Genomic DNA, 113,667 nt, shown 5'->3' on the forward strand with positions numbered 1-113,667 from the left:
TCACTTCTCCGGCCTACGCATCGACAGCCCCGCTTCATCGCCTTCAGCTTCTTCTGCTTTGGCTTCCGCCGTAGCCGATGTTAACGCTCCCAAACAACCCTTTGTTATTGGTAACTCACTCGTTCTATAATTACATTTGAAAACATTTCGAAGTGATTTTGTTTTTGTTTTTTTTTTTTTAACCCTGTTTTTGCTTTCGGCAGTAACATTCAATTTATTAATTAACTGAAGCAAAAGCTCAGCTTCTTGTTTTCGTTTTCGTTTTCCGTTTCTACTTTGAGAATGCTTTAACTGCTGTTGTTTATGAAAGCGAATTTCACATTTGGTTTATAAATGATAATAAGTGTCTTGTGTGTTGTGAAATCCTTTGTTCGTTAATAGTAATACTCGGATTAAATTGGATAATCTTTGACTTGTTTAACTCTAGTGACGTTATTGTTTGTGCTTTACAATTTCATTTTCATCTTTGTTTTGTTCCCTTCGTTTAAATATCTTTTTTATACCTATTTTCGGTATGAATTTGGTTATTGATTGTTTGGGATTATCTACATAATTGTTTAGGAGTCTCCGGTGGTACAGCTTCGGGTAAGACCACTGTTTGTGATATGATCATCCAACAACTTCATGATCATCGTGTTGTGCTTGTCAATCAGGTCTGTTGCATTTGCTTCTTTTGCTATTTTGCTTGGAGTTTCCAGTTTTTTATTTATTTGATATGCATATTATGCAGGATTCCTTTTATCGTGGTTTGACAGCTGAAGAATCAAAACGTGTACATGAGTATAATTTCGATCATCCTGGTATTTATTAATTATGATTGGAATCTTATTTCTGTTTTTTCTTGTCATTTATTAATTTTCCTAGTTCATGTTGGTATTGGGAGAAAACTGAGGTGGGAGGACGTATCATGCCATCTGTATGTACATATGATGATATAATGTCATATATACATTTGTTATGAAATCAGCCGGTCATGGTTATGATTGGTGTGATGAAAGACAAAATAAATGATATTTGGCATGATATTATTGGATGGACACATAGAGGAAGTGGTGCACCCTTCCTATACCTAAGACTTTCTCTCGTAATTTTTGACAACAGTTTCTACTACTTGTTTGTAATTATATGTTACTCTCTTTGTAGATGCTTTTGACACTGAGCAGCTTCTAGATTGCATTAAAACGCTCAAATCCGGGCTGCCCTACCAAGTTCCGATATATGATTTTAAGAATCACCGTCGCTGTTCTGATAGTTTTCGGCAGGTATTTACTTAACAACATACTGACTCAGTATCGTATTTTCATCAAATCAGAAGAATACTATTTTACACTCTTAAATTCTTCGTCAGGTGAATGCTTCTGATGTTATTATCCTGGAGGGTATTCTGGTTTTCCATGATCAACGTGTCCGCAACCTGATGAACATGAAGATTTTTGTTGACACAGGTTTGATCTCTTTAATCAGTTTTGGATCTTAGGCATCATTATTATCAAATTTTTCTTATCCTCCTAGTTTCATTTGTGTATTTATGATGGTTGATTTCAATGTTATGGTTTTACTATATAGAAATATGTTCCATACTTACTTGTTTAGTTGTTCCAAATTTGTGTTACATTGTTCTTGAAGGGATGTTTTGCTCCTAATTACTTTAAAGTTTTATTTGCAGAAAATATTAAAAGCTAAGAAGTAAAGGAAACAAAATCAATCTTTTCAAGAATATCCAGAGGATTTATGTTTTGTAGAATATGGGTCCGGCTGATTGCAAGATTTATAAATGGCTTATAGACTTGTCAAATTGTTTCAACTGTGTGTATTCAGCAGATGATCCTGAATACTCATTTTTTCGGACATTAATTTCTCTGCCTTTTACAAATTTGATATCCTGATAGGATCTTCTCTATAATGTACACTTAAATTGAATATAAAAGGAAAGACTAAAGTTTGCACGTTTCTCAAATATAGGCTTTCACGATTTCATAGATCCTGTTGATAGGTTGTAGAGATATGCTTCATAGGTGTGCCCAGTTTGCGGGTTAATTGGACCTATGTTGCTGACAATTGTCAATGCTAAGCAAGCATTGCTTTATGTATATGTGCACAAGCACATGCATGTCTGGTGGAGACCTGTGTGGAGGGTTTGGGGGTGGAAGGGCTGTAGGAGGGGTTTTATTGATTCTCTAGAGCGTTACCTTTGACAGTCCAATGGGAAAGCAGTTGTCAATTTTTTTTTTTTTTTTGGTTGCATCTCTCTTCCTCTACCTGCTCGTTTGCTTGCTCTGTTGTTCTGTTTATAATAATTGACTTTTATTGATTGTAGATGCTGATGTGAGGCTTGCTCGTAGAATTAGACGTGACACAGTTGAGAGGGGTAGGGATGTAAACTCTGTACTCGAACAGGCAAGGCTTTTATGATATCTTTAATTTATATACAACATGATTCAGTTAACTTTAATTAGGAACCTATTAGGAGTTCATTTGGATGAAAGCTTAGACCTTCTGTTCATGCTTCTATTCATCTGTGCTACTTGACCTTATGGTTATATATTTTTACACAAGAGTATTCTGTGTTTATGTGAAAGCCACTACTCTGGGAGTTAGCCAGAAGTATAGAAACTCCTAATCTGCCACTTGGAGAACTGACCCTGTGGCACATGGGCTACTGCATGAAAATAGAAAAAAAAAAATCTGTCTTTAATCTCATGTATGGTTTTAATTTCCGCAGAAACTTTAATCTTTGCCATTGTTGGAAGTTATCTGCATGCCTCTTTAGTTTTAAAAGTTTAGACTTCTTATGGCATTCCAAATCATAATTACATTGCAAGCATTTTGTTAATTTGCAGTATGCCAAGTTTGTGAAACCTGCCTTTGACGATTTTGTTCATCCATCAAAGAAGTATGCGGATGTAATCATTCCCCGGGGAGGTGATAATCATGTTGCCATTGATCTGATTGTACAACATATCCACACAAAGCTTGGTCAGCATGATCTCTGTAAAATATATCCCAATGTCTATGTGATTCAATCAACATTCCAGGTATCTCTTTTTGGTCTGTAATGTGTTGCTTTTATTTTTCCTTTTATGTATGAGGTTTACTTCTGTAAAGAAACAGAAATATGGCTTCATATGCCTCCATTTGTTAATACTAGAACAGCTTTTTACTGTGTGTTCTGAGCCAGTGCCCATCGCTTTCACTGGACATAGACATAAGTTTTACTGATCAACAGTTCCTGGATTACAGTAACTTAATATATGCCTGATGTGATTGGAAAACATAAAAACACATGGATTGTGGCGATTTGGTTTCTACCAAGTACTATAAATATAAGGCTTTTGCACCATGGCATTATGATGATAATTCTTTCCTTAAAGTTCCCTTTCAACTTTGCAATCTAATGTGGTGTTCTTTTATTGTTTACATGTTTTGGCTTAGTACTTCTTTAGTTATTTTCTTATGAGAGACCCATGTTTCAGATTAGAGGTATGCATACACTGATACGAGACAAGGAGATATCAAAGCATGATTTCGTGTTTTACTCAGATCGACTTATCCGTTTGGTAATTTTGTTTCATAGCTTTGCTGATACTGTAGCTTAACTGAGCTGTTTCTTTTTTAAGCCTTGAAATCTTAGTTGGTTCTTATGGTAAAAAATATGATTGCTTGTGTTGATTTTGACTTCCAGGTTGTTGAGCATGGCCTTGGCCATCTGCCATTCACTGAAAAGCAAATAGTTACTCCAACAGGTGTGTTAGAATAACATATAGCGGGATTGAACTCATTTTTTCTGTATTCATATCGTTTACCCCCATCCTCGAAATATGCATCAACTTTATGAATTTGCGTGTCTCTAATATTTGCTTTGACAGTGTGTTTGCTCAATTGCTCTTAAGCCATTGGATCTCAAGTTCTCTCTTTACTTTTGCCTCCGTCCCCGTACTGGCCCCTCTTTTTCCATTCCCACATTCTATAAATATGCATAAACTTTGTGAATTTACTTATGCCTCTGCCATTGGCTTGATATGTTTGAGCTGATTCTCTCTTCCCGCATGTATTTGTTTTTATGTTTGTGCATACCATAACTTGGAAATTTTTTTTTGTTATTCCTTTTTCAGCGTCACTGTATACGGGGGTTGATTTTTGCAAGAAGTTGTGTGGGGTTTCCATTGTTCGAAGGTGAACACTTAGTGAGGTTTTCATTTTGTTAGTTCTAGTTTTATGGCATTGTACTTGTATCATGAGTTATGATGTCAATTTCCATCTTATGCCATATGATAATGATTAATTTGGTTTCTGATCTTCAGCATGTCCCTGTGGAAGCTGGACATGAGCCTTGATATGGGAATTTCCTGCTGCGTTGAATTTTAGTGACTTCATTTATCTTGATTCATGCTAATACATTCCCCTCGTGATGTTACAGTGGTGAGAGCATGGAAAATGCATTGCGTGCATGCTGCAAAGGAATTAAAATTGGAAAAATTCTGATTCACCGTGACGGAGATAATGGTAAACAGGTAAAGAAGATATATATTTCTTTTATAAGAAAAGATTACCGGAGCTAGAGTGTTGCATCCTGTGGTACTAAAGGTTATCTGAAATTAATTTTAGTCTTCAACTTTGTCCCCAATATGATCAGCTAATATATGAGAAGCTTCCCAAGGATATTTCAGAACGGCATGTCCTGCTTCTTGACCCTGTACTTGCCACAGGTAACTTTTTCTTTATTTCCTTGGAAGTTTCATTGTCATTTCCCTTCTTTTTGTTAACAAGAAGCCTTTTTGTGGTCCTCATAACTTGTTCTATTTTTTCTTTTTTATCCTTATCCTCTTCTGCTAAAGGGCTTATCTCTTATAACAGAAGGTGGAAAATTGAGAGTGAAAAAAATTTCAGTTCTTTTTTTCTTTTTTTTCACACAAAATTTTTGAGAATGACTGCTTGAGTGACTGAACTTATTCTTTTTCAATTCAAACTACCAGAAAGTAGCTGTCATTTTTAGGTTTATCAGCGGTAACATATTTGTATTACCATTTTAAGGTGTGCTCCCTGGAATTACGGTCTTGAAATGATGTCTTGGTTAAGATGTAATGGAAAACAACACAGAAGATGATTAGGGACTAGGTACACGCTATTGATTTGCTGATGATTGCAAGCCAATCTTTCCGGATTTGAAATAAGAGTGCAAAAATGATGCATTGCTTGCATATCCCAGCTTGTGGTAAAACCATGTGCCTACTGATTTTGGCAAGTGGGCACTCTGCTAACCAAGCTGTTGAACTATTATCAGTGGACACTATTATAATATTGACAATATTCCTGTATGATGATTGAAAACTAATCTTGATGGTTGTTCCTTGTAGGGAACTCTGCAAACCAAGCTATCGAACTACTCATTCAGAAAGGAGTACCAGAATCCCACATTATATTCCTCAACCTCATCTCTGTGAGTAATTCTTGTTACTCGTGATACCTCCTGTGTACTTTATTTTTTATATACTGATCTTATGATTTAACTTCAGGCTCCAGAGGGAATCCATTGTGTTTCTAAAAGGTTTCCATCATTGAAAATTGTCACTTCCGAAATTGATGTTTCTTTAAATGAAGAATTCCGTGTCATCCCTGGTTTGGGGGAGTTTGGTGATCGTTACTTTGGCACTGATGATTGATCATGATGGTTGAAATGTAGAGGAGATTTTTACCCACTTTCAAATGGGGCGGTTTTTACAGAAAAATTATAATCAATATTTTGAAATATGAAGGGAATTTCAACGTTTGCATAATATACAACTGTTACTGGTTAAGCTCCAATATTTCTCATCATTAGTTTGTGTTTATATTACTGCAAGAATCTTCAGTTATTAATGAGATGGCTTCCTGTGCTGTCAATGTAGCTTCATGTTTCATGGTTGTTTTACCATGTTTTTTTAATTTTATGCAAACTTCATGTTTCATGCATTGTTTTACCTGTGGAGTTAGCAACAGTCCTCAATGCATGCTACCATATCTCATTATTTTCAGTTATAACTGTTCTGAGTATTTATTAACTGCACGAAACTAATTCATTAAGTGATATTCATAAGCCTAAAATTCAATAATTTCTATCTAATGTGGGAGTATAAAATACTCTTCATCTTATCACGAAGGTAGTACATTAGTATCCTGCTGGTCTCTGGAGACATGCTGATTTTGATTGGGTTATCTTTCATGTCATCCAGCAATTTGAAATGGGAAAGCCTCCAAGATTTCTTCATTTTCAAACAAATGATAAATCCCAGTACTATGGTGCTATAAAACAACAGCCTCTCAAGTTTATCTTTGTCTTCAACATCTTTCCTTCTCCACTGGGAAAGTGAGATGTTTCTTCGTCTTCGTTGCTCTTGTTGGGTAGTGCAGACCCACAAAGTGCAGTGCGACCCTTGTAAATTGATGGATCATTGAAGGTTGTAATTGGTTCGTTAATGGGATTTCTCCAGATAGATTATTGTTTGACAGGCTCAACCGCTCAAATGAGCCAAAAAAGTAGAAGCTGCCAAGCTAGTAGAAATGGGGCAAGGAATCCGGGATTTATCCTGTTAAACGGTTAAAAGAGAGATTTATATATGTTAACATGGGCATTCGTTCACCGAAGTTCTCAGGAATGGGTCCAGAAAAAAAGTTATGGTCCAAATATAAATAAGTCACATTTGATGAAAATACTGGCAAGGGGCCAGCAAGGATATTATAGTTCAAGATCACCATAGCATCTGGACCGAACTTCATTGTGTTTGAAACTGCACCGCTCAACTGAAGTCCAATATGTTCAGAAACAAATCTAACTCCAAAAACCAACTTGGTATCTGTCTGAAATATTAGTGTGCCAAACACCCACATAATTGAGTTCGTTTTGATTTCTTAGCGCATGGAAAAGTTGGAAAGAGTAAAGGACTTTTTCCCACCCAAGGTTTGCCTTAACAACCCTTTTCACCCAAAAGGTTTCAAAATACCACTTTTTCATTCAAATTTATATTCTGTTAATACCTAAAATATACTTCACTTTCTTAATCGGCGTTCAACGAGTTACCAGGAGCCAAGGTAAGAGGGGTTTTGTTGAGTAGAGGCCGGTGGATTGAATGGTGGTGAACGATTGAATCAGTTTGAAACTTTTTGGGGTAGAAAAGTTCAATAAGGTAAGCCTTGGGTGGGAAAAAGTCAGTTTACTCATTTTGAAATAAAAATTTATGAACACTGTATAATGCCCGGAGAGTCTGGTGTCTTTTTCATAATAATCCATATTAAAAGTAGTTTTTGAATTTTAAAAGATAAAAAAACCTATTTTTTACATTTTATTTTTAAATAGATATTTCGTAATTAATCACAAATATTAGCGTACCAAAGTAACCTAACAGCCACAAAATTGAGTTGCTTTTGGTTCTTAGCCACATAGGAAATTTGAAAGGGGGAATCCACTCAGAACTCACATTAAAAACCAAGGTGATGTTTTGATATGTATGGACAATTGACAACTCTTTTAAGCTTGTGAGATTTGAAAAATGAGCTTATGTTATGACTCCCTCCCACTGATTATTTTTTTATATCTAACACAACTAAGTTGTCCTAGCCTACCAGGAAGTGTTCCTTTCATGCCATTTTCAGAAAGATAGAATTCTTCTAAGGATGACAAATTTCCAATGGAGTCTGCGATCGAACCCAAAAAATGGTTTTTATGGAGTAAAAGATGTTTCAAGTTCCGTAAGTGTCCTAAGGAATCAGGAAGAAATCCTCCTAGTTCATTGTACCCAAAACGTAAAAACTCTAATATGTAGTTGATGCAAATGCAATTAGACAAGTCATCAGTGAATTATGTTAACACACCACTAATGTTGTTGAAGGATAGTAAAGCACACGCAAATTGTAGAGCTTGCCCAACTTTATAGGTAACTTGCCATTAATAAATGACTTCTCAGACAAATCAATATGTTAAATAGAATGCAACTCTGCAAATTCACCAGAAACTCCACCCCGAAATTGGACTTAGAGCTGAGATCAACATATACAAGACTACTTAAGTTGAAAAGTAAGGTATTGAGGAGTTGAAGCCATTATGGGAGAGATCAAGTATCGAAAGAGATATAAGATTAATGAATGAAATAGATAGAGGAAGAGTGGAAAGTCCACAAGCTGATAGGTGCAATTCTGAAAGTGAGGGAAGCATGTTCACAGCTAGAAGCCAATTAGTTTTAGCCTCACTAAGATCTGTTAACGTGAATGATATCTTTCTGGAAACATGTGGCAAGCGACATAATAGGCTTGCGACCTGAAGCTAGCAACCAGATGAACTACATGAGTAAAGCTGTGATGTGAAGCAAATGTTTTCTAAGCGTGTGTCATAATAAACATGCAATTTGGATGAAGCGACCAAAAGGTAATGTGATCTGGAAGCAATATAGGAAAGTGTTCAAGCGACCTAACGAGCTTACGATAGAAGCATGTCAGAAGGAAGGTTAGAGCCATCATTGTTGAATGTCAGAGGACAATCAATTTCCCTGTAGGGTTTAGCTGTTATTATGGATAAGACTGCCAGATGTCAAACTAGTTAGGAATGTTTGGCTCAATATCTTGACAACATGTAAATGTGGCTTAGCGTGTCAACTATGTCTGCAACCTAGAGATAGCATTTAATGCTCTACAGATAGGCATGTTAAAAGGCACAATCAATGATGTGTGTGTCTAGGTTGTATATAATCAATGTTGAATTAATGAAAAACGAGAACTTTTTTCGTGCATTCTTTCTTGTATTCTCCAGCTTGTAAAGCAATAATTGGTATCAGAGCCCTAATTCTCTTCACCGAGATTAATCTATCCTTAAATAGTTCATCTTCTTCCCTCAAAATTACCTTCAACTTTAAAATAAAAAACCAGTCTTCATGGCGTTAAGCACAACTTCTCTCTTACCTCTAGTCTTCAATGGAGAATAGTACCACATACAATTTGTTAGAATGAAGACATATTTAAAGGGACAAGGTCTTTGGCAATATGTGACAAAAGAGAGGCAGCCAACTCAACTAGGACCAGATCCCATGTTGAACCAAATCCGACTGCATGAAGAAGGAGCCACGAAATTAAGCTCCTAGAGCTTTGTCTCATATACACTCAGCCGTAACAGAGCTAGTCTTCACAAGAACAATGGCTTGTGAGACACCGAAAGAAGCTTGGGATAAGCTTAAGGAGGAGTACGGTGGAAGTAATAAAACCATAAACATGCATTTTCTGAATCTACAAAGGGAGTTTGAAGTGTTGAAAATGCAAGAGTGTGAAATTGTGAAAGAATATGTTGATCAATTGATGAATATGCTCAACAAAATTAGACTTCTTGGTGAGGAATTGACGGGCGAAAGAATTATGCAAAAAGTTCTCGTGAGTCTGCCAGAGAGGTTTGAGGCCAAAATCTCATCCCTAGAAGACTAGAAAGATCTCTCTCAGATGACTCTTGCTGAGCTTGTCCATTCCTACAAGCTCAAGAATAAAGAAGACTATTGAGACAAGAAGACAGCAGTGAGGGAGCCATGACAACGTCCTATAAAAGGAAATCAGTGCAGGGAGGATACAAAAAGCTTGCTGGGGCTAGAAAGGGGAAAAAAAAAAAGGCTAACAATCATTGGGGTAAAAATGGTGGTTCAGACCTAACATTCAGTGTAGGTCATGCAAACAGTTTGACCGTATTGAGAAGTTTTGCAAAAATAATGCCAACTAACCACAACCCCAACGAGCTCAAGTGGTTGAGAATCAATAGCAAAATCAAGAGAACTTATTTAAGAACTCTTGTCATACAACTCACTTCGATAAAGAAATAGTTAATAGACAATGGTTGTATTAACCACATGACACCTAACCTCACCAACTTTGTGGAACTAGATCTTTCTTTCCAGTCTAAGGTAAAGGTAAAAAATGGAGAGTTCGTGGAAGTTAAAGGAAGGGGTGGAGTTTCTGTACAGACTCCTTGGGCATAAAACACATCACAAATGTGTTGTGCCAGAAATCAATCAGAGTCTTCTAAGTGTGGGACAGATGTTAGAGAAAAATTATTCTCTACACTTTGAGAACAAGTCATGAACAATAGTGGACAACAGCGGAAGTGAGTTAATGAAGGTCAAGATGATGGGAAAAAGCTTTCCTATAAAATGGAGAAAACCTAAAGTTCAAGCTCAATCTGCCAGAATAGATGAGTCAGAACTTTGGCATAAGAGACTTGGCCATTTTCACTACAATGGGCTGAAAGAAATGAAGCACAAGAATTTGGTGTTGAACTTACCAAAAATTGAAGAATGGAGGAGTCTATGTGAAGTCTGTCAGCTTGGAAAGTCGAGTAGAAATGCAACTTGGAGAGCTACTGAGAAACTCCAGTTGATACACACTAATGTGTGTGGTCCTATGCAAACTCCCTTCTTAAGTGGAAGTAAGTATTTTGTGTTGCTCATTGATGACTACTATAGAATGACATGGGTTTATTTTCTAAGATAGAAAAGTGAAGTGGCTAAAGTATTCAAGAAATTTAAGCTCCTGATAAAAAACCAAACTGGTTTGACCATCAAAATTATTCACAGTGACAATGGAATAGAATACACTTCAAATAAATTCAAAGAGATATGCAAAGAAATTGGAATCAAGTGCTAGTTCAACAGTCCTTACACTCCACAACATAATGGAGTGAGTGAAAGAAAAAACATAACAGTCATGGAGATGGCTAGATGCATGATTGTTGAAAAGAAGCTACCCAAGATATTTTGGGCTGAGGCAGTTAATACTGGAGTCTATTTGTTGAATAGGCTGCCAACAAAGACCCTAAATGATCAGACTCCAATAAAAGCTTGGTATGGAATTAAACCAAGGGTGGAAGACCTCAAAGTCTTTGAAGCATCTGCTATGCACATATTCCAGCGAGATAAGAAGCAACCTTGATGAAAAAACCGAAGTTAGAATTTTCATTAGCTATAGCAGCCAATCAAAAGCTTACAAAATTCTCAATCCAATTACCAACAAAATTCTAATAACAAGAGATGTTAGAGTTGATGAGACATTGATTTGGAATTAGGAAGAAAAAAGAATTGAAGAAGAAATACCTTAGTAGAAAGAGGTTGCCAACGACCAGAATGAAGCTGAGGAAGAATTAGATGCTAAAGTAGAATCGTTTGTTAGAGAGATCAGGCCTCTAGCAGAAGTGTATAAATGATGCAACTTGGCAGTACTTGAGCTTGTGAATTATGTAGAAGCTACTAAGTCGAAAGAATGGAGAGATGCAATAAAGAAGGAGCTGAGTATGATAGAGAAGAATGAAACCTAAAAGTTGGTTGAGCGACCATTAGGTCGCAAAGTCATCCAAGTCAAATGGATCTACAAGACAAAATTGAATCTTGATGGCTCAATTAACAAATATAAGGCAAGACTTGTAGCTAAGGGCTACGCTCAACAATATGGGGTAGATTTCTCCGATACATTTTTTACTCTAGTTGTGAGACATGATACGATTAGACTTCTCATCACTCTTGCAGCTCAGTTTGAATGGAAGATATATCAGCTGAATGTCAAGTCAGTCTTTCTAAATGGCTACTTGGATGAAGAAATATATGCGCAGCTACCAGAGGGCTTTACAACTAAAGCCAGCGAAGACAAAGTCTACTTGTTGAAAAAGACTTTGCATGGATTAAAGTAGGCACCTCAATCCTGGTATAGCCGAATCAATGAGTACTTGAGCAAGCACAGTTATATAAGAAGTCCTAATGAACACACTCTCTGTGTGAATGAATTAGATAGTGATCTCATAGTTGTCTCTTTATATGTCGATGACTTACTAATAATTGAAAATAATCCTGATTATTTGGACCAGTTCAAAAGAGCAATGCACAAAGAGTTTGAAATGATAGATTTAGGAGAAATGACTTTCTTCCTTAGAATGGAGATATGCCAATCTTTGAATGACCTATTTGTCTATCAAAGAAAATATGCAAATGAGATCTCAAAGAAGTTTAGTATGGAGAACTGCAATCCAGTGAGTACTCCCCTAGTTCAAAACCAAAAGATGAGCAGACATGGCAGAGGTCGCAAAATTGATGAGCAAATACAGGAGCATGATTGGATGTCTCTTGTATGTAACCGCGACCAGACCTAATCTCATGTATGCTTTCAACCTCTTGTCAAGGTTTATGAACAAGCCTATCGAAGTCCATTTACAAGCAGCCAAAAGGGTGCTACGATATGTTAAAAGGAGTGCAAACCTTGGGATATGGTATAAAAGGTCTTAAGAGTTCAACCTGAATGGATTTATTGTCAGTGATTGGGCAGGATCAATAGATGATATGAAGAGCACATCGGGGTATGTTTTCTTCTTAAATTCAGGTGCAATCAACTGGTTATCCAAGAAACAAGAAACGATGGCTCAATCAATTGCAGAAGCAAAATACATCTCTCTACTATTGTAGTAGTAAATCAAACGATTTGGCTTAGGAAAATCTTGACTGACATGAAACTAGATCAATTAAAGCCCACAACAATCTTCTATGACAATCAATCTACTATTGTCATGACCAAGAATTTGTGTTTCATGGCCGATCCAAGCATATAAAAATCAAGTATCATGCTATTCGTGAAGTCGAATAGAACAAAGAATTAATGATTGTTCATTACCGATTTGAAGAACAAGCAACATATATTCTAACAAAATGTCTATGTAAATCCAAGTTTAAAAAACTAAGGTTCAGACTTGGTGTTTCCCGAAAAGATATCAAGGAGGAGTGTTAATGTGAATAATATCTTTCTAGAAACATGTGGCAAGCAACCTGATAGGCTTGTGACCTGAATCTAGCGACCAGATGAGCTAGATGAGTAAAGTTGCAATGTGAAGCAAATGTTCTCTAAGCGTGTGTCATAATGAACATGCAATTTGGATGAAGCGACCAGAAGGTAATGTGATCTAGAAGCAATATAGGAAACTGTCCAAGCGACCTAACGAGCTTGCGATCAAAAGCATACAGTGACCTGTCAAAAGGAAGGTCAAAGCCATCATTGTTGAATGTCAGAGGATGGTCAATTTCCCTATAGGGTTTAGCTGTTATTATGGATAAGACTGTCAGATGTCAAACTAGTAGGAATGATTGGCTCAATATCCTGACAACATATAAATATGGCTTAGCGTGTTAAATATGTCTGCAGCCTAGGGATAGCATTTAATGCTCTATAGAATAGGTGTGTTAAAAGCCACAATCAATGATGTGTCTAGGTTGTATATAATCAATGTTTGAATTAATGAAAAACAAGAACTTTTTTCGTGCATTCTTTCTTTGTACTCTCTAGCTTGTAAACCAATAAGATCAATACTTCCCAAATTTAGGTGTTTCAAAGAAGAAAGACTTGACAACCACTTCAAGTCATTGTCACTTGACTTAACTATACGACAGTTAAGATAAAGCAAAGAAGGAATGATCTCACTTGAAGATTTCACGGAATTGAAGAAGAAGAAGCTAATGAACAGTAGAGAGAACAACTCAGACAGAAATGCAAAAATTTAGGAATTTTTTCATTAACTGAAGTTTGTTACAAACCAGTTACTATTTGTAACTGAAATCTCTTAATACAAAACGCACTGTATTGTAAAAATCTACTTAATACAAAAAATATATCGTATTACAATTTATAAACTAGACTACAAAAGACTTTCTATCATTACATAATAACCCATAACACTTCTCAAACATTACATTCTCACATCTCCTTTGCATAACATTTCCCCTTAAACTGAACCAGTTCTATTTACTGCTTCTACAACCTTCCTTTGCTTAACATTCTCTTGTAAATTGAATAACATTCTCCTCTAAACTAAACCACTCCTAATGACTACTTAACTTCTAAATCAACCTTTCTGAACTCAATCATTGGAACTACAGAATGACATATTAACAGTATATTAAACCTCATTACCTACATTGTAAACTTCAACCTTTCACACTTTACCACACAATCACTAACCTCAGTCTTCTGGATTGTCAATCTAACTACATTTCTTCATTGTAACTCAAACTGACATACTTCAGTATCTCATCAAGCTACATTATAACCTCACTTATCAATCTGCATGATAGTCTCACTCATTAATCTGCATGATAGCCTCACTCATCAATTTGCATTATAATCTCACTCTGTCCTACTCAGCACATAATCTAGTCACTGGTACCTAGAAAACCAGAAAGTATAGTTGGAAAAATTAAGTGCAGCTGGAACATTTAGGAAGTTTAGATGATACACACAATTTGTCTCGTAATAAAGCAAATCTAGCACGAGAAAGAGCCTTAGTTAAAATATCGGCTATTTGGTATTCAGTAGCCATGTATTAAACATTTAAAACTTTATTTGCAATAAGCTCTCTAACATAATGGACATCAATCTCAATGTGCTTTGTCCTAGCATGAAAAACAGGATTTGAGGACAAAGCATTTGCACTCATGTTATCACACCAGTTAACAGAGTTATTTTTTATATGAATGTCAAGTCCTTTGAACAAATTCTGAGCCCAAACAACCTTAGTTGCTGCTTAACAAAGAAACCTATACTCAGCCTTTGTGGAAGATAAGGAAACAACCTTCTACTTCCTTAAAAACCACTGAATCAGATTTTCCCCAAGGAAAACATTATATCCACTAGTAGACCTTCTATCAATAGTCCCCTGCCTAGTCAACATCAGCAAATGCTTCAAGAGTAAATGGTTTTTGCTTTGTAAAGACAATACCTTAATGGAGAGTACCTTTAACATACCTTAATACTCTCTTGCATGCTGTCTAATGAGTTATTGTAGGGTTTTGAAGAAATTGACTCAATTTATTAACTGAGAAAGCCAAGTCAAGCCTTGACAAGGTCACATATTGTAACCCACCAAGAATACTTTTATAAAGTGTAGGCTAGTTGAACAATTCCCAATATTATGTTCCAAATTTAACCCTAGTAGCCATAGGAGTAGAGCAAGGCTTAGATTCTTCCATATCAGCTTTACATAGTAACTCCTATGCATACTTAGTTTGTGTGAGCAACAAACCAACAGAGTTCCTTTTGACTTCAAAACCAAGGAAGTACTAAACTTCTCCCAAGGTCTTTAGAGAAAATTTGAAATTAAGATCAACTACAACTTGTGAAATGAGCTGAACATTATTGCATGTTACCAATATGTCATCAACAAACACTAAAAGGTACATCACTATAGATTTTTTCTTGTAGAAAAACAAGCTAATATCTGAAGTAGAATTAACAAACCCCCATTCCAGTAGTGCATATTTCAATTTATTAAACCAAGTTCTTGGAGCTTGCTTAAGACTATAAGGGGCTTTAACCGACACACCAGCCTAGTTTTAGAAAAAGAAGCAGGAGTAAAACCTTCAAGAGTAACATAAAAACCTGCTCTGATAATTCCTCATTTAAAAAGACATTATTTATATCAAGTTGTTGAATTTTCCAACTTTGATGTACTACCAAGGATAGCTCAATGCGAATGGTAGTAGCCTTCACAACTGGAGAAAAAGTGTCAAAATAGTCCAATCCTGGTGTTTGTTGAAAGCCTTTGGCTACTAGCCTGGTTTTATACTTTTGTAAAGTACCATAAAAGTTTAGTTTGGTCTTAAAGACCCACTTACTTCTAACCATAGGCATCCCTTCTTCATAGGGTACTAATTCCTAAGTTTGATGTTTCAAAAGGGCTTGATACTCATTTTACATAGCCTGTTTCCTAGTAATCATTGGATGCATATTGGTAGGCTGAGTAGAAAAGTAAAAGGGTGCTGCTTTCAAATGATCATCTGTACTAAACATAGTTTCATATGATAGACAGTCAAACATTAATGAACCAAGTGAATCAGTACTAGGTGAGATTACATGAGAAGCTACAAGAGTTTCATGTGGTTGATTAGTGCCCATAGTTTGACCAAGAGGACTAGGAACAAACCTATCTGGACTTAAAAAAGTAGTATGTGGACTTAAAAAACCAGTCTTTATTGCTATACTAGTCGGAGAAGGAACTTGAGTTGCTATAGCTGATAAAGAACCAGCAGTGGAGCTTGGTAAAAGAAAGAAACCATTAGGCTGAGAAGCCTCAGCAAGTGAACTAATATTATGTTGTACTACAACTAGTGCCAAGTCAGAAGCACTATCAGGAGCAGAATCTGGTGAGAAATGTAAATGAGTAGTTGAGAAATCTTCATGGATTGAACTGGAATTTTGAGATACAACAACTGGTGATAAGCCAGGAGAATCTCTTAAGGTAACCTTAGAGAATTGTGTATCGGACACTTCTTTGGAAAATGACATAGGTTTGGGAATACACCAAAACTCAATAAACTTCTGAACTGAATCAGTAGCAGGAGGTATATAATTGCTAGAATTCTAAAACTAGGGATCAGTCTTAAATGGAAAATCAACTTCACTAAACTTCACTTGTTGAGCAATATATAGTCAACCAGAAGATGTTAGACACAAGTATCCTTTATGAGAGAGACTATACCCCAGAAAAATACATTTTTCTGTATGATAAGAAATTTATGTTTCTGATATGATCTAAGATATGGATAGCAACTACAGCCAAACACTCTGAAATCAGTATACATAGGCTCCTAGTGAAATAAAACAAAATAAGGGGAGACAAAATTAAGAGGTGCAATAGGTAATCTATTGAGGAGAAACGTTGTTGTGTTAAAGGCTGGCCACTAAAAATTCAGAGGCATACCAGCATGTGCCAAGAGGGACAACCCATATTTTGTGATTGACCTATGCCTCATTTCCACTCTTCCATCCTGTTGATGTAGGTAGGGACAAGGGTGTCTAAACTAGATGTCATTCTCTTGAAGGTATCCAGAAAAAGGATCTAAATTCCCCTCCCCAATTGGTTTGTAAACACTTTAATCTTGTATCTAATTGCTTTTCTACAAACTTATGAAATTGCACAAACATAGAATAGGCCTCAAATTTAAGCTTAAGGGGGTAGATCCATGTGTACCTACAAAAATCATCCACAAAAACTATATAATATCGATATCCTTCTCTAGACATAATAGGAGCTGGCTCCCATAAGTCAAAATACACAAGCTCTAAGGGAAAATTTACTCTTGAGAATGAGATGGAAAAACTACATTGTGTTAATTTCCCAAACTGATAGACTTCACAAAATGGACTTTCATAACAATGAACAAAATGTTTTACATTCAACTTATTCAACACATGTTGAAGAGTTTTGACATTCGAATGTCCTAGCCTAGCATGCCATAACAAGAATGATTTTGAGAGTACACTGTCAGATTTACAATCAGAATTTTTATAAAAAACATTAGTAGAAGAATCTGCAGCAAAATCTGAAGTAGACACATTTGCTTCATGAACCACTCTGTCTTTTATAAGATGTGAACCTGAATAAGACAAACGAGGAAGAAGAAGAACCATTGCTTGATAACTCCAGTTGGTAAAGACCTCCTTTCACTACTCCTTGCAACAAGACAACTTTGCTGTTCTTATCCTTTATCAAGCAACGGTCAGAATATAATTCAACTATGACATTATTATCCTTTATAATTTGAGAAATACGTAGCAAATTTTTAGCAATTTTGGGAACACATAAAATATTTCTAAGTTGGATAACTCTATGAGAGTCAAAAAAAGGAACAAGTAACATACCAACATGAGTGATAGGAATAGTGTCACACCCCCTCCTGGGTAATCCCTATCTCATCGGATCCAGGTGCTCCGAGAACCTGAGAGGAAGGTGAATAAAACATAAAGTCATTCATAAAATCTATTTTTATTCACAAAATCTATTTATTATAACATAAGTTAAGTGAAACAGTTATCCATGCATGTACAAATAGTCTCTGGAAACATAAATACAGAAAGTCAGTTACAAAACGTAGTGTCAGAGTACACTAAATGAACACACATCATAAGGAAGAACATGCATCTATAAGCCAACCTAGAGCGTACAAGTAGCTCCACACAAACCGTGTAGTAAACCTTTAAGAGGGGGGGGGGGGGTTACGGGGGGGATGGGGGGGGGGACGACGACATAAAATAGTTAGCTGGGAAGCCTAGTGAGTAGATAATACATTTATAAAGAAAATACTTGTAGGGGAAAATGTATTTCATGTACAAGCTTGATGAATTTCACACAACCACCTATCCATAGATGTACTCATACTCACCACCACCATACTCGTACCCAGGGGACTTGGATCACAACTCTAAAGTATAGGTCTCTAATATAGACAATCCACTAGGCCACCCACAGTCTATCCTCGGGGTGGCACCATCAACGGTCTATTGTAAGGATGATCGAAATCATCCTAAGACAGCCATACTTAACCCACAGTCTATCCTCAAGTGTCATGATATGGCATCCCATCATAAAATCATGCCCATGGTCTATCATCGGGGCGTCAATATCAAAATCCCACCCACGGTCTATCCTCGGGGTGTCAAACTACTTGGAGCTCGTCAGGCGTCCGTCCTGTTTGGTAGGATGGTATAAGCTCATTATCGTTGGGTAGTACGGGCCATCTCTATGCACATAAGGTCAGATAATATCGCTAGCCAAAGTCTGGAGGGGATAGATATTGATGCAAGTGGTCTCCAATCCAATTCTTTGAACACAACCATATATATATATAACAATGTAATGTATAAGAGTAATGCTACATGTACAAAGAAATCTTACAGAGATTTATGTACAAAGTGATGTGACAAGAAATGAATGGAAGAGTTACTTCGTACATCTAGCATTATTGAATATATAATTAAAATTCATGTGTGAAAGCAAATGCGGTTTCGTGATGTTGAAAAATAAGCATCAAGTAAAATATCCATTTACTCCCCATATGTATTAGTTATCACCTTCAGTCCTCTAACTTTTAAATCTTTGCAATTTACCGTCTGTCCATATGACAGGTTTCAAAAGTTGCAAATTACCCCCTAAATTCTTCACAGCGGCTAAGTTCTCCTGAAAGTTCCCAGAACATTCCAAGAGCTACCTCGTCACGGTGAGAATTCTCTTTTGCCACAGTGAGAACCATATTTTTCACAAATCTGGGTTTCTTCTCCATCCAGCCGCATTTTCTCTCCACCTTTTCTCTTCTTTTCAATTTTTCCACACCTTAATTACACTTCAACACACCCATATGCATGCAATGAATCATCCTAAGCATACAATACACACAAAATACCCAATTTCAGGATCTCCATGATCCCATAAATCTAACTCTCTCTACAACTCTCAACTCCTCCACAACCCATACAAATAAACCAACCCTTCCAAAAATGGTTAGATTTTCCATTCAACGACACCAATCTCACACATATAATGCATCAATGATTAACACACAAAAATAATTTTTCTAAAGTATGATTTTAATGCAATATTTATAATATTCCACTCACCAGTTCTTCCTCCTTAGCTTAGGTACTCGGATCCTTGCTCCTCTTCACCTATTGTCCCCAAATCAACCCACATTAGTTACTCCTTAATATTAAAGATAGAAAAATAGAAAATGTTAAAGTTTAATATGAAATGCATGCATGAACTACACTTACCTTGAACAATTTTTGTTTTTTTGTTTTTCCTATTTTCTTTCCTTTCTCTTCCTCTTCTGCCGATTTACCCAAAATGAGAGAACCCTAGCTCTCTTATACTAATTAAAAATTTTCAATTTAGTCCTCCATCTTTTCAGTTGTGACACCTTCCTCCTTCAAAGTTTCAATTCCATACACTTTGCCCCCTAAATTACAAAGAATTTTTTTTTAATGAAATTAACAAAAATTATGGGCTATCACAAATAGCATCTCCATTGCCAACTTGAACCTCAGAATTCCCTTAGTAGCTAGACTTATGCATCAGATTGGAGGCATCTACTGTCATATGGTTAGATGCACCAGAATCCATGTATCAGGCCTAATCTTGCACTGTTTATGGACTAGCTACAATTTGATAAGAAGTATTCAAAGGCAATAGTGTCCCAGTTTCAATCTTAGCAAGATTGGGCACAAGCAAACTTCCATTGGTTGCTTGAGACTGAAAATTCAAACATTGTCTATTATCATTAGATGGTAGACTAGAAGTAGAGTATTTAGGCACTTGAGATCCTGGTTTAACTGAATAGTCATGAAAACCAATAACTGAATTCAACAAACCAATGTTGGGTACAAACTGACCAGTAACCAAAGCTTGAACAGGTCATTAGAAATTCCAGCAAAATTTGATTGAGAGGAGACTAAAGGATTATAAGTAGAGACCTATGTTGGTTGATTGTAAGATGTAGGATTAAAACCTTGGAAATCCTGATCAAACCTGTGGTAGCACTGTTGAGCAGAATGACCTACTTTACCACATACTTGGTAGACCAACTTTGGCTTGAAATAGCGTCAGCCTCTTCCTCTTCCTCTCATCAAGCTATTATTAAACTGATTAAAGCCATTGGACACAAACTGAGGACCATTAAGACCAATAGGCACAAACTGAGAACCAAGTGATGATATACTTTTTAGACCACCTCCCTAATATCCAATATTTCCAAACTCAAAATTCCCTATTGTAGTATGTGAAGGCACACTTGCCAAGACATTTTGACCTTGTTGATGTTGAAAATTCATCTCAGAAGATGGAGTGCTTAACACTCCTAGTTTTAACATATGTGAGAAATTCTGAAAACCAACTCTTGAGTTCTATGGAGACACAAAATCAACGGCCCCTTGCTTAGAAGCCATTAAGGCAGAGCTTAAATGTTCATGAAAACTCAGTAAAGCACTGTTTTGTCTTTCTAATCTCATTTCATGTTTATGCAACACAAACTAAGCTTTTTGAAGAGTTGCACTACTACTATTAAAGTCAAATTTGCAACCACTGTATCATATTCAAGACCTAAAACCACCCAGAATATATAACAACAATTCTTCATCTCCAATTTTAACTCCACTTCTAGTTAGCTCATCTCCCAATTCTTTTATTTTCAATATATATTCATTAATGCTCAAGGACTCCTTTGTAGTAGTAAGTAATAAATTTCTAAAGTGCAATGTTCTTGCCTTTGAAATGCATTGAAAATGAAGCTCTAGTGTATTCCAAATTTCATAGGAACTAGAACACTTTGCTACATGTCTAAACATAGACTCTGATATAGTTGAGAACAACCAGCTTACTAGGAACTAGTATGATTTCTTCCAAATGAAATACCTAGGATTTGGTTTCTTGACCAATTCTTTCGATTCTTCTGACTTATCAAAAAGAAACATTGGAGGACATGGATTCTCACCAGTAACACGGCCATCAAGATCGTGAGATGTCAATGCTGGAAAAATTTAAGATCGCCAATAACCATAGTTCTTCTCCATGAGTTTTACTGAGATCGTTGGAAGTGTTGAATGAAACATTGAATTTGATATATAGACACTTCGATATTGTGTAGACTTTGTTTTTGAAGCTGAAATTGAAAACTCAGGACCTAGATTAGCCATGGACACTTGTCTATATCTCTGACACCATGAAGATTTCAAGGGATTGAAGAAGAAGAAGCTAACGAACAGTAGAGAGAACAGCTCAAACAGAAATGCAGAAATTTGGGGATTTTTTTCATTAACTGAAGTTTGTTACAAACCAGTTACTATTTGTAACTGAAATCTCTTAATACAAAACGCACTATATTGTAAAAATCTACTTACTACAAAAAACTCACTGTTTTACAATTTACAAACCAGACTACAAAAGACTTTCTATCATTACACAATAACCCATAACAATTCTTAAACATTACATTCTCACACCTCATTTGTTTAACATCACCAGCTAACATTTATGAAATTCCATCACCATCAAGGCTCGACTGGTCGTTGCGAAGATTGAGCATAATGACATGTCCAGTTTTGTTGTTGCATTTTACACCAGCCCATCCACAATAGTCTCTGCCAACCGAGGAAGATAGACGAACTGAAGGATCCTTGAGACCTTATTTAAAGTTGAGAAGAGCTTATCTCAATTTCCAAGCAACTAGCATTGTGACTGCCAGTATAGGAAACAGGTCTAACAATTTCATCAGAGAAGAATTTAGAGGACAGTACTACAAGGAGAGGGAGTTGGATGGAGCTTTTGATACTACTTACCATGGATATTGATACTGAAACTCAAATGAAATGCCAAGGAGAAGTCACATTACTAATAGATTAATGATAGAGAAATGCTAGATGTACAAAGACTCTTACAAAGAGTCTTTCTACAAAATGATGTGGCAATTGCCACATCAGCTGCCTCATCACCCGTCCTCTCTCTTTTGTCTTTTCTCTTTATTTTCCTTCTCTTTTTCCTCTCCCTCAATCTTCTCTCCATTTTGCAGATCTTTTTTTTTTCTTTTTTTAAAAACACCTAATTTTTTTTTCTTTTTCCTGTATCATTGATTTTTAAATTTTTTTCTACCATTCTTATCTCCTCTATCTTCTTTCTCTCCCGTCTCTTCTTCCTCTTCTTCTATTTCTTTTTGCTTTTTTTTTTTTTCCTTATATTTTCTCATGGAAAATTCTCTCTATAATTTTTTCTTATATTATGCTTCACATTTTCTTGGAAAATTCCATCTCTAAACAAACAATATAATGCTAGTAAACAAGTTTGTTCATAACCAAATTCAAGCTCTTTAATCTTGGAAATTAGGGCTGTGCAAAAAAAACCAGTAACCGAACCAAACTGAACCCAAATTTTCGGGTACCTAAAAATTCGGGTTGGTCTCAGGTAATTTTTATAAGATACCCAAATTTTTGGTTTGGGTATCAGTTATTTAATTTTAGAAAATCGGGTACCTGATACCCGGTTTTATTTTTTTTTAAAAAAAAAAAGCAAAACGCTGACTTTCAATTTTCAAAGGCAAAACCGCAAAAGCCCCAAATCTGAAACAAATCTGAAATCCCTTATGCCTTAAAACTAAAACCCATCACTGCGTCAAGTACTCAAGTCCTGCAAGACTTGCACACAGCCGCACTCAAACTCATCTCTCTCACTCTCAAATTCTCCAGTCTCAGTCTGCATCTGCACCGCACAGCCGCACTCATCTTTTTCACTCTCAAATTCTCCAGTCTGCATCTGCAGTCTCCACTCTCCACTAAAGTCTAAAAATTCTCCACTAATCCACATAAATTTTCTTCTTGAGACTGCAAATTATTGGGCTTCACTTTGCTCCAACTCCATCACCTTTCTGCACTATTATCGCTGGCGCCGTTGGCTTGATTTTTAGTCTCCATCTCTGAGGTAAATATTTGCCGGATTTGTGGTAGAGTTAGAAGAATATTTTTTGGTACTTGAAGCTTAGGAAACTTTGATAATCACCAGGACTGGAAAGACCAATTCCATCCTATAGGAAAGAATTTGGTGTTAAGGTTTAGAATGATTCAACCTCTAGGCATTAATGGTAGAATTCCAATTGGGTGCACTCTTAGATGAAATGAGAACAACTAAGTAATACTGCAATGTTTTTATCTTTAGCAGTTAGAAGAATTAAAAGGAAGAGGGAGCAGAATTTTCGTAAAATTAAATGAGTGAGAGTTTTAGGCAGTGTTTTTTCTGTATAATTGTATTTCTCATCAAAAGAATCACTGCTGCACTTATAGCTATAGGCATAAGAAAACCGCACCCAAAAAGAAGCAGTCAATAACATTCAAAATTTCAATAGTGTTAATTAAATAAATGTTATCTCAACATTTTGATAACGTGTTCGATTTATTCAACCCAATTGATGAATCAACATGTTAATATGCAAGGACTGCATGCTTCACTAACACAACCTTTCTATTTATAGTTAAGCCCATGTGAATTATACTGTATTTAAATAATATAATGTTCCTTTTCTTAGCTTAGATGCTTGATCTAGATTCTAGTCTTCCATGTGCCAACTTTAATCAAAATTTGGGTTTTGATTCTATCTATTATTTCATTCTCTTTATATATTTATCATTGAATTAGAGTTTACTAATAGTAATTTTGACACCTTTGTATGTATTGCAGATGTCCTCCACTAGTGAAAATACTAGTACTACTTGTGGGGTTGGGCTGATAAGCAGCGACACCAATATGTCGATCCCGATGATAGAAGGCTAGAGTCTTAATCCTTCTCATATGACTTCTATGCCTCCACGACCAACTACAGCTCCCAAACGGGTGAGTTCTACTATTAGGAAAAATGCTTTAGAAATGTGGGACCATTTTACTAAAAAACTTTGTGAGGATAAGGATAATCAGACAGCTACATGTAATTATTGTGGGTCTACTCTTGCTTGTCCAACCAAAAGTGGTACTACTTCTCTACGTAACCACTTAAGTAGATGTAAAAAATACCCTTTCAATGTAGTGGACAAGAAACAAAGAACCTTAGTCTTTCAATAGCACTTGATTGAGCCCTCAAGTGGTGTTGCAGCTACTGTTGCCTCCACTTCACTGTCGACTTAGAAATTTGATCAAGATTTGATTAGGGATGCTGTAGCTAAAATGATAATTACTGATGAGTTGCCTTTTAGGATAGTGGAGTATGAAGGGTTTCGTCGATTGATGAGAGTTGCATAACCTAGGTTTCAAATACCTAGTCGTACTACTGTAACTAGGGATTGTTTGAAAATTTATTATGATGAGAAACAAAAGTTGAAGAATTATTTTAGTAAGTATTCTCATAGTGTTTGTCTCACCACTGACATGTGGAATTCTTGCCAAAACCTCAATTACATGTGTCTCACTGCTTACCTTATTGATGATGATTGGAAACTGAACAAAAGGATTTTAAACTTTTGTCCAATTACTAGTCATAAAGGTTTAACTATTGGCAAGTCAATGGAGAAATGTTTGATTGAATGGGGTATCTCAAAGGTGTTCACTGTGACTGTTGACAATGCAAGTTCTAACGATGTAGGAATAACTTATCTTAAGCATCGGTTAGAACATTGGAATGGAAGTGTCTTGAAGGGTAAGTTTCTTCATATGAGATGTTCTGCGCATTTATTGAGTCTGACTGTTAAAGAGGGGTTAAAAGAGTTGGATGACTCAATATTTAGGATTCATTCTACAGTGAGGTATGTGAGATCTTCTCCAGCAAGATTACAAAGGTTTAAGGAGTGTATGGAGCAAGAAAAATTGGAAACTAAAAGTCTTCTAGTTCTTGATGTAGAAACAAGATGGAACTCCACTTATTTGATGTTGGAAGTGGCTTTAAAATTTCAGAGAGCATTTGAGTTATTGGAAATCCAAGACCCTAAGTTTAAAGATGAGATTACTGTTGGGGAAAGGTCAAAGGGTTTGCCTACAATTACTGATTGGGATTATGCTTGATAGTTGTTGCCTTTTCTGAAGGTTTTTTATGATACTACTCTACAAGTGTCTGGCTCTCTTTATGTTACCTCTAATGGATACATGGAAGTGATATATAGCATTGCATTGAAGATTAATACATGGTGTAACAGTAGTGATCCTGGCTTACGTTTAATGATAGCTAAGATGAAAGCAAAACATGATAAATATTGGGCAAATCTTGATAATATCAACTTAATGATATTCATTACAGTGGTATTGGATCCTAGGCACAAGTTAGAATACGCATATTGGGCTATTGATAGTGCGTATGATGATGTTGATGCTGAGAAGTTGAAAAAAAAAGTGACTGACACTTTGTTCTCTTTATTTGAGGAATACAGTTTGCGTAAGGCTTGTCCTAGTGCGCCGTCAAGTGAGCAATCTCAAGTTGCAACAGGGATTGATGTAACTGATGCAAATGTTGATCCAAAAGTCTTTATGAAGGTTATGTTTAATCAACAAAGGGCTGGACGACGTGCTTTGGAGCCGAAATCTGAGTTGGATAAATATTTACGGGAAAGCCTTGAAGATGAGAATGACAACTTTGATATCTTGAGTTGGTGGAAGATAAACTCAGCAAGATATCAAATTCTCTCTTTGATGGCACGCGATGTTTTGGCTATGCCTATTTCCACTATTGCATCTGAGTCATCTTTTAGTACAGGGGGTCGTGTCTTAGATCCATTTCGTAGCTCTCTTACTCCTAAGACAATGGAGGCTCTTATTTGTGCGTAGGATTGGATTCGGGCTACGCGTGTACCATTTCTTATTCAGGAGAGCTTGGAGGAATTATTGGAAATTGAGTTAGGTAAAACTTTTGTTTTAGTTTCATATATTTAATATTTAATTATAACTTATATCTTACTTATTGACTCCATTTTGTACCGTTACTTATATAATGTTATTTCCAATCTTTATGTAGAATTTTCGTGTACGGCATTGGAGAGTATTCGTAGTCATGGTCATCTACATGATTGATGATTCAGACTACCTCTATGAATTTTGTATTGGTGCAGCCCCTAAAAGGTAGAATATGCAAATCCTTTTTCAAATTATTGATTAATCCTTTACTTTAATTGAATTGCCTATATTGATGAGTAAAGTTTGTTGGGTTGTGCTTATAATGATGAGTAAACTTTGAATTACAGTGTTAATTTTGATCGTCATGATGCTAGTTTATGGTTGGTGGTGAGGCTGGCTGAAGTTTGTAAGTCATTTCTTTCTTTTCATCTATGAAAATTGGCATAAAATCAGTTAAGATTGCTCTTGAACCATAAGTCCTATAGTGGATGATACTCATATATGAAAGCTGCTAGGGAAAGAATATAGCAAAGGTGATTCAAGATATGCGGCAAGAGATGCAGGAGTTGTTGCTGTTGAAGGACTAACTGTAGTGCAGTTCTGGAGGGCCCTGCTAGTCTTCTAGCAGTGTAAGACTTCACTTCACTTCACAAAATGATAATTTCATATTCTATTTCGCTAGTCTAAAATCAGATTTTATTTCTTGAAACTCCACACGAATGATGGTCCTAATGGTAACTAATTTCTGCAGGATTGCTGTAGCCAAAGGAAAGTCATACAGCTACATACTTCAACTTGCAATTTCTCTTGGCCAGCTCTACGGTACTGCTGTATAAGTTTGCTATGTACTGGTGTAATTCTGGGGCATTTTGCCATTTTTTACAAGTGTTTGTTGCTGCAGTATTATGTTTGGTGGATTAAATGTAAAAGACATTTTTCATTTCTTAAGTATGTTTGCTGTAGTATTACATTTGATGTTTGGTGTATACTAAATTTTGCACCATGCATTACGATTCTGACTTGAATTAAGAAGAAGAAATATAAAAATAGTAGCAAGTAAAAAACTGAAAACACTTTTTAAAAAATGTTTTCATGTGTTATAGGGTTTTGGGTCATCAACTCTATTATTATCTCTCTTCCATTATGTGTGTTGTTTGAAATTGAAATAGAAATAGGGTTGGTTAATGTGACCCATGCAATATGTCAGGTGATTTCACATTCTCCATTGCAGAGAGAAGCACACGCAAGTCATGTGAAAGTGCTTTTGGAGAAGGTGATAGTGGAGGTTTCCCATGCTTTTTCTTTAAATTTTTCTACCAACTGCTGCTTTTCTTTTCTATTCAAATGCCTTCAATCAATTCATTCAATAAAAGCGAAAGCATGAAAGAAAGAAAAAATCAAGTTCTTGAATGAATGAATAGTATGAGTAAACAAAACTGCTTTTTTTCACTGCTTCTTTTATTTCTTTTCTTTTAGCTTCTGCTTCTTCCCGTGCAACTTTGACTACAAAATTTCTGGACCATGAATTACAAAGCTGGTGCAGTCTGCTGTGTAATTTTAAATTTTTAATCAAATTCGGGTCACAAACACAAATCGGATACCAGATTTGTGACCCGAATTTTCGAGTACCCGCAAAACCGGGTATTCTAAAACTGGTTTAGTTAGCGGGTACGTTTTTAGGGGTACCCGAATATTCGGGTATCCGGTTTTGCACAGCCCTACAGTGGAAATACATCCCCCAGGAATAGTACCTGAAATATTAGCAAAGTTTGCTAAAAACTTCTGCAAAGCCATTGCATTTGTTAAACCCACATGAATCTCTCAAGACTCAAAGGAATTATAATCAAGGCTTACACTTTGCAAAGAAGTTGACCCAAAAAAGAAATCCAAGGGAAATATGAAAAATTGTTATTATTAAAAAGCACTTCTTAAAGAGAAATCAACCCAACAAGAGTCGGGATAGGCCCACTCTGTTCGTTCTTCATCACCTCAAGTATAGTCAGTGAAGTTAAGTTTGTAAGGTGCGGTGGGTGAGTTCCTTTCAGGCACAATGAACCGATTTAAATCTTGGTGATCCGATTCTCTCTTACATCTTTACACTCTGCTTTTCTACATTGTTTGTTTAGAGATGGAATTTTATGAGAAAATGTGAACCAGAATGTAGAAAAAATTTATCGAGGGAATCCATGAGAAAATATAAGGGAAAAAGGAAAAAGAAATAGAAGATGAGGAAGAAGAGATGAGGGAAAAAGAAGATAGAGGAGAGAAAATTTTTTAGAAAATCAATGATAAAGGAAAAAGAAAAATAATATGTTTTTATTTTCTTATATCTACAAAACGGAGAGAAGATTGAGGAAGAAGAAGAAGAGAATGAAAAGAAAGAGAAAAAACTAAAGAAAGAGGGTAGGTGTCACACCACTTTGTACAAAGACTCTTTATAAGATTTTTTGTACGTCAAGCATTTCTCTTAATAATATTGGGTGAGTCAATTTCTCCTCTATAATTTAACGTGTCTTCATAGAAATTTAGACCCCTAAAACCTGCACTAGAAATTCGTACGATTGTTCCTTCCATTAGTATAGACTAGATACCATTTTCCGGGTAATTTTCTGCACTAAGAGACTAGCGTTCCCAGCCAAAAATTATTAAAGAAGTTTGCATCAGTCACTGTATACTACGCAAATGATTCATTTATAAATGTAATACAGACTATCCACAAACTCGTTCAGACCACTGAACCAAGTTATGGAAGAACGTTATGAAGATTTGGTGATTTCTAAGCATAGGAAATTTGCAGAGTTCACTCAAGCTCTCTAAAGGGCGGTGGCTGGAATGGTCAAACATAGCATTAGTCAATTTTAAAGTGAATGGTGAGAGTCCAATAAGGTTAGCTGATTTGGTGGTGCCAATAGTACACGGACAAAGTGGACCACGAGTGATTAGTGAATGACTTTTGACCAGTCTTAATCCATCACCTCATAATACCATGAACTGATGGACTAGTGAAGTTTACTAGTTTAGTCATCTTCACACTTGCAGTTCCCATCTTTATTCTTACCAGCTTCTTTATTAAAAAAATATTTTACATCAATTAATATGAAAACTAATTATCAAAGTTACGTTGTGTTGAATAATGCAATAATTAACCTAACTGTACTCACTCGACGCAGAACATATGCCTCCTTGCCTCCTCTCCTTCCGTCGTCCCTGTCCTTTCATCTCCTGCCGCAAGCAGTGCGCATCCCTCCATCTCTCTCTCTAAACCCTCCCGCAACCGCCCTCCGCTCTCTAACGTGCACCCTTCATGCCTCTACTTCCAATCGGATGCACCCTCCCTTAATTTTTATGTTTTACAATTCAACTGTTTGAAATTTTTCAGAAAGGAACTAGTGATACAGAAAGGTGTTCCAGAATCCCACGTTATATTCCTCAACCTCATCTCTGCGAGTAATTCTTGTTACTCGTGTAATGACTCCTTAAGTGTGCACTATTTTTCATATGCAAGTACCCCGAGGCCTGACTGTTGCATGACAAGAACCCCACCAAGCTCCTTTCTGTGGATTTATACTATGGTTAAATAAATTGATGGTATTGTAACATCAAATATTAGTACTAGATGGTGATACTAGTTTTTATAGGCATTCTTGTGTTATTGTCTTACGGCTGTCTGTGTTTAACAAAACTTATATCTGTATTATCCTCTGTTAGATCATGTTCCGTTAAATGGTAAAGATTTGCATTCCAACAGAACTTATAATACCTTTTTATTGCATTAATCGCTATGTATTCTTAAGTTATTCGAACTTTGTTCTACAAAACTGAACACAGAGATTGACAAATTTAGGAAAGACAACGCATTAATGTTCAGACATGCGAATATATCCTGTCATTAAACTTAGTTCCATTCTTCTGCCGATCTCTGGAGACGTGCCCATGTTAATGAGACAGCCAAGATGAGTTTATCTTTCATGTCATCCACCAATTTGAAAAAGGCAAGCCTCCAAGAATTCTTTATTATCAATGAACCACAAACTCCCCAAAATCCAATGAGAAATCCCAGTACTATGGTGCTGTAAAACAATAGATTTTCAAGTTTATCCTTGTCTTCATCATCTGTTTCTTCTCCATTGGGAAAGTGAGATGCTTTTTCGTCTTCGTTGCACTTTTTGGGTAGTGGAGACCCACAAAGTGCTGTGTTACCCTCGTAAATTGATGGATCATTGAAGGTTTGGAATTGGTTGGCTGATGGGATTTGTCCAGACAGATTATTGTGTGAGACGTTCAAATGAGAAAGAAAAGTAGAAGCGGCCAAACTGGTTGGTATGGGACCAAAAAATTGATTTATGGAGAGGTCAAGAGTTTCCAACTGTTTTAAGCTTCCAATGCTCTCAGGTATTTTCCCAGTCAAATGATTCATAGATAAGTTTAAGATCCCCAGCCTTGAAAGATTTGTAAGATCAGGCAACTCTCCGCGCAGGCTGTTGCTAGAAAGGTCAATGCTATTCACAAGATAGAGATTCCCCGTATCATACAGGTATTCTCTTCCCTTTGTTGCCACCAACAACTGCCCTTCATATCTCACATTTTCAGCATCAAAAGAAATACCACTCAAATTCCCTAGACATGGGGGAATTGATCCTGAAAGATTATTATGAGCAAGGTCCAATATATGAAGAGAGGAGAGATTGCATAATTGTGAGGGAATGCTTCCATGGAACAAGTTTGACCTTAGACGTAAAATCAGCAGAGATGGGAACCTTTCTCCTATCCAAGTCGGAATACTACCCGAAAGTTTATTATCTCCAAGATCAAGAGTTGTAATTTCTGTGCAGTTCTTCAAGGCTGAAGGAATTTCCCCTGATAGCTGGTTGTTGCTCAGCGTCAGGAATAAAGGTGAAACAGAACCTAAATTACCCAACGAATTTGGTATCTCACCAGTTAAGTTGTTGTTTGCCACGTTTATGACATAGACTTCTGTTAAACTAGACCAGAAATCTGGGATTTTTCCTGTCAACTGGTTATTGGCGAGAACAAGAGTGAGCAAATTACTTAAATTCCCAATTGACAAGGGAATGGAACCAGCTAGGGAGTTAAAAGAGATGTCAACATCTGACAACATGGGCATTCGTTCACCGAAGTCTTCAGGAATGGGTCCAGAAAAAAAGTTATTATCCAAATGGAAAGAAGTGACATTTGATGAAAATACTGGCAAAGGGCCAGTAAAGCGGTTGTAGTTCAAGAACACTATAGCATTAGGACCGAACTTGATTGTGTTCGGTATTGTACCGTTCAACTGATTATAACTGAAGTCCAAAACATCCAGAAACAAATCTAACTTCCAAAACCAATCTGGTATGGTGTCTGAAATATTAGCATGCCAAATAGCCACATAGTTTAGTTCGTTTTGATTGCTTAGCCACATAGGAAATTTTGGACCCACTAGACAGGATTTGAGGTTGAGGTACTTAAGTTTGAAAGTAGGAATCCACTCAGAACTCACATTAAAAACCAAGGTGATGTTAGAATAACTCTGGACAATCGATAACTCTTTTAAGCTTGTGAGATTAGAAAAATGAGCTTCTGTTATGACACCCTCCCACTGATTATATTTTATATCTAACACAACTAAGGATGAGAGTTGTCCTAGACTAGCTGGAATTGTTCCTTTCATTCCATTTTCAGAAAGGTAGAATCCTTCTAAGGATGACAAATTTCCAATGGAGTCAGGGATGGAACCTGAGAAAGGGTTTTTATGGAGTAGAAGATTTTTCAAATTCCTCAAGTGTCCTAAGGAATTAGGAATATTCCCACCCAGTATATTGTACCCCAAATGTAAGTACTCTAACCTGCAGTTGGTGCAATTAGACAAGCCATCAGTGAATTCTGTCATCTCACCGCTGATCTTGTTGAAGGATAGATCAAGCACACGCAAATGGCAGAGCTTGCCTAGATTTCTAGGTAACTTGCCGTTGATAAATGAATTCTCTGACAGATCAATGTGTTGAATAAGATGCAAGCCTGCAAATTCACCAGGAACTCCACCCCGGAGCTGATTAGAGCTGAGATCAACATAAACAAGACTGCTTAAGTTGAAAAGCCAGGAAGGTATTGAGGAGTTGAAGCCATTATTGGAGAGATCAAGCACTGAAAGAGATGTAAGATTAACTAGTGGAAGAGACTGAGGAAGAATAGAAAGTCCACAAGCTGGTAGATGCAATTCTGAAAGTGATGGAACCATGTTCACAGCGTGAAGCCAGTTAGTTTTGGCCTCACTTAGATCAATACTTCCCAAATTTAGATGTTTCAAAGAAGAAAGACCTAACAACCAGTTTAGGCCAATCTTATTCGATTCAACTATATTACTTTCTAGATCTAGATATAGCAAGCTTGAAAGATTTCCCAGACTTGAAGGAATAGTCCCACCAAAGGATGCACCAGAGAGATTGAGATATCTCAATGTCTTAAGTGATCCAATAAATTTTGGGATTGGAATCCCTTCAAAATTGTTCATGCTTAAGTCTAAGGATGTCAAATGTTTCAATTCAAGCAAAGAAGAATTGATCTCACCAGCCAACGCATATGAAGTTCCATCACCATCAGGGCTCGAATAGTTGTATGAAGTTTCATCACCATCAGCAGCCGAATACTCGTTGTGCAGATCGAGCATAACGACATGTCCAGTCTTGTTGTTGCAAGTCACACCAGCCCAATTACAGCAGTCTCTGCCAACCCAGGAAGACAGCCTATGTGAAGGATCCACGAGACCTTGTTTGAAGTTGAGAAGAGCTTTTCTCTCAATTTCCAAGCAACTAGCATTGTGACTGCTAGCACATGAAACAAGTATTACAGTTTCAAGACTGAGGAACCTAGAGGACAGTATTAGAAGTAGAAGAAGTTGGACGGAGGTTTTGGCACTAGTTGCCATGAATATTGCAGAGGAAACTCAATGAAAATGCCTTGAAGAAGTCGCGTTACTTATAGATTAATTATAGTAGGTGAGTCAGTTTCTGGTCTCCTTCCATTACTAGTTACCAGGCAATTTCTACAATTGTCTGTACAAGTGCTCTATGAAAAAAAACAGCCTCAGTCACGGAATTCTGCGAAATGATTTATTCTTCAATGTTAAACTATTAAAAAATTAGGCACTTCGCTTAAAGTCGTTGAAATCTTGAAACCACTAAGCCAAACTGGGGGTGGAAAATGGGGGAACCTGTAATGGCAGCCGCGAGCCTCAGTTGTCTCACTTTCCCACTTGATTAGCCGCCATTAAAATTCTACAAGAGTGCTGTGCCCGTAGACATCTTAAAGATATATCTCTAATAAGTAATATATATTTTATATATGCTACTTATATAATGATGTAATATTATTCATTTGATAAAGAATATGCAATTTCCAGGCAATGCACAAAGTTCACGGTAGCTCTGTAATGTTAGCGGATTGGAATGGATTGACATTAATCATTATTGAAGTGACTGGACATAGATTAAGTTGACTGAAGTGCATGACTTTTGATATTAATCCATCACCTTTTTATAAAGGAAAATAATACAGTTAGAGAAAGAAAAAGACTGGATGCATCGAATAATACGATATAGTCCTAATTATTGGTTAATTATGAATTAATATTAATGAACAATTAAAATTACGTCACACGTTTGATGCGTTCCTTTAATAATTGTAATATTACTTTTTATACATTGACCACGGGTCAACTATTTTATGTAATAATATTGTAATATTAGATATTTTTTATGAGACTACTTTATCCATTCCCGCCAGGGAGCAACAGTTGAGCTTCACTCTACTCACCAGCTTGCTGCTTCACAAATGCCTCCCTGCCTCCTCTCCGCCCGTCCTCCCTTTCCATTCATCTCCTGCCGCGTGTCCACTGAAGCAGTGCGCACACCTTCACCTCCTTCTCTCCCTCTAAACCCTCCTACAACCGCCCTCCCCTCTCTAACGTGCGCCCTTCAGTGCCCTCACTTCCAATCGTACGCACCCTCTCTTCACTCTTGTAGGTTTCGAAAACATTTATGTTGTGTAATTCATCTAGTTGAAAATTTTCAGGTGCTCCGGTTGCACGCACGAGTTCAATCTCCACCGTCGGCCCATCGTCGACGAGGCTACTGATTTCTTCAAGAGTCTCGGTGTCTCAGATTTCACTTTCGATAGCTGTAGACTGGTAATTAAGTTAAATTTTCATTTCTCAGTTAATTTCTTGTTTCGCTCTTTTAATTTAAAATTAGGGTTTTTTTTTTTTAAATGTTAATTGTTGTTAACAGTACGGATGGAGGTGTCGAGCCAAACTGGCGGTTCGTGGGTCGTCGATGAGCCCTCTGATTGGGCTTTATCAGGAGGGTACTCATAATGTAGTGGATATTCCCGACTGTAAAGGTTTGAATTATCATTTATTTATTGTGATTATATATAATCTAATTTTTGTTGATGTTTATGTATCTTCAATGTGTTAATTGAGTAATTGGATTGATTGTGGGTGTTAATTTTGCAGCTCATCATCCTCGTATTAATGCTGCTGTTGAGCTACTGAGACAAGGTCTTTTTCTTGCTCTTGAGTATCAGCTGAGACCTTTTTTTTTTAAAAAAAAATTATATGATTACCTTATTTAAGAATTCTTTTAGAGTGATTTTTCTACTTTTTTTTTTTTTTGGGAAGAAAAAGTATGTTTAACTGTTTCTTCTTTAATATTAGTAAAGATCGACATCCGTAAAAGTAAATTTGTTTGATTGTTTATGCTGCTCTATGGATATTTGTAGGAATTAAACAATTGAATGTTGAGCCATACGATGAGGACCAGGGGACAGGTGATTTGAGATATGTGCAGGTGGCTAATGTTGTTAATATTAACTGTATACCTAGTTAAGATGAATGATCAATTGTTAAAATTTTTGTTATCTGTGACAGTTCAAATTTGATTAAATGACCTGTTTTTGTGCAGATGGCTGTGACAACACACAACACATCCATTCCTGCCTCAGAAAGATACAGAAATGGTCACTAAGCACTTTGCCTTTTTGGACTGTTGAATTTGAACTGTTTAAACTTTGATTGACTTTTTTATGATTTAAGTTACTTGGTTTTTATTGTGCTTACAGGCAAAGTACAAATTACTTTAGTTTGGAATTCGAGAAATGAGAAATCTCCTAATTCAGACAAATTAGATGCCTTGGCCTATGTGAGTGTGCCACCTTATTTATTTTTTATTCTGTTCTGAATCTTTCTTTCCCTTTTTTATTGTCTTCACTTTATTGCATTTTGCAGTTCTTGTGGAGGAATGGTGGGTCAAGGAGCAATGACCATTATATTCACTCTGTATGGGCCAACTTTCAGACATCAACTAATAATGTGAGTTCAAAGGTTTTTTTCTTTAAAAAAAGGGGGATTGATGAAGTAATGATGAAACTTTTGCATCTGATTGTTGATTCGTATTGTTTGTGCTTTTATAGATTGTAAAAGACCAATTATGATGGTGACGAGTCAAAGATGGTAATAATGTGAATCGACTTAGTAATTGATGAAAAATGCCTTTTTTTTTTTTTTTTCAGTTGTCTAAATGGGAAACATTTTAACTATTGACGGATGATGTCTTATTAATTTTAGAAAATTCTCTAGATGACTTGGTGAGAGGCAAAAGCTGTTTTGAAGTTTGGAATCGTTTGAACTATGTTTTCTTTTGCTTGAAGTAACTCTTAATGTAACAAGCTTTCTTATATAATGAAATGGTGAAGAGTATCAAACAATGAAAATAATTTTTGGCCAAATCTTGAGCAATTGAATATAAATATTTTCCACCACAGCTATTGTTTGCAAAAACTTACATCTAAGTTGAAGTGGCTGTGTTTTGATAACTTGGATGAATTGGTACCTGCTGCGGCATGTGTGACATTGTTTCCATGGCTATGGATTGCTGCCTGTTTCAAATGATTTGAATCTTTGGTACTTATCTAAGCTCTGCTGATAATACAGGTCATATTTGGGAACAGATGGAGACATCTTTTAGGAGAGAATGACTTTTGGGAACATGTTGGAGGAATTGATATATCCTTGGCACCATCTAGTTTTGGTCAAGCAAACACAAGGGTAAGCTAAGATCACAGTCAAGTAATTTTTAGAAAAGAAAGGAAATGCTTGGGACTTAAACTCGTATTGAAAAGCAATGATGGAGATAGGGCCCAACGTCGTCAAAACATTTATAAAAACTGGCCTTCCCTAATACAATTATCAGTAAGTGTATAATGTCAGGACTAAACATGCCATGATCTGAAAGAAGTAAAATGGCTTTCAGTGTTTTATTTTTGCAATTGGACGCTTAAAATTTTTGGCCCCCTTTTGTGTCATTGCAACTCCTGGAGCTAGCTATAGATCACTATTTTATGATATCTGGACTTGATAATTGGCAAGACATACCTAACCTTATTTTCTTGAGCTTCAAAAATCCATATTTGATATTACTCAGTGATATGCACCTTTTCAGGCTTTTGATATCTTGCTACGGAAATTACAAAAGTATGTCCCTTATGGAGCATCTGTCACTGATTTGTATGCAGGAGCTGGTGTGATTGGAATTTCATTAGCTGCCTCTAGAAAATGCAGGTAAGAACCGAATAATTTAAATGCTCTGGAGTTTAAAGTCCCATTCTTATTTCCAAAATCTAAATTGAAGGCTTATTAACTCCAATCTATGAATTTATGGTTTTCCAGGTCTGTAAGATGCATTGAGATTAACAAAGAGTCAAAGCTATCTTTTGAGAAGACAGTTAGCCGCTTACCCAAATCAGTGGATAGCAGCATCAGCTGGCACAATGCAGACACTTCAATTGTTGGTGTTTAACTCTACAAATTAAATTTATGATCCTATGCATCTTAGAACTGCCCTTAGAATTTCATATTTGAAATATTCACAGATTTATTTTACAAGTTGGTTATATGGTTATGGCTGTAATTTTAATTTTTCTGTTTTAGATTTATATATGCAAATTCTTCAAACTCTAAATGAAATAGAGACTGCTTGCAACTTTTTAGTTTCTCAGTCGGCTTATACATGGTTGTGAAGTGTCCAAAATAAATTTAATGATTCATCAACATATTGTGCAGGAACCTCTTTCCTGGCTTGTTGGATCAGAAGTGCTAATTGTTGATCCTCCTAGAAAGGGACTGGACGCATCTCTTCTTGATGCATTACAAACTATCTCATCAGTGGAGAAAAAAGCTAAATCATCATCAGAAAGGTAGGACCATTTTCTGGACCCTAACAATTCTTTTCAGTTTCCCTTCGAGATTTGCTGTAATCAATGCTTTGCAAGTTGTTAATCTATTTTGTGTCAACTTTCAGTGTATCCCTAAAAGAAAAAGAGGAAAAGAGACCATGGATTTTACGTGCGAGGGAGGCTGCAAGTGAGTCTTCTGTTCAAGTTGGAAACAAAATAAATTCGGAGGACAGTCAATCACTTCCTCAAACCCTCATTTATATAAGCTGTGGATGGCAAAGCTTTAAAGAGGTAGCTATACAATTAAAGCAGCCACTATTGTAGTGCCATATAATTAGGTCATATGTTTGCAGGTCATTCTTAAATTTTACTTTGGATTATTTTCTTAAGCTAATTGTGCCAAATCATCTAACAGGACTGCAAGTCATTGTTGTCTAGCAAGAAATGGCATTTGGAGAAAGTCCACGGTTATAATTTCTTCCCTGGCACCCAGAGGTACTCCAATTTCATTGAAATTGCCTTTCTGATTACCACTAGAAACAAGTGAACATCCTATACTTGTGCTTATTAATCCTATGTTGTATACGTTCTTCCTCCCTTTTTCTTCTTTGCTTTAAAATCACATTGATAAGTATTTTGCGATGATTGCAGCATTGAAGTTTTGGCTGTCTTCAAGAGGGGTCAAGGCCAAGGCCTCAAGAAAAAGAAATCTGGAAAGAAGAAGAAGAAGAAAAGCATGTGATTAATATTTTTGCCTGGGTTTTGCTGCAAGTTTTGACATGTCCAGTTGTTCTAGAGTAACTGGAGAGAAAGAATAGAAAGAAGTTTCTATGCGGGAAGGTAAATCAAGAAGATGAACTTGTGACAAAAGTTCATAATAGGGAAAAAGAAAGTGTATACTGTCAAGCCCTTCTTTTTGTTCTTTTCATGTAAAATAAGAATGTTTCATTTGATTCAAATATGTATGGAAAGAATAGGTGCAATCGAATGAAGTTTTACATCTCTGTTGTATGCTTACCCATATTTTGTGAAAGAATGCAAAACTGAGGTAAAAAATTTAAGAAGAACAAAACACGAGTAATTTTCCTCCAAAAAGCTGCTATTGCCATGATATTTAGAGATGTTCTTACTTCTTCAGTGCTTTTCTGCGCCTTTAGATTTTGCCAGATGTGGAAAGGCTGTCAAAATGTTGTAAGCCCTTAAATCTTGCCTGGTCAAGATCCCCACCACTGGAGACGCCTGCAAATTCAGCTCATAAAATGTTATTGTAATCAATCAGTATCATCAAACAAGCCAGTGGAAGCAACAATTAAACCCAATTAACTTTTGAGTTCTGGAAAGTTAAGTAGCTATGTGATGATATAAATCTGAAAAGTAAACATCCTTTATGTTAGCATAGAGAGAAGATAGATGAACTCACCCCTGCTGCTTCATACTTGGGGACAATGAGCATATGGCGGAGCCCTACTTGCCGGAAAAGCACTAGAGCTTTCGCCACTGACATGCTCTCCATCACTGTGTAAGGAGTTGTATTGGTAAGAGGATGCAAATCAATGTACATTTCCATTTCATCACTTGCCACGGCCACTCCCTCTATCTTCCCCCCTCTCTCAGCGAGCTCTACCCATGTAAATTTCTCCCTCACTTCCCACTCCTCTGTCCTCCTTTTCTCCTGAAGGAACCACTTCTTCTTCAGAGCTTGAACAAGATGAGCTCTCAGGATCAATCCATGCAGTTCTGTGGCTCCAATGGCTAGTCCTGTTGGTGGTACCACTCCATCGACTATTACAGGAAAGGCATTATGTGTAGTATTTTTCAGTACTTCAACAACGCGGGACACCTTCTCTATTCCATACAGGGTAATCACTGGTGGCTTGGCATCAGCAAGCTCTCCAACTGTGAGATTTCTCATCCATGGCTCTGGATTTGCATCCAAGAAAGGTAGGCCTTTTAGTTCCAGTATGATTTCGTATATGCTTGGATTGAAGCTATCTCCAACTGTTTTAGCTATTAGAAGAACAATCATTGTCATAGGAAGTAACAGAAGATTGTTGGTTAGTTCAAGAAATATTACGCAAAGTGAAACAGTCATCCTCATTGAGCCAGCCATGAGAGAGGCCGCGCCAAGAACAGCATAGAGCCCCTGGTCAATTTTGGTATAGGATCCCATGGCAATGCCAAGAAGACGGCCATAGGCTGAGCCCATCAGGATGATTGGGAGGAAAAGTCCAGAAGGCACAGCAATGCCAAAAGTAAAGAGTCCTAAAATGCAATACAGTGCAAAGAAAATTAGGAGGGAAGTGATGTGAAATTCAGTGGCAGTATTGGAGGAGAAGATGTTTCGAACAGCATCATCGTTGGTAGTAAGGAGAAGAGTAGCGAGGTCATTGTAGTAGCCATCTGGGCAGTTGAATTGCTTGAAGTTTCCTGATCGTCCATTGGTGGGGCAAGTTTCAGTAAAGGAAGGATCACAAGCTTTGCATTTGGCAAAGAAAGGGAGACAATATAGGCACACGGAAGTGAAGAGTGAGACAGAGAGACTAAGCAGTAGCTTATGTATTTTTCCTTTCCTGCAATAAAACAAAGAGCAATCACTTGAGCATTTGAACTTACAAATCAATTCAGGTTCAGTTTCAACATTCTCAGCAGTGAATCTATTCTTGAAGAGAGAAAAAATAATTGAATAAGAAAGTTCGATTCAGTTGCTTACTGATTAATGAGATTGTAGAGTCGGAGGATTTTGTGCAAAAGATGGTTGTAGAGGCTTCCCAGAACTCCACCAATAATGCCAATGATGGTTACAGGGATGACATCTATTACATGATATCTAACTATTACATTGCTCACATCAAACATGATAAGTCCCCCAGTACCAAAGAGCCCACATTTTCCAGAATTGCATATTTCAATGAAAGCCCTGAGCACCACCACCACAACTGCTGTGCTAAAGAAAGTTCTCCAAAGAAGGGCACTTCTCCACCAAGTTGCTACCTCTTCAAGAGAAAACAAGACACCACCCACCGGTGCTCTGAAAGCGGCACATACCCCTGAGGATGCACCACATGTGATGAGATCACGCCGGTCTCTGTCATTATTGAAGTAGCGAATCCATCCCCATTTTATACGGTAGTTATCAGGCCCCCCTTGACCTAGTAATGAAGCAATGCAACTTCCAATATGCACCAGAGGCCCTTCTTTTCCCAAATCTAGTCCTGCAGAGACTGCTCCAATGCTTCCAATGATCTGCATTCATCACACATTAAATTATCAGCTCATTTCACTAATAAACAAAAATGAAGCAAGAATTTTAACAAGTATCAGGCCACTTAACTCATAAACATAAACGAAATACAAACTGTCACGTAATTACGTAATTTTTGTATCAACTGAATCTATTCAAGAGATAGCTTCTTTCCATATTACTGTTCTGTGAATATAAAGTAATAAGCTGAAGAAAATATCAAAAAGTAATTTTGATTTGTAAGTTTTACAGGACTTGATGTAAAAAATATGGATAAACCTCTGATGTGAAGTAAACCATGGACCATTTCCAAATCTGCAGTAGCTCGCAATAAATATCTACTTGAAATCTAAGACAGAGGAGCAGGTTTATGTTCGAAGTTCGTTTTCAGATTAAAAATCAAACCACTTTGGGAAATCTAACTCTAACTCAATCTAATCCACTGAAAAAAGCTGTAACCGCAAGAAGATTCTTCTCTAAACCAAGCCACAAAAATTAAACAGTTGAAACTTGTACAAAGCGATTTAAGAAGGAAATCTATACAAAGGTTGATAGAGAACTAACCTTGACAATCAATGTTCTAGCACCAAACATGTTTGGAGTGTCAACTCCATTCAGATAAGCTTTAATTTCAGGTATTCCAGGACCAGCTGCAGTAGGTGCAAAACATACACAGAGAACAGAAGCACTCAAGGTTAGAAGAAAATTGATCCCGGTGAAATAGAAGAACCCTGCTATGTACCTGTCATCATCAGAAGAAAAAGAAAAATTCAGAGCTCATATTAAAGCTAGTTAATAAGTTTTTGTAACATAAACATAACTTTGAATTAATACCTATCCTTCTCTATTAAGTTTACAACAGCAAGAAGTTTGTATCCAGCAATGTTCTCAATTGCAAGATTGATAAGGGTGGCAATTAAGCCTGTTAACAGTCCAACAATGCAGGCCAGTGTCCATTTCAAGAATATATACTGCAACAACTGTACTTTTGATCTGCGTCTCCAGTCATGCTTAAAGAGATCATTTTCATTGATCCTACCAAAGAAAAGCCACTACAATTCTTACAAAATGTTATTCAGATGAGACTAAAATCAGGAAAAGAGAAGGAGAAAGAATAGAAGATTCAATTATAAATTATTACTCATAGTCCAAGCTCTCTATATGGGAAACTTTTGCTCCAACCAGGGCAAGTGGATTAGAAGACAACGTTCTGTTTCTTTTCAGGAGTGGTTGATGTAATGAGTTGCTCTCCGGGTCTCTTTCTTCTTCGTGAGCTTCAGCTTCCGTGTGGGTTGATGTTGCTTTTGCCATTTGACTTGAATCTTCCTCCATTGAAGCACTCAAAAAGCTTCAGTTGAGGCTCTGATCTTGTTGGCTCTAGATTGGAAGAGAGTGAACCAACTTTTTGTGTTCCCGGAATTTATTATTTGCAGTGTCTATTATATACCACTCACACTCTTCAATTTGTCTTTACTAAAATAAACAAACAAATGTAGTTTTGTTTTCTTATGTTTTTGATAACGCTGTTTTAGCCAAGCTGTCAAATAAAAGGCTATAAATTTGATTGCAATTCAATTATTTTGGTGAGTGAACTCATGAGAATTGGCAAAAGGCAAACGTTTTCCGCCCTTCTGGGTGGTCCAGTCATTCAAGGCAATTATTAAGCTTGGACTATTCTCAATAAATGATTCCCTCACCTAGAATTACAAGAACCAAATTTCTTGGCATGGTTGATTTTGATTATAATGTTTTACCTTCAAAGCAATTACCAAAACATTTAGGTAATTGATTTTTGATCATGGTATGCATATAATAGCCTCTGCATTAAGAGTAATGGCTTCGTACTATTAAAAGAAATCATAACCCAACAAAATAACAACCAAGATCTAATCTATAATTACATTGTTACGAGTTTTTGATGACAGTAGGCTATACAAATGAATCCCTTTACTAAAATCATATCCCCAGTTGAATCCACTTCTTCAATTCTGCATAAAATTTTCATACTCAACAACATGCAGCTCCAGCTAATACATTGTATTTCTCCATTGGATCTTTGTTGCTTGTGGGCAACAATAATAATGAAAATGCATTTCTTTATTATCAGAAAATTCTCTTCATGATTTGGCTCCACGTGTGTATATGGCAGATAAGCTCTACCCTCTTGGCCACTTGTCCCCAGTGAGACACTTGCACAGATCTGAGCGGATGATCTTGCAAAGATCAACGGTGCACAAAAAACCGGCTCTTCGGATTACTGAAGAGCCTCCTTATCCATTTATATTATATGCACATGATTAATGCGATTGATTGATCTCTGGTAATATACGAATTTAATGGACATATCAACATGGGTTTCGGCCCCACTTGAAAGTTGAATTTCCTTTGTATATAATCAAAACTGGGTCAGTGAGACTGACATGTGATGGTGTTACAGGTCGACGTGGCAAAAATCAGTGTACCTGATCCACAGACCAACCCCCTATCTCGGGTCTCTGCAGGACCAGCAGCTTGAAGTTTATTGATAGAAACATCCTCATTGATTTGTTACGCCAAACCCATCTTATTCAGCTTTTGGGTCTTTTTATTTAATGGGAACCTTTTCCTTAACAATAACATCATTAAGAGATGATAAGCATTGTGAATTTGTGATTGAATTGAGATAGAGTTATCCTGACCGTTTAGTGCTTGAAAAGTTTGGCGTACAGCAAAAGCATGGACCTCTGCTACCTGTTTCCGTCACTTTATGTAAAGCAATTTTTGTGATAAATATTCGTCATGAAATTCACATGCAATAAACACATTTTCGACTTTCGAGACGTCACCTGCTACCACCATAAACACGAACCAACTTATAAATAAACAATATAATTTATTAATAATGTAATGCATTGCAAAAATTATATATCATCGCTTTGGCTGTTTGTTACTTTATTTTTGTTTATCTCTTCTTTTCGTGACTTGTTGGCGCAGATTTAGGTTCCTAGATTCTTTTTTTTTTTTTTTTTCAAAGACAGATATGTCTTAGTTAATATATGCATACTTCAACTAATCTTTGGAGTTTATTAAACACTTTATAAGTTTAATATTTTCAGATAAACCACAAATATGATAAATAGTCATAAAATGGTTCGAATTTAAGAAATTAATGAAGAAAGCAAACTTTATTGACTAGGAAACCAATCTCTTAGGGTTATATAATCTGATTTTTATTTTGGTTGATTTTTCACAGTCTTATTATAAATATGATCTATAATTTTCATGTAAGAAGTGTAACATTTTCAATAACAAAATGAAATCCCCATTATCATTGGTTCATTTGATTTATGGTTAACGGTGATGGACATAAGAATTCAGATTAAATTACTTTGATTAGGAGAGAAGTGTTGTTCATAGATATAAGAATGGTAATGATGGAGGTTGAAGAATTGAAAATTGTTCCCAAGAGACATGGAATTTTTAAGATCTCTCAATTCAAATATTTTATTTTATATGCAAGTTTCTGTACGAGACCATCTTGGTCATCTTGATTCTTGACAACAATTCCATATAAATACATGGGAAGCAAGATTTACCATTAAAGGAAATTGTCTACCTTTTATCTAACAAATTTGTTGAATGTTCAATGTAATAATACTGAGAAACCATTTTTTATTCATGGTGAAGCATCGAATTATTGATTTTATATCATTAATTAATAAAGATGTCTAACAAATACCTTTAATAAAGAAGATATTAGTTAATGATCTTATAAACTTAGGATTTGATCAAATATATGAATAGTGGTTGTTAGTTAAAAAGCAGTGGAGTTTTGTTTGAAGGCAATAAATGGAGTGAGATTTTGTAGAATTAGAATGGATTTGAAGGATCTTTTGAGATTAATGCTTAGTTTCTTTGTAAATGCATTTCCCATATTTAGAGTTATAATGAGATTGTGGGTCATAAAAACTCATTATGCACCCAAGTCGACATTGTTTGCAGAGAAAAATGGTGTTTAGAACAATAAGGTCTCCATATTGTCTTCTTTTTGCGCTGATCATGCTCATTAGTATACTTCTCCTTTCACACAACTTTTCCAAGCCTGCGGCAAGAGAGATTGTCAAAACAAAGCACTTCAAAATTCAACCTGTAAGATTTCTTTTAATCATTTATAAATACGGTAAATATTTCACATGTCTGTTTGACCCCACCACAGGAAAAACAAAATGATCGTTAACTAGGCCACCATGGATTTAATTACTACATTTTCTCTCTTTAGGGTACATGTTAATATGTTATGGGTTTCCAATTGGCTATCATAAAAAATTGAAAGCCGTTTGTATTTTGTTATTTGTTATAGCAGGAGTCAAGAACTGCTTAGTTGAAGCAAGTATTAAGAAGAGCATCAATGCCAGATAGATCGGTCATTCTGACCATTGTTGATCAAAAACATGGGCAAGTCCTGGCTCTATCCTTGACCTCCTGGAAAGCTTTCGTATTGGCCATGGAACTAAACACTTTCTGAATCACTTGGTGATAGTTGCTCTGGATAACAAGGCTTTTCATTATTGCAACTCCATTCATCCCCACTGCTTCTTCCTCGCCAACACCACTACGCCATTGCTTATGCCTTCCCTCAAGTTCAAGTTACTTGAACAAGTTATTGAACTGGGTTAAAATTTGTTTTTCACAGTAAGTTCAGTTTTGATAAATATGCAAATGACATGATATCTTAATTCATTTTGATTTTGGATGCATGTCAAATTTGCCATTTCAGGATGCAGACGTGATGTGGTTTAGAAATCCGGCTACATATATCGTTGATATGAAGGAACTGGAAATTGTGTGTAATTTCTACTCAGTTGATCCACCAAGCATTGCCAGCGAGGTAGATGGAGGATTCTTTTACCTGAAATCAAATGAAATATCACTGGACTACTTCAAGAACTGGGAGTTGAAAAGGGTTTTGTATCCAAATTCTCAAAACCAATCTCTCTGTGAGGCTACTGTAACCGATCCTTTCTTTGAAATGATTGGTTTTCGGGTTAAATATCTGGAGGAGTCTCATTTCAATGGATTCTGTCAGCAAAGGAGGAACATGAGTGAAATAGTTACCGTGCATGCAAACTGCTGTGACAGCATTCAAAGTAAGGTGCATGACCTGAAGCTGCTGCATGAAGATTGGAGACACTTCACAGCACTCTCTTCGGGAAAAACTAGTTTGAGAGGATCATCAGTTACATGGAGAGTTCCAAGCAAATGCAAGTCATGAAGAGAATTCGCTATTATGTCAACCAACATAAGTTTTTTCCTTCAACCGAATTGGCTATTTTAAAGATAGATGAGGCAGCATTAAAAAGAAATACAGATCACACAAAACAAAAAAAATTGTATCAGTTCTTTGATATGAGAAACAAAATCATCTTCCTCATAAGATTCTATTCGATCCAGTAATTTTTCCAGATAAATTCTACTTAAAAGACTCGAGCTGCCAGGCATGTATTGTTCACTAGAAAATTTTTGAAGTTTTTGGAAGGTTGACAAAACTATTTCATTGTCCTTCCATACCCGTTTGTGCAACAGCTTCAGTATTTCCCCCCTCAGATATGCCTATACACCTGCAGTCTTAGGATCATCATCATGAATAAATTGCATTATGCTGTTCAGTGTTTTGTTTTTATCTCTGGCCTTTGTGATGCCAATCTGCTAAAGGCCTAGGCCACCAAGATGCTAATCATAATTTTTTTTTTTTTTTTTTTTTTTTTTTTTAATAAATGAGGTATCAAGGGCACAATTATCAGCTAAGCCAAGCCTGCCTAATTCTCAGGGTCACAAAACACTCTACGAGCCCGAACCCAATGGACCAAGGTAATTGTACAAATGTGATAAGTGTTTCTCTCGCGACTTGAACACAAAACCCTTGGGTATAACTAACCTCAGTAACTAAAGGACTTACCATCTGACCACAAAGGGAGAGGTTCATAAATTCTTTTTTGTCCGAGAAACTTCTAACAATACTCCTATATGATACTCACCATCATAATTCAGATTGCAGGATCTCATACCTCCGATATCATCGCAACCATACTGAGCTCACATATATGGGCAAGAACTTAAACTGCACAAGTTAATTCCAGAACGTGGGTAAAGTTCCAGATAAAATTGAAGAAAAATCAAGTACAGGTATTTCTCACTAGCAGCTTTCCAAGAACATTTCGGCCAAGAACCAAACCAGTATATCAACTGAACTTCCATAAGTTTAAGGCAAAATGATTTTTACGTAAAAGAAATCATTACTTTGCATTAAAAAAAAAAAAAAAATTACAAGGCTCTGAGTCAATCAAGCAACAGAATTAACCTAATGCAACTTACAAGAACCAAAAGCCTCTCAAAATCAAGTTCACAGCGGATGGTCCTACAGATACAATACATGGTCCAATGTAGTCAATAAGGAATGTCTCCTTCAGGCAGCTCCCAGTTATCTTCTTCTTCTACTTCTTTCTTCTTGTTTGCTGACGGTTCTTGCCTGTTCTGAAAAGAAAATCTTCCTCCTGTGCGCCTGCTCATGTGGTGCGAAAAATGAGTAGTAAATAATCCCTTTGAAAGCAATTTAACAGATAAACAGGCAAAAGGAATCCCTCATGAGCATCCCCTATAAACCCACCTATAACCACAAGAATTCCATAATATCACCTTATTATGATAAGTAAAATCTATCTAATATAAATATGGTGTAAACTTTATGAGTGGCATCTCAAGACACTAATAATATCACAAATATTTAAGTACACTTAAAATTTTCGCAAATCAAATAGTATTTAATACAGATACCAGCACCTTGAAATTTAAAGAACCATAGCAGCTATATAGTAAATTAACACACAAGAATACAGGCATAACGACAGCAAAGAGGAAACACAAAAACCAGCATTTTCAACAATGTAGCTCAGACATAACAATGAAAAGATACATACTATAAGTTTTTGCTTTGCACCGAAACAGAAATATGGGAAATTGATCACTTAACTGAGCCACATTCAGACGTCTATGGCTTCCTTCTTATAAAGTTATCTACTTTATCACGATAAATTGGACAATTTAAAAACTTATCTCATTTCAAACAAATTTAAGAAAACATAAATTAAAATACAAATCTTTCTCTTCTGTTTATCTCATTCTTTCATATCAAACAAAGAAAAAGAAAATAGAATAAAAAAACAAACCTTCTCCGATTACGCTTAGCAGCCTCACGCGTCTTCCGCTTCTTCTCATCTTGCTTATTCTCATAAAACCTCCTTCTTTTACACTCTTGAATGACACCAGCTTTCATCACCTCTCTTCTAAACCTATTCAACAGCCTTTCTTCAGGTTCATTCTCATCGACAATCACCTGAACATTGTACGCAGATTTAAAGAAGAGGGTATTCGCATACACAAGAGAAGGACATATAACGGAGGCCAATTCAGTTGATAAGTGTGAAGAAGACGAGTTATGACTCTCTTGAGCCACCTTTGAAATCAAAGCGTTTCTGGGTTTTTGTGGGTTGGGAACAATATTAGAAGAGAGAGAGAGGTGGGAGGGTGGTGGTGGAGGAGGAGCCTTGAGGGGTGGGTTTGAGGGCAAGATGAAGGAGAAGATGTTGGAGAGTGAGGTCGCCATTGATGATTACTGGTTATGCTTTGTGTTGTGGATTTGTGGATTTTGTTGGCCTTTACTTGGTCCTATCTTGTTCGTTTTCGGTCATGGGTTAACCCGGTATTGGCAATCCTGTTTTGATTGTAATTTGGGCTTTGAAATTGGACCCAGTTGGAGCAAACTAGATTTGGGCTAATCAAATAAAGTGAGGCCCAAATAAGAAAAACTAAGTCCAAAATAATGTTTCTGTGTTATTTTAAGTCATTCTCACCACAAAGTATCATTATCTACTCGTGCTGTGATACATTATTTAATCAAATCATCAAACAGTGAGTCAAGTCATTTCTACATCATTTATCCATTTGTTCTTTTCTTATCTTCACCGTTGACAGTTGAAGTGGAAATTTTGAGTCATGGATCGATGTGGACATTACGCCACTACAAAATCAATGTGTTTGTGCTCTACTGCTGCATGCACCGCCACTGCTTTTTCATTGCCTTCCCCATTTCTTCACTATCTTTGGTATTGTATTGTATCGTACCATTCTTTAAAAAAAAAAAAAAAAAAATTGAATAGTTTTCCATCTAAAAAAACCGTACCGAACTGTTCGGTTTTCACAGTTATTTTGTGCGCCCCTACCAGGAAACATAAAAGGAGGAAATTTAGTGGGATTTTAAATAAGCACATTATGTTTGATTGTATGTTGAGAGGCCATTGGGTGCATTTGATGTGAAAGATTTGTGGCTTAAGATGATCAAAATTGTCGCATCAGAAGGGACAATGTAACTATGCCTGAGGATGAGGCCCATTTTCATATATATATATATTGGGAAAAATCAGTGTTGATTTAAAAGCTTGGAAAAGCATGGAATTTGTCTTTGTTATTGGCAGCTCCCCCCATGACCATGAGTTGTGAGCATGGCGAAAAGTGGCTAGTTTAGGTAAGAAACCCATTTTAAGGTTTGTTTTAGGAAACCCTTAATCTCCATAACCATAAACATGTATTAGTGGTAATGGAGAAGAGTTAGTTGGGTTTTCATCATCTGTGGGCTGAAAAGTAAAGCTGATTATGCTTTGTCCTTTTACTCCAGAGTTAAGACCCTTAAATCAAGACACCCGTCTTATACAAAATGCTAAATTAAACCTACACAATTATGACAGTGGGACCTTGATTTAGAATATTTTAAACCAAGATTAAAGAAAGCAAATCCACTACACTAATCAGTGGAGAGCCAACACAAACTTTGTATTAATTTATTTAATTCATTAAGGCTTATCCAATGGGCTTCCACTTTCTAGGGTAAGGATGTGGCATCTTTCTCAGCCATTGGCTTCTGATTAAACTAATTAATCTGCCCTTAATCTAAGTGTATAAATAATATTATTTAATTCGTACAATCTCAAAATGGAACAGATGTATTGGCCTGATAAATTAATACTTAATCAAATTCCATTTAACTGCCCACTTGTTTTGCACTCTTTCTTCACGAGCTACACATTTTAATATAATATAAATTATAAACTATAGTTTGATCCTGGACAGCACATCACATAATTTACTTCTTCTTCAAAGCCCTATCCTACATAGCTTCTTCTAGATATATTATGGAAAATCCTTATATTATGTTTATGATATGATTGGATTAATTTTTGACAACAAGAGAACTTTTTGGATCAGACCAATACATTTTGTAATTCCATATTCTAATGCTTTCAAAATGTTGTTGATTAATTATGTGGTCGTAAAACGTCACAGTATTTGGTATCCCTTAAAGTTAAAAATGAAATTAATTAATTAATTAATGGATTTACACATCCCACGAAGGTCGGTTTCTGAAATGCTTACTGGTGTCCATTACTTTTTTTAAGAATGAACTAAAACCAAAAGGACAACACACTGGGCTTGCCCATTATCCATATACACCTTTTATTTATTCAATTACATCTTTAAGTGTTTGAAATCACTCTCATTACTATTGGCTAATTCAAATAAGAAATCTTTTAGCTCTCAGTCCCAGTCTCAGTCTTATATTATTTTTATACCCCACTGTTAAAATATTCATTTATTTCTGTTTTTTCAGAAAACTGAAATCTCCTTTAATACTAATAATATAAATATTAACCATCACTAAATGGTATAAATTGTGTAATGGTAAAATAACAAAAGAAAATTCTATGAGTTGTTGAGTTTGAATCATTTCAAACATTAATAAGAGCAATTATTGAGATTTTTAGGCACTAATAGGAGTGGTCATAGGACTTTTATCTGGCCGATAATTCCATGATTTAGAAAGAATAGTTAAGTGTTGACAGTTCTAAGATCTCGAAGATTAGTTGAGTTGTGCGTAAACTGATATAAAGACTCTCAATGATAGAATATATATATATAATGTTATAAGACATTTTGAAAAGTTGGGTTGTTTAGACTTTTAATATAGAGATAAAAATGTAGTAAGTTAGTTTATAAATGTGATTTGTGGGAACAACATTTAATAAAGTCATGCATACAAATTAAATAGTATTTCATTGTATTTATTCACTGAATCTGCAAGGTTTAATGTTTACTTGCTATAAACATTTTATTAACCTAATTAGTTGCTATTTGGTTTATTCCTACCAAAATTTTGGTGTAATTTATGTCCCGTGAGCTGGATCCCCTCATTCCTTAATCCCAAAAATGAATAAAAACAAAAACGTTTTAAAGTGATTTATTTAATTATTTATTTCCACCGAGTGTCTGCACGCTCTCAATCAGAGCGTCAACATATAATAAATCCTCATAAAAAATGAAAAACAAAAAATCAACCAACCATGACTTTGGCTCTGCAAAAAAAAAAAAAAAAGAATTGTTTATGGCTTCCACAGGAAGAAAGTAAAGTAAGAAACAACTCAAAACTAGAGAAACAGAAAGACAAAGACTTTCATCTCATACAACGCAACACTGAACACACTGTATAATAAAGTAAGTGCTTTTTTCATTTCAAAAACCATTTGTGGGTTTTGGTGATGATAACAGTGAGAATAATACATAAGTAAATTATTAATAAATTCCCCCACAATATAGTAAATTAAGCTTAAATTTCCAGCAAATGGGGTGTCTTCATATCATTCAACTCTCTCTCAAATGGCCTCTCTCTCTCACTTTCACTCTCTGCTTTTTTATTTTAACTACTACTCTATGCTTTTTGTTTTTTCTTCTTCTCTTTCTTCCATAATCAATCCGACTACTACTTCAAACTCTTAAACCTTCATTCTCTCTCTCTCTCTCTCTCTCACTGTTTGTTTATGTATGAACAACTCAAGACTATAACCGTCCCTTCTTTTACTTCTCCCTTTGTCTTGACTTCAAACTTCCCTTACCTGGTATGGCTTCTCTTTCATCTCATTTATTTGTCTTTATTTTATTTATGCTCGGTTTCTTCATTTCATTTTGTGGTACACTCTTTGCCTGCAGTCCTTTTGCTGTGTTTTTTCTGTGCATGTGTTTATGTATGTATCTATTTTCACTTTTCAATCAACTCACGCTATAAATGATTTTTCTTTTCTATTTTTTCTTCTGTTATGGGTTGTTGTTGTTGTTCTTTTTTAGAAAGCATGTGGGTGTAGTTTTCATTTGAATGTGTTCAACTCATGTATGAAAATGATAGTTGATCATTTTTTTCTTCAGTTATTTTCTGAATTTATTTTATGATGAAGATTTATCTCCCTTTTAAAGAGGAATTTGATAAACTCATAGCAAGAAAATGACTTTATGGATCTAAAGTGTCTGTTTGGTTGATGATAAAGTTTCTAAAGTTTTATATCAGCACGCACTCATCTCTTAAAAATTTATCAATACATGAAAAAGAAATAATCAGATGGTCACAATTTTCCATCTTGCCTGTGGGAATTTTATTAACTTTTGTATTATAGTCTGTAATGCGAAAATTGTTTAGAGAACTGTTTTGTCATCAATAGATCTGCATCGATGTGTCTATATTCATCCCTCTCTTTAATTTTGATCATCTACGTTTATTTTCTAGTTTTGCAAGGCTGCTTTTGCCCTCAGTTTTTCATCTGGTTTATATATGTTTCTTTCAGGCATATACTTACCACTGTTATAATTTTTATCAATCCGTGATAATCTGCTTTAGGCTATAGTTTCTCTGTTTTTCTTTTTTGTGGTTTTTATTTTCAAAGGATGTTTACCTAATATTAATTCATGGGTTGAGCTTACATCACTTGATGGTTTAGTGTTCCCTTTTTTAAGGTTTGAATTTTTCATCTTATTCGTTACAAGGATAAGTTGTGAGAACAAGTTATTTAATTGGTTATGACTGATTGGATCGAGTTTTTCCCTTGCCAATTTTACAGAATTTTGAGGTCTATAGCGCTTCTGATCAATGTCAAGGGACAAAGAAACTGAGGGTGAAGAAGGTAGAGAGGACTCGGGCATAAATGATCAAGACATCTTGGAAGAATGGATGCTTGTTGGGAATAGTAGTGATGATGATCTGGTTACTTCACCGAAAAAGATGAAGCTTTGTGGTGAAAGACCTCAGGATGCAGATTATTCTTTTGTTCCCTCCCTCAATGATGACTTGGAGAATCTAATTGTGGCCCGGGTTCCGAGAGAAGAATACTGGAAGTTTTATTCAGTGAACAAGCGATTTTTCAATCTTTTGAAGAGTGGTGAACTCCTCAAGATTAGAAAGACATATGGGTTTGAAGAAACAACTGTGTTTATGTTTGCAAGTGGCCATAGCAGTTGGTGGGCATTTGATAGACAGTTTAGGTCTGGTCGAATGCTTCCAGAGTTACCATCAGAACTGTGTTTTCAATTGGGAGATAAGGAGTCACTTTGTGCTGGAACTCACCTCATTGTTTCAGGTAGGGAGGTAGATGGTGGTGTCGTCTGGAGGTATGAATTAGAAACAAACAAATGGTTGAAGGGTCCTTCCATGATAAGGCCCCGGTGTTTATTTGCGTCTGCTACCTGTGGCACCTTTGCATATGTAGCTGGTGGGCTCGGGTTGGAAGCTGGTTCTGGAGTCTTAAATACTGCAGAGAGGTACAATCCGCAGACTAAATCATGGGACCAACTTCCAGACATGAATAAACAGCGAAAGCTTTGCTCAGGCTGTTACATGGATGATAAGTTTTATGTAATTGGTGGGCGAAATCAAGACAATCAGCCTCTTTATTGTGGAGAGGCCTATGATGAATGTACAAAAGAATGGAAACTGATTCCAGGGATGTTGAGAGACTTTCCAGCAGAGACTTTTCAGTCACCGCCCCTTATTGCTGTAGTAAACAATGAGCTCTATTCGCTTGAGACTTCTTCAAATGAATTAAGGGTGTATCTGAAAAAGAGCAACTCATGGAAGAACTTAGAATCGGTTCCAGTTAGAGCTGATGTTAATAGAGGATGGGGTGTAGCATTCAAATCACTGGGCAACGAGCTGCTTGTAATTGGTGCATCGGCAGCTTCTAATGACAGTATGAGCATATACACATGCTGTCCCAAATCTGATTCCAAGAAATTGCAATGGAGACTTCTCGAGTGTGGCCAGAACCCACTTAGTCATTTTATTCTCAACTGTTCTGTTATGATAGCATGAATCTTATTATCATAGAGTTTCTAAATAAACACTGGGTTTCGATGATAGGGAGTTGTGAGACATTTCTATTATCTTGTTATGTATTGCATGAGGTGTCCCTTCAAACTTCCATATGACATTTGGATTTGGGTAATCTAAGGAACCTTGCTCATCTTCTCCTTCTACGCCACTCAGTTTTCTAATCATTGACGTATGACCAGCCAATTTTAGTAGCTTCTGTACACTAGATTGCGCTGATATGGTGATATTATTCGTCTTTTCAACTGCCAGAATCTCATAGTATTCGAAGTTCTAAATGTATTTGAAACTAATCACATTAAATTCAAGAGCACATCACTTTTCCAATAGTTTGGGAACTTTGACAGAAGAATAAGAAGATTATGTCAGATGATTCAGCTAAATGATTAAGCCAAATTAGTGCAGCTACTTTCAACATTAATAGACATAAGAAAATCATGGCAGGATAGGATTTGGCACCAAAGCTATATGATTTTCCTTTATAGTTTATGATTGTGCAGAGTGTTTTAATTAATTTGCAACCTGAAAAGTTTCTTACCAAGGCAGATCTGTTCAATACAGAACATTCATCATCAAAGAAAAAAACATAGAAACTTGAAAAACATTCAAGGATTCCAGTTTCAGCTTCAGCATACAAATATGCATAGTTAGTGAGATGGGCTGCTAGAGTGAGAGCAGCCGTTACAAGTAGTGTGGGGCCTTTGGGCCGCGTGACTGGACGGCCCAAGTTCGTTTGTTATAGTTATTTATTTCATTAATAATAAAAATAACTAAAATTATAAAATAAAAAAAATATTATATCTTATCTACTTGATAAATGTGACAGATTATAACAATATCAAATAATATAACACTATACAAATAAGTACAGATAACAAAAATGTTTATGAAAAAGATTTCACTTGAATGAGCAATCGCTAATAATTTTCATTAAATTAAAAATTATTAGCCACTAAAAATTATATTATGTTTCAAAACTTTATTATTTAAAAAGTTGTTAACTATCTTTATTAAAAAAGTGAACTTTAAATTATATTTCATCATTTTTAATATTTGAAACGAGTTTGAAATTATTTTTAAAATATATTTTCATTACTGTTGTGCCAAAAATATATACTAATATCAACACTACCAATTAGAGCTTAACAAATATTTAAAGATAAAATAGTATTAGTTATTAAATGTATAAATGAATACATCTCTTCATGAAAGAGGGGACTAAGCATATGAGAGTTGGACACAAACGAGAGTTTCAATCATTATTTTTTTTCTATAAATAAAATATTTCTCTATTTTTGTACGCCTTATAGACAATATCAGAAAAATAATAAGAGAATAATAAAATAACAGTGGATATAAAATTTGTTTTAAACGTCCGAATGAACCACTATAAAAATCTCTATTATCAATTTAGTATTCATATTTTTACAAACATATATAATTTTTACACCATAATCAACTCTTATAATTATTCACGTGCCAATTTATGAGTTGTTGATTTAAAAATCAGGCATCAACCATTGTTAAAATTGCATGGGAGATTAATTCGTATACTTTATTTAATAAAAAAAAACTAAAGAATTATAATTTATTTTCACTTAAATAACCCGACCCATTTAAACATGGGCAGTTGTATTCGATTCAAGTGTGTAAGTGCGCATTGCTGAGAAGGAAACAAAGGGAGAAGCAAAGCAAGAAGACAAAACCAAACCGAAAAAGGAAAAAAAGAAATATTCTGAAGTCCCTCTATCCATCGCCGGTCCTAAGTCTTAACTCAGTCGGACGCCGAGCGAAGGACCGAACTTGGATTGCTGTCACTTCTGTAAGAATTGTCTTCTTTGTATTAGCATTTCAACTTCATTTGAAAAAATTGACAAATCACTTACTATTGTTAGTTTTACTGACTGGGCATCTTATTGTTAATTTTACTGACTGAGCATCTTAAACCCACGATACTCCCTTTTTCTTGCGCAATTATTGCTCTCTGTTTGTTACACTACTTGGATTTAGGTGTTTTTACTGGAATTTAGTTTCTAAAGGTTCAATTTTTAAGGGTTTTGATTTTCTAGTGTTGTGGGTATTAGGGTTTTGCTGGAAATCCAACTTGGGTCTGTGTATCTTTTGTGGGTTTTAGATTTGATAACTGATTTTAGCTGCTTTGCTTATACGAAGTCTAGATTTTGTTGGTGATCAGATTTTTTTTTTTTTCCTCTTCTGGTGGGTGTGATAATTTGTTAGATAGTTATGTCTGTGAACAATAATAATAACCCACAAAAGAGCCATGGGGCATCTTCTTCGCCCTTTGGTAATGCTGGAATGGGTAGTCTATCTATGTCCACAAACCCTAGTTTTACACAGTCACAAGCTCAAGCACAAATGGTTGCTGGGTTCCCGAACCAGTTTCAGTTGCAAGCCCAGGCTTTAGCTGCCTCAAAAATTCATGCTCACACGCAAGCGCAAGTGCAAGCAGCTCAGGCCCAATTCCAAGCTCACTTACAAGCCCAAGGCATTTCCATTAACCAACTCCAGAATTCTGGTATTGGAAATTTAGGTTCATCTTCACCTTCCAATCTAACTCCTGGCAGTGCAAGTCTGAAAAGGATGCCTCAAAAGCCACCAGTGCGTCCACCTGGGGTTCCTATGGCGAACATGAGTTTCCCTTTGAAAACTATGGATCTTACACCTGCTGCAAGAAGGAAGAAGCAGAAGCTTCCAGAGAAACAGTTACAAGATAGAGTGGCAGCGATTCTGCCCGAATCTGCCTTGTATACTCAGCTCCTTGAGTTTGAGGCTCGTGTTGATTCTGCTTTGGCTAGAAAGAAGGTTGACATTCAGGAGGCACTTAAGAACCCTCCTTGTGTGCAGAAAACTCTGAGGATTTATATCTTCAATACTTTTGCTAATCAGATTAAAACAATTCCAAAGAAGCCAAATGCTGAGCCGCCTACCTGGATGCTGAAGATAATTGGGAGGATCTTGGAAGATGGGGTTGATCCAGACCAGCCTGGAATTGTTCAGAAATCTAATCCCTTGTACCCGAAGTTCTCTTCCTTCTTCAAGAGAGTAACTATCTCCTTGGACCAGAGACTATATCCTGATAACCATATCATTATTTGGGAGAATGCTCGATCACCTGCACCTCATGAGGGTTTTGAGGTAAAGAGAAAAGGGGATAAAGAGTTCTCGGTAAACATTCGGCTGGAAATGAATTATGTGCCTGAGAAATATAAGCTTTCTCCAGCATTAACAGAGGTTCTTGGTATTGAGGTTGATACACGCCCAAGAATTATAGCTGCAATTTGGCATTATGTAAAGGCTAGAAAACTACAGAACCCAAATGATCCATCATTCTTCAACTGTGATGCACCTCTACAGAAAGTATTTGGGGAAGAAAAGATGAAATTCACCATGGTTTCACAAAAGATATCACATCATTTATCTCCTCCACAACCTATACTTTTGGAGCACAAGATTAAGCTTTCTGGAAACAGTCCTGTTGGCACTGCATGTTATGATGTACTGGTTGATGTGCCTTTTCCAATACAGAGGGAATTGTCTGCTCTATTGGCCAACACTGAGAAGAACAAAGAAATTGATCAGTGTGATGAAGCAATATGTGGTGCTATCAGGAAAATCCATGAGCACAGAAGGAGAAGGGCATTTTTCCTTGGGTTCAGTCAATCTCCTGTCGAATTTATCAATGCATTGATTGAATCTCAGAGCAAAGATTTGAAGCTTTTGTCTGGAGAAGCTGGTCGAAGTGCTGAGAAAGAGCGCCGAGCAGATTTCTTCAACCAACCATGGTAAGTCATTTACTATCTTGACTTGTTGAATATTCACTTGCGCTTTTTAAGGCTTTACCCTACCATTTTAGGCACAGTCAATTATACAATAATAACTTCCAAATGTGATTGGCTTGATGGCAACTAATTCTAGGATTCACCGTTTAATTTTAGCAGTAGGTTGTGCCTAATTCAATACATAGCCATTCTTGTCTGATGGCTCGTGAATGGCTACATATGGAATTACTTATGGCTGATTTATGCTCCTTTGCAGCCTCACTTGATATCCAGTGTTCTAATATGCATGATCACTAGCCCATCAAATAATCAATCCATATACCCTCTTTCGGTTGATAAAATACTCAGAGAGATTTTTTGTTTACTTCAACTGATCACTCTTAAGATATGCCAACAGCTGTTTTTGGTATCTGAGACAAGTGTTTAAATCCTTTTTGTGCATGTTGTGCCAAGGAAATAAATTAAAATGAGAAAGGAAGAAGGAAAAATAGTTTATGGTGTGACCTGCAATATTTAATTTTATTTGGCGGTTCTAACAGGGTTGAAGATGCTGTTATTCGTTACTTGAACCGGAAACCAGCTGCCGGAAGTGATGCTCCTGGAAGCACTTAAGTCGGGGATTCTGGAGCTGTTGATTGGCCGCTGTTTCATTAATTCTACTCACTTAGTGTCAATAGAACATCTTACCTTTGTCATATGGAAGTAGCACAATTACTATTGAAGATGGCCATGGGGAGAATGGGTCTGTGTTTGTAGAACCAGAAAAAATCTGCTCTGTAGCTTGTTTAGGCGTAACTATCATTGTTTTACTCATCAGGTTCAATGAAAAAGTTTGTGACAATGGATATCTTTACTTTAGTTCATAATTTACGAAAGAGGGTGGTTGCGTTCTTCAATACTCGGGACTTTTTGGGCTTATTATCAACATCAATGTGATGCGATATAAATACCGTGTTAATTGCTTGAAGGGCATTATTCATGTGTAAATGTGTTTAATTCTCTTCAAATAAAGTGTTTTATAATGAAAAAGTTAAACTAAGCTAAGAAGGAAGAATATAATAAGCTGCAGTATCATTTTTCAGGCTCAAAAAGTTATTGAAGTTATGCAATCGAGAAAATAAAATGCTTTCTTAATTTGTATACATGTTCAAAATCTTTTCATTTGACCACATTTCTGTTAATATCAGTTTGATATGATAAAATAAAAATGCATCACTTAATTTATATATATCCATTAAATGTATATGAATATGGTAATTTAAATGTCGTGTCTATTAGTGTCATCAGTTTGTGACACATAAAGATGTACAATGGCCGTCTCGTAATTTCACGAAACAAGAGGGTTATTTCCCCTCGGGCACATTGCTGTCAAAGAATATCATTATCAACACCGAATCAAAAAGCCCTCTAAACCAAAATCCATAACAAAGAAAGATGGCGGGAAAAGAAATTAAAAAACAAGCATTCTCTTCCCCATTACTCAAATCACGAGAAATGGAACAAGATAACTCTAGAGACGCTCCACAAGCGACGCCGTGTTGGAGGAAGCAAGTAGACGATAACCTCAAGCGCCTCCATTCTCTTTGTTTCGGCGCCGATCACTTCCTCCAGAAGCGCGACTACTCTTCGGCTCGCCTCCTCAGCCTCCAGCTCCTTGGATTTCTCGAATCACAATCTCTCTCCGAAGACGATGAGGTCCTCACTCGTCCCATCCACCGTGATGCTGTTGCCAAACTCGACGTGGCTCGGCACGCCCTCGTTCCAGACTCCGATCGGTAAGTGTATTTATTTGCTTATTACAGAGTATAAATTCAGCTTATTAAATTTGAATTTTGTTTACCATCTTTGTGATTAGAGCTTGAGCGTTGAATCTAATTAGGGAGAGTCAGAACCCTTGAATCTGTCCTTATATTAAATTTTGTATTTGTAATTAGGATATTTAGGTTTTTGTTGAAGATCGTCTAAAATGGAGTTAAATTGATCGTTGAAGCTATTAATTGAAGTATCGTTTATTAGGTTTCTTGTCTCCGATGATGCCGATTAATGATTTGAAATGCAATTGCAGCTTAACTTGGGGATACCTTTTTATTTCCTTGGGATTTTAAATCTGAATTTTGTTTATTGTTTCAACTATTGTTAATTGTGATTCCTGTTGGATATTTTTGTTATTGGGAATTGACTAATGTTGAAGATAATTAAAGAGTGTTAGTAGCACTTTTCTTTGTACTTATCTGTTTGTTTGCCTNTATAAATTCAGCTTATTAAATTTGAATTTTGTTTACCATCTTTGTGATTAGAGCTTGAGCGTTGAATCTAATTAGGGAGAGTCAGAACCCTTGAATCTGTCCTTATATTAAATTTTGTATTTGTAATTAGGATATTTAGGTTTTTGTTGAAGATAGTCTAAAATGGAGTTAAATTGATCGTTGAAGCTATTAATTGAAGTATCGTTTATTAGGTTTCTTGTCTCCGATGATGCCGATTAATGATTTGAAATGCAATTGCAGCTTAACTTGGAGATACCTTTTTATTTCCTTGGGATTTTAAATCTGAATTTTGTTTATTGTTTCAACTATTGTTAATTGTGATTCCTGTTGGATATTTTTGTTATTGGGAATTGACTAATGTTGAAGATAATTAAAGAGTGTTAGTAGCACTTTTCTTTGTACTTATCTGTTTGTTTGCCTATTATTAATTGAATATGTTGTAGATATCGAGTTTACTTGATGTTAATTATATTATGAAGTTCGAATAGTGGAGCTTCACTAATATTATGATTTCAATTCAGTGATTGGATTTGGGCTTAAGTGATGTGAATTAAATGCTATTCCAGTTGTAGATTCATTATGGGGCTTAACTTGTATATCCTTCCTTTTCTTTTTTCTAAATAAAGAATTTCTTCTTCTGGATTTTTGAAATTGTTATGACTGGACACTAATCTAAAAGACTTTGGGAATTCACATGCCATCATTTTTTTTTATGTTTCTTTTTTCGGTGGAAAAACAGAGTAAATAGCTGATGTTAGATTGAATTTGTGGATTTGATAATCTTATGTATGAAGTACTTTTTTAAATCTAGATAATTTGAAATTTCATGGTGCTAGTAAAAGATGGTATCAAATAAGGATTCTGGTTTAGATACTGTAGAATTGTCTTTTGCTCTGAAAAATACTAACATTCTTGCAATTATTTGAGCTTTGATTTGGGTGTATTGATAAGGACTGCACATCTATGTTGAATGCTTCTTTTCACTACATTATATGTACATGTCAACTTTTTATGCTGATGATGTGTCTCCAATGTACTCTCAGCCGAGCTTTTGAACAGGCAGGCAGAGTGCCTGGTCATGCTTTTAGCTTGAAAGGAGATATAGACGTTGAGAAGATTAAGCAGTCAAAATATTTTCGAGTCAATGTACAACGATACAATGAAAGGGCTACTAGTGAATTGGTAGGAAACACAAAAACTTTTTCTCTTTCGTTAATTTGATCTTCTAAGCAGTGAACAGGCAATCCTAATCTGATTTTTATTTTTTATTTTTTTTATTATGATGCTCCTGAAATTAAATTTGTCATGAAGTATTTGTATGCCCTTTTTTTGATTTGGGTCTTATATATTTTGCTTTCACATCCACCAGAAAATTATGTGTTAACCAAATGATAAGGTGAATTAATTGCAATCTTTAATTGTCTCAGGGAGGACAATCAGACAGACAGGAAAAATTGATTGGCAAGGAATCAAAAGTTATGACACAAGCAAAGCTGACCTCTTTATATGGAAACATCACAAAGGCAAATAATGGCTCATATAAGAGTGGGCTTGGCTCCAGAAGTAAAAGCTCTGAAGACTGCATGATTGTAGAAAAGGCTTGTCAATTCCAATCTTTCTAGGGTCATGGTCTCTCCAAATTTGTTAATCTTGAAGAGGAAGAAAGAGGTCATAGAATACCTAGGGATGAAACGAGCACATGTTGAAATTAGTAGCCCCAGAATGATAGTGTAAAGTACCATCAAGCGCTGAAATAGTAACAATGATGCTTCTTCCAATGGATTTGTGACTGCAAGAACAAAATTGGTATTTATTTGTCTTTGAGCTTTTTCTCTCTGTTGCTTGTTGTGACAATACTGGGCTGTAAATTTTTTTTTTTTTTTAATTATATGGCTAAAATAAGACCGTCCACATGTAGAGTTTATACCTTTCTTGTGCATAGGATGGGGACGAGGTTAAGTTTTCATTCATACCAGATGAAGGAGAACCATATCATATAATCATGGGCATTCCGTACGCATAGGCCTTTAGAGACTGAGGATAGAAAAGAGAATGAATATGATCTCCATTGGAATGACCTCCTATCAATTTTTTTTTTTTTTTTTTTTTTGGGAGTTTTAGCAGTTTTTGTTAGCTTATGTTTCATCCAGGAGTAGCAAACACTCAATGTTGACTCGTCTGTCGTAGGAAATGGATGTAAGGCAAAGGCGAGGGCAGGTGGGATCATCAAGTGCTTCAGAATCCCCTCAAAATGAGAGCAGTCCCTCAATTAGGGGTTATGGTGTGAAATCATATGGAGTTTCACGCCGTGGAGTTCGTGGTAATTTTGTTCCCCCAATCAGATCGAATGGGAGCAATGTTGGAAACATGACTTCAAGGGCTGCAGGAAAGAATGATGATGCATTAGATGACTCAACAAAGGCATGGTAAATATATATTCGTCATTGTTATAGGGAGTGTATCTTAAATAATATCCTTATTCACATTTGATAGCATTTAGTTTTCTCTGTTTTTATTTATTTTATAACTGACATCAGGGAAAGAGTTTCAATTATGAGTATTTCATAATTTATGGTATATTGGAGGTGCTTTTCTAAGAAGGATTCTCTTGTAAAAAAATTCTGTAAAAGCACTAATAAGTGCTTATGAAATAGTATCTATCAAGTACTTGAAGTCTTTTCCTTATACAAAAAAGAGTTTTGAAGAGCACCTATCATATGCTTCTTGGAAACATATTTCAAATTCTTTTATTTTGAAAAATGCTTTTGTCAATTTCAATTAAACATTCACTTTGTGACTTTTTGACTGTTTAAAAGAGTCTTTTACCATGTCAGACTGTGTCTTACACATTCTGATAACTTCTGGTAAATTAGAGGATTTGTCCTTCCGTGAAATTTTCACTGCGAATCGGTCTGTTCATTCTGCAATCAAGTTGCAGCTCTCCCGTTTGACTAATCAAACAACAATGTGTTTCGATTAGAATTGTAAACTTATATGTATACATTACCTAAACTGTAACGGAAAAAACTTGACCCAATAATGAAAGAGGGCATGCCGGTTTTATACTTTTTGATCTTGTAACCTTGGAAGAACTTTTTTACCCTGTTTTAACAACCCTTCACACACACACACACACACACACACAGACTCTACTGCACACAGATATGAATTATCAACCATGTGAGGTAAACATGCATGTCCTAATGTTCTTCTCCTGTTTTGATTCTAGTTTGGAAATGCTATGTGGTCCAGATGGTGAGCTTCCTGAAAAATTAAGGAATTTGGAACCCCGTCTAATTGAGCATGTTAGTAACGAGATTATGGATCAGGATCCCAATGTTCGGTGGGATGATATTGGTACAATGAAAGACACCAAATTTCCTTCTATTTCCTGTTTTGTGGTATCTGTGAAATTCTTTGTAATTTCAAATCATTGCTTGCCAATGTTGTAGCTGGTTTGGAGCATGCTAAAAAATGTGTGATGGAAATGGTCATATGGCCTTTACTGCGTCCTGACATATTTAAAGGTTGTCGTTCCCCAGGAAAAGGTCTTCTTCTCTTTGGTCCCCCAGTAAGTGTTGAATTCTCTTGTGTTAAGAGATTTAAACATCAGCAGATTGTAATTTATCTCTTAACTATTTTATTGCAGGGAACAGGAAAAACAATGATTGGGAAAGCTATAGCTGGAGAAGCAAAAGCAACTTTTTTTTATATATCTTCGAGTTCATTGACAAGCAAGTGGGCAAGTGTTATTTCTTTGGCTTTAGTTTGTGATTACTCATTGACACGATTCTCTGATGTAATATATGATTGATTGGATTGTAACTTGAGATACATAGACTCACACTACAAATAAGTTAAATTATAATCTATTTTCTGAATTTTGTCTCCATCATTTAGGAAATAATTGCCGATTTTTTTCAACTGTTAACTTCTAATATTTTCCTGATCCAAATTTTAAGTATAAGTGAATACATTGTAAATATGCAAAATTTTGATTGGTCGCTGCAGATTGGTGAGGGTGAAAAGCTAGTGAGGGCCCTTTTTGGAGTTGCCAGTTGCCGTCAGCCAGCTGTAATTTTTGTTGATGAAATAGATTCACTTCTTTCTCAGGTAACTTTTTTCCAGCCTTTGAAGGTATACATGAAATGGTTGTATGGATTGCCCTTGAATGCTGTATCTGTTTCCTAGCTGAGATCTACTGAGACCTCAAAAAATCTGTGACGCAGCCTAGTGATAGATTGGTTTCTTTTGCTGTGATTTTGTTTGATCCTTGGTGAATTGCTTCTCTTCTCGGGTGCATCTTCTCCAATGCACGTTACGCCAGTAGATATTAGGGACATGAACAGTGTACTAATGGTGTGCTAGATAGCTGTTTACACATTTGTTTAATCATCTTAATGGCTAGTTTGCTGGTGTATAATAGAGTCGCTTAGAAAGTTCTTATGTGGTTGCAGCGCAAGTCAGAAGGTGAACATGAGTCAAGTAGACGACTGAAAACACAGTTCCTAATTGAAATGGAAGGTTTTGACAGTGGCAGTGAGCAAATTTTACTTATAGGTAACTTTGGAATCCCTAAATACAATTATTTAGTTTTTGAAAGCTGTTTTACTGTTTGGATGAAAGATTTTGACTGTTGGTAGTTTACTACTGAGAAGCAAGCATATCTTGTGAGTTTGGCTACAATTTATGGCTTCTGTCATGCATTTTTCCTCTTTGCAATGGCTACTAAAAACTGTATGTTGAGAAAAGAAGTCTGAGTACACAGAATAATGTGTAATTAGTATTTTTTCTTTTGAAGCCATTATACATGAAGCCCGTCATCATAACAGAATTTTTTATGCAAGTGGACCTGTACTTTTCTTCTTCTTTATTTATTTTTGTATCTCTTTAACTATGACTTTACTCTTTATATTCTATGCAAGTAACATAATTTACATAGCAATTGCATTATCATCTGAACATTTTGCAGGAGCCACAAACAGACCCCAAGAACTAGATGAAGCAGCAAGGAGACGACTTACCAAAAGACTGTATATCCCGCTTCCTTCATCAGGTGCAAATTATATACCTCATTTATTTCCTCAACAATTTTTGTTAAAATAAATGTGTCGCTAACATGCTGGTATTGGAAATAAAGAATCAAGAGCCTGGATTATACGTAATCTTTTGGAAAAGGATGGACTATTCAAGCTTTCAGAAGAAGATATTAATACCATATGCAAATTAACTGAAGGTTGTTTATTACTTTTATCCTGAAGAGCTAAATTTAAATGTGACTCTTTTTATTAATTTTATGTAATTTTATTTTGAATTTTTGTTTGAAACCTCTTACTTGGTAATTTTCTTTTCCAGGTTATTCTGGATCTGACATGAAAAACTTAGTGAAGGATGCATCTATGGGTCCACTCAGAGAGGCTCTGAGACAGGGCATAGAAATAACCAAACTGCAAAAAGAGGACTTGCGACCAGTAACTCTTCCGGTAACGATATACATACATTTATTAATCAAAAATTAAAAATATGTGACTAGGAAGTTGAATAATTGAATCAGTTTGATTGGTTCCGGTCATTACTATGTTGTTTTTAAAATTTTTCATATAGGACTTTGAGCATGCATTGCAAGAGGTGCGGCCCTCTGTTTCTTTGAACGAACTTGGCACGTACGAGGAATGGAATAAACAATTTGGAAGCTTATCCCTGTAGAGATTGCTTTGAATAGAAAGAAATTCATGACCAAGAAAATACAGTCTGTAAGTTTCACTTTGTTATATCAATAAACATACGTTGACTTCTATTATCCCTAAAGATGTTTCACTAATCCCCAATGCAGTAAAAGTTTCCCACGCATGCAATGACTATAAATAATCTAAGCGGATTACTTTTTTTTTTTTTTCATTTATTTACAAATAATTTGGCCAAGTTATGAAGAATAAAACAAAGAGGGTCATATAAACTACCTTTTTCTTATTTTATTTTATAGTACACATTTGACATAGTAGATGAAAGAAAAAAAAAATAGGCCATGGGGAAATGGTATACGATGACTAGGAAGATTCATTATTATAAAGAGCGCCCGACTTTTTGTTCTTTAAATAAAAACCTTACATGTGAAATAATCATTCCAAGCACGCATGTGCCTGCTTTCTGACCTGATTTAAATATTAACCCATCTCACATATTGACAAATGATAATCACATATATGTTTATCATTAAATGATACATGATTCTAGACCTTGTTTAAAATATTCATTATTGACGAATCTAATCAGTATGATTAGCGAAGCTGATAAAAATAATGTATAAAGTTTTTAATATATGATTGTTATACATAATATTTATTTTCCTCCTAGCTATGTTACATGGGAGGCAATGTGCCATGGCTTTGGCAATTGGCATGTTCCATTGCCTATCCAATTTAAATTAATATCATTGACTCTTGACTAAACCAATTGGAAGTCTATTTTAATTGCTGATCTCTCCGGCGAACCAAAACTTTTAATCCGCCGGCCATGTGAGCCGTCAGGAGTGGCACGAAGACTGGTTGATCGGACCTGACTGGTATGATTTCAAACTGCTCCAATATTGAAGCTACTACATACTTCATTTGAATGAAAGCCATCTCCTTTCCGAGACAAACCCTTGGACCAGCTTGAAAAACAGGAAATTTATATGGACATACCCTTTTTGGTTTTCCCTTTCTGTAGAACCACCGCTCTGGTTTGAACTCGAACCAATCTTTACCCCATAATGCTTCCATTCTTCCCATTCCGTAAGGAAAATATGTCACTCTATCTCCTGCCTGGACTGGTGTCCCATCTGGCAACAAATCGTTAACAACAGCATGTTTTGAGTCCCAGGCCACTGGTGGGTACAGTCTCATGGACTCACAAAGGCTAGCCTTCAACAATTTTAATTCTTTCAGTGATTCGTAATCGAATGTTTTTCCCTTAGTGAATTTTATCTCTTTAACAAGCTCTTGCTCTATTTCAGGATTGCAGGAAATCAACCAGAATAGCCATGTCATTGCTGCTGAAGTTGTATCTCGACCTGCCATAATCAGGCTTATCATCAAATCTCTTATCACCTCTTCATCTTCCCCACCCAATATCAATCGAGATAAGAAATCCTGATGACAATCTTTTCCTTTACCATGAATTGTCATCTTCTTACTTTGAATAATTTCTTCCACATATTCTTGAACTACTTCAATGGCATCTCTAAGTCTTCTCTCGGATCCAATTCCAAACCATTTCTTAATCTTCCAAACCAAAAACAAAGGTTCAGTTGCACGCCTGGCGGATATCTCTGATGCCATGTCAAAAGCTTTTGCCAGCGACAGAGCAGGCGAAGAAGGATCTAAGCAACATCGATCCACCCCGAACGAAACTTTACAAATCATATTGAAAGCAAGTCTCCTGAGCAACTGCTGCAAGTCTACCACTTGAGATGTCTCCGCTACGCCCTCCAGCACCGGCAACAGCCGGTTTTCAACTTCATCCTTGAGTTTATTCATCAAAAATTCTTTCAACGAGTTGGCGCTAAACTCATGGCTAGCTAACTTGCGTTGGGTTCTCCAGAGCTCCCCATCCACATTAAATATGCCATAGCCGAGAAAGTCCCCAAGAATCTCAGTGAAAGGCTTGCCTTTGGGGAAGTTGTTAAAGTTCGTTTTGAGCATGTACTCAACGTTTTCCGGGTTTGCAGTCACAATGGTTCTTCGTGCACCAAACCGGCTGACAACAATCGTCTTGGTAGCTGATTTTGCCAGGAGTTCAGTGTACCAATCCAACAACCGGTGCTGATTCTTGTAAAAGGCTACCAAACATCCGATTACAGGGAACGTTGGGGGACCGGAACACTTGGAAACTCGTTGGAAATAACAAAAAATTACGTGAAACATGTAGAGAAACATTGATAGGAAAACAAAGAACCAGGGCTGCAGTGAAAGGAGAGACATGAAAATGTTCATCTTGGCATGCAGTAGACAACTGAAATGAATGGGGTTGAAGATGACTGACTATATGGCTTCATCAATGAAGCAAACAGAAGACTATTCAGCAGTTAATGCTGTATGTATATAAATATAAATATTATAAAGTTTAAAAGTTTTTTTGTAGGGCGTGACAAATTAGCTATATATATAAGTTTTAATCAAAAGTCATAATATATAAGACTATTCTCTCTCTAATTTTTCCAAAGCGTGCTTTTTGTGTTATTACAGTTATGCACCTCAATAATGAAATTGGTACAGTTGAATGATGGAGAAACATGGTTTGCCACTCTCTCTTGCTTGTTTTTATATGGTTGGTAATGCTTGATTTTTGGTTGAACATGCCTATGCCTTAAGTTAGAACTACAAATATATATTTTCTTGTTGTGGGGTATTCTTTTTTATGTGAAAACATTATTATTATTATAGGATTGATTTTAAGGTAGGGGTTGACTTGCAAGTCTTACATACATGCGGCTAAAATTAGAAGTCTTTTTTAATAATTATAAGGACATTAACAAAGAAAAGAGTTTTTCTATATATCCAAGTCAAGCTTCTTATATTAATGTGTCCCCTAGAAATGAAAATGGCAACACACATGAGACTGTTCAGAATTGTCTTTTCTTTATGATATTAAATTCGTATGGCATCTAAAAATGCCATGTGACTGAAATGGTTTTCCATTTCCATTAAATCTGAGTGACCACAGATTGATTAATAAATGAAGACAATCTGACCCATAATGGGTGAACCACCAATCTAAGGGCTGGGGTTGCAGACAACTTTATACGGCTACAATTAAACCCTTCAACTAACTTGAAGACAATAAGTAGTGGAAGGTTGTAGATAAGAATAAAATTTGAGGGGTCCTTTTGAATTGAAATAAATACAATAAAAAATCTCTACTCAGGACACGTCTTCATAACAATGATTTCTTTTGCAAATTTATACATACCATTTACATAAACTCTACAGTCTACAGAGTAGAGTAGAGCGGCTAGTTTTGTCTCTTGGCTTTCTTTCAATTAATTATTTGAATAGAGTCTTCCTTGTAGTTTCTGTAGCCGACATCAGATGGCACCTCATCTTTGCAAACGTGACTAAATTCACTTGGCCTCCATAATTTCTGATATATAATATTAAAATAATAGTAAGATTTTGTTGTCTTCCTGTGAAATAAATAATTGAAATACGGTGGGTATAGATATTTATAGGTTGGAAGGTATTATTACTCTCTTCTTTTATCTTATTTTTCAAACTCAAAAACTTTTTTCCACCCAAATAATGGTTTAATGACACTTTTCATTTACAGATTTCTAAAATATAATTTTATTATCTAAATTTATATTCCGTTTTCGATTCTCGAATTATTGCAACTTTATATCACCACCATTCTCTTTCCCTATCATTACTCACCAAAATTCCTTAAACTCTAATCCCGTTGACCCGACAATCATACGAATAAAGTTTGCACAGCCGCCGCTTTAATGTCAAATTTCGATCAATCTCAATCTTCAAAATCCAACCTTTCACCACTAAAAGATTCATCAGTCTTCTCTCTTCAAAATCCCTAATCCCTAACAGCTTGGACCAAATTTGCTCTTTGTTTATTGTCAAAATATAAATTTGGGTGATAAAGTGATATTTTAAAAGTTTATGGGTGAAAAAGTGTCATTAAACTATTATTTGGGTGGGAAAAAGTTGTTAACTCTATTTTTTATCAATCTTTAAATCATTCATAATTTAAATGAAGGTAATACCATAGATATCCTATCCAATAGTTGTTATAAGTCAACGTAAGTTATCACATTCATATAATTTTTCTTTTTTTTTAAATCTACCAATCTATCTACTATAATAAATAAAAAAAAAGAATTACATCAAAGAAGAAGAAATAACCAATGGTACTAAGCAAAAGAAACCTAAACAAAGGGGGATTTGTATAAGTACTTATCCCTTTTACTTTTAGTTGAAAAGGGTAAGAAGAAGAAAGACTCTTGCTATTTGTCCATGAATAATCCTAGGCCAACACCCCCCTCTCACAATGCCGACGTGGCACCTGACCTGGCATTATCACTGCAGCTCCACCACACCCAAGATGGAAAATGATTTTGACTAGACTAAAGAAACGACTATTCTTTTCATAGGAAACGGTAGTTTCTTATAAAGGTATGTCCGTTAGAAACGGAAGGAATGACCGTTTCTCAAGAGGAGGAGAAGAAGAAGAAGAAGAGAAGAAGAAGAGGAAGAAGAAAAGAGAAGGAAACGGTTGTTCCTTGAAGGAACGATCGTTCCTTCTCCAAGAACGATCGTTTGTTTCCTGTAATGCTTGTATGCCTTAAGTGTGGTAAGAGTTGACGTGAAAGTGCTAATATGTTGACACGTTAGGATTGTAAGAGAGGTTTGTAGGAATAAGTTGTTGGTGTAGCATTAGTCTTTGTCCATTCTCTCTTTAGTGGGAATCATATTGTGTTGTTAATTGTTATTTTGTATTGTATTGTGTCCTTTCATATAGAGTAAATTATGTAAAGGTAGTTGGCAGATTCCAACAAACACAGTCAGATTCAGAAGGTGACAAAGATTTGTTTCATGTTTACTAGTGGTGGTGGAAATTCACATGAGAAAAAAGGGTCATTAGAGAATTATTTAATTATGAGGGTGAGTTTCATAATCTGTTCTGTTCACACCAGTTCACACACTAAACTAAAGATCCTTAAAATTAATAAGTTTGTTTAGGTGGAAAGCAGTTTGTTATTTTGTTGCCACTACTACCGATCCAGTTTTTGTTTTTCTCTGCACATTGTAAGCAGAAACAACCAATTCCCCATGGAGCCTTTTAATTTTTATTTTATAAAAAGCAAAACAAAAGGACCAATTGGGAAAATTTTAATTGAGTAAACTTATTTTTAGATTCCGTTCAAGTACTTTGTGTGTTACATAACTTAACTTTAATGTTTTTAAAAGTACTAGCTAGATGTCCATGTGAACAAATATCTCTTTGTCCACTTGCGTCTGTAAGCTCATAATTTCCCAATCTATACGTATTATTTTAAATGAGTATATGAATTTTTCCCACCCAAATAATAGTAAATGACAATTTTTCATTTATGAACCTTTAAAATATCATTTTGCTATCATTCTGAAAAAGAGTAAGATATCAAAAGTTCATTATAGGTAAATGTAGGATGGTTAATTAAAAAATGACACCTGATTCTGGCGGTATCGTTGACAGAGTAAAATTGGTTTTCCACCGACTATAGGAAAAACGACCAGAAATTATTCAATCAACGCAAAACAAAACTTTGATTTGCATGGTGGTTAGTTGAATGGTGGTGATGAAGTCGATTTCCAGTGCCAAAATCGACATGAACTTGGGCTACGAAACTCCGATTTATAGTGACCAAAGATTGAGAGTTTACTTTTGATGAGGGTATTTTTGTCTTTATAATTCGTTTGGGTAATTTGAATAACAAAATAATATTTTAAAAGTTTTGTGGATAAAAATTTATCAATGTGCCATTTGTTAGTTGGGAACATGTCGTTAACTCTATTTTAAATAGGACATTAAATCAATGGAGATTATATTACCATATCGATATCTACGTCATAATAACAAAGTACAAACCATAATAAACTTAAATCTGCAAGACATAAATAATACAGAACTATGACAAATAAAGCAAAAATTAATTTAGAAAGGTTCTATTTATACCAACTAAAGGTTCCATTTATACCAACTTTATATACTCAAAATTGTGGTCAAACAATGAATTAGGAAACTAAGGGGATTTATTACTTTCTATATAATATAGACTGAACTGAAGTCACTGAAACCAAGACCAGAAATTTTTATTATTATTCAGAGCCAAAAATGCACTTACCACTTGGAGTTTGAGGCAAATCTCTTGTACTCTCAACAATGAGAGACTCCTTTAACATGTGCTTCAAGTCTTATTTTACCAACAAAACAGGAATGCATCAACTCCAACACAATAATATAGCACACTGATGAATGTTGGAGATCTTATATCGACTAGCTACGCTCAAGTCAATGAGTTTATAAGAGTGGATAATCCTCCCACTCAATAAGTCATTTTGGGTGAGGAGTTAGACCCAACTCAAATTCTAACATGGTATCAGAGCCAGCCCCATTTGAGTTGAGTGATTGGCCAGTGGTCGGCTGCCAAACTACCTCCATTCATAGGTAAGTGGACTATATGGGCTTGACCGTGAGGGAGAGTGTTGGAGATCTCATATCGACTAGGCACGCTCAAGCCAACGAGTTTATAGGAGTGGACAATCCTCCCACTCAATAAGACTTTTTGAGTGAGAAGTTAGACCCAACTCAAATTCTAATTGAAAATGCAAAAGATAGCACACTTTAATAAAATTAAAAATGATAAATTAGCAATCACCATATATCATATTGTTATGCTTAAAAGGTTAGGATTGATGTGAAACCTCGTCAGCAAGAGCCAATCAGGATTCATGAAGGTTTTGTATCATCCAGACGTTGCCACGTCGCGCAGTAACGGAAGAGGTACAGTTCTTGTCAGTGCAATAGGTGAACGTCAGACTTGCGAGTGGTCAGGGATCATCCACCTGCCTAAACCCTATGCAATTTGAGGATATTTCTCGTGCAGATAATCAATGAGATGCAAGGAAGGATTTGCACGACACCTACCCACTTGCAGACTTGTAATCATTATCTTGAATCCTTCCACTATAAATAGAGGACTCCCTTCTCATTTACGGGATTGACTTATCTTAGTCTAAAAATAGCATACTCTCTCTCTCTCTCTCTCTCTCTCTCTCTCTATTTTCCTACTAGATTGTAACTCAATTCGTCACACGCGACCTGATTGTACCCATCTATTAATACAATAATAGTAGACGTAAGATTTGCTTTTGAGCATCTGAACCACTTTAAAAATCGCTTCTCATTTATTCTCTCATCTCGTGTTTTCATATCACATATAATTTTTAAGTTTACTTAGCACTTTGTAAGCGTGAGTTAGTGTCAAAATCAAACATTAACACCGATGAACAATAAAAGCAACAGAAAGAATCTGCTTAGCTATTATTTGGTCATCTTTACTGCTCCCTACATCCTGGTTTAAACAGTGAAATATTAATTCCAATTAAGTAAAGCCTATCAGTTCTCACCAAAAGTAGACCCACGAGTAGCATCTCAACTTTAAGTATGCAATGACATGATTGACGCCATTCCTCCACCACATAACAGAATGATCGTGCAACTACTACACAACTTTGCACCCAGCTTTCCTGCTTGATTCAATAATAAAGTTCCATGATTTAGCCATTAAACAGTTCTGAAAGGAAACCATTTAGCATGTGTCCAAAACAAATGTCACTCAATTGTTTTCCTTTATCAGCACCACTATTGGCCAAGAAATCACATCCTGCAATAATACGTACTATGGGTCCACTTACTGTAACTGTCATGTCCAACGCTGGAAAAAAAATTATCAACCGTGCAACAATGGGAGATTGATTAATGCAATAGAGGGGCCACAACGAAAAGGATTCAAACAACACATTAAATATCATCATCAACCTGAAACACATCACATTTGTACATAGCACATCAAAACAGTTTGGCCACTTATTACCAGAATTCAACGAAACCATTCAATTACTTGTTCGACAATGTCAGATTTACATATTTGAATGTCCAACTCGAACATGTACCCGATGCCATGAAGTATTCAGCACGCCCCTCAAGTTCCAGATGGTTTCAACATTTTCAGGTTGGACGTTCGCCGCTGAATCCACCTGGCCATTGGTGAAAAGAAGTAATACTGTTAAAATACAATTATTGAACCAGGAAATGCAATTTAGTTACACAGCCCTTCCGCCAATTTGCCGAGAGCAGTAAAATCCATCCACCGACTGGCACCAGCAGTTCTCAAAATTTAATCAAATAGACTTTTCTGTCAATTTTAATTTCTGGAGTTTGTTTACTACTTTCATTTTGCTAATCCACCAGAAAATGAAAAACGTTTCTATTAGAAGGTGCAGATCTAAGGACTGTACGGGACATGTAACCAATAACTAAGGGTGTGTTTGTTTTAGTATTTTGAGTAGTATTTTTGAAATATTATTGGTAGGTAGAGTTGAAAGATTATTATAAGGTAGAATTTAAAAATTAACAAAAAAAACCTCTTAGGTTTACAAATTTAACTAAACATCCAAATATATAAAATTTTTATAAAATAACAAAAACACCCCCACTCACCCATAGTTGCTAGATTCCAACCACACCGCCAGAATCTAACGTTACGGCACACAACCTGCCGGATCTGGCCGTCGATGGTGGTTGCCAGAATCTAACAACTATGGTTGGATAGGAGTGTTTTTGTCAATTTATAAATTTTTTTATCGGGGGTGTTTTTGTCAATTAACAAACCTTGGGAGTTTAAAATAATATTTTAATTTAGGATATGATTTTAAAAATAGGTAAAGAGATGTGTATTTGTATTTGGAATAAGGACAAGATAGTGGTGAAATAATGAAACAAACGCAACCTAAGATCTTAATTTTATTCATTTTCTCAGTCTGATTAAACTAGCATCTCATAAAACCATGATAAATGCAAAGGAGTTAGAAAACTAAAATATAGTATGATACAAGCATTTCTGAGTCTTGGTTCCTCCACTTTCTTTATTCAGCTCAAATAGGAAGTGTTATCAATTAAATTCTGTTTGCAATTTGCTAGTACAAATTGCTTCCATCTATATTGTTTTGAGAATCACAGATTCATCACATTTAGCAGTACAACTTCCATCTTCTTAAAAGTTGCTTTGTATTGGCTATTGTAGAGTGGTCCACTGTTAGAATTCTTTTTCATCATTAATGCGTCTCCTACTGTTTTCTATCAAAACAAATCTAGTTTGAAGATGATAACATTTTAATTCAATTTTTTTTTTTCTATAAGAATCATGAAACTGAGTTTTATATGTTGAGCTTCCTTATATATTAACACTATAATGGTGTGTAATTTTGCTGTGAACAGAAAGAAGACATACCGCTTTAGCAACAATTTGAGTGTTCAGTAGCACATCAACTATGACTTCAAAAAGCACCCATGCCCACTTGTCACTGTTCATGCCATCTGCAATGTATTGCATACCAGTTTGTTGATATTTGGAGGCTTCGAGCCAATTTTTGCCTCCATCAACAGATACATCTACTCTCTCAATTCCACGCCCACCTCCTGATACTGCATATCCACTAATTTTAACCTGCAAGTTGTAAAATAGCACAAGATTTGCCAATTAATGATACACTCTGTAGAGAATCTCAGTCCAACTTTTCGTTCAAATAGAAAGCATACTTGTTCTCTTGCTAAGAAATTGAATTGGAGTTTGATACAATATTAAAAAAAATAAAAAAAAAAAAACTATGTATAGAATACATATTATATGCTTTAAGAGTTTTTTTTTTTTTATTTATTTTTTTTAAGGCATTATCAAAAGATATTGCTTAAATTTCAGAATATCAAACTCAGTTATGAATATCTAAAATGTATTTGCCAAACAACTGATACCTTATACTATCGCAAGAAAATTATGGGCAAAATTTTAAATTATGCATGGCACGTCAAAAGTGAATTCAGAAGGCAGATACCCCATTATCAAACAAAATTCAGGTGCATGTCACACTGGATGGTTGATGGGTGCAAAGTATATACATCTATAAGCTAAAAGGAACTAAAATTAGTCTCCAAAGTAAAAAAGAACTAACCTTTCCAGGCTTTATCATATCCACATCCTCCAGAGAACAAATTGCACACTGTCAACCAATAAATTGCCTGTATTTGTCAGGTAATACTAGCACAGTATTTATATTGATGTTTCTCATTAAAAAAAATACCTAATGCACAAACTAGTCAACCAACCATTCTTTCCATTCTTTTCGGCAATAAGTTGTATATCATAGTAAATTGAAATACAAACTTGATTCATAATCTAACTTGATGATTCAAGGATGAATTTTCTCTTTGGCATTAGCTTTAGTAGATATAAGATGGAATAGATCTGGGTTAGAACATGACAAATTCTTGTCAAAGAAAAATAGCAAAAGGCTGTTACAGCTATAGATAAATGTCACACATATATAAGAGCAACGAATACTAGTTCAAAGTTCAAACAGAGCAAGTGAATACCTGACCTTGGCATTAACTTTAGTAGATATAAGATGGAATAGGTCTGGGATAGAACATGACAAATTCTTATTGAAGAAAAATAGCAAAAGGCTGTTACAGCTATAGATAAATGTCACACATATATAAGAGCAACAAATACTAGTTCAAACAGAGCAAGTGATACCTGAACAGGGAAATCCATTAGTGGCCTCCTGCTATCCCAATTGATGTTGTCCCAATTCACAGATGGAGGAAACATTTTGTAGTCCTTTTGCATGAAGAAGCCCTGTAAAATAGCGATGTAAACTCATAATTTAATAAGGTGAACACAGATGCATATATTTGATGCACAGTCAGACAATACCAACCTGGCACTCTTCTGCAATGATGTTAATGGCATCCAACCATTTGACAGAACGAGCACCTATAACACCTGGCACAACTACTCTCAGAGGATAACCATGATCCCTATTAAGAGGCTTTGTCATAATAACAAGATGGTTAACTTGATATTAGTACCATATTAGAGATATTATACTCCCAAAGTTGATCTACCATTAAAAAGAATTAAAAAAAAAAAAAAAAGTTAAAAGAGGAATGATAATATGACAAAAAATGCAGATACAGTAACAAAAAATTGATCTGAGCTAACTGTGTCAGATAGCACAACATTCACATGCAACACAGCTTTTAAGAGCCTCCTTTTTAATCAATTTGGCAATGCCAAGTCATTAAGCACAAAGCCACAGAATGGCATTATAATTGTTAGGGAAAGCATTGGCTTCATTATTCTGTAAGCATGCGTTAGGATCCCACATTGTAAAGGAAAAGGGTGGGCATGTGGGTTATAAAGGGCTTGGGCACCCTCCCTTGGCAAGCTGGTTTTCCAAGAAGAGTTCTACCCAAGCCCATGAAAGACCCATAACCCAGCCAAATTGTTTGAGTTGTTGGAGTGGGTTCGTATCAATTGGTATCAAAGCATGATCCTACACCCACGTGGACGTCGCCTATGTGGCAGGCTGACCCGTGGGGCAGGCTAACCTTGGGCCCAAGCTACTACCGCAAGAAAGGGAAGGGAGGCCTAAGGGAAAAGGGATCCTGGTAGTCAACCAAGGGGTAAAGAGGCCGACATGGACGTTGGTTGCGGAAGCATGGTGGTGTGATAGGATCCCACATTGTAAAGGAAAAGGGTGGGCATGTGGGTTATAAAGGGCTTGGGCACCCGCCCTTGGCAAGCCGGTTTTCCAAGGAGAATTCTACCCAAGCCCATGAAAAATCCATGACCTAGCCCAATTGTTTGTGTTGTTGGGATGGGTTCATATCAGCATGCAACAATAAAAATCCACAAACAGGTTTTATCTCTAGAGATTCCACGAAGCAGTGTTTCGAAAAGACAAGGAAACAGCAATAAATTGGGTGCGTGCAAGGCCCTGATAGCAAAATAACTTGATTTTCCCCAAAATAAGAAAATGAGGAAGCCTAACTCAATAAATGTCTTCTTCTAATGTTTACCTAAACAAGCACAAAATTTAGAAAAAGGCAAGTTTACTCACCTCTCCATTCATCTCATATGCAAGCAAAACATCAGCGTCAGGATTTGTGGCTTGGCTAAGTGGAATTGATGCCTTATATGGGCCTCCCTTCTCCTCCTACAAGTTGTAAACCTTACCAAGTAAATTTCCTTTGCTACCAAATGACAAATTTTCATTGTAATCTTCAAAGGTCAAGGGTGTACCTTACACTTGTCAATGCTTACAAATTCAACATGTTTTCCACCTGACTTGGTGACACTAGTATACTTTGGTATCCCAACCAGTTCAAGAACATCAGCTAATTTGACTCCACCCCAGATGGCTGAAAGGAACTCAGAAAAAAGAGGAATTGGTTTTGCAGAGGAGAGCTAGTACACATGTAGATATTTATATAATTTCAGGATTATTCAAGTACAACAAGACATGCAAATTTTTTTTTTTTATAATTAATTCTAACAGAACTAAAGTTCCAACTTTCCAAAATGTAACTGCCTTTCTATTTCTTTTATTATTTATTGCTCAAAAGCACTAATTTAGGCAGAGCATATATGTCAGGAATAGATATTGTGTCCCCTCCTGTCAAGAAAATGTCAAACCTCGTCAGCCTTTGAACTAGTTATGCGAGAACAGAAGATCCTAGATACGGATATATCAAGGTTATTTTCTCATAAATCTTTTTCCCCAATAGTAGTTACTCCCTTATTTCATTTGATCTATCTTTGATGATTTGGAAGCCCAAATTACCTTATACGGTCATGTGTTTAGCTTGGATGGTCCCTCAACATAATCAACACTAATAAAGCACTTGTTATCTTTTTATTCATTGCTTTTTATTTGTGAAAAGAGAATATAAGTTAAGTGTGACGCACGATATAAGGAACAAACCATTTCCTAAGGCAGAGATATCCCAGCCTACTCCCCTCACTGTTCTGCTTTTGCTCATTGCTGTCCTTCTGTTGCCAGCACACTGTATATGTAAACCCACACAAGCCAAAAAAACAACAATTAAATTCAACATTTTTACACGAGTTATGCATAACCCTCTCTGTAACACATAAATCCATACAATAAACCACACCTGCAAAGTGGCAGTGACATTGTATTTCGGAAGCATCCTGTTATTTAACAACAATGTCAAATTCCTCTAATAGAAACAACTTCATAAAAATTTCCAATTTTTCACTTACTACCAAAAGAAGATGAAACCAATAACAATTCCAATACAAACAGCTTTTAACTCACCTAACATCTTTCATAAACAGGTCTTTAGGATTTTCAATCAAACCACGTATTGAAACATAATATCTACAACACAAAACCGATAACAGAATCAGCATTAAAAAAAAAAAAGAAGCAGCCAAGCATTTCAATACCTGTCGATGTCATCAACCAATGGAATAGGACCGTGATTTCTCTTATAAAAGAAATCAACAGGCGTCACATAAGATGAGATCAAGGCCGACCGCGGCGGCTCAGCATTGAACGGTTCCTGCGCCACCAAAACCAACCGAATCATTAACGAGCATCGATAAAATCAATAAAGAAAAACAGATTATAACGAACGTAAAAACAATCGAGAAAAAAAAAAAAAAAAAAAGAAAAGCTTTGCCTTAGAATTAATTATAAGACTAGGATGGCGAGGCGGCTCTCGAGAGTAATCGGAAGGAGCTGTGAGTCCTGGCATTCTCGAACCTTCTTTCTTCCCTAGCAATCGAGTGAAAGAGATTTTGTGTTCAGTGCGAGTGACCGATTATTGTATTAAAGAGACGAGAGAGTAAAGACAACAAAGTGGTGATGATGACAAGGAGGATATTTACCTCCCCACCCTCCGAAGTTTGCACTTAAAAAAATGACTTTCAAAATATTTTTCAATATTTTTTAATTTAGAAAAACTCACGTGACATACTTAGGATTTATTAAACATATAAAACAGGTTAAAGTGAAACAATTTAAACATATATAAATAATATTATAATTAATAGAAGTTTGTTTAAATTTTAAAAATAAAAAACGACCCCCACCTTTCAAAATCGCTTAATCGAGCCAAATACCCAAAAAATAACCGACGAACATCTTTGATTTTTCTGCCATTTCTGGTGACGAAAGTGCCCTATTCCGGCAAATATTCGATTCTAAAGCTTTCTTACATAAAATCATGACTGATATTCAGAAAGAGGAGGAAAATTCAACCTCACTTCAAATCCTAGACTCTGGTGGCGACGGCAGTTCAAAGGATGTTGAAGAAGATGCTCCGGTGGATCATCCGATGAGTGAAGGTGGTCCAGAGGTAGAGGAGACAACAGTAACACAAGAACAAGAGAAGAATCAGAAAACGGTTCTGAAGAGAAAGACGCCAGCGAGAATTTAGGCGAGGAGGAGGACGTCGATGAAGAAAATGTATGTTTTTTACTTTTTTTTTTTTTTTTTTAATTGGATAAGAAATTTGATTGATTTTTGCGAATTTGGGGGAGATGTAGTTGGTTTTATTGTTATGGTGGTTGTGGCGTTTTGTCGAGCAGTTGGCGGGCATTGGGGGAGTGGCTTTGTTTGGGTTCCAGAGGATGGGGGAAGGCAAGGGAGGCTATAGGGAGGTTGTTTGTGAGAGGTTGGTGGGCTGGGGATGGCAGGAGGTGGTGGAATAGGGGGGCTGGAGGACTACCCTACAGCTGTGCGTGGCCAGCCCTACAATATGCAGGGCAGTCCTCCAGCCCCCCTATTCCACCACATCCTACCATCCTCAACTCTCTAACCTCATTGAACCTACCACAACAGCCTCTGTAGGGCTTGCATTTGCTTCCCCAGTCCTCTCGAGGCCAAAAACACCCACTCCCCGATGCCCTCAAAGCCCATATCCCCCAAATTGGTAGCCTATTGGTTGTTTTGGTTTCTTTTTTATTGCTAATATTTAGTTTATATCGATTGTGTAGATTTTCTGAAGCGTAAATTATAAAGACTATGGGTTGGAGGTTGTAAGCGATAAGATACCGTACTTCCCGGTAAGGATGACAGTTAGGTCGAGTTAGCAAGTTTTTACAAGAATAATGGAGATTTTATGGGAACAGGAGAAAGGTATAGACCGATTCAAAGAGAGTTGTTTCCGTTATTTTGTGAACATCGGAGAAAATTAGAAAAAGGTGTTCTTGGGGCAGGGAGTGCATTATATGTTGTTGCACTTAGCTAAACGCCAAAAAAAAAAAAAAATGTGGTTCATAGTGGATGGAAAGCCACTACGTTTTGGGATGATGGAATATGCCCTGATGACGAGCTTTAGATGTGGGGTATTTCCAGATGCGACAGAGCAAGAGAGAATAAAGAAGAGTAGGGCAGCTGATAACTTGGCTAAAAAAGTTTTGGGGGGGAAGGCGTCTATTATAGGACGCGATTTAGAGGAGAGGTTAGATGAAGGTGGGTATACCTCTTCAGAGAGGTTCAAGATGTGCCTTGGTACGGTTCATGCATTCGATCCTAATGGCTTTTGACTCAACAAAAGTCGTTAATATGGATTAGGTGAAGTTTGCAAGCAACATAGACTTCTTTAATGCTTATCGTGGGGAGGGGTATCATTTTAGCTAACCGTGGACTCCCTGCAAGGAAAAGATATGGCGTTAAAGTAGCACCAATCTGTCAAGAAGAATAGACCGAGCACGTACAATTTATTTGGCTTCCCATGGGCAATGCAAGTAAATATTAATAGCTTTTTGTTATATTTTTTGTATTATATTTGTTTTAATTATGATATAGACTGTTTTTTTTACAATGTATGCTTAGATGTATGAGGTCGTCCCTGTCCTAGCTAAGGCAAGGGCGGGGGGGGGGGGGGGGGGGAAGGATGAAGACTTCGGATTACCGACCGCAATTTTCTAAGATGTTGCGGTGGCACATCGAGAAGTGTATCCATTGGGATTACGACAAAATAGAAATCGAAATTCAAGCGACTCGGGTAAGATTAAAGTATTAATCTTTTGAATATGCATTTGCTTTTAAATGTGGCTTAAATTTGATTGATTTTTTTTCTTATTGTAGGGAGTCGTCTGTCCCTTCCTCATTGCTACTAGGGGTGAAGCGGGAGAGAAGTATGTTACATCGTTCAAAGCATTGGATGATGAAGCAGATGAAGAGATATACCACCTAATGTGAGACCTAGAAGGGGTCACGTATGTGAGTGCAATTGCAGGGCCACTGATTGAGAATGTTGTTGACACCGAGGATGATGAAGCTCCAATCGGTGGGAGGGAGGAGGAGGAGGATGAAGAGGTTCATACGCCTCCACCCAATTGGCAAACCGGTACAACAAGTACCGCTTTGCCGAGGTATTGGGGTCGAGAGAATGAGGTGGTTGACGTCATAAACTGTCTATTGTAGAGTCTTATAACAACCGTTTATGAGAGGTTTGAGAACATGGAAGAGCGGATGAAAAGGGTGAAGGAGAAAGTTGATAGGGTGGAGGAGAAAGTTGGTGGGGTATTGAAAGTGGTTGAAGTGCAACCTGAGTATAAAAGAGAGAGCCGAAAGAGTAAGCATGTAATTTCTCCTTACATGACAGTAACGTATGGAAAGAATAGGAAAACGAAGAAAAAAAATGAGGAAATCCATGAAAGTGGAGAAGCAAAAATGGAGAAGGAGGGTAAGGAGGAAGTGGGGAAGTGAAAATGGAGGAGGGTGAGGCGGGACGCGAAGGAAATAGGGAAGTGAAAATGGAGGGGGAAGGCGGAGGAAGTGGGCAAGTGAAAATGGAGGAGGAAGGTTTAGGAAATGGGCAAGTGAAACCGGATGAGTTAAAGGTCGATTTGTATAGGCCAATAAACGAGAAAGTGATGGGCAGGTTAAGTGCAAGACCGGGGATTATCCCCGGGAGTGGTTTGAAAAGATGTTGACAATGGGCAAGTGGCTCGACGACTCGGTGAGTTATTTTTCCTTATTTTTGCTTATGTTTTCCATGAGGTATTATATACTTATCATGTAGTTTTTATTTGATGCAGCACATCGATGAGGTATTGGCACTTATGAGGTTACGACAGAGCAGTAATTGTGATATTTTGTATCCGCACTATACCATCACCGATGTGGCCTTTGGCAAAACGCTAGTTACTACATATGACAGTTTAATAAAAAAGGCCATTGGTAGAGGTACAATAAGGGGAGGCAAGCAGAAAAAAATTGCCACAGATGACTTCGATGGTGTCGCTAATGATTTTTAGTTTGATGACAGGATGATGCAGTATGTACGGGGGGAAATGCCCAAACATGACAATAGTTGGGCAAACATTAAAAGAGTATACTGCATGATGAACATCAAGGATATGCATTGGATAACCGTCGTCGCGCTACTAGAGGAGGGCTTGCTGTAGATCCTTGATTGCAACCCCAGTATTTGTCTAGAGAAGTAGTTGGAGATGGAGTTGTAGCCACTATGTGTATTGTTCCTACGGTTGTTACGTGACAGCGAGATGTTTTAGCACTTGGGTGATGAACTACTAACTGGAAAGTGGCCGCTCAAGCGCCTTCCCGTCCCGACAAATGACTCAAGGTAAATTTTGTATAAAACTTACATAATGCAACTGTTCTATAAGTTGATTCTAATGCTAATGTCTTCCTCCTATTGTAGTGTTGATTGCGGGGCATATGCACTAAAATTTATTGAGTTCGACATGACCAACACCCTGATGGGCGGCTTGAATGACGAAACAATGAGCAACTGTCGGGAGCGCTAAGCTATTGAGTGCTTCCATGGGCATATAGATCCCTTTTGACTGACCAAAACTCAATCCAAGTCATTATTGATGCTGTAATCAAAAGGTATGGAAGTTGGACTTAGAATTTTTTTATGTGATGCTGTCTTATTAGGTTGTCTTGATTTGGATCAGCTGGTGTTGTTAGGCGTCAGACTGTTGATACTTGGGTTGTGGTGCTACCGCTAATGCTGAAGGTGTGCTGGATAATTTTGGAGGATGGGGAAGTGGCTAAAAAGAATGATGAAGAGGGGGGATGGAGGCTGCCGACCCTGCTTTTGTTTTAGATGTATATAGGAGATTTATTTGTTTTATATAATGTTGTAATTTAATGTAATTGACACATTTCAGATTAATACAAAAACAATTCAATATTTCTCTCCCTCTTTTGAGTTTCAATTTATTTAGTATTCTTGTTACGTGGCATTGATGTGTTGATGTAATTAGGTTGTCAAATTCAGGAGAAAATATGGAATTAATATGTATTGGTGATTTTAGTTTATCAAAATTTAGGATAAAAGCTGGAAAAAATATGTATTGCCCATGATTGCTTAAGCGATATATAAGTGACTACATATATTGCTTAAGCGATAAAGGGTTTTTTTATAAAGGATCGCTTCAGCAAGACAATAACTCATTGAAGCGATCGTGTATCTAGGCAGATGTTTATACTGTCATGGACTTGATGAATCGCTTAAGCGACCAAGGGTAAAAGCAAAGAATTGTTTAAGCGAGACCATAAATTGCTTAAGTGATCGTGCAGCTAGGCAAATCTTGATTCTGCCTCGGACTTGATCGCTTAAGTAATACCAAATTGCTTAAGCGATATCAAATTGCTTAAGCGACCAAGGGTAAAAACGAAGAATCACTTAAGCGAGACCATAAATCGCTTAAGCGATCGTGCATCTGGGCAGATATTGATTCTGCCTCGGACTTGATCGCTTAAGCGATACCAAATTGCTTAAGCAACCACGGGTAAAAGCGAAGAATCGCTTAAGCGAGACCATAAATTGCTTAAGCGATCGTGCATCTGGGCAGATATTGATTCTGCCTCAGACTTAATCGCCTAAGCGATTTGGTATCGCTTAAGCGACCAAGAGTAAAAGTAAAAAATCGCTTAAGCGAGACCATATATCGCTTAAGCGATCGTGCATCTAGGCAGATCTTGATTTTGCCTCGGACTTGATCGTTTAAGTGATACCAAATCGCTTAAGCGACCAAACGTAAAAGTGAAGAATTGCTTAAGTGAGACTGTAAATCGCTTAAGCGATCGTGCATCTGGGCAGATCTTGATTCTGCCTTGAACTTGATTGCTTAAGCGATACTAAATTGCTTAATCGACCAAGGGTAAAAGCGAAGAATCGCTTAAGCAAGACCATAAATCGCTTAAGCGATCGTGCATCTAGGCAGATCTTGATTTTGCCTCAGACTTGATCGCTTAAGCGACCAAGGGTAAAAGTGAACAATTGCTTAAACGAGAGAGTAAATCGCTTAAGTGATCGTGCATCTGGGCAGATATTGATTCTGCCTTGTACATGATCAATTAAGTGATCTTGATTCTTGCTTGTACGTGATCGCTTAAGCGACGGTACCATATTGCTTAAGCGACTAGGGCTAAATACACTGGATCGCTTAAGCGAGAAATGAAATCTCTTAAGCGATCCAGTGTAGTCGGATTATGTTTATTGCCTTTCATAAGATCGCTTAAGCGATTAATACTATTGCTTAAGCGATGAAAGCTTATCAACACTGGATCGCTTAAGTGATGACAAGATCGCTTAAGCAATTCCCTTTATTTTTTTTGGAATAGGTTGTCCCATATTAAGTGACGTTAATGTGAACTTCGGACGTTCATAACATCACATGATTATTAACGTTAATGTTAAGCGACATTGGTTAGTAACACTTATTAAGGCCAATTAAGAAGGATTATTTGCAACCTAATTCCATCAATACATATTAAGGTTATAACCGTATGATAGATGGATGAATGTCATAGCGCACTAGCATGACATGTTAGTAGAAACGTACCTAATTTCATAAATATGGATGATGTATTTGAGAATGATTAGATTGAAATAAACTTTAATTTTGACTGTACGATTAGTTCAATGGACCATGATCTGTCTTGTGTCAATTGATTTGATTATTTATATCACTTAATTGATTTTTTTAAATTATATTTTAATTAAATTAGTTCTTTTACGTCTATACTTAAACATGGAAAAAAATATTAAAGTATAGAATGTTTTTAAAATGCCAAAGTAAATTACCCTTAATCGCTTAAGCAATATATGGTGTCGCTTAAGCGATCTCATCTATTTAGCCTTGGTCGCTTAAGCGATATATGGTTTCACTTAAGAGATCATGTCTATTTAGCCTTAGTCGCTTAAGAGATAATCGCTTACGCGATCTTGTCAAAGGTAGAATAAAGGTCATCCGACTACAATGGATCGCTTAAGTGATCCTAGGTCTCTCTTAAGCGATCCAGTATGTTCAGACTTAGTCGCTTAAACGATCACGTCCAGTCGCTTAAGCGATCACGTACAAGCGAGGATCAGGATCACTTAAGCGATACTTCACTTTTACCATTGGTCGCTTAAGCGATCATGTACAAGGCAGAATCAATACATGCCCAGATGCACGATCGCTTAAGCGATTTACTTTCTCGCTTAAGTGATTGTTCGCTTTTACCTTGGTCGCTTAAGCGATTTGGGATTGCTTAAGCCATCAAGTCCAAGGTAGAATCAAGATCTGCCAAGATGCATGATCGCTTAAGCGATGTATGGTCTCGCTTAAGCGATTCTTCGCTTTTACCCTTGGTCGCTTAAGCGATTTGGGATTGTTTAAGCAATCAAGTTCGGGGTAGAGTCAAGATCTGCCTAGATGCACGATGGCTTAAGCAATTTAAGGTCTCGCTTTTGCGATTCTTCGTTTTTACCCTTGGTCGTTAAACGATTCTTCACTTTTGGCCTTGGTTCTTGATCGCTTAAGCGACCAAGGCCATTTTTCTTCTTATCTCACCGATCTTATGATATTGTGCACGTTTGAGTGAGAAATTATATTCCGTATTGTGGCTGAGCTTTATATTCAATCATAACCATCCATATTTGTGAAATGAGGTACGTTTCTACTAACATGCCACACTCGTGACTAATTCAGTAAATTGATTGATTGATTGATTGTCTTGATACGACAGTGATGTTGATAATATTTATTTTGCTTGTCTTACTTCTTTGGGCAGCTATCAGTGCTGTTCAAAGGTAATATGCAAAATTTTACTAACTTAAACCCTTTTTAAAATTGATGAAAATGAAAAATAATTAATTTGATTTAATACGTTATAAATGATGATTTATTCAAGGTAACAATAAAATTTAAAACATAAAAAATTGAAAACAACAACTCTTCAATGGTTAGCCTTGGCAACTCTCTTGATTTCATCATTCTTCTTGATGACATAACTAGAATTATAGGGACATAAAATCAGTTTAATGCACCACAAAAGAGAAACATAATAACTTCATCAGATCGCTTAAGCGATCTTCTGTCGCTGAAGCGACCTTACGTCGCTGAAGCGATCTGGTAGCCACCAGATCTGATCTGAGCAGAGTAGTAGATCGCTTAAACAATCTGCTGTTCAGATCTGCAGATAGCAATCTTATGTCGCTTAAGCGATCCGATCTTATTTGCAGATTGTTTGCTTTCTTGTTGTTGATCAATTCGAACCTAATTTTCTAGATCTAAATGTGATCAATTCTAGCAACTGCTTCTCTTGTGGCCAACTTGCTTGCAAATTGAGCACTTATTCATCCTCTAGGGAACCTCAAAGGCTGATGGAATATGCTTAACTTTTTTCTCCCCTTTTCTGTCTTCTTAAATAGCAGATGGATGATAATGTGAACTAACTTTGACGGCAGCACCCACTGCTTTTCTGGAGGAATTGGATATATCGTTTCCGAATAAGTCAGCATGTAGTGATTTGCAATATAGAGAGGGGGGCAAAGTTCCATGTAAATTCTTGAACGAAAATTCGGCTTCCGTTGGTGTTACAGTGTTGCTAGTGCATGAGGACAAGGCAAACGTTGAATGTCAAGCACTTTACAGCTGCAAGTTTTACTAAGAAGGTTAATTAGGGCATTCGGACCATAGCTGCACACGGTGAACTCTTGAGCATTAAGAGGATAGGCAAATAGTGCATTTGACAGTTCCATACGTTCTCGCAATAATATTTTAGTTGATGGAACAAGGGTTGTGGTAAAATTATCTAACTCCGTACTATGCTCATGGAACCACCGTGATAATGTCCTCTGGATTGCATCAAAAAGGGCAACTATTGGAAACTCTTTTTCTATTAACAACTTCGAATTATGGACTCGGCTATGATCGTGGTCATGACATCAAACCTTCTTCCAGGATAGTAAGCTCTACTCCATCGCTCGAAACCAACATCATACTCAAGATACTTAACAAATTTATCATCCTTGATTCGGATTTGCCGGAAGTGCTCCTCGAACTCATAAACTTGATAAGCTTTTGCTGTCATGTAGTATGTCTAAAGGAGGCTAGCACACTTAAACTTTTGTTTTATGTTTTCACCAAGGTGCCTCATACAAAATCTGTGATGTGCTTGAGGGTAAATAGTGGCAATCACAATCTTGATAAAGTTTTGCCTATCAGATATTATGCAAAACTCGTCATTGTCAAGCACTATCGTACGTAATTGCTGAAAAAATTAAGTCCATAACTTGTCGTTCTCAGAGTCAACCACACAACATGCAACGGGATATGTGTGATTCTCGCTGTCCTGTGTAGTGGTCACCAACAATGTACCTCCATACTTTCCCGTCAAAAAACAACCATCAACAGCCAACACCTTTCTCATGTTTACAAAACCCCTTATAGCAGAACTGTAAGCAACAAAAAAATATTTAAACCTCATATTCTTGTCCCACTCCAAGCCGTCTTGCTACCTTGGTTTGTGAACTCAAGCATATAACGGTACGTTTCTAATAATGCGTGTCCGTGCTCCGGTGTGTCCCTCACAAAATCTTGTGCATGTTGTCTCCGTTTCCAACATTTCCAGTAACTAACAGCACGTCTGAACTCTATGCGCATAAGTCTCTAAATGTCTTTAGGAGATGGACATTTCCCTTCAACGAAGTGACTTTTGACAAATTGTCCAATAATATCAGCAGAGACTTGTCGATGCTCACCTAAAATATGTCCCAAACCACATGTGTACTTACGGGTATATGTGCTAACAATAAATTTTTTGGACTCCGCCAACCTTCTACAATAAACCCGCCACTTTCACTTTCGGTCACGACATGCAACCGTCACAACCGATGAATTAGACTTTTTGGTGATGAACTCAAAATTACCTCTCACGGCAACAAGTTTTAGCTTCCTCACCACTTCCTCTTTGTTGTCAAATAAATACCTTATGCGTAACTCTGATCCATCCGTAAAAACATGAGCTGATTCACTACTACCTGCAATTGCCCCCTCTGAACCTGCATAAAGGACCATAGTGTTCTCTTCCTCACAAACTACACCTTCTGCATGATCCGTATTTAAAGGAATCTCTACATTTGCGGGAACATGTACATGGTACTCTTCCTCAACATTTTCATTCTGCTGCACATGACCAACCTCTTCTACAGTGTCCTCCTCACCACCCAAATCACCGCCTACTCTTGATTTTTCAACTAAGAAATCAATGCCCTCGTAGTTCAAATTAAAAGCAGCATTCTCTCTGCCAACTTCCTTGTTATCCCCTTCTTTTGAACCAACTTCCAACGGTTTATCTATAAAAGGAACCCTTAAAATCGGCCTCGAACCATTATCGCCCACATCAATCTTATATAACTTCACACATTTATCTGACTTTAATATAGTAGGAGGTACCTTATAATGTTCAGGAACTCTGCTTAAAACATACTTCACAACTATATCATTACGTGAGCAACTCAAATCACCTCTTCTAATTATTTCATCTATCAACTCATCAAAACTAACCTCTGTGCTCACAGTAATTGGTATAACTTCTTTGCTCTTTCCAATCCATTTCCAGCAACTTTCTTCCTCCACCCACTCACCAAAATATTCAACACCCAAAACAACTTGTCCCATGTCTAATAATAGCCAAGTACCTATAATGCAAGAAAAAAAATATTATTAACTGATGTATTAAGGGTTGAAAGATTTTAAAAAGCATCTGCAGAGTCATTTGAGTGATCTGGTGTATCGCTTAAGCGATCTGGTATATCGCTTACTGGATCGCTTAAGCGATATAATGGATAAATAAGTTTGATCGCTTAAGTGATCTTCTGCCTTTTACCTAATCTCACTTAAGCGATCTGCTGCCATACACCAGACTTATAGCAGATCGCTTAAGTGATCTTTTGCCATTTACCTAATTGCTTAAGCGATCTGCTATCATATACCAGACTTATAGCAGATCGCTTAAGCGATCTTTTGCTGCATTATACCAGACATACCAGATCGCTTAAGCGATCCATCATATCCATAACACATTTTCAGTCATCTTCACATACAATCGGTGCTACCACCCCCAGCTACCCACAATACAAGAAAATATTCAACAAATTTCACTCATTTCAACTTGCATTACATCAAACACAACCCAACAACTTAAACAACTAAATCAAAATCACAACCTAAACTCAATCCATCATTAAATCTTTGTAAACAGAAATATAAAATGGAAAGGGGAGATACACATACTTGGATGAAATGTCAGGAGGAGAAGGAGGAGGATGATCTGTGGCGGAGAAGATGTTAATGGTGGAGAAAGAAGATAGTGTTAATGACGGGAAGAAGAAGATGTACAGGAAGGAGGAAGAATAAGATGTACAGGAAGAAGCAGATGCAGAAGAAGAAAAAGAAGATGTAGACGAAACTTAGAAGAAACAACAACCAGGGGAAGGATGCGTTAATGGCGGGAGGAAGAAGAAGAAGGTGTTTGGGTTTGTTTGCAAGAATTTTAGCTCTTTGGGGACATATTATAATTTTTAAAAGATTACACAATACTTCATTAATCTTAATTAACCACTAATCATGTTTAATTAACTTTAATCAATAATGAGACTATTTACTTAACACTTTTAAACTACACGATATTTTAATTAAATTTGAACTTGATTTAACTTTTTAATAAAATGCCCCTGATGTCAAGGGGACCCACCCAACCTCAGTCTCGGGACGAAGTTTTTGTGGTGCAGTGTGACGTCGTTTAATTGGAGTTGTCCTTGACAGTGTGTCTTTTATAACTATTGCCAGAACCTTCGTGTACCTTATAAAATCCACTTCCACCAAAGACATCTAGCTTATTTATATAACTAAATTGTGAAAACGGTTCAAAGCTTTCAATTTTAGAGAATTAATGACAAATTAAAATAATCTTTATTTGAGGAGTAGTAAATTTATAAACCTGTTGCCAATCATTCAAAAGTTTCTCATCAAAATCAATCTAATTTTTGAAAATGATTTATTGAAAAATTGGATGTAAACAAAACTCTACCCTCTTTAGAGATCAACTACTTCTAACTTTTAAAGAAGTCTACAACTTCATTATAAACAAGATCCTTGGCATTTACAGCTTTAATGAAATCAAAGTGTCCGTAATCTTTTACAAACAAAGATTTTAGCTTATCTCCAAGATGATATTTCTGAATATTAATTAAATACTGAACATCTTCAACATCAGAAATTGCATCATTGCCTCCATAGCTCAGAAACAGAGGAAGGTCACTTGGAAGGTTGGCCACATTATAAACAGGCGGTCTGAATGCTTCGTAACGCCTTAGATTATACGGTAGAAACCCATCAAACTTTGCAATCACCTTAGTTCGAATAAATACAATTTCATTTTGCCCGACAATTACATATAGTTTAAGGTTTATTTAATTTTTTCAACCAATATTAAGGTTAGAGATGACAGACTCACTCTGCGAGAGGTGTATCAGATTTTTTGTTAATGTTGATTGAGGCTCATTTTCCGGGTAGTTATTGATCGCTGGAGCATTGAGACAACAATTAAATCCTGCAATTGGGAAAATTTTAGTGAAAACAATAGTTCACAGAAAGATCGTTGTTGCCCAAGAACAAACAATTAGAGCTCAGAAAATTACCGCTAAGTGATGTAACTAAATCATTGCAGTTAAGCCCAGTAAAAGAGCAAATTGACCTGAGAAAACTATCAACAGCAGGATCCCTGATATGAACAGAGAACCAAACCATTAAAATTATGAGCATTTTTATGTTAGGAACAAAGTTTATAAATATCTTAAAACTGATTCTTACCCTTTTGGGTTGAACTCTGCTATTCCAATCAACCCAACGGCCTGTTAAGAGAAAACAAATCAATTTGATTCATGTGTTGTGTCTGAAGTAATCATTGACAATGAAATCTTATAACTCCACTGACCTCTCCGAGAAAGGATTCATATGAAATTAAAAAAAAAAAAAAAACACTGGAAATTGTTAAAAGAAAATAATAGAAACTTAAAAGAGTCTAGATCATTTAAAAAAATAAAATATTTTAAATAAAGAATAATTATACAAGATAAATACTATTAGACACGGTTGTAGTTTCTTCAAAGGAAACATCAACAGTTGCTATGAAGCAAAAAGTTTTCTCTGAAGAAAACTGCAACACTGTCCAATAGTATTTATCTTACGAAGTTTTCTGGATTTTCTCTCAATTTATATAGATAAATGCTTAAGGAGATAAATAATGAAGATAAATAAATACTAAAATTATCTAGATAAATAGATATATAATACATTAGATAAAAAAATAAATAAATAAAATTTATGTAAGATAAATAACTATTAGATAGTGTTGTAGTTTTCTTCAAAGGCAGTACCAGCAGTTGCAATGAAGCAAAGAGTTTTTTTTTTAAGAAAATTGTAGTACTATCTAATATACAAATATCAGAGAAGTTTTGGATTTTTTTTGATATATAAGATAAATACTTAAAGAGATAAATAATTGAAGATATAAAAAATAAAAATTCATCTAGATAAATAGATATCTAAATACATAAGATAAAATAAATAAATAAATAAATATTATATAAGATAAATACTATTAAACAATGTTGTGTTTTTTTCAACCCAGTATCCAGCAGTTGCAATGAAAGCAACAAGTTTTCTTTGAAGAAAACTACAACACTGTCTAATATACAAAATTTTAGGAAAGTTTTTTGGATTTTCTCTAATTATATAAGATAAATATTTAAAGACGTAAATAATGTAAGATAATAAATACTGAAATTTATTAGATAAATAGATATCTAAATACATTAGATAAAATGAATATAACTCATCTAAATTATTATATTAACAAATTTATGTACCAAATATAATAGAAAGCTGTATAACAGCGTTTTCCATAAATGATTTTGAAAGGAAAATTTTTATTGGTTTTTCAATTTTTTTATTTTATTTTTTGTATCTTTCGAGGATTTTGGGTCGGGCTGGGATTAGAATCAATCCCCTCTCCGACCCAACATCAATGTGGGGATGATGTATACCATTCTGGGCCCAACTCTGACTTTTACACTTGATCCTCCACATGAAGGGGCAGAGGCTTGCAGGGACAGCCCACAGAATTTTGCCATCGGCTATTAACAAACTCAGGGCCAAACAAATAAACTACTTCCTAAATCTTAAACTCAAGTTAATTTAAACTAGATTGCTTTGCGTATTCAAATGTTAATTTTAATGTAGAAATAATTATTATTACCAGATTATATTGATGAAATTTGTTTGTAATAAACTGGTCTGTGTGGTTACGTTAACCCCGTCCCATTATGATCTCTCTCCTTCTAGCAGACAAATGCAAGTCAATGCACCAACTAAAGCAAATCACGCTCAAATGATCGTTTCTTCCGCATTGACGATCACTTTGCCGCCAGTGTTTACTTTGCTTTTGCGCTCTATCTTCATCCGGCGATCTTCCCTACGCTATAACGCTTTTCAACAAAATTGAAAACCCGAATCAATTCATGTGGAACACTCTCATTAGAGCTCAAGCTGTATAAAAAATCCAGATGAAGCAATTTCCCTTTATGTAAATATGAGGAGAATTGGTTTTGCACCATCTGAGCATACTTCTTTTGTTCTCAAGGCTTGTGCTAGCCTTCGTTCTAAATTGTTGTAAACAGGTTCATACCCATGTTTTAAAATTGGGTCGATTTAGATTGCATGTTGTTAACGGTTTAGTCAGAAGTTATTCTGTTTCGAGTGATTTAAATAATGCACGTCGACTGTTTGACAGATTTACTAACAAGAATTGATCAATGGACCACGATGATCTGTGGGTACGCGCAAAATTTTTTTTGCTAATGAAGCGTTGCTGCTGTTTGATCAAATGATTTCAGAAGGATTTGAACCAATAGCGTGACTTTGGCTTCTGTTTTATCTGCGTGCGATAGTCTGGTTGTTAGAATTAGGAGAAAAGGTTCATGTTTTATGAGAACGAGAGGGCTCGAAATGGGAGTCATTCTTGCACCGCGTTGGTGCATTGTATGCAAAAAGTGGAGCCATTTCAAGGCTAAAGAATTGTTTGATTCCATGCCTGAGAGAAATATTGCTAGTGGAATACAATGTTGTGGGTTGGCTAGTTATGGCATGCCGAGGAAGCATTCAATCTCTTTCGAAAGCTAGAGAAGGAGCAAATTGCGCCAAACGATATAACATTTGTGGGGTTATCTGCTGTCCCATGCCGGCTTGGCCGATGATGGTCGTGAAATTTTTGGTTCCATGAAGAGATTGTATGGCGTTGAGCCCAAGATTGAGCATTATGGATGTATGGTTGATCTTCTTGGTCGAAGTGGGGAGGTAAAAGAGGCCGAGGAGTTGATGAGAGGAAGGTGTGGAAGCCTGATGAGGTGATGTTGGAGCTCTTTTGGGAGCTTGAAAGTCGTGGGAATAATGAGGTTGCTGAAAGAGTGGTGAAACAGATGATCGATTTGGAGCCTAATAATCATGGGTTTATGTTGTTTTGTCCAATTTGTATGCTGAGGCTGGAAGGTGGGAAGATTTACGAGGCTAAGGAAGGTGATGAAGAAGGGATTGAAGAAAACACCTGGGTGGAGCCTTGTAGATGATGTTGTATGACTGAGAACTAAATTTTTGTTTAGAAAGATTAAAATTCCCTGATTTTTTCTTTCAAAGTAATGATCTTTTCATGTAATTAAGTCTGTCTTTCAAGAATCATGGTTCATTCCAGCTCAATTTGTGAACAAAGTCCGTCTAATAGTTGATAAACTTGCTTGATACGTGCATCATCTTCACATGCTAAAATAATAGTATCCCTTTTTTTTTTTTTTTTTTGTTGTATCCGAGCCAACTTGCGTATCTTAACTATTCTCTTGAGGCTTGAAATTAACGGTCAGTAAGTCTCAAACTACCCCTTATTAGTAGTCGTTGGGATTCGAATTTAGCCTCTTGAGTAATACACAATAATCCGTAGCGAGCCGTCAAACTACTTTGGAGGTGTTTGGTTTAAGGAATGTTGGATTACTGGAAAGTTAAATTACTTTGAGATTATTGGGATCTTTAGAAAAATGCGTTAGGTTAATTGGTGGTAGTTATATTAATATGTTTGGATGTGAGAAATAAATTGGTGGTGGTATGTTATTTAAATTACTGAACTGTTCCTAATTAAATATTATATTATATTATTTTTTAATATTGATTATTATTTGGATTATTATAACCCCCTGTAGTTAAAAACTTAGCAAAAACAACTCATAAAAAGTTTGGAAAATCAACAAAGCACCCCACCAAACCTAGCCATTGCCGGCGTCAGCAACCACCGCAAGCCGTCGGCAACCTAACGGTGACAAAAGGCAGGAAATGGCCTTGTGCCCCGTATGGCCATTTCCGGCAGAATGGCCAGACGTGATAGATTTGGTTGTCGACGGCCAGATTGACGGATTCGGCCTTGATGGCAGATGAATATGCCTCAATGGCAGATATGTGGCTGGAAATGGCCATATCGACGCATGTCAGCCATTTTCAACCTTCCATGCTCTGTTCCGGCTATGGCGGCGGCTGGCCACCTGGTGGTTGCCGGTGGTAGGTGGGTGGGGGTGGTGGCTTGGGGGGCTGCAATTTGTTTTGAATTCAAGGGTAATTTTGTCCAAAAAATTAATTAATTGAGGTGATAGTAAAAGCAACATTCATGTAATAAATTTAAAATAGGGCATTATTGTCCTAAAATTATTAATAAATGATAGAATTGTATAAAAAAACGATTACCTTGGTAATCTTACAGTACCTACGAAAATGGAGGTAATCAGATTACCTCCAATATTACCATCAATAACTACTATTGTATTTGAAGATTATCGGAATTTTATATTACTGACAATCAAAAGTGGTAATTAAGTAATATAATGATATACCTAGTAACCCACGTTACCCTAACCAAACGCCCCTTTGTGGTATTAAAAGTATACTATTTCATTCACATGGCATTCTCAAATCGGTTTGTAATGAAGTCAGGGAGGTTTTCAAACAAATTTTTGATGCAAAAATACACCAACCAGAGTGATTCGATCGACCTTGGCAGGATCAGAATTAATGTGTGCGTGATTACAGGTAACCAGCAATAAATAAGCATTGAATGCAGTAAGGAAAAACAAAGAGATTTTTAAAGTGGTTTTGGCGAGATAAACCCTTGAGCCTACGTCCACTGTTCTTATATTAGCTGTGAGAGCTTACAATGATAGTCCTTGACTAATTTGCTAACCCCTTTCTCATCGTAGGAGGGGGTTTATATACAAATGTGTACAAGGAAAGAGCGAAAATAAAGGGATTACAACAAGTTTGAAATGCAACTTCAATATTTTGCAATTGGGCGCTGTAATCGCAAAGATTACTGTCGATTTGATCCTTTCGGAGAATCCTGGATTTGAAGTTATCTGTGAATTGGTTGAACAACTGTAAGGATTGGTTGCAACTAGCTTGTGCTAGGTCGAGCTATAACTGGACGGCTATGCTAGGTTGGACAATCGGAAGAGTCGAGTTGGTTCTGAATCGGGCTATAACCTCGTAATCCTCCAAGCTTGATGGAAAAATCACACACAACATTTGCCCCCAAGTGTTCGATGCTTGATTCAAGCTTTGAAGACTATTGCTCGATTTGATATCAAGCTCGACATCATCGATGGGGTATTGGAGCAAATTCGGTCGAGCTTTTAGGGTTGGACTCATGTCCAAAGACGTACCCACACTTGACCTTTTCTTTTGTGACATCCTCGACAACCCAGAATTTGAAAAGAAAGGGTACTTGCGTAAATTCCAAGTGGTCATGTCGCATTAAATGCGGCAGCCTTGGCGGTTACTTTTCATCGCGTGGGGCGACTAGGGGTGGGCGAAACCGGATATCCGATCCGGTTGGCCTTTATTCTGATCCGATCCAAATATTCAGATAAGCCAAGAAAACCAATCCGAATTTGATCCGGTTTCTTGATGATCTAGTTTTGATCTGATCCGAATTTTCGGATCGGATCATCGGATATTGGTTTTAATCCGAATTTCAAAACACATTACGAGAAGAACTTTATTTGAAATTAAATCTTTTATATTTATCTAAAATTACACTAAATAGAGTTAAAAGACATAAAGATTTGATGAAATAACAAAACAATAGTCAAATGGAACACAAAAAAATCTACCACAGCAAAACAGCACCGAAATACCTTGACAGAGTAATGAACAGTCAAAACTACAAAACAGCATCAAGAAACCAAAAACTATAGCCACTAAACAGCCTGAAAAATGCTAGTAAACCAGCAGAGCAGACCAATACCTTTGTTTGCTTTCTTCAGTGCCGATTCTCACAAAGAATATGTTGCTTACTGTTTATTTAAAACATTGAACCTATCTTGCTATCCACTATACCAATATCCTATCTACCAAAACACAAAAAATACTGCTCTAAATATCAAACAGACCTAACAAATTAAGGAGAAGGAATAATAAGTCAATATTAACAAATGTTGGAACAACATGACCACTAAATCATCACAGCAATGTTTCTCAAACAGACAAACTCTTGAGCTTCAGCAACTAGTTTAGGATACCAAGGCTTAGTAGATAAGATGAGATGAAATGAAAAAACTGTCTCTCAAAAAGGCGCCGATTTTGTTTGGTTTTTTTTTCGTTGAGTCTTGAGTGAGGAAAAAAAATTAGGGTTTGGGATTAGGGTTAAGCAAAAAAATGATTGGGATTATTTTATTGGTTTTTAAAAACGGATCGGATACGGATGTCCGATTTTTTGCACAGCCGGTCCAAAAAATCTGAATCTCTTATAATCTGATCCGATTTTGGATAACTGATTTTTTTGGATCGGATCAGATCCAGACCAGATACCAGATATCGAATATTTTGCAACCCCTATGGGCAACTACAGCTGTCCACCATGAAGTTGGGCGACGTGCAATGACGGTTATGATTATGGCAGTCTGATGGTTGATCACCCTTTGTGGATGATTGACACATGGCCACGTCCAAGGGCCAAAATTGCTCAACGAATGAAAAGTCAAGATTTGATGTAGATTGATGGCTACGATCAAACCCTGCCCTTTGTCTCCTATGCAAACCACTCAAAAGCAAGCGACTCGTTAGAAGCTTACACACTGCAAAAATTCTCAAACGTTCTTGTTACTCTGTCATTGCTTCTTCATCTTCACAATTGTTCTGACGAGTTTTTCTATCTCTTGTTCCGATAAGGTTTCTTTTCCCTTCCTTTAGTTGCTTTCTTGATTTTTGTGGTTGTGGGTGCCATTACTGTGGCCACATTGGGTCTTTTAGGGTTTTGTTTGGGTTTTTATGTGTGTCTCCAACAGTCCTGGGTTTAAGAAGGGTTTATTGTGGCAGTTGTCGGAATCCCTGGCAGGTCGCGTGTCTGTTGTTCGACGCGAGCTATCGTAGGTGCCTGAACTGAAAGCAAAGTGTGGATAGGTACGAGTTTTTCGAGCTCTGAACATGATTGCTTCGTTTCAAGTACTAAAGGTGAGCTATATGTCTTCGTCGAGCAGCCACATAAAAATTGCATGTTTGATTCCCCTGCGGGGCTCGATAGTCCTTGGGGGCATAATCCCCAAGGTTTCCAAGGAGATCGTCTCATAAAGTTAGACCTTGATGTGACGTGCTCGTCTGATCATGCTTCTATGGAGGTGCTTAGTCAAGGAGATCTCTAGTTCACAGGCACGGAAGGAATCGCAATCCTTGATTGATATTGAGGATCTTAGGCGACTAAAAGAGACTTATGCGCTCACATCAACTTGAGAGTTCCGAGGGCTTCTCCAAGAATCCTCCCACAGGCTAGGTGCGATCTCTAAGACCATCTGAGATGTGTGATGTTATTCCCCTTACCATTTCATCGACAACGTTTTGAGATAGTTCAACATCATCCTTCTCTAACTGTCCGCAAACTCATACGTCATAATCATAGGTTTGTACATAGCCAACCAAAAAGCCAAGTTGGGCGAGCCATTGTTGAGAAGCTCACCATTTGTATAGATTAAAGAAGGGTCAAGACCAGACATATTACCTCTCCAAGGGGAGGAAGGTACATTTCAACGGTCTGGTCGACGTTCCAAAGAAGGGCCATATTGGGACCCTCAGTTTTTTTTATGAGGCTAGGGAGACCGACGTTTTTGCTAAAAGCTAGTAAGACTTCGACCCCAGGTGTGTGAAGAGGTTTCAAGCTCGATAGTCAAACTAACCAACATTTTTGCTTTGCAGATACGTTGAGCAGAATTTTCCTCCCGCTGCGAGCTTACAGAGGCTTCAACGACCTTTCTAATAGGGAGCACAACGTCAATGAGATTATCTCGCTTCCTCACTGAGGGCATACACTTTGGGAGGATAACGCCAATTTTGTTACCATTCTCGAAAAAGGTAAAGTGTTCACTTGCTCGGGCCTTTTTTTTTGTAGGTAGGTCGCTGTTATTGCTTCTCCTCTTGTGGAAATGTGGGCCGAGAAATGGAAAGGCTTGAAGAAAAAGGCGGCAACTTCAGGGTTACCAAGAAACTATCGGTTGCTCCAGCAAAGAAGACGCCCACTAATGCGCTATCACGAAGCGAAGTAGAGGCGATCTTGGGGAAACAAGTGTGAAGAAGCCGCGATTGCCTCTAAGGCAGTGGCAAAAAAAGGTGACCTTGAGCCTAAAAGGGGCTGGCGAGGAAAACATCTGAGCCGACTGGATGTTTAGGGAAACAAAAAGCGCTTGAGCAACATGATGGCTTGATCAAGAAAAATCGATTGAGCTCAGGGGGTCAGGAAAGCAAAAGGTTGTCGAGCAGCAGAGTGGCTTGGGCAAGGAGATTGCAAGACAGACTAACGGCTCGAAGAAGTCAACGGCCAAGGACTTGGCCAAGAAGAGTTCTGTTCCCACAGGCGAAGCTGCTGCTACTGGGGGAGTAAATCAAGCTCGTTTCAGTAGGGAGGCAAAAAGAGTGAGGGAGCTCGAGTTGCGATCGACATTAATTGATCAACTCCCTAATCATATCAGTATCGGGGCCAAGGGGACCAGGGATGACGAACCCCTGTGACTTTTACGGGCATCAGGGATTCGTCTCTGTGATAATCCGAGGATTGTGCTAGTTTATTTAAGCTTTAGGCCGATTTAGATACTTCTTAGTTTTTATTTCATCTGAATTGCTACTTAATTCCTTACATTTCGTATTTCAAGTTAAAATGGACATTTTGAGCGAATAAAGACAGATTTGGAGTTTGGACTCAGAAGCAAGCGGAGGGCATTATGTAATTTCAGAATCTCAGGAAGCTTCGCCGTGGTGAAATGAGCAGTCACGCACCAGATTAGCTCCTTGTCGCCGCGGCGAGATCCCTTCTTCACCGCAGCGAAGTCTGCATTTTCCAGTTTTTGTTAAAACGCACAAGTTTTTTCTAGTGTTTTTTTAGATTTTGGGTGAGATATAAAAGAAAAACTTAGTCTTTTGCCAGGGTTCGTCTTCAAGTAGGGTTTGGAGCTATTACACTTTCGGAGATTCATTTTTTGAGTGATTTGGATTAAACAAAGTATGAAGATTCGAGGGTGAAACCAGGGATTCGTCAATTGGGGAGATTCTTTCCTTTACTCTTGTTTCATGAGTGTGAAATTGGAATTTTTTTCTTTTTTATTGAATTGTTGATTTAGCCATGAACTAACCTATTTGGGTTAGGTGTTGATTGTAATTCGGAATTTCATGGGTTAAGTAATAGGTTGTTCTTCTTTCATAGATTTTGCTTTGATTGTGTGATTACTCTGATTTACTGTTTATATGTGATGACATGATGAGATTGAGAAATGAATCGTTAGGCTTTTGGGTAATCACCATTGTAGCATTGGAGCTAGAGATAGATCAAGAACCAATGAAATCAATTTAGGATTCTTGTGTTTAATGAGCTTAGATTATTAACCTTCAATTTGTTATGTGCGGAAGGTTAATAGGGAGAGAGTAGAAAACATAGCCTGAAGAGGTATGTTTGACATTTAGAGAGTTCGATTTACAATTAATGCATGTGAATTGAATTTAGTTAATCTTTATAAAGAACCCATAGAGTCAGATGAAGTCAAAATCCCACCCGTTTGTTTGAATTGATTTTATCCCCCTTTAAATCGCTTTCATAGTTTACTTTTATTTTAGTAAATTTTGTTTTAGTTATAGTTTTAATTGCTCCTTCTAACCAAAAGAATTTGATTGCTTAACTTGAAAGCGGTAGAAAACTTAGTGTTTAAAACAATCCTGTGGGAACGATACTCACTTATCACATTACTTGTGCGCTAGTATACTGCTACATTTGCATGTTGTAAGAAACACGCATCACTCGCCACAGTTGTAGCTTGGGTATGTGGCTATACGACAAAGGTACCAGTAGCTCGCCCCTTTATATTTTTGTACATGCTTCCCTTATTCCTCATTGACTTTCCTTTTTCTTTTAGGCTTGTGTGGCGAGCAGACTTCTCTATAATGAGGCTATCCCACATTGGAGGGTACTCATCAGGGATGGTAGGAAGCGAAGACGCTTAAGGAGGATACCTTGGCTAGGGCCTAGGTAGTAGAGAAGGAGAAGGATGCAAAGTAGACCAAGCTTGAGCGGCTTAGGGAAGAGATGACAACCTCAAGGTCAAGGAGAAGGAGTTCCTTGACAAGATTAAGGTGAGTGAGGTGCTGGGCGAAGGTTGAAACCAAGGTAGTCGAGGCTAAGAAGAACTTGGCACAACCAGCGAGGTGCCAATTATAAGCTGAACTCCGAGCTTACCTCGGCTGAGAAAACTTCCTAGGATTGGGAGTCAAAGTTCAAGCAGGCCTCACTTGACTTTGCTAGGAAGCAGAAGGTCGACAAATTACCGAGGCTGAGACTGAGTAGATTAGGCTTCAGATCGAGGAGTTGAACAAAGCTGTTACTAATTGTGTTTGGGAGTGTCAGCTTCCTTGTGCAAAATTGTGGAAAGCTCACCCCTTGATCGATTTCTCTTTCTTCCACGAGCTTATCAGAGAAAGGTTGATAGGATGAGGAACGAAGCTCAAGGAACGACTTATGTGTACTTGTGATTTCGAGCCTGATGTAAGGGCTAGAGGAAGTCGACGAAGGTGAGAGGAAACCTACCTTAATCAAGAGGTTGGGGATCGACTCCCCTAGCTACTCTTCCCCCATTGTTGTCAACTTCCTTGGGCAAGGCTCCAAAAGATGTGCTAGCTCCCAACCCTAAAGAAGCCGTCATGACTCCTGCTGCCGAGGAACCATCTGTCCCAATTAGCGGCGAGCTCCATGGTCTGACTCGCGATGACCCCCCTACTACTCCAACTGCCTAGAAATTTTCCCCTTTTTGTATTTTTTTTTTTCGGTAAACAAACTTTTCAATTATAAGGAGATATTTTACATAATTGTCGAGAAATTTTTATTCTATAGAGTCGTTTAAATGTCAAAAAAATTTGAATTTGTTCCAAGTTTTGTAACTCGCTTCTAAGGAATTCCGAATATACACGAGGAAATTTTATGCGCCAACTCAGACTCAGATCATTGTCTGTCTCAAGTTTTGGTCGCTGACCTATGACTGATTTCCTCTTACGTGCTTACCGGCATCTTTTCGAGTGTAACTTCGTCGATTCGGAAATTTCACCCTTATGAGTTGAATTTTGGCATGGCATCGAAGTAAGTGCCTTCAACTCATGACTCTGAGTTTTTGAATGACGTGTAGGTCGCGTATTTTTTAAAGCAATAAATGATAAATGATAACTATGAATAAAAAAAGAAAATGGCGAACAACATAAAGTTATGAACAACTAAAGAAAATGATAAAGATAATCAATGATAATACCTCTTTTTATTGACAAAATCTTTTAGTTGTGACAACCTTACAATAATATTTGGAAGGAAATAAAACATGGCTGGAACCTGAGACGCTCATTGGGAATACTCATAGTGCTCGGCATTCCAAGCTCGCAGTATAGTTTTGCCATTGAGACGTTCTAGGTGAAAGGTCTCGAGTGCGAACTTTCAGAGATCCTAAATGGACCTTCCATTTGGGCCCAAGTGCCTCCAAATACCTGGACAACTATTCTGAGACTAGGTCACCCACCTTAAAGTCCCTATTCTTGACTTGGTATTGACGTATCGCTGACCCATTACTGGTACGAGGCGAGCCTTAACTGAGATTTGGCTCAATGTTCTTCGATTAGATCTAACCTAGGGGAGAAGATTTTGTTGTCTCTTCGTTGAAAACTTCCCCTGGAAAAACTAATCCCCACTTCAACTGGGGCCATTGCTTCACACCATATGATAGAAAGAATGGGGTTTCTTTTGTCGAGTTTCTAGCTATTGTTCTATGAGACCATAATGTCGGGCTGCTTCGTCCTTCCTCAAAGTGTCAAGATATTTCTGATGGTGTGCTTGATGACCTTGTTCACAACCTCACTTGACCATTGGCTTGAGGTCGATAACAGTGGCGAAACTCTTCTTAATACTAACTGTTCAGAAAGATCTGAAGTATTACTGTTAAACTGTTTTCCATTGTCATTTATTGTTGTATGGGGAATTCCGAATCTATAAATGATGTTTTTGTAGACGAAATCTTCAGTTGTCGACATGATGGTGGCTAAGGCTCGACTTCTGCACTTAGTGAAGTAGCTACAACAACTAATGCGAACTTAATGCTCACTTTTCCTTGAGGTAAAAGGCTATTAGGTCGATGCCCTAAATTGCAAACGGCCAAGGGCTTGTCAAGTAGTTAATTCTTGGGGTGGAGCTCACTGAGCATATGTGAGCCTTAGCATTGTCGCATTTGCGCACATAGTCTCCGCATTGTCAAACATTGTCAGCTAGTAATAACCCTTATGAAGTACTTTGTTGCTAGAGATCTGCTCCTACATGGTTCCACAGATGCCTTCATGGATCTCTTTAGAACATAGTCCGCATCTTCAGGTCAACACACTGCAATAACGGTGAATTAAACCACGCTTTACAAAATTGTCATTGATGAGCGGTTATCGAGATGATTTGCTCGGAGTGTTCGGCTTCATTTCTCCCTTTAGGTATTGTTCCATCTCTTAGTAGGCAATTATTGCATCCATCCAGTGTATCTCTGACTTGTCACTAAGATTGGTTCCTATGGAGCGGAGATGCTTGCACTTGGGAAACTTAATAGGTATTGAATTAGCCTTCTTGGCTCATTGCAGAGCTAGAAGAGCTAGAGGTCGACATGAATTCTTCTCCCTAGGATCTGAAAGTAGTGAAGGATTTGAATTACTCAAGTTCGGTCAATTGTTGAAGGTAGGATGCCATTATGTCGTCTTTTGCTTAATATTCTCCGGTAATCTAATGAATACAAGTTGGGAGTCGCTATAGATCTTTATGGACTTACCCCCATTTCCTTGGTGAGGCGGATCCTGTGAGCAATGCTTCGTACTTAGCCCGTTGTTAGAGGCGACAAACCCGAATTTGACTATGGCCTGATGGGTTCCTTTGGACTTTCGAGCCAGAGCCCGGCTCCTGCCCCCCTTCTCATTTGAAGACTCGTCTACATACAAAGTCCACTGCCATAGTCATCAAACTTTGGCTTATACTGTTCATTTCTTCTGAGACGCTTGGCCTGGTGGGCTACTTCCCCTTTTGGCTGATAGGAGGATTCTAAAATAAAATCCGCCAAAGCCTAAACTTTGATTACTGTCATCGGGATATACTTGATATTGTGCTGACTCATTTCCATTGTCCATTGGGTCAATCTGCCTGATGCCTCGAGCTTTTGTATTATCTCCTCAATAAAAAGTTTCTCATCATGAATGGAGTGCTCCTGGAAATAGGGCGCCAACTTCTGATGGCGATGACAAGGGATAGGCGAGCTTCTCCATCTCAGGGTACGTTCTCGCGTCGAGCAAACTCTTACTCACATAGTACACCGGCCACTGCACTCCCATTCTTCATGTACCAAGCTACACTGATCACGAAATTGGACACCGATAAATATAAAACAATGGCTCGCCCTATACGGGCTTTGATAATATAGGAGGTTGTCCTAGAAACAAAATTCCTGGAAAGTTTTCTCACACTTCTCTATCATTTTAAACCCTTCTTCCTTAGAGTCTCAAAAAATGGTAAGCATCTATCTGTGGCTTGGGAAAAAAACCTGCTAAGTGTGGCCACACGCCCTGTCAAACTTTGTACTTGTCTTATGCTGGTATGACTTTTCATGTCTAACAGAGCTTAAATCTTTTTGGGTGGCTTCAACACTTGTTGATACCAGGAACCCTAGGAAATCTAAGCTTACTCGAAAGCACACTTCAGAGGGTTGAGTTTTATTCATATTTTCTGAGGATGTTAAACATTTCCCCCAGGTGCTCATATAGCTTTGACGACCTTTGATTTGACGAGAGCATGTCATCAATGTACACCTCCATTGTTTTGATAATTTGGTCGGCAAACATCTTGTTCACCAAGCGCTAGTAGGCCACCCCAACATTCTTCAAGCCAAACGGCATAACCTGTAACAATAAATACCCTGGTCAGTATAAATGAGGTGTGTTTTTATCGAGCTGATACATTGGGATCTGGTTAATCCAGAGTATGCATCCATGAAGCTGAGTAGTGTGTTCCAACTGTCGCATCTACAACTAGTCGATCTAGGGCAACGAAAAGACTATCTTTGGGACAGGCTTTATTCAAGTCTGTGAAGTCGTGCAAGTCCGCCACTTTCATTGGACTTCTCCACCTAAACTGGGTTGGCAAGCCAATCTGGGTACTTCACTTCTCTAATGAGTTGATGTTCAAGAGTTTGTCAACTTCATCTTTGAGCGCCTTAAAGCGCTCTGCATCCATTATATTCTCTCTTTTGTTTGATGGCTGAGCTATGGATAATGTTCAATCTAGGCACATACCTCGGGGCTGATCCTCACCATATCAGCATGCACCCATGAATACGTTGAGGTTTTTTTCGGAAACCCTATCAGATTATCGGCTATTTCTTGCTAAAATTGTTGGCCAACCTTCAGTATATGAGTTAGGCTCCACGTTGACAGATATTTCTCGCAGCTCTTTGTTGGGGCGTTGCGAGCTTCCCTATGGATGCAAGGTTCTATGGTATCCTTGAGAGGTCTGGAGTGATATTCAGATTCTCTAATGAATTGTCCTCGGGAGTGGCCATTTAGTAAAACATTAAGTCTTGGTTGTAACTTTCTCGAGATTCTTTTCTGCAACTTCTTATCGTGTGTGAACCCCTTAGGAGTCGCAAACTCATTGCTTGGCAGCGCACTGAAGTGACTACGCTCAAATCATTTAGGATCGTCTTTTGAGGATGATATTATACGTAGTCAGGCAGTCACCACTAGGAATCTACCATCACTGTCCTAATTTTGGCTTGCCCCTAGAGTCAACGGGTAGGGCGATCATTCCTCGGGGACCTGGCTGTCTCTGATGAATCCATAGAGCGGCGATGGACACACCCTCAAGTCTCTCTCCGTGAACCTCATTTCTCGAAAATCTCCTAAGAATATGATGTTTGTTGCACTTCCAATGATCATCACCCTTAGTACCCTAGCATTGCCAATCCTGTCGTGATTACAATCGCATCATGATTATGGCTAGGGGATTCTTCACATTCTTCCTGTGAATCCTACCACTTGTCTCTTATCTAGGTACTTCAGCGGCTTCTGCTCACAGCTCATTACTCGCTGGACCGAGTCTGTTCTGGCCTATCGAGGATATTGCTCGCGGGAATGCCTTGAGCTTTTTCCTAGTCGGGCTCCGTAGATCATGCATGTTAGTAAACGGTCCCATATACTCAGCGGAAACAAAAAAATACGTTCTAAGGATCGTTTACATGAGCAAGATCAAGGGTATAATTTTACAATTATATTAAAGTAAAATCTGCACAAAAGGGTATGAAGAGGTTAGAACCATACACACGTTTGGAGGCTCCACCACGTTTGTCTTTGAATGTTTTGCTACCGACCCAAGGGTAGGATGAAACCACGTAGTCCACACGAAGACAATCACAAAAGAACCAAAGAGGGATTACTAAACTTCTTTAGCTTTAAGATTAAAGAAGAATGAAATCAAATGAATGATTTTAGGCAAAATGGGTTTCTGCCGTGGGAGTGCTTTTGGGGCTGAAGGAGTTCTCTCTTTTAATCAAATGATATAATGAATCTCTACTCTCATTTACAATTAACATTTTTTTTATAGTTAAAACTTAGTTGCTATTCCTATATGGAATAGGTTGGGCTCAATCCAAACACCCCATGTTCCAAACACTTCTAATTAGATATATTGTATTTCATCATTATCTCAATTAAAACTCAATTAATAAATTTAATCTATATATTAACATTTAACAATAATGCTGATTAAAATATATGTGAACACATATTTAAGGTAATTCACTTATTTAATTTTTCTAATTAAATAAAGGCTACGACCTTCAGCAAATTTAATTACACTGTGAAATTACCAAAACACCCTTCGCCTTAAAAAGACGAAAATGTCATTCCTTCTTCTAGATCTTAAATTATCTTCTATGTGTGTGATCCATAAGCTCCTCATCATACCGGTAGCGTATAGTATCGCGATTAATACCAATTAACGTTCACTGTACGTAGACCAAGATGGCCCCTAGCAAGGCATCTGGCCACCCGATAGATCAGATTCAGATTTAGCACAAGCAACTACCTGTCAACGATATGGTTACCGTGCAATCGATCTTTTCATCAACGTTATCTCGACGAGGCGAAGACATATAAATAGTGTTAACCTTCGGTTACTCTCGATATATGTATTCAGTTTCTGGAACAAGACCGTATTATAAATTGGATAGAGCAACAACTCATCCCACTGTGGCCACAGTTTTAACGTCATTGCATATACTGAATTACGCCGTGAGATAACTTCTCCGTACCGGGAGTGATGAATCCTCTGTCAATCCACCATAGTTTGATACACTCCTTGATGCAGCCAATCACCACCGTATGAAAATTCTGAAAAGAACTGGTTAGACTAGTGTCAAACTACACCAATCGGTGCACAAGGCGCTCCGGTGATCTCAATTTAAGGATCACAGGCAACACCATGCGTTAGAAGATTTGTCCATAGACACTAGGGTTATCATCCTATGGAATCCTCTGGTAGGTCAATCCAATGAACTTGCTGCAGTTGTACGCCCAACAAGCACCCATGTGTTGCACCAGTTGTCACCAACAACATTGACAAGTGGAGTCAGTCACTGCCTTTTGACAGGGTCGTCAACACTTGATAGCCTTACCGTATTATCTGTGCCCTTACTTCAGAATATACTGGGGCTACGGACGTTTCTGAATGGTACAATGTGCTCATAGGGTTCCATATCAAGATTTAAAACACTTGATACCCTCGTCACGGTTCTACCATTCTAAGGACATATATCAATACATATTGCAATAATAATGATTTACACGATATAGAATAAAATGTTTTTATTGATTAATGAACATATTACAAAGAGTCAATTCTACAAAATTGATTGGCTCTAGGGTATCTACCTAACAAGCCTACCAGGACATCATTGTTGGCATTGCGGGGCTGCTAGATCTGGTAATTGCTCGCTATGCCTTTGCAAGCTGGTGCCTCCTTAACAAATTCTTTAAATGACCCTTTCAATCAGGTCTTCGATGGCGTCCTTTAAAGCCCGACACTTGTTGGTATTGGTGCTGATGTCTCGGTTGTATCAGCAAATATTTTTGCCGATCTTCTTGCCGGAGCCCCTTTATCTTTCTAGAGCATGCAGTCTCTTAGCCTCATGGGAGACTTATAAAGTGAGCTAGTCTCTACGTTAAAGAGGTGTATTTACAACCAGGAAAAAGTTGCCTCTCTGTGATTATTTGTTTTTATCTCTTTTGGAGTGTTTCGATCCTTGTCATTGTGATCTTGGCCCCGCTTGCTTGTTACTGGGTGATCCTGTCACTTGTATAGGGATTTGGCGAGCTTCTGGCTAGGGCAGTAGCGAGCTTTCTATCATGACGCTTGACAACCATTTGGTAAAACCTTGCTAGGCTACACTGGTCTTCATTGGAGCTTTTCACAGCTCATTTGCGGCCTGATGCTTGCAATTAGCAAAGTTTGGATCGACCTTTAGGTGCATACGACATTTGCCTGTTCATTCTGGAATCTCATAAATATGAGATCAATGTTTTGTGTCTCCTAAAGAATGTTGCTCAAGTAGTTGAGCGGCATTGCGAACAGTATACTCGCCTTGGAATGCTGCAAGTATAGCGAGGAGAATTGTTGCCAAGAACTGATAGAATTCGCCTGAGTCTTTTGTACCAATCTTGGCATCTCTACCAGTGTGACCGTGAAGCAGCAACATTTTACTAAGTCACAGACGTCATTAAAGTGTCGATGTGATCTTGAGATCTCCTCTCCATGAACCTGCTTTCTGACACCCGAATCTGGGGGAGCAGGGCTTGGAAAATTCCTTGTAAATGGAGAGTCATATCCTTTGCCACATGTTCTAGCGAGCTTTCAGATCACGAGCATTTTTTGTACCGATCTAAGTCTTCGTTGTGATTGCCCTGGCTGACTCTGTTCAACCTTGCCTCGGTAAGTGAAGTTCGCAAATATATTGCTTTTGAGCCCCTCTATTATGGGCATTGATGCACGAGGTTAAGTCATGTATGGCTAGGTTGGTAGGTGCTATCATGCTCGTCACTGCATTGCTCGTGACGTTGGTTATAAGCAGAAAGTCGGTCATTGTAGATGGGCACATAACTCGTCTCGCGAGCTTGCAAGGACAGAGCCTGTCTTGGGATAGGTTAACTGGCATGCTGACGTTGGGGTATACGAGTAGGTTGGGTATCTCTCTAGTGACCTTATCTCGTCTCCTTCTATGGCCTGCGGCATCACCGGTTAGTTTGCCCGCGAGATTCTCTTTCTTGCATAAAATATTCTCGACGATGCCAGAGCCATCAGCCATGCTTAGTGCCAATGAACCAGACCGGTCGCTGGCTGAAGGTCGCCCATCGGAGTGACGTCTATGGAATATAGTCGGTCAGAGCATAGGGGCTGGTTGCCGATTCTTCAACTCGCGACATTCTATTGCACTGCTTGTGCAACTATCGTTCTGATCATCTCCACCAATTGGCCGTTCTCGGGATTTGATGTCCCTCACTCCAGTTGGTTGTGGCTTGCTACACCGGTGGCATTAGCGATCGACGTCCGACGACATCTTGAGTACTTCTTTGGTGGGTGGTTTCCCAATTGTCATGGTTTTGTGGTCGTTTTCGATCTTGTACGCACCATTGTGGGCCTAAAGTGATGGTGACTAGGATTGCTTGCCATAATTTCTGGGGTTGGCGAAGACCCTTCTTCTAGCGCCAAAAAGTGATGCAAATACACCATTCAAAGTGATCTGATTGACCTTGGTGGGATCGGAACTGATTTGTGCGGGATTACGAGTAACCAGTAATGAATAAACAATGAAACGTGTAAGAAATAAACGATATTTTTAAAGTGGTCGGCGAAAAACTCTTGAGCCTACGTCCGATGTTCTTATATTAGCTGTGAGAGCTTACATGATGTACTAGAATAATTTGTAACCTCTTTTCATCGTTGGAGTGGGTTTATATACAGATTATGTACAAAGGAAAGAGCAAAAAAAAGGGATTACAACCAAGTTTGAAATGCAACTCCGATATTCTTGCGATTAGCGTTGTGATGCGCAAAGATTGTTGTCGATCTGATCCTTTCCAAGATATCCGGGATTTGAAGTTATCTGTGAATTGGTTGAACAACTGCAAGGATTGGTGTGCTAGCTTGTGCTAGGTCGAGCTATAACCGACAAGATTATGTTGGGTCGACAATCGAAGAGTCGAGCCAGTTTTGGATCAGGCTATAACGTTGCAATCCTCCGAGCTTGAAGGAAAAATCACACACAACAATATAAATATTTCTTCCTTTTTTTTTAATTTTTAACTCGAATTTTTCTTTATTGCATAAATTGGTTATTTTTATTGCATTTCTCTTTAAAGTAAAAGTAGAATTATTTGTATTAAAATGGTTGAGAACCGATGTTCGATTTATGAACCAAATGGTGGTAAATTTATTATCCATTTAGATAATTTATCAATATATAATCTTTTAAATTACAAATAAATACGATAAATTTTTTTTTTTTTGAAGAATTCAACTTTAAAATATCTTTTAATTATTAAAGAACCTCGATAAAAGAGGTTTATGACCGAAGATTGGTTGTACGGGGTAACATTAACTCTGGCTAAGGTAAGTAGACTGTAGACCCATGTATTCACCAAAAGAAGTGTCCGTAATCTTTTACCAACTGAGATTTTAGCTACAGATGAGACTTAAAAATATAATTAAATACTGAACATCTTCAACATAAAAAAAACGCATGAGGAAGGTACCATGGAAGGTTGGCCACATATAAACGTACAGGTGGTCTGATAGCTCGTAACGCTCGCGATTATAGGCAGAAGCCCATCAAACTTGCAATCACCTTAGTTCGAATAACTGTAATTCATTTTACCCACAATTACATAAGTTCAAGCTTATTTAATTTTTTCAGCAATATTAAGGTTATTTTTTGATGTTGATTGAGGCATTTTCCGGGTAGTATTGATCGCTGAAGCATTGAGACAACAATAAAATCCTGCAATTGGGAAACTTTTAGTGAAAACAATAGTTCACAGAAAGATCGTTGTTGCTAAGAAACAAACAATTAGAGCTCGAAAAATACCGCTAAGTGAGTAACTACATATTGCGGTTAAGCCGAGTAAAAGAGCAAATTGACCTGAGGAAAACCATCAACAGCGGATCCCTGATATGATCAGAGAACCAAACCATAAAATTATGAGCATTTATATTAGGAACAAAGTTATAAATATCTAAAACTGATTCTTATAAATATCTTAAAACTGATTTTTACCCTTTGGGTTAAACTCTGCTATTCCAATCAACCCAACGGCTGTTAAGAAAACGAAACATCAATTATTAATGTGTGTGTCTGAAGTAATCATTGACAATGAAATTCTTATAACCCACTGACCTCTCCGAGAAAAGTGTTAGCAGCACATTGAGAAGAATAGATTGGATGCGGCATGTAAGCCATGGGGCTTAAGAAGACTGCTGATTTCACTTGTCACCACACTAACCCTTGATAGGAAGATGCCAAAGCAGTAAGAGTTCCCTGTTAATTAGAAAGATGCCAAACATGAAATTGCCAGATAATGGACACGCCTACAACTGGGTCAAGATAGGAAATCACCAGACTCATCGCTAATGGTGATAACATGAACTATTTACTACATTCATACTGGTTCCAGGAGGTGAGAATGTTTAGCTAATGCTGATGCACTAGTGTTTGGACCCGAGGCACTTGACAGTGGCGGAGTCTTCTCTTTGAAGCAACATTATGGAAATGAGAATGGGAGAGCTATGCTCTCTATCTGGGTAGATGGGATCAGGTGAGCCAATTGATCTTGTGATTCTAAGCCTAAATAACCAATCTGAGCCAATTCAAATAGTTGGCCAGTGATTGATAGCCGCTTCTCAAAAACGTCGAAACACTTGTTATAAGCCATTGGTAAGTGTATTTCTAGCACTAACTTTTAATAAATTTAATTTTGAGTGTGGAGTGATAAATGGGGTCTGATAGTAAAGATCATTTCAGAACCTTCCCGAAATTTAAGTAGATTAACTTATTTGCTTATGAATTCAATTGTAAATCATATTACATGACATTCTGCAAAATAAATTCCATTTCTCACATACTAAAGTCTTGCTCTCAATTATGATTTAGATACACGGATAACCTCTTGCGAATGAAGGTTTTGAAGCTGGGTCAGATTTCGAGTGATTCATTGAAGGAATTTTGCTTGAATCAGAACGAAATTCTGATCATCTGCATTACAAAAATTGGACTGTTGAGGAACTGTCAAATACATCAACTCCATGCATTTCTTGTCCACAAGGCAATGCTACAATTGAGCTTGTCTCAGGAGTTTAACTGGCATACAAATAGACGTAAGCTCACTGAGGGTTCTCATACTACTTGGATTTACAGTGGGAGACGAAAGAGATGGATGCGAGGGAAAGCTCATAGTGAGGGTTAAGCAGGACTAGCTGTCCAAAATATACCCTTTACAGTGGGAGACGCAGAGATGGATGCGACGGAAAGCTTATGATAAGGGTTCAAGCAGGCACAGTTGTCCGAAATATTACCCTTCAAAGTCAGGTAAAGGATAACCTTCAAGTACTCAGCGCCTTTCAAAGGGTTCCGATCCAAATCTGTTGATGCGTGATTTTACATCAACGAAACGCACGTGTGAAATGCTGAGCTGGCTCAGAAGACACAGGTGAATGCAAGAAAAAGAGAATAAATATAATGAGAAAATTGTTTTTAAAGTGATTCGGAGTAAGGAAGAAGTCCTACGTCCCACTGTTATTTATTAATGATAGGGGTCAGGTCGCATTAGCTGACTGACTTGCAGATGATAGTACAAGGAGTAAATGCCATAAATTAGAGAGAGAGAGTAGCTAATAAGAGTAAAAATGAGCGAATCCCTTTGAAGGAGAGGGGCTCTCAATTATAATGGGATACATTGGGCTAATGATTACTGAATGTGAGTTGGTGAGATTAGGCGTGCAAATCCTTCTTTATGTCACATTGCACCTTCTAGAGTGATTTGCGCGATCGGTGCAGGGATTGGAAAAGTGGGATCACCACAACTACTGGCTGGTCTGGCGCGCACCCACTATTCTGACAGAAGTAGGCTGCGGGTGTTACCATGTTCG

General features: G+C 37.0%; 12 protein-coding genes and 1 pseudogene across 15 annotated transcripts in view; 7 read left to right on the forward strand and 6 right to left on the reverse strand.

Annotated features, from left to right (window-relative positions):
* Positions 1-5,776, forward strand: part of LOC116110394 (uridine kinase-like protein 1, chloroplastic) — a 5,829-nt gene extending 53 nt beyond the window's left edge. Inside the window, exons 1-14 of the mRNA XM_031396624.1 lie at positions 1-110; positions 562-653; positions 731-800; positions 1,144-1,262; positions 1,349-1,445; positions 2,318-2,397; positions 2,841-3,035; positions 3,474-3,557; positions 3,683-3,743; positions 4,113-4,173; positions 4,418-4,511; positions 4,634-4,706; positions 5,355-5,437; positions 5,514-5,776. The exon at positions 1-110 is cut by the window's left edge and continues 53 nt beyond it. Of these exons, the coding sequence (XP_031252484.1) occupies positions 1-110; positions 562-653; positions 731-800; positions 1,144-1,262; positions 1,349-1,445; positions 2,318-2,397; positions 2,841-3,035; positions 3,474-3,557; positions 3,683-3,743; positions 4,113-4,173; positions 4,418-4,511; positions 4,634-4,706; positions 5,355-5,437; positions 5,514-5,660 (1,366 nt within the window). The 3' untranslated portion in view covers positions 5,661-5,776. The remainder of the gene's footprint in view (positions 111-561; positions 654-730; positions 801-1,143; positions 1,263-1,348; positions 1,446-2,317; positions 2,398-2,840; positions 3,036-3,473; positions 3,558-3,682; positions 3,744-4,112; positions 4,174-4,417; positions 4,512-4,633; positions 4,707-5,354; positions 5,438-5,513) is intronic.
* A 24,128-nt stretch (positions 5,777-29,904) lies between these two features.
* Positions 29,905-33,145, reverse strand: LOC116110128 (receptor-like protein EIX2). The gene has a single exon (XM_031396361.1). The coding sequence runs from the start codon at positions 33,072-33,074 to the stop codon at positions 30,045-30,047; it is 3,030 nt and encodes a 1,009-aa protein (XP_031252221.1). The 5' UTR covers positions 33,075-33,145; the 3' UTR covers positions 29,905-30,044.
* Positions 33,146-33,923: 778 nt separating this feature from the next.
* LOC116110300 (uncharacterized RNA methyltransferase pc1998) lies at positions 33,924-38,163 on the forward strand. The gene is made up of 15 exons (XM_031396520.1): positions 33,924-34,143; positions 34,220-34,334; positions 34,435-34,546; positions 34,662-34,706; positions 34,928-34,995; positions 35,110-35,164; positions 35,267-35,346; positions 35,433-35,516; positions 36,138-36,251; positions 36,646-36,764; positions 36,873-36,990; positions 37,266-37,399; positions 37,504-37,669; positions 37,794-37,873; positions 38,030-38,163. Exons 1-15 carry the CDS (start codon positions 33,980-33,982, stop codon positions 38,118-38,120), a joined length of 1,545 nt encoding a protein of 514 aa, XP_031252380.1. The 5' UTR covers positions 33,924-33,979; the 3' UTR covers positions 38,121-38,163.
* Positions 37,626-42,141, reverse strand: LOC116110284 (chloride channel protein CLC-b). Of its 2 annotated transcripts, XM_031396509.1 has the most exons (7): positions 41,761-42,141; positions 41,454-41,654; positions 41,184-41,361; positions 40,089-40,621; positions 38,799-39,948; positions 38,509-38,617; positions 37,626-38,088 (listed from the first exon to the last, which is right to left on the reverse strand). In XM_031396509.1, the coding sequence occupies exons 1-6, from the start codon at positions 41,949-41,951 to the stop codon at positions 38,513-38,515; spliced, it is 2,358 nt and encodes a 785-aa protein (XP_031252369.1). In that variant the 5' UTR covers positions 41,952-42,141; the 3' UTR covers positions 37,626-38,088; positions 38,509-38,512. The 2 variants fall into 2 exon arrangements, with proteins under 2 accessions (XP_031252369.1, XP_031252361.1); XM_031396501.1 differs by lacking the exon at positions 37,626-38,088 and having other exon boundaries at positions 38,309-38,617; positions 41,761-42,139.
* Positions 42,142-45,354: 3,213 nt separating this feature from the next.
* On the forward strand, positions 45,355-45,870 carry LOC116110172 (uncharacterized protein At4g15970-like). Its single transcript, XM_031396398.1, has one exon. It carries the CDS (start codon positions 45,355-45,357, stop codon positions 45,868-45,870), a length of 516 nt encoding a protein of 171 aa, XP_031252258.1.
* Positions 45,871-46,384: 514 nt separating this feature from the next.
* On the reverse strand, positions 46,385-48,298 carry LOC116110318 (30S ribosomal protein S21, chloroplastic). 3 transcript variants are annotated; one of them, XR_004124868.1, is made up of 3 exons: positions 47,822-48,298; positions 46,971-47,157; positions 46,385-46,716 (listed from the first exon to the last, which is right to left on the reverse strand). XR_004124868.1 is itself a non-coding variant. In XM_031396550.1 (2 exons), the coding sequence occupies exons 1-2, from the start codon at positions 48,256-48,258 to the stop codon at positions 47,043-47,045; spliced, it is 552 nt and encodes a 183-aa protein (XP_031252410.1). In that variant the 5' UTR covers positions 48,259-48,298; the 3' UTR covers positions 46,834-47,042. The 3 variants fall into 3 exon arrangements, 2 of the variants coding, with proteins under 2 accessions (XP_031252410.1, XP_031252421.1); XM_031396550.1 differs by lacking the exon at positions 46,385-46,716 and having other exon boundaries at positions 46,834-47,157; XM_031396561.1 differs by lacking the exon at positions 46,385-46,716 and having other exon boundaries at positions 47,127-47,262.
* Positions 48,299-51,363: 3,065 nt separating this feature from the next.
* LOC116110534 (F-box/kelch-repeat protein At3g27150) lies at positions 51,364-53,986 on the forward strand. Its single transcript, XM_031396742.1, has 2 exons — positions 51,364-51,598; positions 52,589-53,986. Exon 2 carries the CDS (start codon positions 52,618-52,620, stop codon positions 53,833-53,835), a length of 1,218 nt encoding a protein of 405 aa, XP_031252602.1. The 5' UTR covers positions 51,364-51,598; positions 52,589-52,617; the 3' UTR covers positions 53,836-53,986.
* A 1,517-nt stretch (positions 53,987-55,503) lies between these two features.
* Positions 55,504-58,618, forward strand: LOC116110333 (SWI/SNF complex component SNF12 homolog). Its single transcript, XM_031396564.1, has 2 exons — positions 55,504-57,656; positions 58,193-58,618. Exons 1-2 carry the CDS (start codon positions 56,098-56,100, stop codon positions 58,263-58,265), a joined length of 1,632 nt encoding a protein of 543 aa, XP_031252424.1. The 5' UTR covers positions 55,504-56,097; the 3' UTR covers positions 58,266-58,618.
* A 462-nt stretch (positions 58,619-59,080) lies between these two features.
* LOC116110503 (ATPase family AAA domain-containing protein FIGL1) lies at positions 59,081-67,046 on the forward strand. Its single transcript, XM_031396716.1, is given in 15 exon segments — positions 59,081-59,428; positions 60,964-61,102; positions 61,348-61,592; positions 61,594-61,726; positions 62,108-62,346; positions 63,150-63,277; positions 63,373-63,491; positions 63,570-63,662; positions 63,932-64,033; positions 64,378-64,480; positions 64,893-64,976; positions 65,061-65,156; positions 65,276-65,403; positions 65,525-65,673; positions 66,915-67,046. Coding segments are annotated over 14 exon segments (2,052 nt in total). The 5' UTR covers positions 59,081-59,087; the 3' UTR covers positions 65,627-65,673; positions 66,915-67,046.
* LOC116110514 (cytochrome P450 94B3-like) lies at positions 66,184-68,002 on the reverse strand. The gene has a single exon (XM_031396720.1). It carries the CDS (start codon positions 67,891-67,893, stop codon positions 66,382-66,384), a length of 1,512 nt encoding a protein of 503 aa, XP_031252580.1. The 5' UTR covers positions 67,894-68,002; the 3' UTR covers positions 66,184-66,381.
* Positions 68,003-73,459: 5,457 nt separating this feature from the next.
* LOC116110483 (sulfite oxidase) lies at positions 73,460-79,411 on the reverse strand. Its single transcript, XM_031396699.1, has 12 exons — positions 79,223-79,411; positions 78,987-79,102; positions 78,856-78,918; positions 78,692-78,728; positions 78,499-78,580; positions 77,817-77,935; positions 77,635-77,730; positions 76,450-76,560; positions 76,266-76,367; positions 75,682-75,729; positions 74,964-75,179; positions 73,460-73,710 (listed from the first exon to the last, which is right to left on the reverse strand). The coding sequence occupies exons 1-12, from the start codon at positions 79,295-79,297 to the stop codon at positions 73,594-73,596; spliced, it is 1,182 nt and encodes a 393-aa protein (XP_031252559.1). The 5' UTR covers positions 79,298-79,411; the 3' UTR covers positions 73,460-73,593.
* Positions 79,412-90,910: 11,499 nt separating this feature from the next.
* Positions 90,911-92,992, reverse strand: LOC116110182 (triacylglycerol lipase 2-like). Its single transcript, XM_031396407.1, has 5 exons — positions 92,906-92,992; positions 91,671-91,711; positions 91,499-91,581; positions 91,307-91,410; positions 90,911-91,210 (listed from the first exon to the last, which is right to left on the reverse strand). The coding sequence occupies exons 1-5, from the start codon at positions 92,990-92,992 to the stop codon at positions 90,911-90,913; spliced, it is 615 nt and encodes a 204-aa protein (XP_031252267.1).
* A 192-nt stretch (positions 92,993-93,184) lies between these two features.
* Positions 93,185-94,268, forward strand: LOC116110192 (annotated as a pseudogene).
* Positions 94,269-113,667: the final 19,399 nt, after the last annotated feature.

This window comes from Pistacia vera, unplaced genomic scaffold, assembly GCF_008641045.1.
Source record: "Pistacia vera cultivar Batoury unplaced genomic scaffold, PisVer_v2 Contig1180, whole genome shotgun sequence".
NCBI classification, from domain to species: Eukaryota; Viridiplantae; Streptophyta; class Magnoliopsida; order Sapindales; family Anacardiaceae; genus Pistacia; species Pistacia vera.

Bases quoted from the DNA above. Each gene is read 5' to 3' on its own strand.
- LOC116110300 (XM_031396520.1), top strand. From the start codon at position 33,980: ATGCCTCCCTGCCTCCTCTCCGCCCGTCCTCCCTTTCCATTCATCTCC. The intron at 37,670-37,793 runs GTAGCTATACAA...ATCATCTAACAG, and splicing joins GATGGCAAAGCTTTAAAGAG to GACTGCAAGTCATTGTTGTC. The intron at 37,874-38,029 runs GTACTCCAATTT...CGATGATTGCAG, and splicing joins TTCTTCCCTGGCACCCAGAG to CATTGAAGTTTTGGCTGTCT.
- LOC116110128 (XM_031396361.1), bottom strand. From the start codon at position 33,074: ATGGCAACTAGTGCCAAAACCTCCGTCCAACTTCTTCTACTTCTAATA.
- LOC116110284 (XM_031396509.1), bottom strand. From the start codon at position 41,951: ATGGAGGAAGATTCAAGTCAAATGGCAAAAGCAACATCAACCCACACG. The intron at 41,655-41,760 runs GTAATAATTTAT...TTTCTTTGGTAG, and splicing joins ATAGAGAGCTTGGACTATGA to GATCAATGAAAATGATCTCT. The intron at 41,362-41,453 runs GTATTAATTCAA...TGATGATGACAG, and splicing joins AACTTAATAGAGAAGGATAG to GTACATAGCAGGGTTCTTCT.
- LOC116110534 (XM_031396742.1), top strand. From the start codon at position 52,618: ATGTCAAGGGACAAAGAAACTGAGGGTGAAGAAGGTAGAGAGGACTCG.
- LOC116110333 (XM_031396564.1), top strand. From the start codon at position 56,098: ATGTCTGTGAACAATAATAATAACCCACAAAAGAGCCATGGGGCATCT. The intron at 57,657-58,192 runs GTAAGTCATTTA...CGGTTCTAACAG, and splicing joins GATTTCTTCAACCAACCATG to GGTTGAAGATGCTGTTATTC.
- LOC116110514 (XM_031396720.1), bottom strand. From the start codon at position 67,893: ATGAACATTTTCATGTCTCTCCTTTCACTGCAGCCCTGGTTCTTTGTT.
- LOC116110172 (XM_031396398.1), top strand. From the start codon at position 45,355: ATGTCAAATTTGCCATTTCAGGATGCAGACGTGATGTGGTTTAGAAAT.
- LOC116110483 (XM_031396699.1), bottom strand. From the start codon at position 79,297: ATGCCAGGACTCACAGCTCCTTCCGATTACTCTCGAGAGCCGCCTCGC. The intron at 78,729-78,855 runs GTGAGTTAAAAG...GTTAAATAACAG, and splicing joins CTGTTTATGAAAGATGTTAG to GATGCTTCCGAAATACAATG. The intron at 75,730-76,265 runs GTATCACTTGCT...ATTGGTTGACAG, and splicing joins TAATGGATTTCCCTGTTCAG to TGTGCAATTTGTTCTCTGGA.
- LOC116110182 (XM_031396407.1), bottom strand. From the start codon at position 92,992: ATGGCAAAATTCTGTGGGCTGTCCCTGCAAGCCTCTGCCCCTTCATGT. The intron at 91,411-91,498 runs GTAATTTTCTGA...TCCCAATTGCAG, and splicing joins TTTAGTTACATCACTTAGCG to GATTTAATTGTTGTCTCAAT. The intron at 91,211-91,306 runs GTCATCTCTAAC...ATTCGAACTAAG, and splicing joins ACCTCTCGCAGAGTGAGTCT to GTGATTGCAAAGTTTGATGG.
- LOC116110318 (XM_031396550.1), bottom strand. From the start codon at position 48,258: ATGGCGACCTCACTCTCCAACATCTTCTCCTTCATCTTGCCCTCAAAC. The intron at 47,158-47,821 runs GTTTGTTTTTTT...CCACATGAGCAG, and splicing joins GCTAAGCGTAATCGGAGAAG to GCGCACAGGAGGAAGATTTT.